This window comes from Pseudochaenichthys georgianus, chromosome 17 (genome assembly GCF_902827115.2).
Source record: "Pseudochaenichthys georgianus chromosome 17, fPseGeo1.2, whole genome shotgun sequence".
Classification (NCBI taxonomy): domain Eukaryota; kingdom Metazoa; phylum Chordata; class Actinopteri; order Perciformes; family Channichthyidae; genus Pseudochaenichthys; species Pseudochaenichthys georgianus.
In genome coordinates, this window is record NC_047519.1 from 4,242,206 (window position 1) to 4,386,384 (window position 144,179).

Sequence of the window (144,179 nt, forward strand, 5' to 3'; positions counted from 1 at the left end):
TTTTGTTCCATGTCTGGTATGATTACGTTAAGGCGGGACTTTTTAGTCCCTCTTCTGCAGATATACAGATTCCAGTTTTCACCCCTTTGTCCGCAGAGATTGCTTGTTTCCTGACATGCAAGTGTGATATACTTTGTGATCTCTCCGGCCGTTATTCTACTCTTAATAAATATCAGTGTTTGACATCAGAACCTCCTGCTCGTCCTGTGTCTCCTTCATGAGTCGGTGACTCCCAAAGCATTGCTACACAGAAGTTTCCTCACAATGTGGAAGAGGGTGAATTTGCTCCGACACTTCGTTGACCGTCAGGTCTGGAGTTGTATAGTGTTGTTTTTGTTTTATTAAACACCATGGACTACAAATTACTACGGACTCTTACATGGAACGCGTCACAGCAAGAGCAATTTTAGCCTCTCAGCAGCTAACTCATTATTGGAGTTATTGCCGCTACATAATTAAGAAAGGTGCAGAATATGTTTATTGCTGGAGGTATACACGCATATTGATAGATGTCTTGTAATGCGCTGTTGAGGAACCTGTGACCCAAGTGTTTCATTCATGGCATAACTACACCGTAGTTGTGTATATAATATGTCATAAACCTTAGAACATCTTGAAAGGGATGTGAAAAATAGCCATAATATACAGTCTTTAACCTGTTAAACCCCGAGCCTGTTTTTCAGGTTTCAGGCTCGAAAAGGTTTATATGAATAATTGTTGTTGTCAAAGTAAGGTTACATCTGTGAGTTGGATGTAGAAGTGTCAGAATCAATATAGATTTTTCTGTGTCAGAGTAAATTCAGATGGAACATAGCAAAAAAATGTAAATTCCTGTCTCCGCCTAAAGAAAACCCATTACTTATAGTGAAGACCAACCATGAATGAGGGTTAGTAGCCTAAACGCTTTAGGAATCCAAAGCATAACATATAATAAGTACCCTGTATCAAGATTGAGGCAAAACAAGTGACATTTGACCTTTTGAGAGAGGTTTATGAAAATAAAGTCCCGGCGGAATAAGCTTTGGGCACATTTGGTTCCATCAGTGCCATTTGAACCTTTTTTCATGGTACCAGACTATCAAATCATTGTATTACATTGAATCATCACTATAGGTATTTATTCACCAAAAAAATAAAAACAAATTAAAAAAATATTTGTGTGTGTAGCTGTGTGTAAGTGTGTGTGTAAGTGTGTGTGTGTGTGTGATGTGTGTGGTGTGTGTGTGTGTGTGTGTGTGTGGTGTGTGTGTGTGTGTGTGTGTGTTGGTGTGTGTGTGTGTGTGTGTGTGTGTGTGGTGTGTGTGTGTGTGTGTGTGGTGTGTGTGTGTGTGTGTGTGTGGTGTAGCTGTGTGGGTATGCAAGTGTAGCTGTGTGGGTATGTGTAGGTGTGTATGTGTAAGGTAGCTGTGTGTGTATGTAACTGTACCAACGCACTATACAATAAACTCCACTGTAGGTAATTGTGTGTAGGTTGTACTTGCACAATAAAAAAACGGAAAACATATGTAACATTTGACTCCAACTGGGGCAGATTTATTTCAAACATTTTACCAACACACTATAGGCATGTAAAAACAAACATTTTACCAACGTACTTATACAATAAAACCACACTGTTAGGTTTGTAAAAACAACAAATATTTTACCAACACACTACAATTAAAATCACACTAGGTATATAAAAACAACAAGTATTTTTTTTTTTAAATAAACACTCGCAAAATGTTATAACTACCTGAATGTTCCAGTATTTAGGTCGTGCCACTCCCTGAAACAGTTCTTTTTGACAGTGAAGCACAGAGGGACCTGGCACTTCCTGCAGTACACAGGTGTCTTCACCCTTTGAGTCCAGCATATTGGCACCTCCTGCAGTTCTTCCTGACCTTGGTGGCATCTTCCCCATAATACTCAGGCATGCATGTGAGTGGTGGAGAAGGGGGGGTGGTGGAGGTGCAGGGCCTTCAGCAAACTCCAACAATTCTGCAGCAAGCTGCTCCCTGAAAGTCTTCTGGGTGTGTGGCTTTGTCCTGCTGGGGTCACACCTCATCTAACAAATGTGGAAAAACAAAGAGATTAGATTAATTCACTGGCTTATAGGATAATATTGGACTATAAATGAATAATATTACACCAAATAAATAAGTAAGTAAGTAACACTATTTAGCATTTTGCCTAATCATTCCTGTAGCTTCTTGGCTAAGCTAACACTGTGATGCAGTTTCACCAAACACATAAGTAATATATAAAAAGGATAATATTGGACTATACATGAATAATATTACACCAAATAAATAAGTAAACACATATATATATTCATTCACTGGCCATTCATTTAGAAAATGTAACTCCAAAAGACAAGTAACACCATTTAGCATTTTGCCTAATCATTCCTGTAGCTTCTTGGCTAAGCTAACACTGTGATGCAGTTTCACCAAACACATAAGTAATATATAAAAAGGATAATATTGGACTATAAATGAATAATATTACACCAAATAAATAAGTAAACACATATATATATATTCATTCACTGGCCATTCATTTAGAAAATGTAACTCCAAAAAGACAAGTAACACTATTTAGCATTTTGCCTAATCATTCCTGTAGCTTCTTGGCTAAGCTAGCACTGTGACGCAGTTTCACCAAACACATAAGTAATATATAAAAACAGAGAGATTACATACCTTTCCCGTGGTGGAAGTTCAACATCCGAGTCAACTACTGTCCGGATCAGGTCTGGCTGGAGGAGATCTTCATCATCCGACGAAGAGTCATCTGGTATGATCATAGCTATCGTCAGCTAGCATCTCTAGCACCTGCTCTGTGGTGAAGCTCTCCCTTCTGGCTGTGTAATGCGTAATGGAGCCGGAGCGGGTGTAGTTTATACTACGCAGGATCCTATCTTTGGAACCCATTGGTCGATTTGGGTGATTGACACCTTTTCTGAACCGTTAGAGCCAATATAATCGAGTGACAGTTAGTAAGTCCCGCTAAACACTTACGTCAAGTAGAGAGAGGTTTGCGTAAACAGCACACAAGAGAGCATTAGCTCGGGACTGCAAAACTGTGTACCTACTCTGCTGCCATGAATGTAATGATAGATTATCAGGAACAATTCTAAAGTGACTAAGAGACATTGGATTAACCTTAAACAGCGTTTTTATTCCCTTGAACAAGAGCTTTGATCACAAAACAGCAACGGTAAGACATAATTATTGTTATGGTTTTGAAAACTGTTGTTTATTTTCTTCTCTGTTCTGGCTGCTAGCTCAGTGAGTTTGTGTCCTAAAGTGATGATACTTATAACAAAAATAATCTGTGGAGTATCAGCTTTCAGATGATATGTAGTTTGTGCAGAAAATATTACATTTTAAAGATCGTTTTTGCTAGTTAGCACCGGAAGTAGCATCTTCCCGTTTTAGCTAAGGGCTAATGCTAACGCTTCTTGTGAGACTTGTGTTTTGTTTCTGTAAAAATGGTTCGTATTGTCAGTTAGCTGAGATTCTTCTCGTTAATCTGGTATAACACATGAATAGGTTTTTAAATATTAAGATGCCCTGAGACACAGTGTTGTGAAAAAAAGACCCAGGGTCCCCGTCGGCAGGGACCTTCGGGCTTAACAGGTTAATGAACTATTAGTAGAGAATAACGAGTAATGAATATACTTTATAGAGATCTGCAGATAAATGTTTAGTCTTCTCAAGCACCAACTATCAAATATCTCTCCTGATTGTTGGCACTTGACAATCACCTTCCCTGAATTGTACTCAGGTGTAACTAAAGTCTGATTTAAGGGTTGTTTATATTTCACATCATTAATCCAAATCTGTAAAGTAACTAAAATAAATGTAGTGGAGTAAAAATACAGATTAACTTTAAAGAAAGCCCTCAGGATTATAAAAGACCCCCATCACCCCAGCCCAAACTGTTCTGTCTGCTGCCGCCTGGCAGGCGCTACCGCAGCATCCGGACTAAAACCACCAGACTCAGGGACAGTTTCATCCCACAGGCCATAAGACTGTTAAACACCTGAACTTTGAAACAACATCCATAGCATTCATCTGGCTGCTACTTAGAAATTATTTGTCTAATATATCATATTCCAATCATTTGTATATAGTGTTGGCCAAGTTACTTCCAAAATGTAATATATTACTTATTACTGTCTTTTGAAAGTAATAAGTTACATTACAATATTACTGTCTCTGAAATGTAATAAGTTACACTACTTTTTAGTTACTTTTGAGTTACTTTCACCAAAATAACTTCAAAGGAATGGCTAGGTATTTTAAATGCTAAAATGTAGTTTAATACAGCTCATTATACATCCAGTGAAGGGCAATATGGTTTAGCATAACCACTGTGTAGGCCCTTAAGACTACTGACAACTTGTATTACACGGCTTAGTTGAATACTCGATTCTGATTGTAAATTCTTAACATGTGACACGTTGATAATACAGCAGTACAGACCACTGTAAAGGACTATAATGAAGGTTGCTAAGGAGGATCAAGAAAGAGAAAGGAAAAGAGGTTAAAGACGGAGTACTGGACGTCAGATAAATCCCCAGAAGAAGGCAGACAGGAAGTAAACACTAACAGGACACGGAATGGGCTCTGTAGTTTGTTTAGTATATGGCCATGTACAGGCCCGGTTCCAGAACCAAAATGACTCAGGGGTGCCTCTGAGATTACAGGGGGAGCAGCAGTAATAGATTTACATGAGCAATAGTGGCCGGCAACAGCAATGAAAAATAGCATTGATGGTCCCCAATGAACAGGACTATGGCATTTGTTATGTTTTGAAACCAAGCAAGTGAGAACATTTCAAGTGAGATATATAGAAATATTTCATATAGTCCAAAGTGGACAATGGCAAAGAAAAGCACAACAGCTTCAACACTGTACTGATAAAACAAATGAGAACATATTGTAAATCAAGGCAAATATGATTTGAACCAGCTCATGGTTTGAAATGGCAAACATTGAAAAGCAAAAGTATTATTAAAACCATATACTAAACATCACCTTGGTCCCATCATATACTCTGGGAAGAGAATATTTACTGTGCTTGAAAACTGGTATCACATCATCATGTGAGGTTGACTTTGTGACCTGGAGAACATTTCAGCTGCAACATCAGCTTGTTGATAAGCTTGGGATATGAGATATTTTTGTAGCCATTCGTGCTATTCGTGCTATTGTGTGCATTATTCGACCCAACATTTCTACAGGCATGGCAGAGTATGGCACTATTTTCACATGAATATTCTAGCCATTGTCTATTTTTATTCCACGAAATAACCACCTAGCCCCACTGTACAGGCGGGTACTTGTTTAGATATACCTGGGCAGGCTCTGTTTTGCCGTGGTATCCTGGCACCTGCGGGCCACAGAGGGGCGGCGTAATTTCAGATGACGAAGACTGCTGCTCCGGGGGCGAGGGCGGCGAGTCAGGCGGGAGTAATAGTGTCCACAACGGAGGGTAAAGTGATTCCTGTTTTGAATAGTGTGCCGTCTATGGGTTTCATTCCATTTCAAAGTGCTTTTTGACGCTCTGTGTAAACTTTGCGCACTGCCACTCCAACATCAAATCACAGAGCTTGAGGACAAATCACGGGGTTTGTCAAGCTAAGCACATGGTGTAGTCCCAAACGATAGCTGAGGATTCTGGGTAGTGTAGTGTATTCTGCCATCCAAAAACTCCAAAAAAATATTAGTTTCTCCGAATCGAAGGGGAAAAATACAAAAGCATTGTACACAATTCAAACCAATCAATGTTGTGTAATCAACAAGGATAATCTGGTGTTTTTGAGTTGATGAGTAGTGCAGATATCACTGTAAAATCAATCAACAGTACGGAGAATACTTACTTCCGGGTTTAAAATCCTCCGTTATCCAATGGGAATGGACGCTCGTAATACAATAAAGGGGACATGATCAAATAGGAATATAATTATCTTTTAAATAACGTTAACTAAAGGGAACAATTTATTTGACACAGCTGAAGCTCTGGCCTCCTTAAAAACTAACCAATTTAATAAAATCACAGTTGTATTACACACAATGCACTGTTTTTTGAGAATTTATTTTCGTAACTAATGTAATTTTTACATTCTGACGAAAAATACAAATTATTATGAATAAAAATAAAATAAAAGAAGCCTCCCGTGAGTTACTACAAGCTATAAAGTAGATTTTAAAAACGTTTTATCGAATAAAAGCTGGGAACGTTGTAGAAATGCGTGTGTGCACCACGACCAAAGCAGCCTCATTCACTTTACATTGGGGTTTTTTGCGTGGTGCCGAAACGTAAATGTAGCAGAGTGCGTGACTCCACCACGCAATGCGGTGTTGGTGTAAGGGTCGTGGTGGAGTCACGCATTCTGGTGAGACCAGGTTGCAGGGGCGGTTCTAGGGGGGCTAGTTCCCCCCTAACACTGACCTCTGACCCCCCTGTGGCCCCCCTAAAATGAAAAGTGAAAAAAGTGAAGAAAAAAATAAATTAATGATTTATTACACGATTTATTGAATGACGGAATAGACGGAACTAACGTTATTCGTCATTCTAGTCGGACCGATTATAGCGGTTGCACTCACTTTCACTGTCCGGCTGAAGCGCGCGAGAAACAAACACTTTTCATCTCGGATCATCAGAGGCTGTTGCATCCAAGAAAGACTGATTGAAACCTACGTTTCGAGAGACTACCACGATAATTGAAGGTGATTTAAACTATTGTATCCGTGTAATTGTAGATGTAAAGTAGAGATTTAACTGTTCATTGCCTTTATTTTTATATAAATATGATATGGTGTTAGTGCAAAAATGGTACTATAACTTAAGCTGAAGCTAACAGTAATAACTATAAGATATATCTGAAATAAATAAGTGTACTGAAACAAATACCAATAACTGTATTGCATTGTTTTCTTATGCCCAATTACTTCATACTGTCTAGTTCTCTTTTTCGTCCTGTATTTATTGTGCCCCCCTCAGAAAATAACTGGCCCCCCCAGTCAAATTGGTCTAGAACCGCCACTGCCAGGTTGAATATAGTCCACACACAGAGTCCAGAATTAAACATATATCATCTATATATATTCACGTTATTAGTACATAAAGTTATGTAAGTGCCTGTTCCTATAATAATATAATAATAATAATAATAATAAAATCCAATAACACTGTTCAGCTGTGTGTATCACTTAACATGTCCACAATTCGCTTAATTAAACTCCTAATTATATTTCTTCTTTGTGATGATAAACCTATAGTCACAACACTGCCGTAAAATAACTGTGTCCTAACTTCCTTTGTTGTTGTGCTCCGGTAAGTACTCACCGTAGAGACCCGGCGGTGCGGCTCCCGCGGCTGGCTCGCTCGTCACGGCGGAGGAGCTGCTCTGGGTGTTCCGGCTGGGCGCCATGGCGCGAGGGGCTGTGGGCGGACAACGGGAGAGAAGTGAAGAAGAGCCGGCTGAGGAAGTGTTTCTCCTGCTGCTGTTCCCTCCTCTACTGCCTCCCTCCTCCAGACTACTCACACTAGCTCGCGCTCTATAGTCTATGAAGACACGTCACGCCAAAGTGATGCACCCACCTGCACACCGTGCCATAAAGGGTCCGGGCAGACCCAGGAGGTCTCCAGGGGCGGGTATGGAACCATTTTACTTTTACTTATAATAGTAATTATAATATTGATATGTTACACTTTTTAAATAAATTTCAATTTAGAAAACAAAAAACACAAACACATTATCTAACCGTGGCAGAGGTTACAGCAGATATTTGCTGCAACATGATTACTAATTGTATTATCAAAGACTCTTCTTTCCCACAGGGGGGCCAAGCTCAGTGTTACAGCTCGGGCCCTATCATTGTACCCAAGCTGGAGGCCGTGACAGTCTCCCTACTGGTTTTTATTTTTTATTCTTTTATTGACAATTATTTTACAAACCATCAAGGCTCATTGTAACAGTCAAACATTTTAACTTGGTGTTGATACAGTGCAACAATATAAATAACATACAGCAAACCAAAAACATGTGCGGGTCCTATTCAAGCAACATAAATAAGTCCAATAATGCGAAAAGTTTCTGGGTGGTTTTGAATTTCCATGCAGGTGATTGTAGCATATTCAGACTGCAGCCTATACACCAACACTGAAACACATGAGCACATACTACAGTTTAAAAAAGCAGAAATACAATCTGAGCTGTCATTTTAGTTTAATACACGCAGTTAAGCTCACACACTATTTTATGAACATATAGGTTCACCTGCTGAAATAAAAACAGAACAAATGAAGCAAAGAAAGTAAAGATGGAACCTAGATTTATTTAAACTGAGATTCTGCTAAACACTCCCTCAACAGTGACACTGTTAATCTCCTCAACTGCCTCCAGGGTATCCACAAATGGATGTCACACAACTTCCTGCAGCTAAAACGGAAGCTATTATGATAGGTCATGTTGATACTGCCGTCACCCACATTTCCAACAGCCTTAGTTCTCTGTCCTAGTCTATAAAACATCTGTGCCGAAAACTTGGTGTCATTTTCGACCATCCACAAACATGTACATTCAGTGGTTCAATCATGCTTTTATTATTCTCTTTGGATGATGATTGACTTGTAATGTAAAGTCATGTAAATTGGACAGTTGGAGCATGTTTAATAAAGGAAGTTGTGCCAAGAGCTTCCACCACAAGAGGGCAGTGTGAGACCAGCCAACAACCAGGAGTAAACCTGTACAGCCACAGAGGCAAAAGAACAAAGTTATTGATTGGTTCGATAAGATAAAAACAAGACAAAAATACAAAAAGGAAAAACACAGCAGCTAAATGCACAGACTACAGTATATTTCACTCTCTGCACTGGATAATTGTACACATGGTGTGAGCACTGAGTACAATCTAAATATATAGCTCTGGATATACTACTACATGATGATGATGATGATGATGATGATGATGATGATGATGATGATGATGATGATGATGATGATGATGATGATGATGATGATGATGATGATGATGATGGTGTTTAGCAATGAATAATAAATAAATACGATGTTAAAAAAGTTAAAGTGAAGGCAGTATTGAAAAGTTATCCAGTTTAAAAATGTGGTAATGGAGCTTAGCATGAGTTCAAGCAGGAAGACTGGCTATACATGAATTCCCTCTACAGCTGCATTAATCAGCTCATCACGGGTGTTCTCTCCAACCAATTATATTTCACCTCATTCTCCAGCAGCCAATCATCGTGCTGCAGTCAAACTTTAAAATCGTTCTCCTGCAATCAGCTGTGATTTCAGGTGTCTATGCTGCGGCCCGCCTCCACCCCATCTACCCCCAGTCATCATGTTCAGTGCTAGGAGAGCCAATCCAAAGACCTCATCACACCTCCTCTTCATCCCATCTCCTCATCAATCCAGATCTTCAGCATCCTCTTCATCCCATCTCCTCATCAAATCCAGATCTTCATCATCACCACCAGTGTCTAGATCCCTGGGGTTTTTCCTAATATACTCCAGGCTGCACTTCCCCCTTAACATATATACGATATCAGAATCAGGGTCTTATCTCCAGAGACTATTAACAATGAAAAGGGATCCAGATCAGACAATATAGACTGCTGATGTGCTGGCCTGTGGGAAGAATATCTATAATGGAAAGACAGTATCTAGAAATATGTATACAATATTGAAAAAAAAAAACACCTGAAATTCAGAATTATAAGTATTTTATTTTTATCCCACAGTAGGGGACATGTACAATATGTGTACACAAAAGGTAACAATTCACATGTTAAAAAGATTGGCAAGTTAATAAAGAAAATCAAGTACATATTCATGGAACATAAATAAGAAGCAGCATTCTAAAAAGTGAAAATATATGAGGTGGCAGCAGAGTTTAACATTAATACTGTATACAAATTCAAAGTCTTCTCTTAAAGCAGTACAATAGTCTATGTGTAGTGGAGTGACAGCCAGTAATAACACAAATAAGTTGTAAAACAGTATATATTTCACACAAGTGTTATTGTGTGTGGTCTTCTAGGGGCGGTGGTGATTATCCTCTTAAGCCCTGGAGGGGCCCCCCAATGTTTTTTTTTCGAGACTGTGTCTCAGGGCTTCTTAACCTTTATGAAACTATTAATGTGTAGCACCAGATTAACGGGAAACATCTCAGCTAACTGACGATACAAACAAGTTTTGCCAAAACAAAACACAAGTCTCATAAGAAGCGTCTAAATGACCCCCTGAGCGAAAAAATGCACACTGACTTTGGCACAGAAGTCAAGATAAAGATACCCTTATTACTTATCGTAACTGCACATACAAGATATCCGATTAAAGCTGAGGTTCCACAGATTATTTAGGTATATAGTATCATCACTAAGTGATCCGAACTCGCGACAGGGGAAGCAACACAGACATCACAACACGTACCGTTACGGAGCTTTTACGGGAGATCATCTCACCGTAGCTGTCAATCTGATCAAAAGACGTGTTCAATGGCATTAAAACAAGAAAAACGCGGCTGAATCGGTTGATCCATAGGTTGATAAAGTATCTGTGGTTTTGAAACAATTATTTATAATCCATAATTCCATTTTCATGTAAAAATCGGAGAAAAAAAGTTAGCTGCTAATGGTAGCCAACAGAGTGTATGCAGCTTCCAGTTTTGGCCACGCTTCACTCTCACTCCTTATTTGGTAACGTGTTTGTGTGTGTAGAACTTCCCCTCGATTCCATTGGCTCTAGTGGTTATAAAGAGAATGAATGAGTCAAATCGACCAATTTCATAAATCCATGGAAACATGACCATTATTCAGTTAAAACGAGACGCTGCGTGTGCACCTCCTAAACCGGAAGCTCCGGTCGGCTAACCATTATATTGCATTTATTATTTATAATTGTAATGATAGATTATCAGTAATAATTTTAAAGTTACACAGAGACATTGGATTAACAGTTGTTATGCCCTTAAACACAACTTTTTGATCACAAAAGGTAAGATATAACTATCATCATGGCTACGTAAAGTGAAGATGTTTTCTTGCTCTTTCCTGGCTGGTAGTTCAGTGAGTTTTGGTCGTACAGTGATGAGACTTACACCAATGAAATCTGCTTTCATGTGATATGTTGTTTGTGCAGATACAATTACGTAGAAAATATCGCTTTTGCCAGTTATGTGCTAAAGTAGCCGTTAGCCCTGTTAGCCCGTTTTGCTAAGTGTTGATTTAGACTCTTGGTGTTGGACTTCTGTTCCGTCTAGTAAAATGGTTAATATCGTCTGTTAGCTGAGTTTTTCCCGTTAAGTGGGTATGCATCATTAATAGTTTGTTAAATGTTAAGAAGCCTTGAGACGCTGTTTCTACAGTAGCAAGATGTTGCGTCTGCCCCTATGGTCTGCCCCCGGGAGTCTCACAATACAATAATAGGAGTGCTGTTAGGAGAGATGACGAGTGGCATTCACAGTGGCCAATCAGTGGTACTTAAACTGGATACGTCACACGGGATGAGTGTTCCCAACAAACCAGAATTGTTTAAACTAAGGAAGTAGCGAGAGAACCGCAGTGACGCGTCCTAAAACCCGGATGTAAACTCCTTCCGGTTCCTTCGTCAAAAACGCAATGCAATTTCTCCATAGGATTTTGGAAAATAGCTCGAAATAAGGTCTGTGGTTGACGCACATTTAAGAGACGGATCACGTTTTGTTCAGCCGGATAATCTCCACATGTCTACGCTACTTTTATAATTTTCGAAGCATAAATCTAGTCGCAAGAAGCAAAATGCTAACGTTATGCTATAAAGGAACTACAGCAGGGTCGCTGCTTCAACGTCACGCCAACTTAAGATCCATATTCAAACATACAGATTCTAAATGGTACAAGTTGAAGTGTTTGTTTGAACACTTTGCAGGAGGCAGGGACTTGCTTTCAAGCAGAACAGGGCAAACAAACTTAGAGGAGTGTTTACGTGTTCGGTGTAATGACGTAAAACGGCCTGGACAACTTCTGTAGTCCTATTCAGCCACTTGTTAACAACCATCGTTTTTCAGACACGTAAACTGTTCAAAAATCACCAGCTGCTGATGTATTTAATGTCGTAGAAGAAAACGTGATCTGTCTCTTGAATTTGTGTCAAACACAGACCTTATTGGAGCTATTTTCCAAAACCCTATGGAGAAATTGCATTGCTTTTTATTGAAGGAACCGGACGTGGTAAAATGCTAACTTACTTCCGGGTGTTATGTAGCGTCACTGCGGTTCTCTATTCATATATATCGATAGCAGCACCGTTTGTCCAGCGGCTTAACAATACCGTCCAATCAGGTACCAGTACTGACTTAGTACCGGTTCTCGATACCCATCCCTAACCTGCAGTATCCCTCCGTGAGAACAATTGTGAGAATATGAACTGTATTTAATTTAAAAGCACAAGAATGTATCAGAATCAGAAACATAGGTTTACACAAGGAATTTGTCTTGGTATGTATAGTGATACATAAACACAGTTAAAGAAGATACATTGTAAGAAAAACAACCAAAAAATAAAAACAATTATAAAAAAACATTAAAAGAAAATATAACATTAAGATAGAGAAAATAGTTACGGGATATATAGATATACCAAAACAAACGTCATACAGTAGTATATGCTACATACATGCTGGGATATTCTTACCCAAACCAGGTTAGATAAATGAGGGCAGCGTCTGAACAAAGGGTTGGTGTTCAGAGAGGGTCCACAGGGGGGCAGTAGCAGTCCATATTAGAGGCACTACCCCCCCCCCCCCCTCTTCTTCTATTCTCAGTCAGCAGGGATCACAGAATGGCTTGTATATCACATCAGCTCTGAAACAAAGCTCCATACTCTATAGCGCGATTCTACCTACTACAGAGCCACATTACTGACAGCCTTGTGATTCTCCCATTATCCACTCCGGGCCCAAAGAACCCGCCCTGCTCCAGCACCACCGTTATCATCACAGTCACACATGTCGTATCGGCTGCTCGTCTGTTTTCAACTTCTCTGTGTAAGTGAATCTAAGCAGCACGTTCACAGCACTTTATCTCAAATTCATGAGACACATTTACAAAGGCTGAGGTCCTTGTATTCAAAGACTATGTCCATTTATTCTGACCAGCTAATTAGCATTCCTGTAATATATCCTGTGCGCGGGGGCACAGACAGGAATTGAGTGTTGCTGATTTCATTTCTGCTGTTGAGTGCTCCTGATACGCTCATAAGAATGGTTCGTTAGGAGAAACTGGTTAGAGAGTGTTAGCATAAGGGGTGAATCTTTTCTGTTAGATCTGGTTTGGTGGACGTTAGGATTGTGTTATTTTTTATTGGTCTTTCTCTAATCCTGGGTCACGCTTTTCAAACATGAATAATAGTAATCCATATCAAAATGCAGGTAATATAATGAATGTTGAATGTTGATTCATATGAAGTGATATGAAGTGGTTATTTTTAAAGAATAGGTCAAAACTATCTTGTGTAACTTACTAAACTAAACTGAACGGAATTCTGATCATTTCAGATCGTGTCTATTTTCAGGCTGGTTTGTGGATTTTCAGCCAGTTCTGATCAAACATTGTGTTGTACTTGTACCTGGTGTGGATGGAAGGAGATATCGTTTCTAAAAAGAATAGCCAGCACATCAAAGACTAGCGTGATAGCGTTAGCAGTTTTTTGCTACGCTAGCAAAAAAATCTAGAAAATCCTATAGAATCTTGTAGAAATCTATAGCATGTTATAGAACATAGTCATATTTGAAGCCATTCTAAAGAATTCTATAGAATACTATGGAAATCTCTAGATCATTCTGTAGAATACTATAAATGTGTACTTTTCTATAAACTTCTATAATTAAAACTATAACAATCTAAAAAATTCTATAGGACAGAACCGACTCATGACATATCTGTAGAATCTGTAGAAATCTATAGAAATCTGTAGAAATCTATAGCATTCAAGAAAACATGCATGACATTTTCTCTCTGATGCAACCTATATTAAATTATATAGAATTATATAGAATGATATAAACTCGTCTTTAAAATTGGAATAGAGAAAATCATAGTAATCTACATCATTTTGTGGAACTGAGCTGCTTTGCAAAAGCTGTACAGGTAGATCCCTTTGAAATCTTTACAACTGTATACTGGATTATGTGCCCAATTAAATTATGTAACCTATACATAACCATATACAACCATACAACATATTGGAATGGAACTCTAAACTGAATGAATGTCACTGTCCTTGTATGCTGATGTAAATGCTCCAGAATTTCTGTGACTGCATCTGTATGTATACATTGATCACTTTTGTTATGTAACTAATTATCTGTTACAACTAGAGATTAAAGCTAAGTGACATAACAATATCTATTGTTAGTGTGAGTCTGTTATAAACAACTCATTGGAGTCTGCAGTACTCTACTCTGTTTTGCAGTCTATTATACACTGTAAAAAAAAGATCGTAATTTTACAGGAACTATAAATTAACAACCCAAAACATTATTTTAAGTATTTTGACAATAACAACAAATAACGTTTATTTCCTTTTTTTTTTTTTACAGTAAATGTACTATATAATATTTACAGTATTTTTGCACTTTCAGAAAATACATGCAGATGTACGTAAAATGAAAAGTATTATCTGTAATTAAATATGTAACTCGTGTATTACTATTATTAAGACTTTAAGATATGTCTTTGTAATTTTAAGGGTAAACATAAAACTGTCAAAAAAAAAAAGCATCAATAAAAAAATGTAAAATGTAAGTAAAACATTTTTACATAATCATTTTCTCAATATTCGATTGAATCCACCACAAACACAAAATATCCAATGTTGAACAAAAGTAAATAAATATGTTAAATTCCTAACTTACTATATTGTAAACATCTACAGTTGACAATATCATTAAAAAAAATAAAAATCATTGAAAGTGGAGAAATCTCTGCAGGGAGGACCAAGGTTCAAAACACACACTGTAATTTACTCAACAATAAGTCACAGTTATCCTTGTTTTATTTATGTTGCTGTGTTTTTTTCTTCCATTGGTCAATACACAGTAATAAGCCTTAGTTTTAGAGTATAATGTATGGTTTTCGGATTCTGGCCGACAGCCAGAGCTACGGCACTTGAAATAGAATTCAGCCAAAACACGGCAGAGAAGTCAGGCATGTTTGGAATGAATCCACAACACTCCTGATTGGTTAATATAAACGTCATCGAAGAAACCTGCCAATGAGAACTGTCCGCGCCTGTCGTTCACATTTGAAACATCCACGTCAGTTTGAGCGGGTCTCCTCCTGCGAGCTACAGCTGTCTGTGTGTCTGCTACAGCAACACACTCTCACTCCATAATCGTCCAGGAGCGACGCTTGGTCAGGGCAGGGCCGGCCCTGACCAATTTGCTGCCCTAGGCAAGATTTTAGCTGATTTTATAACTACGTATAATGATCATATAAAGGTGTGCCTTTACCTCACTGAGCTGAGGTTATCAGAGCCGCTCAGTCTTTCAGGAGAGAGCTCTCTAAAGCTCTCCCCCCCGCGGCCGCTTACACAGTAAATTCCAATGTTAATAAAAGCACACAGAAGCTGTGTATGTTTTTTGGGAGTTTGATTTATTTTAAATTAACACAAATACCTATAATTGCACACTAAAACCATTATTTAAAAAAAGAACAATTTCACATAAACCTCTGGTTTTTACTGGGGCAGTTCAACTTGATTCGGGGGGGTTGTGCCATAGTTTATGGGTGCTGTACGCAATATAGGCGCAGTTCTGTTACTATAAGATAATAAGATGTACTTTGTTGATCCAAAATCGGGAAATTGTGTTGTTATGAAAAAAATATATAAAAAGTTGTTATTTTTATTTATTTTCGGCGCCCCCTATGGGTTGGCGCCCGTAGCATTCGCCTATACTGCCTATGCCGAGGGCCGACCCTGGGTCAGGGTCCCGTGGCGTGCAGTTGTGACGCTCCTAGGCTCCTTCAGCTTCATAAAGGGACGCAAAGAGCTTTCAACTGATTGCAATGTATTTCCATCTGCGGCGGGATTTGACGCTCATGGAAGCACGGCATTCGTTTGTGTCAGCTACCCTTAAAGGCAATGTGAGCGTCCATAAGTATTCCCCTTACTGTCGATTGATTTTACAGTGATATCTGCTCTACTCATCAACTCAAAAACACCATATTATCCTTGGTAATTACACAACATTGATTGGTTTAAATTGTGTGCAATGCTTTGTATTTTTCCCCTTCGATTCGGAGAAACAAATATTTGTCGGAGTAAAGGATGGCAGAAGACACTACAGAATCCCCAGCTATCGTTTAGGACTACACTATGTGCTCTGTTTGACAAGCCCATGATTAGTTCTCAAGCTCTGTGATTGGTTGACCTCCAACTGCATTCCATTCATTCCAATGGCTGGCGTCTATGTCACGTGATCTTCAAATTTCTCCCTGCAGAAAAGAAAAAACATGGCCGAACTTCGTTTTATTCTCGGTGGAAAATGCCTATTTTTAAAGTTAGTTTGGCCATTAAAATGCGTTTTGATGTCATTTGATGCGAGAAATATGAGTTGTTATTTCAGATTATGTGTGCAGTGGATGTACATGATCTTTAGTTTGCGAATCTGAGTATGTGAAGTTCCGCTGACTAACTCGTAGGCTACTGGTCTCTCTCGATCATTGTCCTGGATTCACGGATCCCGCGATTTTGATTAAGTCCATTATGTTTCCGGCTCTAAATGAAGTTTCAGTGTAGACTTCTAACAAAATTGTCATGTTGTGCAACAGTCTCCTGTGTGTAATAGCTGCATTTCCAATAAGGATCTTACTTGGCAAAACGTTTATTTTGAACATAGCACAAAAAAAGAAACAAACAATGACAAATGATAGAAAATTGCAAAACAGTTAGAATATATAAAATGTCTTAATTATACAATTATTATTATTCAATTAAAACACAATTGTGCAAAATTTGCTTTAGTAAAGGAACATATTAAAATAACTATATACATATAATCCAAAACACTTATTTTCTTAAATGCACACACAAAAAAATACCCAGTATCTCCACCCATGATAAAATAACTGAAAAATAAGAAATTAATTAAAATGAACATATATAGGATATTTGGGTCATGAAAACAGTGTGTAGGTAGATCTAATCATATGCCCCCCCCCCCTTTTTTCTCATGGACTGCGTAATCATTGCAATACTGGTGTTTGTATGTGTTAAATGTGTGTAAAGTCGTGTATTTTGCTTTAATAAAACATGTTGATCACAAAAAAAAATCTCAGTCTGCTGTTGACTCCTGCATGACGACGAGTCTGCTGGATCTCTGGATCTACTGCTATGGTAACCCCCGTTTCCACCGGGTCCGTCCGCGCCGCGTTGCGCCGTGTCACGGCTATGCCGCGGTTTTGGTCCGACCTCCTCTAGCGCCATAACCCACCGGACGCGTCCCAGAAGCGTTTCATAAGCGTGCTGGCTCACAGTTTTGTTATTGATTCGGGCATCCTGGACATTTGTACTTCTACAAGAAAGTAAGTAGGCTACGTAGTTAAATGTTTTATTGTTGTGTCTGTTTAAATTGTGTTTATTGAATGGCTCTGAACTGTACCTACAAGTATTAATGAACTTTAAAACATTAATATGTAGTTGTTACCTTCCACTCCACAAACTGCAGCGACTAAAAACCAGGCCTTGTCCTTGCTGATGTTGTCCTTGTAGTAAGCATTGGTTACATCATATCAAATAGGGTGTTTTTCCACTTCCATGATGAAAACCTTGTCAACCATTGTGCGTATCGTAGTGGAGGTGTTGTGATGAAGGAGGGGGGTCTGCTAAATTAGTATATGTGGGGGATGGGCCTGGCCCGGATGCTCACCTTTCCACTTCCTGCGAGGGGGGGGGCTGCCTGCCCGACCATACCTTTACGGCTGCGCCGCGGCAAAAATAGGATTCATCCTAATTTTAGAGAAGCTCTGCGCCGACCCGCTTCTGGGACGCGTCTGAGCCGTAACGCGGTGCGTGTGATGGAATAGCACCTATTGACTATTGGTCGTGATTTATATGACCGCTGCGGCGCAGCCGTAACGTGGCGCAGCCTTAACGCGGCGCAGCCTTAACGCGGCGCGGCGCAGACGGACCCGGTGGAAACTGGGGGTTACGGCTCTCAGTCCGCACGAGTCTGCTGTGTTTTGCACAACGTGTCAGGATTTGCAAATCTCTGAGTCTGATGTTGACTCGTGCATAATATAGCCGCGGGAGCTCTCTCACTCTCACTCTCACTCTCTCACACACACACACACACACACACACACACACACACACACACACACACACACACACACACACACACACACACACACACACACACACACACACACAAAATTACACTTCAGATACTCAACTTCCTTGACATGCTTCTCGTTTTGAAATTTCACAAATATCTGTTACGGTTCTTCCACAAAACGTTCACATGTAAGAGGTTTATCTCTCATTCAGAACAATGGAAACCTGTGATCTCTGCACACCTCGTTAGCACAACTATAAACACCTGTGTAATGGAACACGATGATGTCATCACTCCAGCTGACATGCAGCAGACTTCAACAGTCCAGCTGTGAAGACATCTTCGGGACAGTTTTGAGATACATATAGACCCCCCCAATAAAGCAAAAATGCACATTTTATAGTGGCCTTTTATTGTGGCCAGCCTAAGGCACACCTGTGCAATAATCATGCTGTCTAATCAGCATCTTGATATGCCACACCTGTGAGGTGGGATGGATTATCTCGGCAAAGGAGAAGTGCTCACTATCACACATTTTTTCAGATTTGTGAACAATATTTGAGAGAAATGGTTATTTTGTGTAAATAGAAAATGTTTTAGATCTTTGAGTTCATCTCATGAAAAATGGGAGCAAAAACAAAAGTGTTTCATTTATATTTTTGTTCAGTGTATACATTATTTGGTGGAATCTATAGTAAAATCCATAGGTGAATTCTATAGAATATTTGCCAATATCCTGCAGTATATTCTATAGAAACATCAATAGATTCAATGTCCAGATTCTATAGAATATAGGTCACAAATTATATAGTATTCTACAGAATGGTATTCTACAGAACAGTTCTATAGAAAGCATCCATGGCGTTTTCTATAGTATTCTATAGATTATTTCATAGAATCTATAGTAAAACACGTAGGCAATTTTTATAGTATATCCGCAAAAATCCTGTAGTATACAGAACATTTCTATAGAATTCGTCCATAGATATTTCTATAGTATTCTATAGATTTTTTTGCTAAGGGATAGCTACTGAATGTAGCTGCTGTTATCTTGTATGATTTGAACGGTGAATAAATATCCTCCCCGCTTTATTGCAACATTTATAATGTTCATTTGAAGAGATCTTGGTTTACTTTTGATGCTATTAAAGTTGAGAATTGCCTGTAACTGAATATGTACACATGAAACTCTGAATATTAGTATTTTTAGATTTAAGCTCTGCTTCCAATACAGTCAATGATGACATTGATTGTTGATATACTACAGTAGTGTGTATGTCATTGTCTCAGTTTACAATGGTTTAGGATGTATCTGACCATTTTCAAATCACTCCATGGACTAGCACCTGGACACTCGTCAGACATGACCCCTCAGGTCCTCGGACCTGTGTGGGGACAGACCGCTACAGGGAGGCAGTGTGAGGGTCCTTGGTTCTCCCCTGTGGAATAGTCTGCCAGAAACACCGAAGGCATGTCAATGAAAACACCTTTACACCATATCTTAAGACTTATTGTTTTACCTTAGCATTGTCATGATCTAATTTCAAGTTTAACACACAGAACTCATTAATCCTCTTTCTGACTTTTTTATACAAACAAAATACATTGTATTCCAATACGGTATGCACTGTGTAATGGTCTGCGCTATAATAGGCTGTAAACAAAGTCTTAATCAAAGACAACGTTTTGGTAATTGTATGCCTAGGGCTATGACATGGTACACTTCAATGACTAATGAAAAACAATCGCAGAAGCATTCTGTTAACGCTTGTCATGTGTGATGTGCTGGAACTGTGGGAAGTATAATGCTGAACAGAAGACTCGAAACAGAAATAAAACGTACAAATGGTTATTTATTGATAATAATTCACACAACATTCAAACTGAGAGATGGTTCTGACTTCAAACCTTCTTTTTAACGCATCTCTTTGACATCTCATGTCCTTCACTGTTAGCATGATTAAAGCAACAGGTGCATTCTTCATTTCAATCACTTCAATATCATCAACAGCTAGGATGACTTTACATCCTTCAACTACTGTTACATATTATATATGACACATCGTTTGATTAAAACAACGGTTGATTCATGATACATATAAGTATTATAATCGTTACAATATACTTGTAATGATAGGACACTTAATGTGGCAATAAGGACTTTTTTAGGTGCAAAACACATGCATGTTCTTCAAAACAATTACTTCATTGTGAGACCTGTACTGTACCAACACACACTTCCCGACCACACACATGCACCATACTGTTACACATATAGTTATATATGTATATGAAGCACTAGCAAGGTTAGTGGTTTGACAGTGTGTTCACATGCTGTGCTTACCAGGCTTTCATGAATGAATGGAAAGAGGAAGAATAGCAGAGGTGGCTCCACACCCTGCGGCTAGCTGTAGCATGCTAATGCGCTGCTAGCTAATTGTGAATAAAGCAATAAAGATGGACGGGAATAAAGGAGTTGAAGATGTGTCCCCTTTTTATAAGGTGACGATATATCAAGGGTATCACATTTCAACCCTGAGACAGGGTCCGCTGTTCCTGAGTAAGAGCAATTGCTTTTTAAGGTGAAAAGATTTAGACTGCAAACACTGAGCCAGATTAACATTTACACTCTAAACTTTCACAAATGCGCTCATATGGCATTATACCAGATTAAATGTCTGCGTAATAAGTGTATATTGATATGTGTACACTTAAACTTTAGATGTCACTTCTTCTCAGCACATACTAGTGATAGAGGTTGCATTTTATTAATGCTGGGTTTTTGTATGTATGCGTATTTCTTCGAATTGTAAGAGATAATGAGCCCTGTCTACAATTATTAGAGCAGTGCACTTTACAGTCATTAGTACACTGACTTGCTTCTCTGGCAGCAGAAGAAGTAGCGGAAGGTCACCAGTTCAAGTCCCGGCAAGACCAAGTGCTACCGAGGTGTCCCTGAGCAAGGCACCGTTCCCTACACTGCTCCCCGGGCGCTGTTCAAAATGGCTGCCCACTGCTCCTAACACTAGGATGGGTCAAATGCAGAGAAACAATTTCCCCACGGGGATTAATAAAGTATATCAAAATCAAAAAAATCAAAAGAAGCATCTGTGTTCCACCTGAGCTGGAGCACTACGTACACAGCAGGTAAGGGGATGTTAGGAAACATCACACTTGACTTGGGACCCATGTTTCCTGTCGTTATGACTTGCTGTTACATGTCTAGGAGTTGTATAAGGACACGGGCTGCCTGAAACTTCTGAGCACTAATCAAATACAAACTGTTAATAAGATTACATTTGAATTTCACTAATTATATATACATATAAAAAAAGTATGTTAAGGATCTGAGAGCTTAAAAGCTGGATTATACAGTGAGATATACTGTTGATTTGACATGGGAGGATCAGCACTATGTTCTGCCCTCACCTCTAATACTTCATACACTGGGACCATTACGATTGGCTTTGATGCCTGTCATGTTTCCGTGTCTCTGAGCTTCATATTGTCCTCTCCCCTCGGTCACTCCTGCTTTTTGATGGCGCGTCCCGTGAAGTGGTCCATAAGGCTGAAGGCTCCCAGGTATTGGCCCAGCATGATGCCCTGCTTCACAGGGAGGAGGCTGCGGAGAAGCAAAGGACATGTCTGTTAGCTCTCACTTTAGTTCAGGTGAGGAGTGGGGTATGGATATTAAACCAACGCAAGAAGCACCTAAAAGAAGATCAAGTCTAGTTTATATATGTTAAATATATTAATCATGTACAGTAGTGGGGAATGTTCTGTATTGACCTCAATCCATAGGCCTTTATATTTAATGTGGTTCCATTTCATGTAATTATTCCAACAATAAAGTGACACATTCGCTAGCTCTGTGTTCGCTGTTTCAACGGATTCTCTTAAAGCAACATGTTGAAGGGATGATCAATGATGGTATGTGCCCAGCCTGTCTATGTGCTGCAGACACATGTTTGTGCAGAGGGAAAGGACTGAGTATAGGACACAACTTGTTTACTTGAAAATCAGTTTCAAATTCAACATTTAGCACTTCCGGTTCCCTCAAATCGAAGTCAATGGTTTTTTGAACACGTGTGTGGTTAGAAGCCTGACATAAGATCTGTGGTTACCACAAGCTGCAGAGAGGTCCACGTTGGGTTCTAGGACATAACATACGTCAGTAAATACCCCACTGCTGAACACGGAGCGGAGCAGAGCACATAATGCGCCTTGGTGACCGGACCTCTTCTTCATAACACTAGTAATCAGGCAGTGTGTAGAGGTGTGTGTGTGTGTGTGTGTGTGTGTGTGTGTGTGTGTGTGTGTGTGTGTGTGTGTGTGTGTGTGTGTGTGTGTGTGTGTGTGTGTGTGTGTGTGTGTGTGTGTGTGTGTGTGTGTGTGGTGAAAACGTAGCCCTCAATAGAGAAATAGCCCCGGTAAGATTGATATATTTCATTAGTAGTTCAATGAAGCTCTTAGTCTAGACACGGGATCATTGGATTTATTTGTCAGAAAGGTACAATTTGTAAGTTGCATCACCAAAATGATCCCATATATTACTGTCATTATGGAAGGTGAAGTACCGCAACACAAAATGCTTAAATGGTGAATGTTGTTTTACCTGTAACCCGGACAACGACACAAGTAACAATCTATCTGTTGTTGTGCAGTGTGCCGTTTTATGGCAGAGCTGATCATGGGATGTTGGTTTACAATAGCATAAATAAGAAAAGACAAATCAGGACGGCCCCTAATGCTATGGAGGAATGCTATATTTCTGGATAACCCATTTAAAGCCAGAAATAAATATACATTTATCTAATTGAACAACATCATATTTGTACTAATGTAAACTCATTAGAGCCAGAATGCCTCCTGGATCCCTTGTAAAAAAGATTTGTGTTAGCAGCTTCTCTGTGACTAACAATGACTCTTTTGTCTCCGAAGACGGAGCAGAGACACGGCTGGATAATACAACAACGTGTTATCAAAGACGGAATACAAAGGCTTTTATGTAAAACCAGCAGAGGGGACAGGAAAAGCGCTATCTCCATTTGTGTGAGCCGTGTTCCAGAGAGGAACATCTTTCTAATGAGAATCATTTATAAATATTAAATAACAGCTCAGAGAAAGGAGGGAAGGAGGACAGAAGCCTGCAGAAAGACCTCGGAGCACTGAGGGATCAATCCAATGCTCCTCTTTTATCACCTGGGTCAAGTGACGGGAGTCATTCACACTACTGCTACTGCTGCGTTATGGGAAATGTAGGCACCACACCTATTCCTGTTATTAAAGGTGACATGTCATGCTTTTCCGGTTATTGCCCGTCCCCTTGTGTGCTATGAAGGTTTTTATGCATGTAAATGGTCTGCGGAGTCAAAACCCTCAAAGTACACCATGTAGGGAGTACAACTCTAAAACAGAAAATACCTCCCCAAAACGCCTCGTTGGAGATACGTCACTGTCCATTTGATTCTTCCGGGGACATCATGATGTCATGTCGTCCCCGGAAAGAAATGGACCAATCCGTGGAGCCGTGACGTTACGTCCGCGGAGCCGTTACGTTACGTCCCCGCTGATTGGTCCAAATTGACCAATCCACGGACTTCCTCACACACTCAGTGCAGGCAGCTCTGCTGATCTCTCCTCCCTGGCTGCAGGCTGATAACAGACAGTTGGGATTCTCTCTGCAGACCCATTCTCACAGCGTTTATCAACCTTTTTCTTACTCAATATCGAGCCACACTTATTGTTTTTACTTCGGCTGTGACTTTGTGTGTGCTCAGGGTGAGTTTGGCTGTGTTTCGCTAAACAAGGAAATCACACCTCCACGGAGCTCAGCGCGATTCACAACGTCCCGACTGGTCCCGACCAATCGGAGCACACTGGGGAGGGGGAAGGGCAAGAGCTGCAGCGAGCCGTTTAGTGGAGAGAGTGAATACACATACTTTACAGAGATGCTGTATGCGAAACCAATGTGAGTTTGGAAAATTGCACAGTATACATCTATTCTAGTATACCTCAACAATGGAATTATGATCAGTGAAAATGGCCATGGCATGTGACCTTTAAGACTTCACACATCCAAAAATCCTAAAAAGGGCCCTATTATGCTCCTTTTCAGGTTCATATTTGTATTAAGTGTCTCTACTGGGACATGTCTCAGAGCTTTAACGTTCAAAAAGCTCTTTATTCTTCTCATACTGCCTGTGCTGCAGCACCTCTTTTCACCCTCTGTCCATGGGCGCGGGAGCTGAGGGTGCTGCAGCACCCCCTAGCGGCAGGCAGGGGGTGCGGAGCTCCTCTGTCTGAATTATTATTTGACGGTTATTGCTGCTCCCGCTGTGCATAATCTGTGTAATATGTAGCCACTAAATTCCACATTGTTGGTAAAATTATATTTTGGCCTGCCCCGAATGTTTTTTCTGTAGCACTGGACAATTCCACCTCAATAATATAATACATTACCATGCTTTACGCGAACCTCATAAAGACACTAGAGAGGACGGCAGGACTGTAATTTCCTGTGTTCAGTGAATGCAACAGAGGCAAGACACCAGACCAATCAGAGAGTTGCATGGAAATAAAAGTGTGCTTCAAGCTCGGCTCTGTGTGTGTGTGTGTGTGTGTGTGTGTGTGTGTGTGTGTGTGTGTGTGTGTGTGTGTGTGTGTGTGTGTGCATGTGTGTGTGCGGAAATAGCGCATTTAGTGTGTGTGTGTGTGTGAGAGAGGGAGAGAGAGGGAGAGAGAGAGAGGGACCGGTGCCAGCAGCAGGGACCGTGTTGTTAGCATCTGGTTAGCTAGCTGCACTAACGGACATACGGAGCTGTTGGTTCCACAACAAGCTGGAGGAGAGCTCTCCTCTCAGACTGAGAGACTCAGGTGAGCTAAGGGACTCTCTGAGGGTTTAGATAGTTAACTTTAGTCTAAGTTATCTCAGTGGGTCTCAAACGGTTTGGTCACAAATTATTCAAAAGATTATTTCCGCGGCACATCTTCATATGATCATTATCGTTATTAAAAAAATAAGAGAATAAAGGAAAAACAGTTATGAAATACTATATGGCAGTAAAACAAGAATACCGTTTGAAAGGGGAGTGATTGTAAAATATCCATAAAGAAAAAGAACATCTGCTTACAGTTGTGTTTCATCTGGGCGTTGAGAGATGTATCCATAGATCTCTTCATGTTGCCCTCAAAGTGCGCCAGATTGATGCTTTCAACTTCAATATTTAAAACAAATCTTTCCGGAGGAGCATCCCCCCGGACCCCCCTAGAGGAGGTGAGGTCCGCTCCCCACTCGTAAAAAAATAGCACTTTACCCCTGCCTATATGCCGTGAGCTGATTATCGAGCCTTCATTGTAACAGTCGCGGGTGTACTGTGTGTTTGCGTGTGGGGAGTGCTTTTGTGCGTGCTCTATAGTGCCCTTAATAGTGTTCACTGGAGTCCAGCACCTCAGCACCCCTACTCAAAATACCTTCCCGCGCCTGTGCCTCTGCCTGGAACCAGAGCCCAGTGTGTAGTAGAGAAACTCCCTCTGGAGGGAACACAGGGATTTTAGCCTTTGCAGAGCATTTACGTACACTAAAAGCTACAGTATAGAACACACTAAAGGAGAGGGAACACCCTGTATATTCATCATTATTTCTTTTTTGAAATGCTGCACGTTGCAGTTTAATGAGGATTAAATAATTGAATGTAATTGGCCATGATTGTCTCAACCTGTCACATTCGTCTGTGAGGTATGCTAATCTTTCTGAATAGATCAGATATCTCCTTATACAACCTTTTCCCCCTGATAATGCTACATTAGGAACAATGTGATTGTGATGAATTTGGCAGGAGAAAAGCTAGCTAACATTAGCTGTTAGCTGCAGGAGGGCAGAACAGTACTGCTTTGCTAAATTCAGGAGCTAACTGCTAACTTTATGATGAGTAACATTATGATGTTTTAGAACTATTTCTAAAAGTGCATTAGTGAAGTTAAATGTCATGTTTAAAATGTAGTTTTGCCGGAAATGTAATTAATCCAGTTGTTGAAAATAAATGTTTTCACAGCAAAGTATAATAGATATTAGGGATGTAGCGATATATTGAATATCGCGGTAAATAAATGTCTCAATACCGTCGCAACACTGACAAAAGCTACTGCGATTTAAAAAAAAATTATAAATATTTGTTTGTAAACACATTTTTTTTATTAAACCTTTATTTAACCAGATGGTCCCATTGAGATCATCGATCTCTTCTTCAAGGGAGATCTGTCCAACATGGCAGCAAGTAGGTTACAGCAGGACTTGAAATGCCCCCTTGATAAATACATTTAATTATAATGAAACCAGCTGCAATGGATCATGGATCCACCAGGGGGAGCCGTGAAAAGCTGCCACACTGGAACTCATGTGAAATAAACAGCTGATCTATAGGTATCTGATATAGCGGATATTTGTTAAGATCCATATATGTCACGGATAGGATCATATTCTGTGCTAAATAAGAGACATGTAATCATTTACTAAACATCACCATTTTTTTATTTAACAAAATAATGTTTAATTCACGTTGGCGTAAATACAAAACCATCGCTATGTTTTTAGATCAGGAAATGCAGCCCGGCTCAAACAAACAATTTTCAATCATCATCCTCTCGATCATTTAATGTATCATATGTTCGCGAATTGAAATGAATGCACATGTAGTTTAATCCACGTGAGTTTACAACAACAAAAATAATCGCTTTGTTTTTATATCACATCCGACCGGAGGAAAATGCAGCGGCTCTCACTACCGATCATCCTAATCCCACGGGCAAACAATAATATGTACAGTGTTAATAGTTTACTGTATTATCAGTGTCTAATATTACTGCTATAATAATCACACATTGAGTTGTTGAAATCAGACCGTCGTTTTTTTTAAACAGTCTGAATGAAACGGCAGCTCTCAGGGGCCTGTACTACGAAGCTGGTTCAACCTAACCTGGATATGTTTGAGTTAGCCGGTTGGCCTAATCCAGGGGTCTGCAACCTTTTTGACCAAAAGAGCCATTTCGCTCCTTTTTCCCAAAATGTTTTTTGTCTGGAGCCGCAAAACATATTTCATAGTTTTTTATTCTTATATCTGACAAAAACTACAGTTTTTTTTGCATTTATTAGGCTATTTATTACATGATAGAAAACTGTTAACCTCTAATAAGAAACAAAGAACTTTTATAAGGAGAATTAAAAATAATACACAGGCCTACTTTAAAATAAATTAAACACGGCACTTGGGGAGTCCTCTGCACATTTGAAGGGGAAAAAAATATTATTAAATGGACCCACTTTGAAATAAATAAAACATATATCTGCACCCTAAAAAGAGTTAAAGATAAGAATGGAGACACCAGCTCGAGTGCCCTAGAATTTGAAAGTACACAACCGGAAAAAATATGCCTCGATATAAGTTTGTCCCCAGATGGAAGGCTGACAGGCAGGTAGGCCATCCAGTTATTTTAGCCGGGCCGGCTCAGATGATTGGTCATGCTTTTTACAGCGCTACGGCTTCCAGAGATTAATTTTTGTATGTATTTATTGTCAAAGCATTTAATATATTCATTGCTATCGGGACGTTAAGAGCATTCCATGGAATATAGCAACAAGTGTTTTCTGAAATAAATTACATACCCCATTGAATTATGACCGTCAGCTGTCTTCCTCTCCCTCGTAAAGGCTGCACCACCGTTGACAACTTCTCTCTACATATCAAACATCCCGGTAAACCAGCATTGTTTGCTGTGAAAGCATACAACTCTGTCCACGCAGAATTAAATCCTGTGTTCCTCCGGTACTTTTCTCTGATTTGTCCATAGCTCGCTCATCGAGCCGGGGGTCAGGTTATTCGCCTCCAAGAAAAGGCGCTCGCGCGGGACCGGAGCAGGATGTGACGCATATTTTAGTTGACCTAATTAAAACCGTTTTGTTTTTTATTTATGTGTCACAGTATCACCTACATGTGTTTTGTAGACTTGGAGAAGGCGTATGACCGGGTTCCCAGGGAGTTACTGTGGGAGGTGCTGCGGGAGTATGGGGTGAGGGGGTCTCTACTCAGGGCCATCCAATCTCTGTACTCCCAAAGCGAGAGCTGTGTCCGGGTCCTCGGCAGTAAGTCGGACCCATTTCCGGTGAGGGTTGGCCTCCGCCAGGGCTGCGCTTTGTCACCAATCCTGTTTGTAATATACATGGATCGGATTTCGAGGCGTAGTCGTGGGGGGGGGGGTCTGCAGTTCGGTGGACTAAGGATTGCACCACTGCTTTTTGCAGATGATGTGGTTCTGATGGCTTCATCGGTCTGCGACCTTCAGCACTCACTGGATCGGTTCGCAACCGAGTGTGAAGCGGCTGGGATGAGGATCAGCACCTCCAAATCTGAGGCCATGGTTCTCAGCAGGAAACCGATGGACTGTCCACTCCAAGTAGGGAATGAGTCCTTACCCCAAGTGAAGGAGTTCAAGTATCTCGGGGTCTTGTTCTCGAGTGAGGGATCAATGGAGCGTGAGATGGGCCGGAGAATCGGAGCAGCGGGAGCGGTATTGCAGTCGCTTTACCGCACCGTTGTGACGAAAAGGGAGCTGAGCCGGAAGGCAAAGCTCTCTGTCTACCGGGCCATTTTCGTTCCTACCCTCACCTATGGTCATGAAGGATGGGTCATGACCGAAAGAACGAGATCGCGGATACAAGCGGCCGAGATGGGTTTCCTCCGCCGGGTGGCTGGTGTCTCCCTTAGAGATAAGGTGAGAAGTTCGGTCATCAGGGAGGGACTCGGAGTTGAGCCGCTCCTCCTTCGCGTCGAAAGAAGCCAGTTGAGGTGGTTCGGGCACCTAGTTAGGATGCCACCTGGGCGCCTCCCTAGGGAGGTGTTCCAGGCACGTCCAGCTGGGAAGAGACCAAGGGGTAGACCTAGGACCAGGTGGAGGGATTATATCTCTTCGCTGGCCTGGGAGCGCCTTGGGATCCCCCAGTCAGAGCTGGTTGATGTCGCCAGGGAAAAGAAAGTTTGGGGCTCTCTGCTGGAACTGCTACCCCCGCGACCCGACCACGGATAAGCGGGAGAAGATGGATGGATGGATGGATGGAGTATCACCTCAAAATACAACATACGAAACATTTTCAACCATGCAACAAAATATAAATAGTCCTACAAATACTTTTATTTTATTTCCTTCTTATTTTTGTCTAAGCTCAAGGGAGCCAGAGCAGAGGGTTTAAAGGGCCGCATGCGGCCCGTGGGCCGCGGGTTGCCGACCCCTGGCCTAATCCAAAACATACGTGCTCTCGCTAAACGGTCCTACGACGCGGGTTATCAAGTGGATCGCTCAAGCCAGCCGTGGCCTATCTAGTTAGGTGCGCGTTCACATGAAAGGGGTGGTATCTGGAGCATTCGACCAATCACAAACACGGAGAAGCGCACTGACAGCGCAGCGTCATACTTCCTGAATGAAAAGTCAACTATAATATTAGACATATGAAGAAGTTAAACTTTAAACATCCATGACTTAAACACTTGATCCAGGATAAAAGCCACAGAGCTGCACCTGCAAGGTGAATACAGCTGGTAAAAGAAACAGTGTTTGAATGCGTACATTAACAGGTTTATGATATCACTGCCCCTAAGACACGATCTGACTTTAATTACATTTGACTCGAGTGTTTCCTCAACTTAATGTTGCTTAAAATAATACTTCTGCATACAGTATGTGACACTGTGAGTGTTGCACGGCCAGATACGGCTCAGCTGACTCAGATAAGGAGATATATGATACACTATGAAGTGATATGCCGCGGACTGTACTTAATGTTACTCTGATCCGGTTACTTATGTTGTGGCAGATATGTAAGTCAGCTTTCTTAACGATAATATTATAATAGTCAGATTGCTCTGAAGATGGAGGTGATATTCTATTAATGTTCACGTTCACACAGTCGGTGATTTTTGCCGGCCGTCTTTCCTGCAACGGTAGCTTTTCTGTATTTCCTTTCTCCTGTAATATGACTTGATCGCTTTAAACTCCGCACACTGAGCTCTGATTGGTCAGCAGGCAGTGCTTTCGAGATGGGTCTGTCTGCAGACCGCAGCAAGGAGGCGTTTCCTATAGGGGCGTTTCCTAACTTTTTTTATCCAGCTGCTTTTATAAATCCTCGCAGAAGAAGTCATTGTTCTAGTGATGGGAATTCCGGCTCTTCTTGCTGAGCCGGATCATTTGGCTCACCAAGAAGAGCCGGCTCTTTCGGCTCCCAAAGGGCTCTTCAGTTTACCACATATTATACCTTTTAATTAAATAAAATGTAGCGCTGTTTTGACTAATGATTTATATGTGTACACATATATCACTTAAATTATTCAAGACATCCTTTGTACTAAAGTATTCAAAAGTAAAAATTACATGTTTAATATAAATTATTTGCTGTGGCCAATTGTTTTCATTGCATTTACAGACCCGTGTAACTCTCTGATACCACCCAATTAATGCATTGACTTGCTTGTAGAACCACGCTACACAAAACAGATGGCAACACCTATAAAAACTATTTTAAAAAAGGGGCTACTGTATCAACCTATATAAAGTATATAAATATAGTTTTTCTCCCTGCAGGAGAGGGGAGCGTGCTTTGAGATCAACTGCTAGGCTGCAGCGGGGAGAAGAGGGGGACAAAAAGTAGGAAGAGAAGTAATCAGAAACCCTCCTTTTTACGCAGCGGTCCAGACATAGGGCATTAGGGCAGGGATATCTTTCAAGGTTTGACATAATGAATTGTGCTACTTTTAAAGCAAGCAACGATGTTTTCAAATCTGTAATCAAAAAGCTCCTCAAAAACACTATAGAAGCAGTTCCTGCCGTTGTTACGTTAGTTCAAACAGTAACAACGGACTACTTTTCTTAGCGGATGCATGTCAATTTAAATCAATACAGAAAACTATTTTTTAAATCAATAAAATCTTTTTCTAAATCCATAAAAGCATTTCAATTATTATTGGGAGTCATGTCGTTACTTTGTTGAGAATGTGGCCATGTGTAATAAGCGGGATAATGTCCACATTGCACATTGCATAATGTGCCTTCATGTCGATCTAGATCCCTCCGCAAAAACAAAACAAAAAACGTCTCGTTCGCGGGCGAGAGCCGGCTCCCGTCGTTCACTATAGGAAACGCCCCTATAGGAAACGCCCCTATAGGAAACGCCTCCTTGCTGCGGTCTGCAGACAGACTCTATTGGTGCTTTCACTGAGTTGAGCTCTTAGCCTGCAACCTAACCTGGTCCCGACCAGGTTAGCCGCTAAGCATAAGTTACCATGGAGATCTAGCCTGCTAAAAAGAGAACCAGCTTCGTAGGACCGGAAAGCCGGAGTTTTCCCTGAATTTAGCCGGCTAAGCGAAAATCCTGCTTCGTATACCCCCCAGGTGATCAGCTGTGTGTTTACACAATAAAATATGCATAGTAATTTAATACCTTCCAAGACACATTGTAAGAACAGTTCTGTTTCATATGAGTGTTGAGAGCCGTATCCACAAATCTCTTAATTTTGCCCTCAGTGCACCAGATTGATGCATTTAACTTCAATTTAAATAAAAACATCTTCTGTTGTAACAACAATAACATTATAAATAGTAACATAGCATGGTATTGCACATTTAGCTTTGAGTGTTACTGGCCTGAGATTAAGGTGTATAGTATTCGTTTATTAGTTCCCGAGGGGAAAATGGGTAGCAGCACATCACAGAGGCATTTAAAAAGTTAAGACAATACATTCTGGAAATGTTCACATCAGGCACCTTCAAGTTAAACAATACTACAGTAAACAATTAACACAGTAAATTATGTGGATTAAATCACATTTATTTCGTTAAAAATAAACGAAATATGATTTCCTCCGGAGTCGGCTTGACTCGGTTTGCATTCATAAAGAATGCACAAATGTGTTTAGTCGTTAATGTCAGATATGTAGGCTACTAAGTAAATAGCCTACATTAGTTCCTGCTCAAGATTAGACTTGATTTATTCTATTGCAGGGTCTGATTATTATATTGTTGACACTTTACAATACTACTTACCTACTAAAATGCTGTTAGAAAAAAGTCAAGTAAAAAAAAAATCAATTCAACAATTTTCTTTCTACTTTATTTTTCAATATCGCGATAAATATCGTACCGTGGACTTTTTATCGCGATATTATCGTACCGTGAGTTTTTGGTATCGTTACATCCCTAATAGATATTAGAGAGGGATTCAGAACACCTTATAAAGACCCTACGCAGAGGGTATACATAGGTGTTTGTTAAGGAGATGGGAATTATTGTTTTGTTTTTCAAACTGGGTGTCCAGAATCCTGGAATTGAATAAAATGTATTGGTAATACTAACACTACTAATACCATTCTAGTATCAGTATCCTACTATGAGTTATAACTTGCTCCTCGGCAACGCTTCCATCAGCAGACTGGGAAGTGCATTACATCCTCACAAGAAGCACTCTTACTAATCAATAATGCTTAAAAGCATTGAGGTTAGTATCATGTCCATTCCACTCACTGCCCCACTTTACTCCGTTAAACCGAAGATAAGCTCCATCGTTGCTCTCTGGCAGAACTGAACCAGATACAATGGCTTTCAGATCATTTCAGCTAAACCAAACCCTAACACATTGTTTTCCAAATCTAAGTAAGCAGTCCACGTCATATACAGCGAGCGTATCCCTCCTCAAACTCCTTATCTAATTTAGACAGCATGAGTATTACCAATCGTTATGTTGTAGGCATTCAGGTCAAACTAAAGTGTTATGAGTAAACACCACGACACAAATAAAAACTTTTGTTTTAAGGGACATCTTAGATTATTTAACAAATCAAATACAAGAATTGCTGATTTGTTGTGTAGCCACCATTGGTAATAGCAGAGACGGTCTGTAAGTATATCCATTGTCTTCACTGTCCAAACGTCTACAAATGCGCTCAAGCATCATCATATTAAACATCCACACAGACTGTCAGGCGGACATTTGGCAGAACGTACCTCATAAGAGAGCATTGTATTTTACTGTAGGTATCCACAATGATTTAAAAGGAGGACTTCTAAACTTCTTCTAAAATGAACTCCTAAAACCATATTGCATCTGTCAGTGTACGGCTGTGGCTCAGTGGTTTAGTGTGCTGATCTTCCGATTAGGGGACCAGGGAAGCAGGTTCAATCCCACCTTTCCTCCCTGGTGGGATTGAACCCACCTAGGTAACCCTAGTCCACATGCCGCTATGTCCTCGGGAAAGACAAATCACCCTACATGTCTAATATATGTCATATGTCAGCGTGTAATATTTTAACGAAGTCGTTACAACTGCAACTAGTGTTCTTCTAGCTCTGAATTTCCTTTAAAACACTCATGAGGTCATTCAGTAAAGGAAGAGCAGTTAAAGGGTGTTCAACTGATTTATATCACACTTTAATACATGTAGTGAAGGAAGCTAAAAAGAAAGGTTCCTTTTTAAGATGTAGTCTCTAGTAGAGGTCTGTTATTTCCGTATTGAAGCTGGGTGATTTGTGTGCACATTAAACCAGATGTGCATGAACCACACACCTCCAGAACCGGCACCATTCAGGAAGAGAAAGCGCCTTGATGCTCCCTGGTGACATGGACATTTGGAGATGGACTCAAAGGAAGGAAGTCTAAAGGAAAATAATAATTCCATGTTTAACTAACTCAAATGTAACTTACTCAAAAAAAAAAGAAATATAATTGAGTGTCAAGACAGCTGATTGGCTAAAGATCATCTCAGCCCTTCTTAGATCACCTCTCTTTGTAACACAATCTGCCAAATGTCTAATACCGACTATTCTCCTGCCATGAAGAACGTGTCACACCAGGAGCAGACGTAGCATCCTCTCGGTTCCACTATGCTGTTGGATTCATGTACAGACCTGCGTGCTGCAGCAAAACATCAGCTGCCACCACATCAACACCCACTTTTACATTTCATGAATTGAGGACCCGCTATGGGAAAAGCTCCAGAACCACTGGATCCAATACCTGTAATACATCAGTTTGTGCCTTTCTGTTGAAATAATGATCTTTTCAAACGTAATACTCACTGTCGAACCCGCCTGTTTCCATTGCTCCTAAAACACACGTTGCTCTTAAAATGGTTTGGCTTATTGAAAGCTAATGTCTTTGCAGGACTCTTGTTGTTCTGAGTGTGTATCCTTATTGTGGATTGCACCTATTTATAAAAGTGTTAGCTAAGCCAGAGTTAATGTAAAAGCTACCACAATACCAACATTGATTAATAAACTGTTAAAGCCGAGTGTACCTTTAACTGACAATACCCTCCCATGATGCTCGGCCGTTCTGTAGATGCACATGAAACAAGAGAACTGAGGCTGATATGTTTACTGTGTATCGTAAAGTGCTCATTCTAAGGGCTGAATGGAATGTTCTGGACATGAGCAGTAACTGCCCTAAATAATTGTATTCTTCATTTCCCAGCTGGTTCATGCATGTACCTGTACATAGATGAGCAATGACACCCCATCACACCCGTGGTGAGCATGTGTGACCGTGCTCCAGCTGACAGCAGCTCCTTATGGAACCATTGTCATGCTTCATAAGGTGGCTGCAGCCTGATCCCTCCTGCCATAAAGACCCAGAGTGTCTCCATAAGAGTGACGCGTGCTGCTGCTGCTGTAGAAAGGCAGCTGGAGGCCTGTGTTGTGAATGAGCGTCATAAACACTGGGATACATAGCAGCCTGTTGATTTACTTCTACTGTTGTGGCTCTGTTGTTTCTGATGTCCGACTGTACGCAAGCTCTGCATGTGAAGACATTTGCTTATGGTTCACTTTAGATGGGCTCTGGGTTTTTGTTCCCACAACTAGTCTGTTGTTTTATTAATCCATTCATCACCTTTTCAATGCGGAAGAAAATGCAGGTATAGTAATCACAGATATCTTCCTGGACTGTTGTTGCCGCCTCAGAGCACTTCACAGGACAGTGGCTGAGCTGCAGAGAAGTGGACTAGCCGATGGCCAGAGGAGGTGCATCCAGGAGGAAATGTTGCCTTGCTGACATGCACACACCCTCACTAGCTCGTATGTTGATAACCCTTTCGTTTGAGTGCTTTCATTACAGAGGACATATTCTGTTCATTTCCAGGTGTATCAGTATGTAGTGTCTCTCCTGGGACATGTCTCATGCTTTAATGCTCAAAAGCTCTTTATTCTTCTCATACTGCCTGTGCTGCAGCACCTCTTTTCACCCTCTGTCTGAAACCAGAGCCCAGTCTGCTCTGATTGGTTAGCTGGCCGGCTCTGTTGTGTTTGGTCAACTGCTTAGAGATGTCCCGCCCATCAGGTACAATGTGTTAGAGCGCTAGCCAATAGCAGCGCTAAGCATGTTACATAGTGATGTCACTTGCTACTCCCCTCTCTCAGAGCACAGACATGAGACCTTGGAGTGCCACAGTCTCCTTATTATTGCCTGTTATGGGTCAGGCATAGGTTGATACCAAGCGGCAAACTCTGGGGAAGAGCCGGGACACCAATACGGAAGTGCCACACACTGCAGTTCATATATTGGCCGATAGGGACTGACTGCAGAAAGGAGCAATTTCCATAGACCCCCATGTTAAAATGCCCAACTTTACAGCAGAAAAAAACATGTTTCTACCCCTGGCTGTAATAAATATGATTATGCATATAGTTAGGTTCCACCTTCATGATTATGGATGTGTGAGTGAATTGTTTTCTAACACGACTCTTTTATTTATAGTAGGTCTTATTTTCTTTGTTGCATAAATTAGGGCGTGGTCACATTGAGTGACGGCTCTGTCAAGTGACTGCTGCTGCTAGCTTCTGGTCTCTCTGCTAGCTGCTCCGTGAAGCTAGCTACAGGGACTCTGCCTGCTCAGCTCATCCAGGGAACACAACTTGAAGCCGGCCGTGGTTGTTTGTTCTTGATGCTTATATATCGGACTATTGTGACTCGCTCTGCGGTTAAAACAGACGGTGCATGAATGCGGTTTTTGCGGTAAGTGAAATTTGAGTACTTTATTTATGTGTTAATGATTTTAATCAGCTACGTAATGAATGTTAAGGCTTGGGTTAGCGTGGAAGTGAGTGGTAGCTACATCGGTGCTAACGATGCTAATCGTAGCCTCCAAGTTAAAACCATAGACTGTATATATAAAGGTTAAAACGAAATAGACAAGTGCTAAGCGTTAAGTGGGATAATACTGTAGAACAAACGGCTTCTGTTTGAGGTTATAAAATAAGGTCATCCTTGTAACTTAGAGAGATATTTTATTATGTAGGTAGGAACTATCGCTAAGGTTAATTTAAATTGGCTATGCTCAAGTATGTAGACAAGCTAATGTCGAAGTAGTGTATGTGAAATCAACCTCACAATAACATGTGTGTATATTACAATTATTAATGTCATATTTCAAGATGATTACTTAGATATTACAATATGGTTGGTTGAGCTGGAGTTCATTATTGAGCTTACACGTTAACGTCACAGTCATCTGAAGAACGAACCCAAACCTTGTTGTTTTTATTAATTGCATTACCAAATGGGTATCAAATAAACAGTAAGCATTGGTAACACAACTTCCAAAGTTACAGTAAAATAAAAAGAACCCTGACTCGGACAATACACAATCCAACATGTTCAACAGAAGAGAATCAGTTATATTGTTTGTACACATGGTACTTTACATATATATATATATATATATATATATCTGTATGTTTAAGGTGTCCAGGTGATGCAGACAGGCTGGACCAGAGAGTGAGAGACAGAACTGGACTCCTCACAGCAGTGAACTTCAGCTCAGGTACAAAGACTCTTTTTTTCATACTGTACAAAGAATCAAGAAAGATATTGGTTTAAATAAATGAAGTCTTGACTTTAATACACTGATATACATTCCATTAAACCAGTGGTTCCCAACCTGGGGGGCGCGCCCCCCTTGCGCCAAATATCGCAGGGGGGGCGCCATGCCTCAGATGATTTGAGGCCAAATATCATATTTAGACTTTTTTTTTTACATATAATTGTAAAGCAATACATGATTGTAGCACTCCAAATCAGACTCAAATGGGTGTGTCCCAGTCAAAAGCCCAGTGGCTGGGGGTGTTGCCAAATTGCTAGAGGGCATTGCCCAATTTCCCCATTTGTTCAATTACAGGATTTAACCATGAGCTGGCGCTTCATTCACAAAATACACAAAGACAACTGGGTGTTGTAGAAACATCAATATTTTAGATCAAATAAAGTATATAGTTTGCTTTATGCAGTATATTTCTTGTAATATTGTTGGGGTGTTTTTACACAGTACAGTAGATTGAAGTAAATCAACTTATACATTAAGATAAGATAAGATGGACCTTTATTAATCCCGTGGGGAAATTCAGTAGTTCAAACAGCAACAGGGTGAGAGTGAAAAACAGGACAGCACAGATTCACACAGATTAATAAAATCAAAAATAAGATGAGCGATAAAAATAATAATAATGAGAAACTATAAAATAAGAAATGAATAAAACTAAAATGTAATTATCATATCATATATTATAATGTATTGTATTATTAAGTAATATCATACATTAACCCCATGATAGCAGATGCCACATTGAATGGATGAACACATTTATGCATCAATAATTACAACAGAGTATTTCTAAATCGAGTTGTAAAAATACTTATATGTATTTAATATTAACCCTTTGGAGTCGACCGTCACGCCGGCGTGATCAGATCACATGACCTGTTCAAGCCGGTGCCGCATAAAAACAACAGTCCGGACAACATTGCCGTGTGTTTCTGTCGAAAGTACTGGCTTGAAACTATATCCCAGTCTTTGTTTCATGCAAAAAGACCCAGTAAACACGGAGATACGATGATATAAAGTTAATACATTTCAAAAGTATGAAAAATGGAAGCACATTTTTGAATATCTTCGCCGCATTTGATCATTTTACGAAACGGAAAATACTGGAAACTGTAGATCCTGCTCAACAGGATGTATATGTGTATTTCTGTCGAAAGTACTGGCTTGAAACTAAATCCCAGTCTTTGTTTCATGCAAAAATACCCAATAAACACGGACATACGATGATATAAAGTTAATACAGATATATTTCAGAAGTATGAATAATGGAAGCACATATTTTAATATATTCGCCGTATTTTATCATTTTACGAAACGGAAAATACTGGAAACTGTATATTCTGCTCAACAGGATGTATTTACCAGGGAGGGGGTGAGGTAATCAGGTAAACGGAGTGATACGAAACGAGACGAAAAGAGACGAAGAGGGACGGCGGGAACGGAAGAGAGACGGCGGGAAATGGAGAGAGACGAAGATATACGAAGACAGGCGGCGGGAGACGAAGAGAGGCGGCGGGAGATGGAGAGAGGCGGCGGGAGAGAGGCGGCGGGAGACTGCGATTGAAGTAAAGTGACAGACAAACATTGAGAATTTAGATATAGTTAGATAGATTTAGAGTTTTGAAGATTCAACTATGATGAAGAGAACTCTGAACGTGAGTCAAGCTTTAAGCTTGTTTTTTGACCTGGAGGAGGAGGAATCTGTGATGTTGCCCTCTGTGTCGTAGTTGACAGAAACCGCTTTGAAGCGTGGCACAGATAAAGACAGAACAAAACTGATTGTTGTACATAATGTGTATATATATATATTTGTATTATATTTATAATAACACTTTTGCCTTATCAGAATGAAATCCCATGCTACCTCAATCAAACTTTCACATTATCATAGTGACATCCCATGTATTCCCAGCTTTTAAATGGTTTCGTTGTGTATGTTTGTGAAAAATAATATCATTTTCAAAATCTGTTTTTACGTTTTTTTTGTGATTTTGGATCCAAAATGTTCATATAGTAGAAGATCACTGCTCTAAACAAAGTCAAAAATCCTACATCCAAACGAAATAAATATAATTAATCATGATGAATACGTTAAGTCTTGTTCATTGTTTTTCACTTTTATTAAATGTTTGATATTTCCGGTGGAAATGGTGGACATATATATTCTCCTTTTACATACATACATTTTCACTCTCACACACGTATATATTTACACTCACACATTCATACATTTTGCTCTCATATTATCATATTTCAATGCAAACATTCATATATTGTCACTCACACATTCATGCATTTTGTTCTCATATTCATATAATTTAATGCTCATATTTATACATTTGCTCTAATGCGAAATCTACGAAAACAAAGTATGTCATGGTGGTCAGCTGTTAAACACAAAAGTGTATCTTAAGGGCTGTAAATATAATAAGCCTGTTGTCAATGTTAGATACAGGCTTATTATATTTACAGCCCTTAATAACATTCATTTTCTGGACTCAATGTGTGTCTTGGCCGTTTTCTTTGTTCCAAGCAAACGAGTGCTTTTTGTTTTGAAATCACTTCCGCGAGTTTCGCGCCCCCCCCCCCCCCCTCGCTCCACTGACCATTAGACCAAAGGGGAAAAAACGCCTCTCAGACGCTCTTCCGTTTACTTTTTTAATAAAGAAAAACAAATGGTCCGTAGATACACGGACTCATATAGCCTATGTATGTATACTGTAAGGAGAATGTATGTGCGTGAGAGGACCAGTATGAATTACGGCATAGAAATATGCAAACACAAACCTACAGAGTGGGGGGGGGGGGGGGGGGGGAGCTGTGGAATGTGACCCTTCCTCCACACATTCCGATGGCCAATTCGTTTTAAACAAAGAGTTCGCAACACAGGACAGCATAGGCAACATGGGGGGTGGGGGCTGGTGAACGGTCTGGTCAATGTTTGTAAACACAATCCCCAGGATGTGTCCTAATCAAACCAAAAGAGAAAATGCAGATATCATTCTCTCTCTCGACTCGCTGGTATCTCGAGCTGAGCGTTCATACTGCTCACAGGCTGGGCTGCTGTGTATATCTAGTGTATTGATACTGTACCCATCCTCACTGTTTATTCATCATTCAACCATTTACACCTTCCTTTTTTCCCATCAAGAGGTTGAAAAAGATTGAGTCCTATGTTTCCAATTGGTTCCCAAATCTGAACATTGACCGGTGGCATAAGATCAGGAGCCGGGTAAATGAGAGACTGAGGAGCCCCCGAAAAACAGATCCCGAAATAGCTCATCCTGGTTTCCGCAGCAGATAGGCCGACAGTATGGTGTCTGTTATGTCAGTTATTTTAAATAAAACGTTGAAAACTGAACTTGAAAATTGTTTCCTCTTTTTATTTTATTTATCATTTCCGGGACGTGTCTCTTATTTAGCACAGAATATGATCCTATCCGTGACATATGGATCTTAACAAATATCCGCTATATCAGATACCTGTAGATCAGCTGTTTATTTCACATGAGTTCCAGTGTGGCAGCTTTTCACAGCTCCCCCTGGTGGATCCATGATCCATTGCAGCTGGTTTCATTATAATTACATTTATTTATCAAGGGGGCGTTTCAAGTCCTGCGGGGGGGGTTTCCTTTTCAGCAGACGCCCACCCCGTGCGGATCACGGACCCGCACGGGTAGGCGTCTGAAACGAAGCGCTACATCTGTACATTACAATAAAATATAAAAAATAATTGATTAATTAATTTGAATAACAATTCAAGTTAGTATTAAAGGCATACAAAGACAGACATGTATAATTCTTTCTTTAATAGAAATGTTTCTTCTGCCCGTAAAGTGTGCAAACCAGGCTTTTCTGGATAAGCGCATTTTTAAAACATAATCATTGTCCATGCCGGTTTCAGTTGGATTATTTGTCCCAGTTGCTCCGATCAGATCGGTCTCCTCCATTTTGTAGATTATTTACGACTTTTGAATTCACATAAACACATCGGCAAAATCCGGCTTACTTTGAGCATGTGTTTTAAACAGTTTACATTTTTGTAAATTGTTTCCGTCCTTTAATTTCTTCATACAGCGGGAATCCAAATGAATGAATCCTGAGTCCAATAACCATCAAAGTCACTGCAATAGTGCTCCTTAATTACGCTTTCATCCTCCGTTAACAAAATACTTCACATTCATCCAGTTTGTGACAGTAGTTGTAGCATTTTTGAGACTTTTAAACTTGAATTACTGCTGTTGCCCCCCCCCCCCCCCTTGTGTGTGTGGGGGGGGGCGCAACTTCCAACAGGAGTCATTTGGGGGGGCTCTTGGGAAAAAAGGTTGGGAACCACTGCATTAAACCATACTAAATACTAGATCACCGACACATCAGTTAAGTTGAGGTTTTTTTTCCATGCAAAAAGTTACATTTAGATATTTAGCATTATGACTTTGTCAGCTTTCTAATTTAATGTATTGAAGGCAAAGATATTTAACACATAGTGAGAACTGCTACTATTTATCTCTCAATATTGTCTGTAAAAAAAGTAGTAAAAGTTATTCTTTCAGTGAGACAGCAGAGCAAGCTTCTACAGTTGCACTACGTTTTGATAACAGTTCAATATTATTTTAAAAATAACATATATCTCAATGTTGATGAACTTCATACTGTTCATTCATAATCTGATTGTCTTTGTAGCTCACTGTTGAAATAAAAAAAAAACATTACAATTACAAAATAATTATATCTACAGCCCCTAAACACACAAACACACCGCTTTCATAAATAACACACTTGTTCTACAATAATATGTTTTATGTTTCCTGTCATTTTTGTTAGGAAAGGACATGCCTGAAAGAGTCAACATGTTCTCCTTCTCTGAGGGTCAAGAAGAACATCCAAGAGGAACATTAAAAGCTGATGTTATGAGATTTTAAGACCAGTACAGGACATTCACTAAGAAACTACTTTTATTGTGAAAACACAGTCAGCTGATCGAATGCACCTATTTCCACATCTACACTCCATCAGCTGATTATTTCTATTTGCCTTACTTTATGAGCTTCACATCACTTGTGCTTTGTACCGCAGAGTTTGCAATGTGACAAATAAATGGGGCCAATCTTCAGTCAGATGTGAATGTGTAATCTAACATTTTCAGTAAGAATAATGGACGAAAGGAGTACAAATACAAATACAATATATTGGAATGTGAACCAAAAGTTAATCAAACATGTTTTAAATAAAAAGCACATATGGACAGAAGGTGTAAACCTATTAAATGTATAAGTAAACACATTTAGTCAAATAACGTGACAGACTAGGCCTGAGCAGTTGGTATCAGCTGTGCCCAGCATAGGCTCCTCCATCAGGCCTGGTCCTCCTCGCTGAGGAAAGACCCTCAGTCCTCTCCAAACCAACAGACAGGACGTCCATCGCACGGAAGTTTCTCCCTGAAGTCTCTGCAGCTCTCTGGACACCACGCTGTCTCAATCCGTCCACACTGAATATGAGAGGGGGAAAATGAAAATAATAAATGCTTTGGACAATAAGAAATATAAAGTTGACTTTGAGTTGCTCAATTTTTTTAGATTGTCAATACTATTACTGTATAACTAATATCTCAGGTTAAGAGGCACATTCAAATAAAGATTGGTCTTTAAATAAATGTTGTCTTTTGAATTGTTTGTCTAAAGTCAAGGATCTAGAACTGGTACTTAGTTTTAATGATACAGTCTGGTTATTATGGGGGCCTCACAGGTAAGAGCACTAACTAGCTACCATCACATGTCCCTTAGCTTGACTTAAATGTATTAAACGTATAGTTAAGTGATATCAAAATATAAATAACTAATGTCATGCAAACATATTAATATTTGCTTGATTCCAGTGTTGAATTTAGCACAATTGCATACAAACGTTAAGGGATTTTAAGATTCTGAGTATTATGCTAAAAACTCAATAACTTAGATTATTATTTATAGTTTTGCTGAATAGTTTCAAGGCCGCTTACCTTAGAAACGTAAAATGCGACGGCAGCGTGCAGATGGGGAGCATGTTAGCTTAACTTGGTAGCTTCAGCTAGCTCTGGAACTTCCAGCTCGGTGGCAGGAGGTCCCGCCTCGGCTCTGCCTCTTTGCCCTTATTTGGAGCAGGCTGGAGCAGGCGGGAGTTGAACTCTGACGTCACTGTCGAGCCGTTAGTGGCCGACTCCGCCTACAAAGGGCTTCTCGGCAACTCTGCAGAATCCTATGGGTGACGTCACGGACCCTACGTCCATTTATATATACAGTCTATGGTTGATACAGGACATTCTGCCTCTACTAGGGACATCTGGTAGTGCATCTTATCGGGGACGTCTTCCCCTTTGGCACATATTCCCTTAACAAGGAGTCATAGTGCTTTGTTATGTCTTGTCATGCAGAATGTTTATTATTTTCTCAGAACTAGCTAAGTACTTGGGAGAAATCTACAGAATTGCTTCGAGAAAGCTTTGAGCTGTTACCAACCTTACGACCCCAGCCCCCCCAGAGTCCTCTGTCCAACAAGCTCCAATTTGTTTTTCTTAACCTAATCTGAGTTTTGCAGAAGTGTTGTACTGCAGTGTGGGAGTTCATATTTTGTTTTACTCCAAAAACACTTTATCTTAACCTTAACCTTACATTTCAAAAACGTTCCATTTATTCAGATTATTTTGGATATGTATTATTTATTTAAAACATCAATAAAACAATTTAAACATGTACCCTGTCAACAGGTTGGTCATTTCCGTTTCCCTGGCCAGCTTTGCATTAACCATTATAAATATTGCAGCCAGAGTGAAACGTGTCTCTTCAGCTGCAAGGTGACATCTCGCTGACTCACCCTCTCTCTCTTTGATGATGCCAAAGAACCAATTCTGTGATGTGTGAATCACTGGAGAACAGAAGAAGATACAATCCTTGATTCTTACACCCACCCCTGAAAGATTTCATTTTATATATTCTTTCATTTAATATATAGACTGCTGTATTTCTTCGCATCCAAGGCTGGATAAGCAGTCAGGGAAATGCCCCGGGTTCCCTGAGAGGGTGACCAGTTGGCAAAGAGTAGGTTTGTGAGGGACAATATGGGACACTTACAGCGATGCTTAGAGGTAGTTTAGATTTCCATAATGTTAATTTAACCCTCATGAAAAAAATCAACATTTCTATTGAAACTATTAGCTTGTAAATATGAATACTTGGCTTTTAGATGGATGGAACTTTATTTGTCATTGTACAAGTACAACGAAATTACAACAGACTCAAGGTGCCAACACGCAACAACAAGACAATATAAAAACAACAAGACAATATAAAAACAACAAGACACTATAGAAACAATAAAAACAATAAATGGGACTTAAAAAAAGGGAATATGTACATAAATAAATAATAGATAAATTAAATTGCACGATTCCCCTCGTATTGCACGGAAGGTTTATATAACTTAAATATTAGCAGCGTTTAGTGCACATATGGCCCTGTGAAAGAAACTGAATTTGAGTCTGTTTGTCCGGCAAGACATGGTACGGAAGCGCCTGCCTGAGCGCAGCCGTACGAAGTGCTCGTTACCCGGGTGGTGTGGGTCCTTGAGGATTTTGACTTCCTTCTTAAGGCAACGAGAGCTGTACAGTACCTCCAGGGAGGGGAGGGGGCAACCGATGATCTTCTGGGCCGAGTTGATGACCCTTTGGAGCGCACCCCTCTCTGCGGCTGTGCAGCTGAGGAACCACACGCAGATGCAGGAGGTGAGGATGCTTTCCACGGCGCAGCGGTAGAAGGACACAGGCAGATCCTGTCTGAGGTGGTAATTCCTGAGTATTCTCAGGAAGTAGAGTCTCTGCTGTGCCCTCTTGACGGTTGCCGTGGTGTTGGTCCTCCAGGACAGGTCCTCCGCCAGGGAACGCCCAGGAATTTGATCACTGAGACTCTCTCCACACAGCCTCCATCAATGTACAGGGGCTGCATGACGGTCTTCTTCCTCCTAAAGTAAATGATCATTTCCTGGGTTTTCAGCTTGTTCAGCTGCAGGTTGTTTACTTTGCACACCGCTAGCAGTTGCTCCACCTCTTCCATGTACGCGGTCTCGTCACCCCCTGAGATGCAGCCCACCACGGTGGTATCATCAGCGAACTTTATGATGGAGTTGCTGGCGTCGGCGGGGACGAGATCATAGGTGTAGAGGGCGTATAGTAGGGGGCTCAGCACGCAGCCCTGTGGTGATCCGGTACTGAGACTGAGGGACGTGGAGGTGTGGGTGCCAATCCTCACTCTCTGGGGGCGATCAGACAGGAAGTCCTTAATCCATAGACACAAGGAATGGGATACTCCCAGGACTGATAGCTTGGTCACCAGTCTGTCGGGAGGATGGTATTAAATGCAGAGCTGAAGTCCACGAAGAGCATCCGTGCGTAGCTCCCCCTACTCTCCAGGTGAGACAGGGTAGAGTGGAGAGCTGTGGCGACGGCGTCCTCCGTGGACCTGTTGGCCCTGTAGGCGAACTGGTTGGGGTCCAGACCGGGAAGGAGGGATGAGACGATGTGGGGACGGACCACCTTCTCAAAAACTTTAGCGGGGTGGAGGTGCGTGCCACTGGACGGTAGTCATTTAGGCAGCTGATGTTGTTCTTTTTCGGCACCGGGATGATGGCCTGGGACAGGGACTGGTTGAAGATCTTGGTGAAGATCCCCGCCAGCTGGTCAGCACAGTCTCTCAGCACCCGTCCCAAGACTCCGTCCGGCCCCGCTGCTTTCCTCGGGTTCACTGCCTTCAGTGTGCGTCTCACCTCGTGCTCCGTGAGGGTGAGGCTGCTGAGGGCAGGTAGATGTAATGGTGTGGCTGCTTCCGATAGCCCTGTCTCGTAGCGGGCGTAGAAGGAGTTCAGCTCCTCCGCCAGCTGAGGGTCACCCCCGTCGGCCGAGGGGTGGCTGGGTTTGTAGTTGGTCATTTGCTGGACCCCCTGCAACACCCGCCTGGAGTCGTTGCCCCGGAAGCAGTCCTCAATCTTCCCCTTGTAGTCCATCTTTCTGTTGATTTGTTTGCACAAACTATGCAAGTTAAGGACTTAAATATATTTGACCGCAGGTAGCTTACTACCACAACATGCTGAACTGCACAGTGTGGTATACGTTCATTATTTCACTGCTGTTACCTCGTGTGTTTGGATATCCTCTTTTGGTTTTTCTTTATGAGTCAGGGGTTTCTCATGAGTCTTGTATGTGGTGTAGCTTCAAATCCTATTCACTTCTGGGAGCGATAAAAAAAAACTCTGGCAAATGTCACAACAAACTCTTCACCAGCTACACCTGTGATTAAATCATTGTATGATTGATTGACATCTGACACAGCTAATGGTGATAGCCCTCTCTGGCAGAGAACAGCCATTGGATAAATGCAAAGCTTCAACTGTCTGGGCGACTGTCAATCAAATGAAGGGACATGGTCTCAATTTGTGGGACAAAGGACACTTGGTCCACCTACCTGGGACTATGGACTGATCTCTGTTTCCTCAACAAGGCAAGGAGAAACAATGGCGCTTTGTGTATTCAGTGCTTTTTGTAAACGATGTGCATGTTTCATCAAGTAAGTTTGTGAAGATGTTTCCTAATTTGCATGTTTTGGCACATTTGTGTTTTGATATTTGCATCGTTTTTTGAAAGTGCAGCATGTTTCTCCTAATGGAAATGTGTTCATGTTTGCACCAGTCAGCCCCCGTAAGGACGAATGAATGCTGCCATTAACTGTACAGAGTTCTTCATCCATTCAAGACAGAGTCTACAGTCCCATGCCTTTGAAGAATGCCACTTTCCACATTGAATACACTGTGATGGTGTGCTCAGACAGCCCTTCCCTTGGTCATGAACCAGTTCCCTCATATAGAGTTTTCCCATACATGCCTACAATGGTCTGTAGTTTATATTTTGTCCAGTAGGTCTGTGCTTTAATATATATGAGTAGGTTGCTTATAATGTATTGTTCTCATGTCCTTTCTCTTTGATGCCCCCTATTCAAAGCCCCTGTTGTGATAAAAGACTGTATACATAAATTAACCTGGCCTCTAAATTGGTGGACAGATAATGAGGTAAACAAATGGGGGGCGTTTGACTCAAGGGGAATGCTTTTAGAAGTGACATGAGAATTGAAAAAGGTCCCCAGTGCCCTGACAGCACCCGGTGAATCACCAGCAAAGGTCCTCTCAGGTCACGCTTCCTTTTGTATCAAAACCGCCTATGCAGTTCAGCCATGGCTTGAGAATGTGAGTCAAAATCAGCAGGAAGTGTCGAAAAGGCTTATTCAATGTGTGCACTATGCAGAGATTACAGATAGAACAAAATGCTTTTTAATCAAGCATATTCAGAAAGTGGTCTGTGGACACAGTTACAGTAAAGTTTAAAAAAGCAATAATACAATCTGAGTTTGTTTTAGTTTAATACATACAGTATGGAGAAATCTCCACACATTCTTTGAACCAGAGGACATGATGATTGGTTTCGTTCAAGACTCCTAAATGTGCATCGTAAAATAGCGTTTAAAAAAACCATTGTAATCCTGCTAGTAATCCCCACGTTTTTGAAATGTAACAGTAACCTGATGCATTCTGTTATGTAAAAGTAAGGGAATACAGTTATCTTTTTTTGTAAATATGTTACTTCAAGGTTATGTGTTGACATGCTAGGCCATACTCGAGAGGCCTGTACTGAGAAGCCAGTTCAACACACCCTGGATAGGTTTGAGTTATCTGGCTTAACTAACCCTAACAAATGCGATCTCGCTAAGCGGTCCTAAATCAAGCCAGGGTTTCTCTGTCCTGCTATGAGCGGGTTCACATGAAAGGGGCGGAGTTAGCAACATTCCACTAATCACAATATAGAGAAGTGTATTGACAGCAACGCGTCATATTTCATGAATGAAGAGTAAACTATAATATTTGATAAATATGAAGAAGTTCAACTGTATACATCCATGACTTCATATGTATGGCGATTTACCCACGTAAAAAGTGAACCAGGGTCGTAGGACTAAAAACTCAGAGTTAACACTAAAGTATCTCTCTAACCCCAAATCCTGCTTCTTGTTCAGGCCTCTGATCCACGTTTAGTTACATCAAAAAAACTAAACACTGCCAGACTAAGTTCATGATAGCTTAATGTTACAAACGGCAAGGTGAAATGCCTGACATGACATTATACCAATAGTGAAGTTATTCTGTATTCATCACATCAACAGGAACACAGGAAAAAATATAATGTATATACACTGAACAAAAATATAAACGCAACACTTTTGTTTTTGCTCCCATTTTTCATGAGATGAACTCAAAGATCTAAAACATTTTCTATATATACAAAATAACCATTTCTCTCAAATATTGTTCACAAATCTGAAACAGTGGCCCATGGTGGTGGTGGGGTTATGGTATGGCAGGAGTATGTTATGAACGACGAACACAGGCCACTCGATTCACAACATTACCCTAACCCTACCCCTAACCCTCACACCAGATACTGACTGGTTTTCGTACCCCCCCAGACCCCCCCAATAAAGCAAACATGCACGTTTCAGAGTGGCCTTTTATTGTGGCCAGCCTAATAAAAAAGCCACACCTGTGCAATAATCATGCTGTCTAATCAGCATCTTGATAGGCCACACCTGTGAGGTGGGATGGATTATCTCGGCAAAGGAGAAGTGCTCACTATCACAAATTTTTTCAGATTTGTGAACAATATTTGAGATAAATGGTTATTTTGTATATATAGAAAATGTTTTAGATCTTTGAGTTCATCTCATGAAAAATGGGAGCAAAAACAAAAGTGTTGCGTTTATATTTTTGTTTAGTGTAATATAAACAGAAATGCAAAAATGTGTAGATTTGCACCAAAGGAAACCTCCTCCCTTATAGGATCATGGGATGTTCGTAATGGTTGTTGCTAAGAGCTCAGCAGATTTAGATCTGAGGCTGTTGACTTGCAGTAGTGAGAGAAGGACTGCAGCAATGCCATCGATATTATATATCATTAGAGTGGTTTAGTCTGAGGTTCAGTGCCTTGCTCAGGGGAACCTCAACAGTAGCAGCAGCAGCCATGGCCGTATCTACCATTGAGGTCACCGAGGTCCGGACCTCGGTAATTTTTTCCGAGCTGTGTATAACAAAACTTGTGAAATAATTGCACTAAACGGGGTTCTTTGTAGTACTTCCATTTACAGACCATGGGGGCGCTGCATAACTACGTAGCCTCGATTAAAGCAAACAGAAGAAGACAACATGTATCAACAAACCACCGCAGCCCGGACTTGTACCGGAGCAGCGGAGGAGTGATGAGGTATCTAGAGATCTGAGTCCAGTGGGCTGCTTGTGTTTCTGTTCATCAGGACATCATATGACCAGCAGATCCTGTGTGAACGCTCTACGTTAGTCAGTGGACGTCCGACAACATGCACACTAACTTATATTGCAGCTATATGCTATACTTTGGTTTAAATTGCGTGAATAAACTAGCTAGAGAGCTAAAGTTAATTACGTCCATCCAATGTCAGAAGGATTACCTTTTAACAAACATTGTAATGCTTTTCTTTCATTTCAATTTGAGTAAAACATTGAAGATATAACATTGTATTGTTTTATTTTTACACTGACTCAGATATAATGAAAATACTAAGTCAGTCGAAGCTCAGTTTTGGTAAGGAAGAGACAGGACAGGCAGAGAGAGAGAGAGAGAGAGAGAGAGAGAGAGAGAGAGAGAGAGAGAGAGAGAGAGAGAGAGAGAGAAAGTGATGGAAGTCAGGGAGGAACTGGAGTCACACAAAATAAGCCCATCTATTTATCTATCTATGTATCTATAACAATAGTCTTCATTTACAATAGGCATCATTTTAAAACATACATCTATTGCAGTTATGATGTCATAATAATCAAACACAACAGATTTAAATAAAAAAAAGAATGCAAACAAACAAGTGAAATGAACTAAATTGCTGAATTGCTTTTAATTCACTGGCAGGAGCGACAAGTGAGGAGGAGCAAAAAGTGAACAACGAGGGAGAGATTGAACAAAGAGACAGAGTAGAGGACAGAGAGAGTAATGAACAGGAAGAAGACAGAGAGACTAAAGAAGATGGAAGAGAGGGTGCATGGAAAGGAGAGACATGGAAAATGAATGTTGTCAATGTTTTGTGATCATTTTAGCCTCTTCCTCATGTCCAGATCCTTAATAGTAACAATCAACTGATTCTTATGCGTTACGCTTTCAAAAATAATGGATGCTGCAGCCCACTAACATGGTTTGAAATCAATATATTATCCAATGTGTGACCCCCACAGGACTTAAAAAGCACCTAACTAGATCATGAAAATCCCCAAAATCTCGGGGGATATCCCCCGAACCCCCCTAGCATGTTTGGACCTCGGTATTTAGGAAATCCTGGATACGGCCCTGGCAGCAGCAACGGGAGGGAGAGCAACTTATGTATAAAGACGTTTAAGAAGCCAGCAACCCTATTCGATGGAGCTTTAACATAATAAAATCCTTTGAATGATCCTTAAGAAAGCCTCACTGATAGTAAGCCTACTTGTGTTGTTTTTTTATGAACACACATTATTCAGATTCATGAAAGAATACATCATCTGTATTTAACACTTTCAATATGCAGACAAAAGACCAACAAGGCACAATGATTACTGGTTATCTCCAAGACTCTCATTTGATAAAGGATGTTAAAAACTGTAAACTTATATCAAACGTGCCTCTGTCGAGTCATGATGACCTGGAGCTACTCTCCACACACTGATGAAGAAGTTCATCAGGAGCCTGCTGAGGATGAGCAGACGATAAAAACACCTGCAAGCTGTTTGATATCGCTAATATACTGAAGTCTATTAATGACATCACAAACAGGTTCAGCATGTGGGAAGCCATTTATGTGAGTGCACACTAAACTATGAAAGAAGAAGCTTGCTGTTGGCTCTGTTCTACAGTAAATCAATAGAGAACAATAATGCTTGCTAACGCTACACTGCTCTCTACAGCTGTGTGCTTTACCTCAACTTGCTATATTCTACATCTCAAGTTTCTTGACACATACACCCACACACCCAGAGGAAGTGAACTGTAATATTGACTGGCTGAGGAGGGAGAAAAGCTTCCACTGCAGAACACTGGAGAGGAGGAGGAGGATGAGGAAGGCAGGGGAAACATATAGAAAATAGTGAGCTTATTTCACAGCTAAAAGGCAGCAAATTCAGCATTTGAGTTCATAAAAGCTATATTATTCCTGCTACTAACCACCCTACCATGACCACAGACTATCATGGCATATCACGTCTTTAAATGGTGTTACCCGGTCCAACACACTCACTCCCTAAACGTCCAGGAGCGACGCTTGGTCAGGGTCCCGTGGCGTGCAGTTGGGATGCGCCGAGGCTCCTTCAGCTTCATAAACGGACGCAAAGAGCTTTCAACTGATTGCAATGTATTCCCATCGGCGGCGGTATTTGACGCTCATGGAAGCACCGCATCGGTCCATGACGGCAGCTCTTAAAAGGCAATGTGAGCGTCCATTCCCATTGGATAACGGAGAATTGTACACCCGGAAGTAAGTATTCTCCTTGCTGTCGATTGATCTGACAGTGATATCTCCACTACTCATCAACTCAAAAACACCAGATTACCTTTGTTAATTAAACGAAATTGATAGGTTTAAATTCTGTTCAATGCTTTTGTGTTTTTCCCCTTCAATTCTGAGAAACAACTTGTTTTCTCTGAAATGTGGAGCGCCAAAGAGACTACACTACCCACAATCCCCAGCTATTGTTGTGACGACGCCTGTCCGCTTTGCGACAAACCCTGTGATTAATCTTCAAGCTCTGTGATTGGATGTTGGAGTGGCAGTGCGCCAAGGTTATGCCGAGCGTCAAGCTCTTTGAAATGGACTTTTCAAAACTGGACTCGAACGCCCCACCAGAACTACACATGCTGGATATTGTGTTTCGCAACATGTTCTCTATGGCACGTCTCTACTGGGAATTGTAGTTTTAAAAGACGTTTTCCCTAAAATTAGAAGTTTACAGTATTAAACTGTGTACAGCCCTGGAGGTTTAGGCGATAGGAAACACATTGGTGTGTACACATTTAAAACATGTAATTACTAAATGAAAATCGCTTGTATCCATAATGGGCAGCATTAATATATACCCACGACAGCTCATTGTTACTTTGTAATTCTACTCCACTACAATTCAGAGGTTAACCTGGTATTTTTACTACACTTATTTGAGTTACTTTGCAGATTCTGATTAATGATGTGGAATATAAACAACCCTTAAATCAGACTTTAGTTACACCTGAGTAAAATTCAGGGAAAGGTGATTGTTAAGTGCCAACAATCAGGAAAGATATTTGATAGTTGGTGCTTGAGAAGACTAAACATTTATCTGCAGATCTCTATAAAGTATATTCATTACTCGTTATTCTCTACCAATAGTTAATATGAATTTCAAGATTTCAAGATTTTCAAAGGTTTATTGATATATCATTATACACAACTACGGTGTAGTTATGCAATGAATGAAAAACTTGGGTCACAGGTTCCTCAACAGTGCATTACAAGACATCTATCAATATGTGTGTACCTCCACCATTAAACTGTCATATGCTGCACATTTCTTATTCTATCGACATACATACGAGTATAATTAATGTGTATAATGTCAGTTAAAATAAGTGCTTCAACATAGTTAACATTGCAGGAAAGCAATATATTAGACGTTAAGTACTTTGTCAGGCTTAATATGTATCTGTAGATAGATACCCCCAAAGCTTTTTTATTATTTGAAAGAAGACCTGAACCTAAAGTATTCTTTAATGTGTTAATAAAGGTCAATTAGTTTGTCTGTTTTGCACATCCTCCTCATAATATCTTTGTACATTCAGCACTAAACTGTTTTATTGTAGAGATCACTTACAGTATCTTCTTGATTTTTTATATTCTATAATTCTATCATTGACCTTCTACTGTCCCCTTATGAAAGTATGTACTCTTAATATTTTGTTCAAAATAACATTATTCAACAAAAATAACATTATTCAACAAAAATAATTGAATAACGTGCTTTAACCACTAGGCGGTGCACACAAGGTACACAGCACACTAATAATAACTTTGTATTATTAGTGTAGGACACTTATGTACAGTTGCAAGACAAAGTATGTGAACCCTTTGGATTCTCCACACATAGCGTTGTGTGTTCCTTCCAAACAACTCAGCGTTGGTTTCATCTGTCCACAGAACATGTTGCCAGTCGTGCTGTGGAACATCCAGGTGCTCTTTTGCAAACTTCAAACGTGCAGCCATGTTGTTTCTGGACAGCAGTGGCTTCCTCTGTGGTGTCCTCCCATGAACTCCATTCTTGTTCAGTGTTTTACGTATCGTAGATTCGTCAACAGAGATGTTAGCATGTGCCAGAGATTTCTTTAAGTCTCTAGCTGACACTATAGGACTCTTCTTCACCTCATTGAACATTCTGCGCTGTGCTCTTGCAGTCATCTTTACAGGACGGCCACTCCTAGGAGAGTAGCAACAGTGCTGACCTTTCTCCATGTATAGACAACGTGTCTTCCTGTGGACTGATGACCATCAAGGCTTTCAGAGATACTTCTGGAACCCTTTCCAGCTTTATGCAAGTCAACAGTTCTTAATGGTAGGTCTTCTGAGAGCTCTTCTGTGCGAGGCATGGTTCACATCTGGCAATGCTTCTTAAGAATAGCACATTCAAAACTGCTGTGTATTTTCTATAGAGCAGGGCAGCTTTAACCAACAACTCCTATCTCGTCTCATTGGTTGGACTCCAGGTTGGCTGACTCCTGACTCCAAGTAGCTCTGAAGAAGTCTTTAGCCTCGGGGTTCACATACTTGTTCCACCCTGCACTGTGAATGTTTACATGGTGTGTTCAATAGAAACATGAAAACATATCATTGTTTGTGTGGTATTAGTTTAAGCAGACTGTGTTTGTCTGTTGTTGTGACTTAGATGAAGATCAGAACACATTTTATGACCAACTTATGCAGAAATCCAGGTCATTCCAAAGGGTTCACATACTTGTTCTTGCAACTGTATGTATAACATCTGAAGATATTTAGTTTTAATCATGTTTTTACATCATTTTACAGGATATTGCTATACTATTTCTCATGTTTTACTTCCACACATTAATATCTGATTTGTAAAACATCACAGACAGAAAGGTATATCCGTCATTTAATGGTAAGCTATTGAAATTGAGATTCCATGGATGTGTCTCCCATCACCCAAATCCCCTGACTATTCGCTCAACTCAGTATTTACATTCTTATATTCAAAGAAAATCAGTAATATCTTTATAATAGATGAGAGTAAAATCTACGTCACTTTACAGCCCCGCCCACTTTTGGGGAAACCAACGCTGTCATTTGAACGGCGATCAAGCCTGAAGCCACAGAGCTCTTCTGTTACTGTCCTTTCTTCTTAGAGGAAGTTCAGAAACACGTAACTCTGGATTTGTTTTAATGTTTGAGGTGCAATGAACGACACAGCAGCTTTTTGGCAGGTTAAAACTATTATGTTCCGCCTCGCTCATGAGAGTAACAGCTGGCGAAATGACAGCCTCGCCTACTGATTTTAATTTAACCATATATCGAGCCCGATTCTCGATTTCAAACGTGTGCTCTAAAATGATATTTATAAATGACTATTATGATTATTATAAGCAAGACAATAAATGGCAAAGATATGTAGAAAATAAACGTATTTGAGATACGTTCATGACAAACGTAAAGTCGGAGAAAATACGTTTCTAGCTAAATGTAATTGAGAATGCAGTTTAGTTCTGTGGGAACGTAATTTTTAGGAGACAGGGTTGGACTTTTTTTGAATGAATTTATGTTTCATCCAATCACAGAGCTTGTCACTTATCACGAGGTTTGTCAAAGCGGACAGGCATCGTCACAACAATAGCTGGGGATTGTGGGTAGTGTAGTCTCTTTGGCGCACCACATTTCAGAGAAAACAAGTTGTTTCTCAGAATTGAAGGGGAAAAACACAAAAGCATTGTACACAATGTAAACCTATCAAATATAATCTGGTGTTTTTGAGTTGATGAGTAGTGGAGATATCACTGTCAAATCAATCGACAGCAAGGAGAATACTTACTTCCGGGTGTACAATTCTCCGTTATCCAATGGGAATGGACGCTCACATTGCCTTTAAGAGCTGCCGACATAAATAGATGTGGTGCTTCCGCCGTCGATGGGAATACATTTATGTAGCTGAAGGAGCCTCGGCGCGTCCCAACTGCACACCATGGGACCCTGACCAAGCGTCGTTCCTGGACGCTTAGGGAGTGAGAGTGTGTTGCCCGGTCATGTAACTATTTATTTTTCTCATATATGCTTTTATTTTGTAATACGGGTTGTTTCTGTATCCTGTTTATGCCGTTTGCGCTCCATTATGTTTCTGCAGACGCTGCGTTGCAGAAGTCCGGTGTGGAAGTCATTGAGGATATAAGTTGTGAATCTGCTGTCATAATGTCTATAGATGTAGCACCCCAGATCAGACTCAAATGGGTGTGTCCCAGTCAAAAGCCCAGCTGTCTTTGGGACAGGGAGATGTGGGGAGACGTGTGTGATTAAAAATTAATTTGCAGAAATGTAAAGTGGTCTACCTAAGTTCTATTCATATTCTTGACGGGAAGAGCCGTGTAAATAGGTGGCCATATATGCATTTGAAAAGCAATATAAATCACAGTTATTATACAATAGGCTATAAAAGCACCATCGATAACTATTACCTTTATCCAATTCAAACTGTGGACGGGAAAAAAGGAAGGTGTACATGGTTGGGCTGTACTGTAGGCCTACTGTATACTAGACCCTCCAGAAAAACGCGATTCTGCGATCGCAGAATTTACCGCATAATCAGCAAAATGACGCAGATTTTTAAAAGGCCGCATATTTATCAAAAGGCCGCATAATCCCCGCATTTTTCCACACAAAGTTGAGAAAAAAAAAAGTTAACTCGTCTTGACGTGAAGTGATGATGTTGACGCGACGTCATCAACCCGCGCATCACAGAAGGTAAACAACACCGTAGAGTGAACGTGTGGAGCTCACACGAGAGAGAAAACACCAAGATGAAAAAATCGAATCCATCTCATTTACCGACGAACAAGACCGGGTAAAGCAGTTCCCCGATGTATTGCACGAAAGTGGGGGGAAACTATTCTGCACCCCGTGCAACTGTGTGTTGGAGCATAAGAGAAAATCCACGGTGACGACCCACTTCGATTCATTCAAACATTCGAAAATGCTTTCTGCTGCTGCGGACAAGAAAGCCAAACAACTCACGTTCACCGAGGCATCGACCTCCAAACCCCTTTCGAGGGCTACAAGAAACGAGGTGAGAAGCCTACAAGACTGAAGCTGGTCAGATAACGAACGAGTAAATGAAAACAGAATGAGGCGGAGAATTTATTTTACAATAAATACACATTGAATGTGTTTAATTGAATAGTAAAGAGGTTTAACGTTAGTGGCAGGTTGTGTGTGAGAGAGAATAAATAAATAAGACAGCCCAATATTGATTTTTTCCGCATATTTCCGCACATTTCGCAACTCCCCGCAATTTCACCGCATAAAATCACATAAAACCCTGCATGTTTGTTCGCATAATCAAGGATTTTAGCCCGCATAATCAAGGATTTTTGCCCGCGTTTTTCTGGAGGGTCTAGTATACATACAAAGGGTAGAGTTCTTCTGGAAATGTTCACATCAGGCCAGAGTCCTGCATCGGGTGACCCGCAAAAAAGGTGATTCGCGGGTGGTATTTTTTCAAACGTAGGGTTGGGTATTGTTTGAATTTCCACGATTCCGATTCTACTTTTCGATTCCGGTTCTTAACGGTTCTCAATTCCGATTCTTTGAGGGGCAGGGTAAAAAAAAAGATTAAGTTCTTGTTGAGAAAAACAAGCATATCTGCCTTCTCAGGCATACCAGGAAGAAATGTTTGAACATTTTGAAGTAAAATGCTTCAATCTGATGCACTTTAAGCACAATGACTAGAGACTAGATCTAGGGGGTACAACTCTAAACACCCATATGAAAAAGATCGGTTTACATTTTAATAATTAAATAAGTATGTGAGCATAACCAGTAACCTACCATAGACAATAACAAATACATGTAACGTATTTTATTTTTGTTGTTCATTCATATCTTATTTTACTATTTTATTTATGCATATGTTTGTATCTCTCCAGTTTAAAACGATGTGTCTGGTTTACTGTCCTATAGTATACATTGGAATGATTTCAAACCTGTTTTATCCCAATAATTATAAAGGAGTGCCTTGGAAATATGTGTTTACATTGTGATCAAAACGTTTGAGACCCACTGAGATAACTTAGACTAAAGTGAACTATCTGAACCCTCAGAGTCCTTTACCTCACTGAGCTGTAGTTATCAGCCTCAGTCTGACTGGAGAGGACTCTCCTCCACATCATTGTAGAAACATCTTCTTCTTCCGTTAGAGCAGCTAGCACCAGATGCTAATAACAACAGCCCCCTACCTTTCCCCAACATCCCCCATTGTCATCACTTACAGCGCCCATCGTACAGGGCAAATGAAACGTGTAACCGGGGTGAAAACGGTGTTACATTTACTTAATTATGAATGTTGTTACATCAAGGCCGAAAATTAGGATGAGCCCCAACGGTCAAGACATTTGTTTTCCCTCCCAGAGCTGTCAGCGCAGCGCCTCCACAGATCTGGCGCCCTAGGCGAACATCTATAACGCCAGTGCGACGGGCCGGCCCTGGTCTCAGGTTACGCTGTAGGAAGTGTAGGTACAACGCTACATTTCCCGCCCGCTGCAGTCATGCAGTAGGCTACGGAGAGCGGCGAGAAACATTTCCTCAGGCATCGAAAAGCGGAACCGAAATTCACATTTCTAAATGATGCCGTTGGAATCGACATGTTGGAACCGGTTCCGAACCGGAACCGGTTCTCGGTACCCAACCCTAATTAAGAGTGATATTTAATTATTGTTATGACCATTGTCGGAACCTGATACTTAAGTTGCACGTGCATTGGTGTGACTACGGAGCCAGAAAGCGATGCACGTTTACTCGCGTGCGCGGTGCGCCGTGTGTTTGTTTTACAACAAATGGCGAAGCAAATGAAAGTTTGACTGTGGGGTAAAAAGTTCGGCCAACCCGTCAACATCTCAAACGAATGTTCAAAGTGATTCAACTGATAAAGATCAAGATGAACCCGAACGAAAAGCAAAGAGGAAATGTGTAAAGTCTTGGGAGGCGGAATATATATGTACATTCTGCGCCATTGTCCATTCACTTCCGGTAAAAGTTCCTTCAAAATAAGAGTCCTGATCTTATTACTACCAAAATAAAAGTGCCAAACGAAACTTTACTAGGAAAATATTGGCATACAAATATAATCACTTCTATAAAAAGGTAACACATTTGAAATATAGTTGGACATATTAAAGGTAATTTACAGCATTCATAATTAATATCTAATTCTTACCTATGAATGGTTTTCATGTATTTAACATTAGAAATGTATTAGTCTGGCCAATGACAGACTTCAATGCTGAAGGGCCAGTGGATCTATGGTGGGGGTCAGACAACGGATGACCAAGAAACTAGTGACTTGCTCAATTCATTTGTGAGGGATCTGTGAAGAACATGACAACAGCTGCACTTGAGGGTGGACAAGTTTCCTTCCACTTAAGTTTCAAATAAGTGTGTTGATTACTTATTGTAAAGCATTTGAACATTATTTTGTGTCACATGTTCATTAAGTTCATGTATAACTGTATAGTATCTTCATTATTTAAAATATAAGGTGACTAAAAATGGCAACCATATTTTCAGTTTTGGCAACCAAAAGCTGATGCCTGGTTGCCAGCCTGGCAACTACTTTTAAAAGTTAGCGTTGAGCCCTGGACAGTGATGATACATATAACATTGGAATCTGTGGAATCCCAGCTTTCATATGATATTTAGTTTGTGCAGATTGCATGAAGTATAACATATTGCTACCGTGAGTTATGTGTTAAGTGTGTTAGCACTCTTTCGCTTAGTGATAATTCAGACACTCGGCGTCAGACTTGTGTTTTGTTTTGGCTCATATCGTCAGTTAGCTGAGTGAGTATGACACATTAATAGGTTGTTAAATGGTAAGAAGCCCTGAGACACAGTTTTGTGAATCTTGTTGTGCCGGCGGGGGCAATCGGGCTTAACAGGTTAAGAGGTTAAGCTTTTAGAATCTGACAACATTAATGTGGTGCAGCCACGTTAGACATGTTAGCATCCTTTCTGAATACATTTACATTTGTATGAGCATGGCCTAGTGAAAATAACAGGCGGTCACTTCAAGGCTTAGCATAAAGGTCAGGAGACTAAAAGAGTGTCGAATTTCTGGACACACTCTAGGTCCGCTATTGACTGTGTACAGTGAAAGGTGTATGGAGGAAGGGTTTCAGTGAAGGGACATACAAAGGTAGACACTCACGTCTTGAGAGCAGTGATGAGGTACATGGTCTTGGGCAGGAGCAGGAGCACCTGGTCAGTGAGCACAGCCTGGATTATCTTCTTAGCTACATAGGTTGGATCCAGGATTGGCAGCAGTGTTGGCCACCTGGTGAAAACAAGAAAAAGGATTTAGACAAAAACATATAGCAATAAATGGATACCACAACAGTTTCATCCTTTGAGCAGGTCCTTTTTTAGATGCGGTTTTAAAAGTGTGTGAGAAGTAGGAAGTGACAGGTCAGGCGTGAAGCATGTGTCCTGGTGCCTTCAGGGGCTGTTTGATGGGTGAATGCAGAGAGACAGAAATACAGATGGACACTAGTCTGCAAACACATTCAAAACCTGACCCCAGGACTTCCAGGAGTGTACCTGTGGGTGGGTGTGTGTGTGTGTGTGTGTGTGTGTGTGTGTGTGTGTGTGTGTGTGTGTGTGTGTGTGTGTGTGTGTGTGTGTGTGTGTGTGTGTGTGTGTGTGTGTGTGTGTGTGTGTGTGTGTGTGTGTGTGTGTGTGTGTGTGTGTGTGTGTGTGTGTGTGTGTGTGTGTGTGTGCATAACAAAAGAGATCCTCTTTGTATAATGCTGGCTCTAAAAATGTGTCAATAACAAAAATTGTGAGCAGATCATTTGAAATGTGTTGCACTGCAACAGCGATGCTTTTGTTTAGAACTGTTTCGATATGTTCACATATAGTATACTATGTAATGTCTTACAGCTAATGAACGAAAACAAGGTCATTCCAACAGGCTTGGAACATTACTTTATCAAAAGGATAGAAAATAACAGAAACCTCTTATATTAAAGAGATCAGAACACTTTTGTTTTTGCTCCCATTTTTCATGAGATGAACTCAAAGATCTACAACATTTTCTATTTACACAAAATAACCATTTCTCTCAAATATTGTTCACAAATCTGAAAAAATCTGTGATGGTGAGCACTTCTCCTTTGCCGAGATAATCCATCCCACCTCACAGGTGTGGCATATCAAGATGCTGATTAGACAGCATGGTTATTGCACAGGTGTGCCTTAGGCTGGCCACAATGAAAGGAACGAGGAAACCGACCCTTCTTCCGAGTATTCTTCTGGCTAATGTTCAATCGATTGGAAATAAGCTAGATGAACTCAGAAGTCGGATTGCTTTTCAACGGGACGTTAAGAACTGTAACGTGTTCATTCTCACTGAGACTTGGAACAACCCCGCTGTCCCGGACTCCGCCATTGTTCCAGACAGATTCACTATATTTCGACCGGACTGTTAATTAAGGGGAAAGTAAGGGAGGTGGTGTGTGCGTCATGATAAACAATAACTGGTGCACAGATGTGGGGATTATTTCTTCAGACTGTTCCCATCATTTAGAGCACCTCATGATCACATGCCGGGTTTTTCATCTGCCAAGAGAATTTACATCGGTTGTGATTACAGCAGTCTATATTCCTCCCCACGCTGACAACAACACAGCACTCGACCAGTTGTTTGGATTTATCGACAAGACGGAGATGTCACGGCCAGAGATGGCGTTTGTTGTGGCCGGGGATTTTAACACCACCAATATGAAGAAAGTCCTGACGAGATACTTTCAACACATCAGCTGCCGGCGGAAATACACTGGACCATGTGCCATCATAAGCAATCACTTGCATATGTGCAAGTGATTGAATATGATATATTAGATAAATACTTTTTAAATTGCAGCCAGTAAAGAAATAGTAAAATAGTGGAATAGTGCAATAAGAGTCTGTAGACTCTTATTGCACTATTCCACCTCTTTACTATTTTTCTTCTTGTATTTACTTACACCATCTTTTCTGTTGTTTCTGTTTCTTTGTGTTGCACTGTTGGAGGAGCCTGTGACCTCATCGTCATAACTACACTGTAGCTATGAGCGCATGACCAATAAAAGCCTTAACCTGATGTCTTCATCATGTCTTCACCATGAGTATCGGTAAATGGGCTGTTACACCCAGACACATGCACACCTCAATACACTCAGGACAAGACAATCTGAGAGGCTATTAACACAGGCCATGTTAGACTAAAGCCAACGAGCGAAGATAATTACAGAGAATGGGAGAGATTTGATCTATGTCAATGATTCCCTATATGACGTGGCCTTTTCACACAAAAAGACGAGAGCACACTGGGCTCATAGGGAGGGGGGGGGCAGGAGCTCCAACAAGGCGTGTAGGACAGAGAGTGAATACACATACTTTACAGAGATGCTGTGAGAAACCAATGTGAGTTTGGAACATGAATAATGTAAATCTATTCTAGTAGACCTCATCAATGGAATTATGATCAGTGGAAATGGCCGTGACATGGGACCTTTAACTTCCAACCGGTCCATTTTAGTTTCCAACACAGCAATCTTCAGAAGAAGTTTATGGAAGTCATCAGTAGAGATGGAGAGGCCTTTTTTTGCTAACTAGCTTAAGCTAAGTAGCACGCAGTCTAGGCTTTAGATGTAGGTAGGCCATGCTACTGCAGGACTGAGGTTGTTGTTAACATTTTAAAATATGACAAGAGTCCTCTGTCCATCTACAAAGAATAACAGTCCCAGTGAGTAATACAACTCGCGGAGCCGCTGCTCAACGTTTTCAGATAAGAACAATAGGAAAATCAGCAGAAGAAAGTAAGCGGAGGCGAGAGCAAGCATAGCATCTACTCACTAACAAACTAATGTAGGCTACTCCCGGGCAACCTGAACAAATAGTAGCTAATATGGCCAAAGTCCTTGCTGTGATACACCCCTTACAGGTCTGGAGACATTAAATGAACAGAGAAAAAAAAAAATCCTGTAAAGAGACGTACTTAGTTTGACATCCATCGAACATTCCTGTGTTGATGAAGTATGGGCACACGATGGTTGTCTTCACACCATGTTTCCCAGTGGCCAGCAGCTCCAGACCCACGGACTCCGCAAAGCCTACTGCTGCAAACTTACTGGCACAGTAGTCTGCAGAGAGAAGAGGAGGCAAGCGTGAGCATTTTAAAAGCAACAGTAAAACCTAGAAATACTGCTAAGTCACTCTCAAACCCAACCACATGTTCCCTTTAAAGTCATTAAGACAAAAACACACACAAGTAAAAATGTAAGAACACAGTGCATTAATACTAATGTTGTATATCATACTCATAAAGATCTTCCACACTGAACCCTCAGAACATAGGGGAATGGGTGACCGGAATTCTTTTAATTGTTTTGGTTTAAAAAAAAAAAATGTGTGTATTAATAAAAAGCACACTGAGATATAGGGTTGGGTATCGTTTGAATTTCCACGATTCTGATTCCGATTCTACTTTTCGATTCCGGTTCTTAACGGTTCTCAATTTTGATTATTTGAGGGGCAGGGTAAAAAAATTATACATGCTTCTTCCACCAGAAAAAATACATTTGAGAAACTTTTACACAAGTTAGCTTACAGTAATATTCACATTATATTCACTGCTATGTAACTGTAACCTGAGAACCACCGAAGCTACAACAGTGCAACAGTCCAACTTTAGGGGACAGCCCCCCCCCCCCCCCATTTAAAAACAGTTCTTGTTGAGAAAAACAAGCATACCTGCCTTCTCAGGCATACCGGGAAGAAATGTTTGAACATTTTAAAGTAAAATGCTTCAATCTGGTGCACTTTAAGCAGAATGACTAGAGACTAGATCTAGGGGGTACAACTCTAAACACCCATATGAAAAAGATCGGTTTACATTTGAATAATTAAATAAGTATGTGAGCATAACCAGTAACCTACCATAGCCAATAACAAATACATGTAACGTATTTTATGTTTGTTGTTCATTCATATCTTATTTTACTATTTTATTTATGCATATGTTTGTATCTCTCCAGTTTAAAACGATATGTCTGGTTTACTGTCCTATAGTATACATTGGAATGATTTCAAACCTGTTTTATCCCAATAATTATAAAGGAGTGCCTTGGAAATATGTGTTTACATAAATTGTGATCAAAATGTTTGAGACCCTGTCAGGGACCAAGCAGTAAGACAACAGGACACATGAGTGGTTTAAATAAACTAGGGTTTTTATTTACCCAAAAATCCACAAACCATCATATAATAGCAAGGCCTATAAAAGAGGTCAACAGAAAATACCTCAAAGAAACATAACAGGTGTTAACTCAACAAAACGGACCTGCTGCAATGAAAAACCAAGGAACCTATATAGTGGCTTGGCCAAACCAAGTTGAACCCAAGGGATAAGTAATAGTCACATCATACACAGGACACTGACAAAACCCAAATCCCCCCTTTGACATGGAAGCAGGTGGTTTGTCCCAATCTGTCCCAATTGGCTCCTTGCAGTATTTATGAGCCCTCTGCGCTCGGCCACGCCCTTTGCTGAACCAGGAAGTAACCTCCCCCAATGGACATGGTGACATTTAGAGCAAATGTGTGGTGTTAATTGGCATGTTTTATTTATTTATTTTACTGGAGCAAAACTACTGAAGATGAGGATGCTGCGGGTGCCAGATAAGCCAACATCCCCCATTGTCATCACTTGCAGCGCCCATCGTACAGGGCGAATGAAACGTGTAACCGGGGTGAAAAGGGTGTTACATTTACTTAATTATGAATGTTGTTACATCAAGGCCGAAAATTAGGATGAGCCCCAACGGTCAAGACATTTGTTTTCCCTCCCAGAGCTGGCGCCCTAGGCGAACATCTATAACGCCAGTGCGACGGGCCGGCCCTGGTCTCAGGTTACACTGTAAGAAGTGTAGGTCCAACGCTACATTTCCCGCCCCGCCGCAGTCATGCAGTAGGCTACGGAGAGCGGCGAGAAACATTTCCTCAGGCATCGAAAAGCGGAACCGAAATTCACATTTCTAAATGATGCCGTTGGAATTGAAATGTCGGAACCGGTTCTCGGTACCCAACCCTACTGAGATAGAATATCAACAATTTAAACAATGTTAGTCGTCAATGTTTAGTGAAATCTCACAATTCTCCATGCCAACTCAATAAAACAGTGTACGAATCCAGATGACGTCATACAGTGTCATCAACGTTGACAAACACACCACATTAAGCCAGCCTGTTTAGAGTATGGAGAAATATTCTTACTGTTTTGAATAGCCTGAAGGCTCTGCATGACATCACATGAGTCACCTCTCCATGTGAGGGAGGCTCTGCACCTTGGTGCACAGCAATACTGTGCTTTACAAGTAGCTAACCTCTTACGACTGACTTTATGAACAGGTTATGTGTGTGTGTGTGTGTGTGTGTGTGTGTGTGTGTGTGTGTGTGTGTGTGTGTGTGTGTGTGTGTGTGTGTGTGTGTGTGTGTGTGTGTGTGTGTGTGTGTGTGTGTGTGTGTGTGTGTGTGTGTGTGTGTGTGTGTGTGTGTGTGTGTGTGTGTGTGTGTGTGTGTGTGTGTGTGTGTGTGTGTGTGTGTGTGTAACCCATGGAGGTATAAAGGGAACTCGATACACCTTTGGAGGCGGCCCCCGTTCAGTCCTATGAAAGTTGCTCAGTAGAGAATGAAGCCAAAGTGGTCTAACTCCAGAACAAATAGCACCTGGTTCTTCCAGCTAACTAACGCATCTATTGGGCCATAGAGCATGCACACTAGTGTTCTCCCTAAACCCCGCCTCCAATCCACTATGTCATGTCTGGGCTCGGCTTAGTGAGAGGGGAAATATGCCTGGAATCAGCTATCAGAGCATTTTATAATTATTAAAATGTTAAAAAGCTATTTAAATGTAAGACTGTGAAGTTGGATTACCAAAAAAAACCATGACACTGATTTACAGATGTTTTTCTCCCGATGCAAGTCAATGGGAAAAGTCTTTAAGGGAGGACAATTGACTGACACAGAGGTTGTAGTACCACCGTTGGCCACTGTTGATAATGTGCTTCAACACTTGGTCCACTTCCTGGGAGCTTGATCTAACCCCACCAAGTGCGGTTGACATGGAGATGAATCTGGTGTGTGTGCATTTCATTTGAACAACTTTTCTAAGACTAAAGCCAACTCCTTTGTGTTGCTTTCAACTCCATTTCAAAGCGGTGACTTAAAGGTCCTCGTTTTCACACCGGCAGAATTGTGTCGCAAATGTTAGAATATGCAGAATATCAACAAGTCATGCTTTACTGAGCTGACATCAGTCAGATTGTAGAGGAGATGGACAAATGGTGGATTTCAGGCCTAAGGCTGTTCAACATTTAGAATACAATGTATTTGAAAATCAGTGCAGCGTATCTTCACACTGCATCTTCTGTGTCTCCGGTTTCATTCAGAGGAAGTAGGAAGTGAGCACACTGAATCATGCACATTCAAAGCATTCATGTGACATGTTTGTTACACCAGTTTTTATCTTGTGCCATGGCTACATCTTTTGAATGATATAACCCAGGAAGAGTCAATATTGATAAGTTACACTAATCTTTCTGCTGAATATGGGTGAGAGGGCGACGAGTGATTATCTTAGAGAAGTATTAATGAAGGAATCCTTATCTGGTCGACAAATGAAGTCAGCAGAAGCCAGCCAGTGCTTCTCAAACAAAGTTCAACCAAAACCCATATCATTAAAGAAACAAAGAGGATACAAGACTAGGACTGATCTGTACTGAAAACAAAACAAACATATGTAGTTACATGGCTCCACTTCCACATTTACTAACATTGCTAGGTTTGCAGATGCTATTGTCAAATTAACCTTTAAAAAAACAACAATCAAAATTGGTTTCCAATGTTCTACTGTGATTTGTGATTAGTTCAGCCTTAAAATGGCCATACAGCTGCACTGAAGATAATCTGATAATCAAATGTGTTTAAACACCACCACGTTCAGGGTCTGGCATTCAGATATAAACTCCCTGGTGTTGAAATTATACAAAATATCACAGATTATCTGTAATTAAATGAAAATGTGACACCTTCACATTTAAAAAAAAAGGTGCAATGTGTGACACCCGGCCACATGATACACATATAAGGGCCAGAACTTGACCCAGTCCATGCAATACAAGTATGCACTCAGTTATTTCATAAAAGAGTTGTGGCACACGATCTGGTGTTGTTGTTTCTTCTATAAATGTAATTCTGCCTTAAAGAAAATACATTTAAAAAAGACTTAAGCACTGCTAGGGCCCGGAACAATATGCATGTTGTTATATGTTCACACTGTGAATTACCCGTTTGAACTATGAGCAGATTAAGTCACCTGAATGGAACTTAATTACTATTGTGTCATGTATGATGACTTTATTACTTCCAACACAGCCCTGGAGTTGGGACAATCACTTATCTTTAGACTAAGACAAAGTTCATGGTGACTAGTACTACATGTATAATACAAATATAACGGCTGATAAACAAACTACAGAGTCATCGAAACTACAACTGTGCTCGTTAAAACCACTACAGACACAGAAGCAGCTTTAAGGGATGCTCATACTGGATGAGATGCAATACTTCGCTCGTCGCTTTACATGTAAGGTCAATGTAAAGATGTTGATAGACGGTTCACTCTCGGAGTGACATGTTTACAGATCTGGAACATTAACTTAAAAACATCATACCCTCGACACTTTAATTACAGGATGCAGCAACAAAATATGTAAATAGGTTTGACGTTTCATTCAGAGGCAAGTAGAAGTCAGACACAGACTATTTATTGGAAGTTACGGTAGGAGAATTGACAAAGACATTCGCTGCAGCAATAAAAGTGACACAGCTCCTCCCTGAACACATCTGAAGCTTTCTCACCCAGTCCCAAGTAGTGCTGCGTACCTGGACTCACATTCAGGTTCAGGTCCGGACTCAAGTCTGGAGGTTCAGGTTCAGGTCCGGACTTATAAGTCCGGACCTGAACCCATGGCTTGTAGTTGCGTGAGTAACTAAAGTGAACTTACTGTGAGCTAATTATCAATTGAAAATTAACTCATAATCAACTCAAATTCAAACTCGTCAGGTTTATTGCGCTCCCTTCCAACTTGTGTCTACATTTCTCTACAAAGTACAAATGTAAAAAAACTGTTTTTGCCACTTAGTCTACAAATGACTTATGACAGCAACTACAGTGAACTACTACAAAGTTCAAACATTTATTTCATTTACCAAACTAAAGTAACCAAACAGTCCCTGAGCTGACTGAGCCTAAATCCCTAAAGCGTTGCTGAAAGGTAGAGTGTAGAGTAGACTATACGCATTACACTGTTACACACCTACTATAGTATACAGTAGGGGTGTAACGGTTCACAAACATTTCGGTTCGGTACGTACCTCGGTTTTTAGGTCACGGTTCGGTTCGGTACGTTTTCGGTACAGCAGAAGAAATTATCACAAAACATAACATATTTTTTTTTAATTATTATTAAACTGAATAATGTATTTACTCAAATAAATACAAAATATAATAAAATAAACATTAAGGTGCAGCATTTCGATAAACTGAAATAATCTGTATTTGAACTTTACTGTACTAGTACTCACAAAACATAAACTATTAGTTTAGGGTTTTTAATTATTATTAAACTATGAATATTCACTCAAATAAATATAAAATATAATCAAATGAACATTAAGGTGCAGCTTTTCGATGAACTGAAATTATCTGTATTTGAACTGTACTGTACTAGTACCTAAGCAGCCAGTTTGACATTATGACTTGCTGGTCATTGTATTTTCATGTTTTTTTAAAGAAAAATGAACTTGTCCACATTGCTTGCTGAAAGGGCAGATCTGCTGGCACTAGCAATGTCTCCTGCCGTGGAGAACACCATCTCGCTAGGGACAGAGGTAGCAGATACAGCCAGGTAGCGCTTTGCTAACATGGCAACATAAGGATATTTGCCGTTTGTAATAGCTTTGGCTCGGTCTGAAGTTTTTGCGAGTGGTGGAGGCTTAAATGCTAGTGGGAGTTGGGTTTGCACTTCAGTCTTTTGGTGCCGGTGATATTCACGTTCGGGTGATGCCTTTTCAAATGAGTGTGCAAGTTTGATGTATTGCCAGCCGCGTAACCAATGTTAGTTGAACAATGCCGACAAACAGCTTTGGTTCGGTCCACCTGTCTTTGTCCGTCATCCTTGTACGTAACTGCGAAACCAAAATGTTCCCAAACCGGAGACTTCAATGATGCTGGAGGATTTTCGAGCTCAACTTTATCTGCGTTCGCCATTTCGACAGTTCCTCAAATTACTGATTACATTGGACCGCATCCCTCTGACCAGCTCGTCCAATGAAATGACTTGCTCGCTCTATGACGCGTTGATCACAATGGGTGCAAATTACTCTGAATGCTGCGACGCAGCACCTGAGATTACTTCCAAGAAGTTGTTCACATTCTCAATTTTTTACGTTTAAAGTTATATGCGTTCGGTACACTTCGGTACACACGTGTACCGAACCGAAGGGTACGTGTACCGTTACACCCCTAGTATACAGTATAGGCTACACTGTAGTGACTGACTGTACAGTCAGTGTACTGTACTGTCTGTACACCATGTATTTTCTACAACTCTACATGTGTACATTATACAGTACATACTACATACATAGTGATGTACATACATACTGTTAGAAATTCAAATCAATGTTGATATGGCGTAATTTTGAATTAAATACACTATTTAATTGAAATCAGTTTTATTCTTAAAAAAAACGGAAGTTCACTAACTATTAACTTAATACTTTTATTCTGAAAATTATTCACTTCCGGTTAGCATTAGCATGTGGCGAAATGCTACGTTTTCAAACCGTGAATCGAAGGTGAAATGACATGTGATGTTGTACACTGAGCACACTGGGATTAGCACTCATTTATTGACGCTGAATAACGTTCATCAGGGAATGTTTAAATAACCACAGACACCAGAATATACGTAAGTGCTAGTTTTTTTGCGAGTCCAAGTACCGGTTCCCGACGTTCCGGTTTAAACCGGACTTGAACCGAAACTTTTTACAAGTCCAGTACCGGTTCGGCGTACCGGTATGCAGCACTAGTCCCAAGTATGTATCTAGTTCTAGATACAACTATTCTCACACTTCCTGAAGCAATGTCACTGCTGGGAGGTCCCATCACATGTTGAGATTGTTTCAGGACTAAAAAGTTCACTTGATTCGTATTTGATCAGCACTGATCAAATACGAATCGTGTGAACTTTTAAGCCGTCACATTTTGTCAGAAAATGTTTCTAGTAAACCTTTGAGTTGCAAAATGAGAACGTATGAGTTGAAAAGGGTCGAGCCTAAACACCCCGCCAACTAGACAAAGAAAGAATGGAACTGGATCATGTTAAGGATGGATCATTTCAATGCAACAATGGGGAAAGCAGAAACATCCATACCTGCCAATCCATTGCAGGATATGAGTCCAGCAGAACTAGCAATGCTGACAAGATGGCCGTGATTGTTGGCAATCATGGCGGGAAGGAAGGCCTTGTAGGTCTGAGCAGAGAAGAGCAAATGAAGCATGATATTTAATATAGAGACCTGAACAGGGTTTGATCGTAGAGCTCAGAGGACAATTGACTTTCACAGTACATCATTAAATACTGGAGTATTTTTGATCAATCTAAATTCAATTCAATGCTTCAACGTTGAACTTTTAACTGGATCTTTGGGTCTTCATGAAGAGAGGAAATGTGCTTATTGAAGTCACATGACCTAACTCTAGAATTTCAGTTATGTGATATGTAGTCGTGGAAGAAACAAATGAGTGGAAAAACTTTAACGCTTAACTGGATTTAATCTTTCTGAAATGTATTGATGATTCAATCAAATGTAATTGTATATTATAAAACGGACAAGTCAAATCAAGCAATCTGATTGGTTCTTAGCCGTGATATACTGAGCGTATACCACGGGTAGAATTGTAAGTTACTTTTCACAACAAGTCAGTATCCCTCCGCGTCTGCGAAAAACAGTATACCGTTGGGCTGAAAAGCAAACTGCCTGCAGTTTGCTTTTCAGACTGGAACAAGAAAGCAGCGCAGAAGTAACGGGGCAGAAACCCTCCTTTTACACCGCGGTCCAGACATAGACATCAAACGGCAAAACATATTCAGTGTGCAGTTCCTTTGGCATTAGGGCAGGGATATCTAGAAACCTTCCAAGGTCTGACATAATGAGTTGTGCTACTTTTAAAGCAAGCAACGATGTTTTCAAATCTGTAATCAAAGAGGTCCGCAAAAACACTATCGACCAATCAGATTGCTTGATTTGACTTGTCAGTTTTATAAATATATTTAAATTGCTTCCGTTACGATAACTTACAAAGCATAAGATGGAAACATTTAAGATTAACTTGGACCTCCGGGGGGGTCTTACTATGGAGGAGTGGATTGAGGAGTGCTTATCTCCAGAAATAAAAGCACCGTAACGACGACATGCAGAGCTACGTGAAGAGCAGGTAGACCAACTGGAAAAGGACCACCATTCAAAAGCTTTCTGATGCGGGTCTTGAAACAAAGCAGAGAAATGATGACCGTTAATAGCCACAGGTGCGAAAGCTCTCTCCAGAGCTACTGGAAGCCCAATCTCAGGGACCGGAGAAAGTGGAGCAATATTCTCACCACGCCAAGCAACAGCCTAGAACAACCTCAGCCTATACAAGTAACCACGTAAGCCATGCTACTGATGCTGGACAGGTTTCCAGTGGCTGCACAATAAACAGCAACATACACATGAATGTAAATAAATAGCCAAATAATGGATCAACGCTCTCTGTCTAATATGTTCGCTAGCTGTTAGTGTTGTTGCATAGCAACCACCTCGCACTATGTTTCGTGCAGAAGGCAACGGAGGGACTATTTTATTTTGAACATCATTATTTACTAATAAAAACTATTTAAATTAGAGTGTGTATTTTTCTTTCATATTGCCACACTTGGTAACCGTTTTATAAAAGCAATAGCTCACTTCAGGCCGTGGTATATGCTCATTATATCACAGCTAAGGGGCGTGGTTCGGCCCGACGCGAAGCGGAGGGTCGACAACCCCCTTAGCTGTGATATAATGAGCATATACCACGGCCTGTCGTGAGCTATTGCTTAAGTATATTGTGTTGGAGTTCCTTGCCCTGCCTACATTTAGAACATTATTTGAAAGAAATGCTAAATGATTAAAAAAAATAATATATCTCTACAATATTGACTGATCTGTCTCTTCATCATCAATCAGGTCAAGTCTCTGTAAGAAATAATTTGGACCCAGAGGTAAACTGTGTGTGTATGTTGTGTCTGACTGACCCAGAAGTGAGCCATGGTGTTGACCTCCATCGTCTTCTCAATCAGGGAATCCGAAGCATCCATGAACTTCTTCCCCGTCACAATCCCAGCATTGTTCACCAGAATGCTGACGTCTCCCACCTCCCGCTTCACCTGCATGCAGAAAAGTAGGTCAGTGATCCTATTTTGTAAATATATACTTTCAAAGATTAGGATTAATATTAAAATTAATTTGTATTAATCCCAGAGGGGAAATTCAGTTCCATGCATAAAGAAATTCCAGATATGATACATTTGTCTCGTAATATGACCAGGCAAAAGGCTGTTGAGACCCTGAATACATCACTATTCCAGGAATTACATTGTTTACATCACGGTTCTCAAAATGTGGGACACAGACCCTTTCCAAGGAGAACATGTTTCCATGACTAATGCTACTGATTAAAGACATGCTTACTACCATGTGTACTCTGAGTTGTCCCTTGAATATTTTGTATTCCAAAACTTCGCAACCTAAATACAAAGACCTGACAAAGAGAAACATACTTTACAACTTTAATAAAGATGAAGATATACCTTATTAATCCCAGAAGGGGAAATTACTTTCATCACTCACATTAAACACACTGGTTGAGGAGAGGGAGAGCGAGGGGCAGCCAGTGCGCCTGCGCCCAGAGCAGTTGAGGGCTCCGTGCCTCATCAGGTGCCAGCCTGGTACCTTGTACGATCAGGACGTGAACCGGGAACCATTCGGTTCAAAGGCCAAGTCCCTACAATCTGAGCCACTGCCGCCGTAAAATGTGGTCTCCTGTTCCCATTCTAATACAAAAACTATTTTCATATTTTCTCAATTTAGCTAGTTTGGGCTTAATGTCACTTAAAAAACGGTTTTATGTTCAACAGCTAGCTACCAGACTAACAATCTACGACAAGAAGCAGCCACATAATAATACTCCATGCTAAACAGCAGCTATATCATTGATAATGACCTTACTATTTTAATGATATGAATGAAAGGTTATTCGGGAACTGTGATGCTACTCGTTGCTCATCACAAGCTGCAGAGAGGATGTTAACCAATGCATGTTGATGTGTTCTCCAGTGAGTCACAGAGCTAACATGGAGTTATGGCAGCTGACAGGACCTGCCTCTGCTGACGTCTGGCAGTCTAACAATGGCTTTGTCTCTGACTTGGAGCCTGATCTAAGATTAGCTCTTCTCCTGACCCCAGCAGCTACTACTTCACAAAGTGCTGAGAAGAGGTGTCTGCTTGACACTGACAAGGCATTTCACACCTGCACAAATAATGTTGGCTGGAAACCATCTGTCTGCTGACAGATAAAGACACGTGGTGTGCTGAGGAATAACTTTATTAGTTGTATGTCTTGCTAAATGTTTGACTTAATCATTGTGAATTTATTAAGTTATCATCTGGGGAATAAGTGATGTGTTGTCAGTGTTTCTGTTGTTAGTTCTATTATATAAAGCACTGGTTTTCATGTCTCCCTACAGCTCAGATACATTATTCTTATTAAGCCAATCCAGATTGTCTATTAATTATCCTGCGTTACAACATTGCTTCCTGCTTTGGAGCAATGTCTCAACAGCTCAAGGTGAAAAGAGAGCCCATCGTGGCCATTTATACATTGCACAAAGTTCCCGGGCTACTTAGTAGATATTTCCATCCAAATACATCTTGTCAGGTCCATTACCAAGGTGATGATACAATATTATATGTTACAACAATACTTGTTTAGCCCTATTATGCTCTTTGAGTTTTCCTTTCCTGTGTCGGGTGTTATACAGGTGCATCTCAATACATTTGAATATCGTGGAAAAGTTAATTGATTTCATTAATTCAATTCAAAAAGTGAAACTCATATTATATGGATTCATTACACACAAAGTGAAATATTTCAAGGCTTTATTTGTTTTAATCTTAATGATTACGGCTGACAGCTAATGAAAACCCCAAAATCAGTATCACAGAAAATTAGAATCTTGTGAACAAGTTCAATATTGTAGACTCACAGCGTCACACTCTAATCAGCTAATGAACTCAAACCACCTGCGAAGGTTTCCTGAGCCTTTAAATGGTCTCTCAATCTGGTTCAGTGGGCTTCACAATCATGGACAAGACTGCTGACTTGTTACATTTTTCATTAGTTTTACGAAAATAACTTGATTTAATTGTATTTAAAATAAGATTTCCAAATAAATAAATCCTTCGAATCTGCCTGTTCAGTTTCTGTTGGAATGTGAAGGGTTAAATGCCGTCTCTGCGAGTTACTGTGAAGACGGGAGAGCTTGTTGGTCCCTCTCTACATTCACAGAGGGCCCGCTATCGTAACTGAACGAGAGAGTAATGTCAAATGACAGTACAATTGACCAATCATATCTTCCCTCTAAATGGGCTAATGGTTTACGATGTTTGTCAATCTTAAAAAATTATTTCCATGTCAAAAAAGTCACAGTTTGTCGTAAAACTGTTGAAATATAAGACGATGAAAAATACGCAACTAGAAAGACTACAAATCCCAGAGTCGCGTAAGTGAAGTCACAATTGTTTTCCTCCACTAAGAGATAGCTAAGATCAGCACCATATATATAGAATCTATCTATATGGCGCTGGCTAAGATAAGATAACTTTAACAAGATGCCTGTGTGCTTAGTACCAGGTTGCTATCATACTAGCAATGGGTCTTGCTCGTTCTTTCGCTTCCCGTCTGATGAAAGGACCAGGAGTGGCTGGATCAAGTTAGCTACCTAGCTAGTAGCTAGCACGTTAGTTAGCATTACAGCCTTGTCATTTTTATTAGCCTTAATATGAAGTAACATTAAGTAACCCAAAATGTTAAACAGTAAGAGTAGTAGTCATATTTCATGAACCCTTTGAAGAGTACTGTCACCGTTCTATAATACACAATTTAACCCCGGGGGAGAAATGCTAACGCGAGCATCGGCGATCGCCGATCTTTTCTACTTCATGCTATCTGCACAAATGGTTGACATTAAACATTAAAAATACCAGGCAGTTCAGAGAGAATCAAAGGCAGGCAGGCAGGCAGCTTTGCATGACATTCTTCTGGACGTGTTTCATGGTGATAGTGAGGGTAGTCAATCGTTTTGTTGACAAGACAGTAGTGACGGCCATCTTGGTGACGTGTGTTGTTGTGCGAGACCAGAGATGTAGTTCATTGAGCGTTTCACACAAACAAATGTGTTAATTCACAGTTTTACGACGCATTATTTTTTTTTTCACTTGCAAAATTATCTTTTAAATTGACAAACATCATATGTGTAATTTGTGGCACAATTCAAACGGGATCGAAAGATAATCTTTCTCTCTCCATTGACTTCAATACATACTTTTTTCTAAATAAGGTCCCATGGAGGTCCACCGGAAGGGGAGGGACTTCGCCACTCAGTGGGATTTCTCCATAGGATTTTGGAAAATAGCTTGAAATAAGGTCTGTGGAAAACGAACCTGTTAGATAAATGCACGTTGTGTTCAGCCGGATAACATCCACATGTCTACCCTACTTTTATTATTTTCGAATCATAAATCTAATCGATATATTTATGATCGATAGATTTTTAATTAGCATTAGTTCGTTCATGATGGCTCACTTCAGTGATTGTGATGACATTGTTTGCAAAAATATTAACCGAGTCATTTTCAAGATTGAGTTACAATGATAAACTGGAGTGGCAAAGGATCAGCTGAATGACCCGCAAGTGCTTCATCCAGAAGGACCGGAGGATGGACTTTGTGTTTCAGTGATTTATCATCAAAGGTAGGCCTAAGTCATTTTCAATGTGGGCCGCCGTGCCGACTTCATTCATTTGTAATTGTTACTTGGCTGTGGGTGCCCTGTCATGAGAGGTGTTTATATACATGGTGTTGTTCTGTGTGGTAGTCATTGATGCGTTTTGCACCCCGGGCCGCTGTTTTGATATTCCGCTGAAGTATACAGTGTGACGTAATAACTCTTCTTTTTTTCGAGGGAAGGGGGGTCAGAGGGCCTAGGTATAAAAGTCACGGCTCGCCACTGATCAAAACACACTAAAGCTTTAGAGCTTAATACGTTTGTGAGGCGTTTTGCTGAGCAAGATGGTAATCGCCGCATTCAGCTGTTATAGGCATGCCAACTTGATGCTCTGCTCACGGATGACTCAATGAGCATACAAAACTGTTAAGATGATGACCGTACGTGTACATCTTTTTGTTTTCTTCGTGGGGTCTGCCCCCAAAAAAGAGTTTTAAGTCCTGAGAAAATCAAATAAGACGGTGTGTAAAACTACACTGCCCAGCCAAAGAAAAGTAACCACTTTGATTTAACTAGGCCAGTAGGTAAGGTTATTCCACTGGATAATAATACCCCTGCATTATAGCAGCAACAACAACAACAATAATAATAATTGGGAGGGGGGGGCGCGGCTGTTCTTATGTTCTCTGAGGGGAGTCTCACCTTCCCACACTTTGAAAACCCCTGGTCTATATGATAGAGAATTGTAGCGGATACGACCCGTTTCGTCTACATGTGGCTGCAGCCTTAGTCAAAACACTGAATGTTCATACAACACTCATCCTTGCCCTGCTTTAAAGACACACACATGTGAGAAAACAACAGGGGAGTAGGAGCCTGACGCCATAGGTCAAAATGGGTTTATTATAACTAACAGGTGTTGGCTAACTTGAATGCATATTCCATATCCTTGTTGCTAATTGGATTGGGCTGCTAGACTAATAGTAGCTAAGTAGTTCATCTTAGTTTTTGCCATTCATCTAGGTCAGTGGTTCCCAAACGGTGTGCCGCGGCACACTGGTGTGCCGTGAGGCAAGTCCAGGTGTGCCGTGGGATTTTGTGACAACCATATGTTATTATTGCAATATACACTACACAAAAATAATAATTTTTTTATTTACTATATCAGTACTTTGTATGCACTAATTTCATAATACAGAGGCAAACTCTATGCCTAAAAATAATTCTTTAAAAAAAAATCCTCACAGAACCCCATATTTCGCTGTTAACGCAGTTGCACATGTGGGAATTATAAGACCGTGACACATCAACGGCTGAAGGACAACATTAAAACAGAGAAACACGCAAGAGGGAAAATGGAGCGCTTTCTTGTGCTGAGAAAACCACCAACCACCAGTGCAGAGACTGCCGACAAACCCACCACCAGTGATACCTTAACACGTTCAATGAACGATCGTTCATGAACGCGTTCATATTTTGGGCGAACGTGAACTGAACATACTGTATTTCCGCTAGATGAACGTAATTGAGAACGCGTTCATTCTCAGCGCTGTATAACGGCGTTCAAAAGTGCGTTCATTCTCAGCACTGTATTATAACGGCGTTCAAAGGTGTGCCAGATTTCATATGCCTTTCAGCCGAAAACCCAGTTAAAACACACCGTAAACAGGCTTCAAAATAATGCGGAAAACCACCCAATCTGGCAACAGCAAGCTGCCTGTGACGCGTACGCGCCTGTCACCCCTGGCTGTCGCACTAAAATATAAATATACTAAATATATCAGACTCCTCACAACAAACAATGTGGAACCGCGGAACCGGCGAGCATTGAATGGATGAATGAATTAGTATGGACGAAGCCGAGAGCAGCTGCAGCAGCACTCGCTCAGAGTGAGACTCTACGGCAGGGTTGGGGAACCTCCGGCCCCCGGGCCGTATACGGCCCGCGAGACAATTTGGTACGGCCCTCGAGGTAATTTATAAACACACGCAAAAAATAAAAAAATGAAAGAAATCTAGACCGCAACAAAATTAAACAAGCGAGTGCCTGTTTTTCCTGGCCAAGGTTAGGGTCCTTGAACACAACACAAGCCTAACGTGTCATCACGTGGTATATGTCTCGACTGACAGGGGGGTGCAGTTCTGACGGAGAGCACCAGAACGCCACTCCAGCACTTCAGAAATTGCAGTACCGATAAGTCCATACACATGCCGCAGTTTCTGCGTGTCTGTGTCTTTAGTTGAAAGCCCAGTGGCGATCTGTTCATCAGTCAATAACTGTGTTGTTATTAGCATCTGGTTAGCTAGCTATGCTAACGAATATAAGAAGCTTTGTCTACAACCAGTGAGGTAAAGGCACATCTTTATATGATCATTATAGTTATCAAAAAATAAGAGAATAAAGTAAACGGGTATAAAATACTATATGACAGTTATTAATAAAGAAGAATACAGTTTGAAAGGGGATGATTTGTCAAATATCCATAAATTAAAAGAAAATCTGTTTACAGTTGTGTTTGGGTGTTGAGAGATGTGTCCATAGATCTTCTAATGTTGCTCTCAAAGTGCACCAGATTGATCCTTTTAACTTCAACATTTAAAAAAAATCTTCCCAGGGGAGCATGCCCCCCGGACCCCCCTAGGGGAGGTTAGGTCCCCCCCCCACTTAAATCATGTTCACATGGATAGGAAACTAAATACATTTGCACACATCTTGTGTCCATATCTTTCTGTGTTGGTGGTCACGCCACACCCTGCACGTGCATGCATACGCGAGTCATGGTGAGATATCTGGATGAAGAGGTTGCTTTTTCTTTGCACAGCATGAAATGAATGGGCTGTGATTTTAGTTTTTTTAAGCAGAGGTCAATAACTTGTACGGCCCTCTGAGGATATTGTAAACATTGAAATGGCCCATTAACATCGTACAGGAGACAAATAATAGCTCGCAGCAACGTATTGAAAAAATAACTATGAACTATAAATTAGTTCATTTTTGAAACCATGAACTTTAGTTCAACATTTTGAATTATGAACTATGAACTGAACTAGTTCATTTTAAAATGTGTGAACTGTGAACTGAACTAGTTCATGTAGAAAGTGAACTTTCCCAACACTGCCCACCACCGAAAGAAAAGAGGAAAAAAACTGTCAGCAGACAGTATCATGAAAGTTACCTGTCTTATGGCTTCAGTTGGACCGGGGATGTCAAAAATCCTCAGCCCGAGTGCGTCGTCTGTCGGCAGAAGTTAGCTAATGCGAACATGGTTCCAAGCAAGCTGAAGAGGCACTTGGAAACCAAACATCCCTTCCATGTTCAGAGAAACTTGGCCTACTTCAAAAGAGCGCGGGATCTGAACCAGAGGCAGCAAGACCGTTTGTTGGATTGTGTGAAAGTGTCTGAAAAGGCAATGGAGGCTAGTTACATGCTAGCGGAGCTCATTGCAAAGCAGAAAAAACCTCACACAATAGCGGAGACACTCATCCTCCCAGCTTGCAAAAAAATTGTAGGTATCATGCTGGGTCCAGATGCCGCAAATGAGCTATCCAAGGTGCCGTCGTCTGATAATACAATTAAAAGAAGAATCGACGACATGTCAGAAGACATTGAGCAACATTTGACAGAGAAACTGCAGGCGAGCGGCAGATTTTCCCTACAAATAGAGGAATCTACTGACATAAGTGGGGCTGCCCAACTTCTGGCAAATGTCAGATATGTTGATGCTGACTCTATCAAAGAGACGTTTTTCTTCTGCAAATAAATGGAAAGCCATACTACGGGAGAAGCAATATTCAGGGAAACTAATAACTATTTAAAAGAGAACAGTCTGACCTGGAATATGTGCGTCGGTCTTTGCACAGATGGTGCGGCAAGCATGACGGGGAGAGTGAAAGGATGTATTGCTAAGGTGAGAGCACAAAACCCACATATCGTGACAAACCACTGCATTTTGCATCGAGAGGCATTAGTTGCCAAAACCATGCCCCCGGAGTTGACTGAGGTGCTGAATCAGGCTGTGCAGATGGTGAATTACATCAAATCAAGGCCCCTGAAATCTCGCCTCTTCTCCCAGCTGTGCGCCGAGATGGGAGCCGACCACCAAAGCCTGATCCTCCACACAGAGGTACGTTGGCTGTCACGGGGGAAAGTTCTATCCCGTCTTTATGAGCTTCGGGAAGAGCTTTTGGAGTTTTCACGTGAACACGCTGTCCCACATAAAGACAAGCTCGCGGATGAGAGGTGGTGGGCCAGGCTGGCTTACCTCTCAGACATATTTGGGCATCTCAATGAGTTAAACGCCAAGCTTCAGGGCAGGAATGAAAACATTTTATCATCCACAGACAAGATTCGGGGGTTTATGGGAAAACTTATCCTGTGGCAAGAGGCCTTGGAACAGGGCTCCATGGACATGTTCCCGCTGGCATCAGCTGCGCCGCAGGCAGCTAGGGAGCGCGCTGTATATGCCGAACACATTCAGACCTTAAAAGAGAGGTTTGAGCGCTATTTTCCACGTGTGGCTGACATCGAGGACTATGACTGGATCCGAGACCCATTCCACCAGGAATCCTCAACAGAAAAGCTCACTATGAAAGAGAGAGAGGAGTGCGCAGAGCTCCGTGAGGACCGCACACTGAAACTCAAATGTAGTGAGCTCCCACTGGATCAGTTTTGGTTGGCTTCTGCATCGGAGTACCCAAGCATCTCCCACCACGCGATTGAGCAACTTCTTCTTTTTCCCACTACCTGCCTGTGTGAGTTGGCGTTCTCTACTCTGGTTTACATGAAGAACAACAAGAGGTCACGGCTCTCTGTTGAACAGGACTTGCGAGTGGCCCTCTCCTCAGTGCCACCAAGGATTAAAAAGATCTGCGCAACCCGACAGGCACATGTATCTCACTAATTTTTAAGTCGGCAAAATATTTATAATAGCACATTTATTATTTATTTTATTATTATTATTTATTTTCAATGCTGAAATGTTACATTTATCATTTGTAGTTCAGGGCCACGGACAGTGCAGCTTCCTTGCATTGACAGTTCCCTGTGCTGAGTTTCCTTTGCCTCATTTTTTATTTTGTGACCCGTCTGGTTTAAATGAGTGTGTTGCTGCTTTGATGAAGCCTATTTTGATGAAAGTTTCAAATATTTCTGAAATATTTCGTTATTAAATATTTCACGAGTAATATAGTTGTCTTTGTCACATTTTATTTGGCATTAGTAACAAATTATGCACATTTACAGATATTTTACATTATATGAGTGATAACACGTGTTATAAGGGCTATTTTGCACAATAGGTGTGCCTTGAGATTTGTACTTGTCCTTTGGTGCCTTGGGCACAAAAAGTTTGGGAACCACTGATCTAGGTAACATGATGTGGAAAGCATAGTGGAGGACAATGATGAAGTGGAGTGAGAGGGGCCATATGGTGAGAATGCCAGACTACAGAGTCACTTTAAACAGCTGCTTGGAAATCATTACGAAAGCATTACATAAGAGAGAACATTGCAGATGAGCTACAGGATTACTCCCAGACACATTCCCACATGTAAACCCACTGCAGTGGGTAGCATGTAATAAGGGAATATATAATACCTGTCTAGCCAGGTTTTACAAAAGCTACCAGCATTTGTCGTCCAAAAACAAAAGAGTTGTTATAGCTCAAATGACGAAAAGGACAAGGACATCTCTCTGTTGGAGGGGCAAAGTAGCCTGGTGGGAGTATTGAAGATTGATCCCCCGACATCGGCCTCTTTTCAGCTTTTCATATCTTGGACCCACTGTGCCTGCCAGAGGACAACACAGAACGTGCACGATATGGACGCGATGAACTGTGGTCAAATGAAGAGCCGTTTGGGAGCAGAACGAGGTGGCTCTTCTTAGTGAGCCGAGCAAAATGATCCGGCTCACTAAAAAGAGCCGGAATTCCCATCACTAACGTAAAGAGATAGTATCTATAAGGGACGGCTCAATTCAAGTAACGTGACACGACGTGACGTCACGGACTCACCACACTAACACCATCACCAAAAGAGCTCGACAGCAGCTCTTCTTCCTCCGCCGGCTGAGTAGGTTCAACATGGACTCCAGGATACTCTGCACCTTCTACAGGTGCTCCATAGAGACGATCCTGACCTTCAGGTGCTCCATAGAGAGGACCCTGACCTTCTACAGGTGCTCCATAGAGAGGATCCTGACCTTCTACAGGTGCTCCATAGAGAGTATCCTGACCTTCTACAGGTGCTCCATAGAGAGGATCCTGACCTTCTACAGGTGCTCCATAGAGAGGGTCCTGACCTACAGGTGCACCATAGAGAGGATTCTGACCTTCTACAGGTGCTCCATAGAGAGGATCCTGACCTTCTACAGGTGCTCCATAGAGAGGGTCCTGACCTACAGGTGCACCATAGAGAGGATCCTGACCTTCTACAGGTGCTCCATAGAGAGGGTCCTGACCTACAGGTGCTCCATAGAGAGTATCCTGACCTTCTACAGGAGCTCCATAGAGAGGATCCTGACCTTCTACAGGTGCTCCATAGAGAGGATCCTGACCTTCTACAGGTGCTCCATAGAGAGCATCCTGACCTTCTACAGGTGCTCCATAGAGAGCATCCTGACCTTCTACAGGTGCTCCATAGAGAGGATCCTGACCTTCTACAGGTGCTCCATAGAGAGCATCCTGACCTTCTACAGGTGCTCCATAGAGAGCATCCTGACCTTCTACAGGTGCTCCATAGAGAGGATCCTGACCTTCTACAGGTGCTCCATAGAGAGGATCCTGACCTTCTACAGGTGCTCCATAGAGAGCATCCTGACCTTCTACAGGTGCTCCATAGAGAGGATCCTGACCTTCTACAGGTGCTCCATAGAGAGGGTCCTGACCTTCTACAGGTGCTCCATAGAGAGGATCCTGACCTTCTACAGGTGCTCCATAGAGAGGGTCCTGACCTTCTACAGGTGCTCCATAGAGAGGGTCCTGACCTTCTACAGGTGCTCCATAGAGAGGATCCTGACCTTCTACAGGTGCTCCATAGAGAGGGTCCTGACCTTCTACAGGTGCACCATAGAGAGCATCCTGACCTTCTACAGGTGCTCCATAGAGAGCATCCTGACCTTCTACAGGTGCTCCATAGAGAGCATCCTGACCTTCTACAGGTGCACCAGAGAGGATCCTGACCTTCTACAGGTGCACCATAGAGAGGATCCTGACCTTCTACAGGTGCTCAATAGAGAGCATCCTGACCTTCTACAGGTGCTCCATAGAGAGGATCCTGACCTTCTACAGGTGCTCCATAGAGAGGATCCTGACCTTCTACAGGTGCTCCATAGAGAGCATCCTGACCTTCTACAGGTGCTCCATAGAGAGGATCCTGACCTTCTACAGGTGCTCCATAGAGAGCATCCTGACCTTCTACAGGTGCTCCATAGAGAGGATCCTGACCTTCTACAGGTGCTCCATAGAGAGCATCCTGACCTTCTACAGGTGCACCATAGAGAGGATCCTGACCTTCTACAGGTGCTCCATAGAGAGGATCCTGACCTTCTACAGGTGCTCCATAGAGAGGATCCTGACCTTCTACAGGTGCTCCATAGAGAGCATCCTGACCTTCTACAGGTGCACCATAGAGAGCATCCTGACCTTCTACAGGTGCTCCATAGAGAGCATCCTGACCTTCTACAGGTGCACCATAGAGAGCATCCTGACCTTCTACAGGTGCTCCATAGAGAGGATCCTGACCTTCTACAGGTGCTCCATAGAGAGGATCCTGACCTTCTACAGGTGCTCCATAGAGAGGATCCTGACTGGCTGCATCACGGCCTGGTACGGCAGCACCACCACCCTCAACCGTAAGGCTTTACAGAGGGTGGTGAAAACTGCACAGAACATCATCAGGACGGAGCTGCCATCCATGGAGGACCTCTACTCCCAGCGGCTCAGGAAGAAAGCCCTCAGGATTATCAAAGACCCCCATCCCCCCAGCCACAAACTGTTCTGTCTGCAGCCGTCTGGCAGGCGCTACCGCAGCATCCTGACTAACACCACCAGACTGAGGGACAGTTTCATCTCACAGGCCATAAGACTATTAAACACCTGAACTTTGAAACAACATCCATAACATTAAACTGGCTGCTACTTAGAAATTATTTATCTAACATATCATATTCCAATAACTTGTATACACTCTTATTGCACTATTGCACTATTTTTCTTTTTGTATTGACTATTTACTTGCACTATTTGTTCTGTTTTATTGTGTTGCACTGTTGGAGCAGCCTGGGACCTAAGATTTGCATTGTCATAACTAGGGATGCACGATAATTATCGGTCCGATATTAGAAATTATGACGTCATCCCGATAAACCCGATACCAGTATTAATAGCCCCGATAATATACAATATATTTTTTGGGTTTAAAAAAAAAGAAAAAAATACTGCGGTGTGGGTGGATTGGGATGAGGGGCGCTTGTTTTTCACTCGGCTCCTCCCGTTTTGCCAGTACTGTGGTATTAGTGGTTTAGGAAGAGAGGAGTTCTTCACAAATCCAGCGCTCCCTAATACTTCGAACCTGATCAGTCACCTGAAACATCGCCATCGCTACGATGGTGTGTTAAAAGCGTACGAAGACAATAATACAATACAAAGTGTGTGTGTGTGTGTGTGTGTGTGTGTGTGTGCGCGTGCGTGCGTGCGCGCGTTGGAGCTATGTGCAACTCAAGGCATATGCTCGAACCGGAGCTGCAATCATGTTGCCGAGTGTGCTGACTTCTCCTACAATGTCCCGCTGTCTGGCTTCCTGCATAAAGTCAAGTGCTCGGCGCAGTTGTGGCGAAATGTCGCTCCTCTGTTTTCATTGAAACAGCTCCTTATATCCGTTAGCGCAGCTAGCTAGCACCAGATGCTAACAACAACAATGCACGTAAGGTCTCTCTCTCTCGCTCGCTCGGGCCACACATACACACACCCTCCCGGTCCTCCAGATGGCCAGTCGGTGCCTGCCGGTGAGCGTGGAAGTGTGGTCTGCCACAAGCGGGCGGCAGGAGCGGGCTGTCAGCATCATCTTGTAGAATGTATTTTAAACTCGATGCGCTCTGAAACTACGGGGCGGCCAAGGAAAAAAAATACACATGCGTTAAAATAATTAGTGGCGTAACATTTTTTTTATTATCGGGTATCGGTATCGGTCTTGAGAAGCAGGAAGTTATCGGTATCGGTAACGGTATCGGTTTCAAAAAACCAATATCGTGCATCCCTAGTCATAACTACACTCTAGCTATGTACGTATGACCAATAAAAGCCTTGAACCTTGAATACATTGAATACATGTGCAGAAACTGTGTTACACAGCTGAAAAGCGAGAGTAACACTAGCTTTACTATCCTCTTTCCAATTATAACTAGTATTAAACATGGTACAGGTCCAAATTGCACCTTTTGGGGTTACCAAAAACAGCCCTTGAGATTGTAAATGTTCTCTTTTGCAAATAAAAGTGTACAATTATTTGTGCGTCCCCAGTTTAAATGACGCCTATGGCTACCAGTACCGACAAGTTTCAACGCTGGCCAAGAAGAAGACAGGGTGGACATTATGAGGGAGCAGGATGACAGCCAGTAATGTGTTATTGATCAACACAGCAAACGTATTGATGTTGTAAGCTCCCACCACAGTGTGTGTGTGTGTGTGTGTGTGTGTGTGTGTGTGTGTGTGTGTGTGTGTGTGTGTGTGTGTGTGTGTGTGTGTGTGTGTGTGTGTGTGTGTGTGTGTGTGTGTGTGTGTGTGTGTGTGTGTGTGTGTGTGTGTGTGTGTGTGTGTGTGTGTGTGTGTGTGTGTGTGTGTGTGTGTGTGTGTGTGTGTGTGTGTGTGTGTGTGTGTGTGTGTGTGTGTGTGTGTGTGTGTGTCATATTAGAGTATACTTTCTGCTTCATCATTAGAATATTTACTAGGGGTGTAACTAGGGCTGAACGATTAATCGATTTTAAATTGAAATCGCGATTTGAAATGATGCGATTATCAAATCGCAAAGCCTAGAATATTTTTTTTCTTCTTGTGTGTCAGTCATCCACACCAATCAGAAGTACTGTGCTCAACATGTACCAACCATTGTTAACCAATCAGAAGTGGCCCATGATAGAAGGTGATAGACGGATTGATCCAATCACCTGCCAAGTATTTTTGAAAGTGCCTGCCCTTTCCAAATGGCTTCCAATGGAGCTTTAGATGGTTTGGTGAAACAAAGCATCTGAGTCAGGTTAGTAATGCTCCATCACATGTTTTACATATATTACAGGGTGAATCTTAAACTGAAGCTTGACTTTAAAGCAACCCAACGGAAGTTTCATGTAACTTTAGTTCTTTCACTCGTAGCCCGGGCTGCGGGGGTGCTAGAGAGTACGTTGATACGACCTTCATAGCCGGAGTTATGGCCGCATTTTACAATAAACTTCCGTTGGGTCGCTAAAAAATAAATAATAAATATCGCAATTCTAAATCTTTGTCAGAAAAATCGCAATTAGATGTTTTCCCAAAATCGTGCAGCCCTAGGTGTAACATTTCGGTTTGGTACGTACCTCGGTTTTTAGGTCACGGTTCGGTACGTTTTCGGTACAGCAGAAAAAATGATCACAAAACATAAAATAATTTTTGGGGGTTTTAATTATTATTAAACTGTGAATAATGTATTCACTAGAATACATACAAAATATAATAAAATAAACATTAAGGTGCAGCATTTCGATGAACTGAAATAATCTGTATTTGAACTTTACTGTACTAGTACTCACAAAACAAACTATTAGTTTTGGGGTTTTAATTATTATTAAACTGTGAATATTCACTCGAATAAATACAAAATATAATAAAATAAACATTAAGGCGCAGCATTTCGATGAACTGAAATAATCTGTATTTGAACTGTACTGTACTAGTACCTAAGCAACCAATTTGACATTAGGACTTGCTTGTCATTGTATTGTCATGTTTTTTTAAAGAAAGATGAACTTGTCCACATTGCTTGCCGAAAGGGCAGATCTGCTGGCACTAGCAATGTCTCCTGCTGTGGAGAACAGCCTCTCCGGTATTAGAGATGTCCCGATCCGATCATGTGATCGAGGATCGGAGCCGATCACGTGATTTTTAAAAGATCGGAATCGGGAGAAAAAGATCGGGGATCGGGAATCCTTAAAAAAAGTGTTTTATTTAATGTTACAAAACAAAAATGACCATGTTCACGTCTTAAAGTCATCCTGAGGCCTTAGTTTTGGTTTAAAATTAAACAACATCATGTATGTGTTGCTTTCTTTGGGCTTGTTTTCAGACCTGGTTGCATATTTCTCTGAAATCTGACAACAGAGTGGGCGCAGTGTCTAATAGTAGCAGTAAGCTAACGAGAGGCTACGTTCAGCTGGTGACTCGGGAGTCGGGACAGAGCAAATGTCAGGAGTTTGGAAGTATTATAAAATTGAAAGCGAAGGCAGTGTAACAGCCAGATGCAATGTTTGCAAGAAGGAGGTTCCGCGTGGTGGAAAGAACAGAGCTACGTTCAACACGACCAATCTTATAGGATTGTTTGTTTTTTCCCCGTTTTTTTTTTTCAAATTGAATTTATTGAAATCTCCAATATCAACGTAAGAGCTTGTGCCTCTTCCGGGGGTGCTAACACTTAACTATAAACATTATCGTTTACTTTCTCCGTCTTTATATGTAGATATTACTTTTCTCCGTTAATCTCCGTCACGTTGTTTCCAAAGCAACAACAACTGCCTGTCAACAGCGCTACCTCTCCTTCAAAATAAAAGCATGTCCATAAATAGGAAGCCAAGCCCAATTACATTTAAGACATATACAACTGCAACGAAAGTAACAAACACAATGCGATATCCTTTTCAATTTCTAAGAACACAAATTGGGTTACATTAACAAATAACTATAAAACAACAATACTGTAGAATAACAAAAAGAAGTGGTTTGCTGCTGATTACTATTGAATTGTGTTACTCCAGTAAGATGGAAATATAATACTTTGTTTATTCATGTTATGTTAAGCTGCTGTTGTTCATTGCATTATTACTAGACTAGGCTCTTAAGGCTAGAATTCTGCACTAAGCCACATTTTTATTTTATTTTATTATTTGTGACTTAATGTGAACTTGTGAAGCTAGTCAAGCTACCTCTTTCCAGTAGAGTTATTTTTGTTTTGTTCCTGCACTATCTGCACTCAATTTGTTTACATGGTTATTTTGTGGTGGACCACTGATAAGCTTTATTTAGTTTTGATCCAATGCTGCACAACTGAACTGATCCAATGCTGCTGTGAAAAAAAGAAGCTATATCCATGTTGGATAGAATGGATAGTTGGGTACCGACTATTCGAGACAAAAATGTCCACTGCAAAAGACTTTGATAAAAACATTATATTAAAAGGTTTTTTTCACAACTTTTTTGGGTTCAATCTTTAAAGCAACTTCCGCCCTAATAGAAAATACAAAAAATGTAATCATTTTCAGGATTTTAACCCTTTAAATGCCATTTTGAATACATGAAACCGCTGGTTTTTTTCATGATGAAAACAGAGAAAATTAGTTATTTTCCCAAAAATACATATCTGGGGACTGGCTCTTTTTTTTTTATAACAGTCTTGGATATGTCAAAGATTAGCAACAACATATATTTCGTGGATTATTAGTTTTTGCACAGAATCAGATTAAACAAAAAACTCACACATTAGCCACTCGCGGACAAAAATGTCCCATCCGCTCCCATTATAACCACATATTTTGATCTCTGCCATACCGGTATAAAATCATGCATTTTTTAATGTCAGGGTTTTATATTGGAGGAAAATAGTTCAGTGTGTGTGTGTGTGTGTGTGTGTGTGTGTGTGTGTGTGTGTGTGTGTGTGTGTGTGTGTGTGTGTGTGTGTGTGTGTGTGTGTGTGTGTGTGTGTGTGTGTGTGTGTGTGTGTGTGTGTGTGTGTGTGTGTGTGTGTGTGTGTGTGTGTGTGTGTGTGTGTGTGTGTGTGTGTGTGTGTGTGTGTGTGTGTGTGTGTGTGTGTGTGTGTGTGCACAGAGACAACAATATACAGTAGATTTGGTTTGCAGCAAGTCGCAATTTTCGCCTCATATCTTTCTTTCTCTCTGTCTCTCACTCCTTGTATGTGTGTGAGTGATTGTGTGAGAGAATGAGACCGGAGTAAATGTGCTCTCATGGCGTTTTGTTTTTCATTTGTGCCGTTTCATGTGTCTTTGAGGTAAACAGATGTATGATCTTGACCCTGCTTGACCTCGATGTTTTGAATTGTTTGGAACTTCGAAGTCCTTTGATAATGTCTCTTTAGCAAACAGACGTACACAGCCATACATACACTCCTTGAAGTAAATAAAAACACCTCGCTGCAAAGCCAAAGCTTCAAATATGTGTAGTTTGGCTGGATGGTCCTTTCATTCCTGTGATACGCAACGACCAGTAAGATGAAGAGGAGCTTCTCTGTGGGACAAGAGGTCTCATGCAGCCCGTAACTTCAGCTGCAGGACTCATCCTCTGAAGCAGAAGCACCCTGAGAAGGAGAATCTGGTGTGGATCTGCCTGAACTGTGCTTGAAAGGAGTCAGCACAAAGATAAAACGCTTTTTTGCATAACAGTTCTTTTATCGGATGGTGGCAGAGAAGAAGGAACAATTCTGCCCCGAATCCCACGTTGATACAGAGGAATCAATGAGGTCCTTTGCTGAGGAGGTTGAGGAGCTGCAGATGAGCTGCTGAGGAACAACAAGATGGTGATGAGGTTCACACACACACACACACACACACACACACACACACACACACACACACACACACACACACACACACACACACACACACACACACACACACACACACACACACACACACACACACACACACACACACACACACACACACACACACACACACACACACACACACACACACACACACACACACACACACTGTGGCGCCACGTGAAGCCATGCTTAGAGAAATGATCAGATGCTTGTGGTGGAGTCTGATCGTTCTTCGTCTGACCCTTCCCCTGAAAGTGGAGAGGACACAGAGGATCCCATCCCGTAGCTGCGCTACATTCCTCTGCACTATCCTATCCAATGTTTGCTCAAACATCTGTGGCATCAACATCCCTCCAGTTTGCCACCGTGGGCCCTGAAACCAAACCTCTGGCAGCAGGAATGTAGCGCGGCGTTTCCTCGTGAGAGGGAAACCAGATTTGAAAATGTTTTGATGTCCACCCACTGCCACGATGGACACGATCCTCCGGATAGGATAGTGCAGAGGAATGTATCGCAGCTACGGGATGGGATCCTCTGTGTCCTCTCCACTTTCAGGGGAAGGGTCGGACGAAGAACGATCAGACTCCACCACAAACTCCACATCGGATTCTCATTCTCATGTTTGGCAAAAAAGCGTTTTATCCTTGTGCTGACTCCTTTCAAGCACATTTCAGATCCACACCAGATTCTCCTCCTCAGGGTGTTTCTGTTTCAGAGGATGAGTCCTGCAGCTGAAGTTACGGGCTGCATGAGACCTCTTGTCCCACAGAGAAGCTCCTCTTCATCTTACTGCTAGTTGCGTATCACAGGAATGAAATGACCAGCCAGCCAAACTACACATATTTGAAGCTTTGGCTTTGCAGCCAGGTGTTTTTATTTACTTCAAGGAGTATATGTATCGCTGTGTATGTCTGTTAGACATTATCAAAGGACTTTGAAGTTCAAACAATTCAAAACATCGAGGTCAAGCTGGGTCAAGATCATACATCAGTTTACCTCAAAGACACATGAAACAGCACAAATGAAAAACAAAACGCCATGAGAGCACACTTACTCCTGTCTCATTCTCACACACAATCAATCACACAAGGTATAAGGAGGTTTAATGTAAGAGTGTGTATGAGTTTGGGAATGAGGGAGTGAGAGAAAGAGAGAAAGAAAGAAAGATATGAGGCGAAAACTGCGACTTGCTGTAAACCAAATCTACTGTATATTGTTGTATCTCTACACGCACACGCGCGCGCACACACACACACACACACACACACTTCTCAGCTGATACCACATACCAACACACCTACATCATATTAGTTGCATACATGTCTTAGAAAGTAAGACATGGCATCTTAGAAAGTAAATCAGCTAAAGTAAAGCCCATCTTAGCCAGTGCGGACCGGCAAAAGGTAGCTCCTCTTAGCCGTCCCCCGGCAACTCCCGAGCAGCAGGGAGACTGGGTGACTGTTCAGAAGGGGCATAACGCGAAACCCGCAGGTCCCCACCAACCCGTTCACGTATCTAACAGATATTCCCCACTCAGCGAGACACCCGCTGAGAAGCCAACTCTGGTTATTGGTAGCTCTATTATGAGACACGTGAATTTAGAGACCGAAGCCTCCACAGTCACATGCATTCCGGGGGCCAGAGCGGGCGACGTTGAGGCGCATCTTAAACTGCTGGCTAAAGATAAACGTAAATACAGTAGGATTGTTATTCACGTCGGTGGTAATGATGTTCGTTTACGCCAATCAGAATGCACCAAACTTAATGTGGAGTCGGTGTGTAGTTATGCTAAAACAATGTCGGACACCGTCATCTTCTCTGGTCCCCTCCCCAATCTGATCAATGATGACATGTATAGCCGCATGTCATCATTTCAGCGCTGGTTGTCTTGGTGGTGCCCAGCAAACAATGTGGGCTTCGTAAATAATTGGACAGCCTTCTGGGGAAAACCTGGTCTGATTAAGAGAGACGGCATTCATCCTACTTTGAAAGGTGCAGATCTCATTTCGGCAAACATTTCAGGGCTTTGTGGACTTAATCCATGACAAACTGGAGTTGAGACCAGGAGGCGGAGTCGCAGTCTTACACGCTTCTCTGCGCTCTCTCCTAGGCTGTCATCCATAGGAATCCCGAACCCAATAAAATACCCAATATTAGCGGTGTGTGTGTCTGCCCAAGGACAATTTAAGGTAAAACCTAATAGAGGTGTCATACATAATAACCTAATAAAAGTAAATGTAACAACTACTACAGTGCAACAAAACAGGAAGATTAAATGTGGTCTCTTAAACATAAGATCTCTACACCACCCCAAATTGATCATGTTGTTGATAGTGCTATAGATGCGCTGCGAATAAAATTAGACTCTGTTGCTCCTTTGAAAAAGAAGAAAATAAAACATAGATTAGCTCCATGGCATAATGCCGAAACCCGCAAAATAAAGCAAAAGTCTAGACAACTTGAAAGGATATGGCGTTCCCCTAAACTTGAAGAATCTCGTTTAATTTGGCATATTACTCTCAATGAATATAAGAAAGCACTGCGTAAAGCGAGAGCAGCCTACTACTCTTCATTAATAGATGAGAATAAGAATAATGCAAGATTTCTTTTCAGCACTGTAGCCAGGCTGACAGAGAGCCACAGCTCGATTGAGCCTTCTATTCCCATAGCACTCAGTAGTAATGATTTTATGTGCTTTTTTAACGATAAAATTGTTACTCTTAGAAACAAAATTAATGACCTCTTGCCTTTGACCAGTATAGTGTTATCAACAGCTCCCGGAAACGTAAGTTCTAATATTACACTAGATAGTAAACTAGAATGCTTTTCAGCCATTAACCTTGAACAATTACATTCAATGATTCTCTCTTCTAAACCATCAACGTGCATGTTAGACCCAATTCCAACTAAGCTGTTGAAGGAAGTTTTTCCATTAATTAGCACTTCTTTATTAAATATTATGAATATGTCTTTATTATCAGGCTATGTTCCACAATCATTCAAAGTAGCAGTGATAAAACCGCTTCTTAAAAAGCACAACCTCGATCCAGAGGTTTTAGCCAACTATAGACCTATTTCTAATCTTCCGTTCCTCTCAAAGATTCTTGAGAAAGCGGTCGCAAAACAGTTGTGTGATTACTTAAAAAACAATGATTTATTTGAAGATTTTCAGTCTGGCTTTAGAACACATCATAGCACAGAGACAGCTCTGGTTAAAGTCACAAATGGCATTCTAATAGCCTCAAACAAGGGACTTGTCTCTATTCTTGTTTTGCTCGATCTCAGTGCTGCATTTGATACTATTGACCATGACATCCTATTGCAAAGACTAGAGCACTTAGTTGGCATACAGGGAACTGCTTTAGGCTGGTGTAGGTCCTATCTATCTGAACACTCTCAGTTTGTACGTGTCAACGATGAATCTTCCACGCAAACCAAAGTTAGCCATGGAGTGCCACAGGGCTCAGTGCTCGGACCTATTTTGTTCACATTATATATGCTTCCGTTAGGCAATATTATAAGGAATCATTCTGTAAACTTTCATTGTTATGCGGATGATACTCAACTATATTTATCAATCAAACCTGATGAAATTAATCATCTAAATAAAATTCAAGACTGCCTTAAGGACGTGGATGACCTTAAACTTTTTGATGTTAAACACGACCAAAACTGTTATTGTACTTGGCCCGAAGAATCTACGAAACAAATTATCTAAAGATATACTAACTATGGATAGCATTAATTTGGCCTCCAGTGAGACTATAAGGAATCTTGGTGTTATATTTGATCAGGATTTATCCTTTAACGGCCACATAAAATCAATTTCAAGGACCGCCTACTTCCATCTACGTAAGATTGCAAAAATCAGGCATATCTTGCCTCAAAACGATGCAGAGAAACTAGTCCATGCATTTGTTACTTCTAGACTGGATTATTGTAACTCTTTATTATCAGGGAGTACCAAGAATTCAGTCAAGTCGCTTCAGCTGATTCAAAATGCTGCGGCTCGTGTACTAACCAGAGTTAGGAAAAGGGACCACATTACTCCTGTTCTGGCTGCCTTACACTGGCTCCCTATAGAACATAGGATAGAATTTAAAATTCTTCTTCTCGCCTACAAAGCCCTTAATGGGCAGGCGCCATCTTACCTTAAAGAACTCATTATACCCTACTGTCCTACTAGGGCATTGCGTTCCAAGAATGCAGGGTTGTTGGTTGTTCCTAGAATCTCTAAAAGTACAATGGGAGCCAGAGCCTTTTCTTATCAAGCTCCACATTTGTGGAATCAGCTTCCAGTTTGTGTTCGGGCGGCAGACACCCTATCCGTTTTTAAGAGTGCGCTTAAGACCTTCCTTTTTGATAAAGCTTATAGTTAGGGCTGATTAGATTCAGCCCCTAGTTTTGCTGATATAGGCTTAGTTTGTCGGGGGACATCTTACTTCTTCCTTCTCTCTGTCTGTACCTGTGTACTCTAATGTTCCGATTAACCCAGCTTCCCCACATTTCTTTCTTTTTGGTGTCTATATACGCCGGGATCCGGAGTCATGGATGATCCTGCGGTCCTGTGTCCTGGATCGCGAGCCCTGGATCTTGAGTCGTGGTTGTGGTCCTGGATCATCGGTCCTGGATGGATATCCTCGTGGATTCATATTCCTATTATACACACATGCATTTCCAAACATTTGGACTACCTATGTTGCAAATGTATTATCTTTTCAATTTACACACGGCATCTATTGCACGTCTGTCCGTCCTGGGAGAGGGATCCCTCCTCTGTTGCTCTCCCTGAGGGTTCTCCCATTTTTCCCTTTAAACTGGGTTTTCTTCGGAAGTTTTTCCTTGTACGATGTGAGGGTCTAAGGACAGAGGGTGTCGTATTGTCATACTGATATTATGTACACACTGTGAAGACCACTGAGACAAATGTAACATTTGTGATATTGGGCTATATAAATAAACATTGATTGATTGACATGTATTCCAATGGCTGGCAGGGCCCCATTATACTACAGACAAAGAAACCAAGAAATTACAAGCATGTAATTCAATGGTAAAATGTCACATCTGGTCATATATAGTCAAAAGGACACATTGAACTATTTTCCTCCAATATAAAACCCTGACATTACAAAATGCATGATTTTATACCGGTATGGCGGAGAGATCAAAAGATGTGGTTATAATGGGAGCGGATGGGACATTTTTGTCCGCGAGTGGCTAATATGTGAGTTTTTTGTTTATTCTGATTCTGTGCAAAAACTAATAATCCACCAAAATAAATGTTGTTGCTAATCTTTGACATATCCAAGACATTTATTATATGGAAAATAATTGCCTTTTTGTGCATGTTTTTCATAGAAAACGCAAATTCATGTTTTCAAACTGGCAGTTCAAGGGTTAAAATCCTGAACATAATTTAACATTTGGTATTTTTGATCAGGACTGAAGTTGATTGAAAGATTTAACCCCAAAAAGTTTTAAAAAATATTAATCTGTTGTTATTTTAGAGCAGTTTTTTGAAGTGGACATTTTTGTCTCGAATGACTAATTTGTAACTTTATTGTTCAATCAGATTTTGTGCAAAAACTAATAATGCAAAAAAATCAATTTTGTTGCTAATCTTTGCCATATCCAAGACTGTTCTAAAAAAAAAAAAGAGCCAGTCCCCAGATATATATTTTTGGGGAGATAAATTAAGCTTAGCGCAAGCTCAATAAGGAAGACCTAACACGAGTCACTTACACGTCACTCTATGGCTCCCTTCCCCCCTCATTAAATATGAGGGCGTCACCCCTCAGCAGCTAAATTCCTTAAATGCCTGCTCTTCCTCCCCGTCAGTTGTCATTTGCAGATGACCGCAAACAGTAGCAGTAATACTACTCCTCCTCGTGAGAAAAACAAACAAACAGAAAAACTAGCGCAAGATGTTCAACTCGGACTATTCAGACGAACCTGGTATGGATATCTTTGATCCCGGTTCGACTCCACACAGCGGCCTATCATCGGAGGTAGACTTCCTCATCGTCCGACTCCAGCAGCAGGGCATCCCCACAGCTCCAGGCCTCACTCTCTCGCAGCTCAGAGAGCTCTCGGATCAGGTCTCCAGCACAGCTCCCCAGCCCAGGGAAGCAGCCCCAAGCAGCTCCCCAGAGAGACCAAGGCGAGGACGCGGCCGAGGACGCGGCCGAGGACGCGGCCGAGGACGCGGCGGGAAAGGGACCATGAAATCGAGCCCTCCAGGACCCCGTCCGCCTCCCAAGTCCACCCCTTCCCAGGCTCACCAGGCCGGGAGCAGGGAGAGTAGCGTGGCCAGCGCCCTGCAATCACTGGATAGCTCCATAAAAGCCATCGATGCTCGCCTTCAGGCCATTGAAGACTCCGGCACAGGAGCGTCAACGTCTGTCGCACTCAGAGCAGCGCTCGCTGCCCCAGTCCCGCTGGGGTTTACAGGTCAGGGTGTTCCACGCATCCCAGCGGCAGCTCATCCTTATTCTCTGGCTTCGGCCCTCCCAGCCCCCCCTGCAGGTAGGCCTTTTATTTCCCAAGCCGCTAACATCTCCACACGGCTTAGGTCAAAAATTCTTGAAGGGAAGGATGTTAACCTGCTTAGCCTTATTCTGCCCTCCCCGGAGTGCGATAAAGCCATCGCCACAGGAGGAAATATCACCGTCGTCTTTAAGACCGCAGACCCCAGGCTCATCAGAGACATCAGCGTAGGGCAATTTATGGTAGCTTTCGGCATCTTCCGTGACGTAATCTGCTCCGTCTACCCTGAGCGAAGAGTAGAATTAGATGCATACATGGCCATTATCGGAGATATCAACCTTAGATACGGGAAATCCATCTTCTACCAGTATCACAAAAGCTTTTCTAGTAAAGCAGCGCTTCACCTAGCGCATAGCAATATCCGCCTCGACTGGTCAGTGATGGACATCGAGCTGCTCGTGATGGCTACCGGCGGGCAATCCGCTATTTCCTGCAACAGCTGCGGAGCGCAGGGCCACATCGCTGCCCTCTGCCCATCAGTGCCTTTCTCCGCGCCCAGAGCCTCTCACATGCAGTATTCTGGAATCGATAGACCAAACCGTCAGTTTCTGCAGGGAGGCACACCCGAAGTCCGTATGCCCCAGGCGCAACCAAAACCTAGTAGCTCTGCGCCAGAAACCTCGTGGTGGAAAAACATTCTGAAACATCACCCCTCCACTCCCATTAACATCCCTCAGCTAGCAGCTGCGCTATCCACCCACCCAGATTCCGTGTTCGTGGACTATCTCCTATCAGGGCTCTCCCACGGCTTCAGGGTAGGGGTCCTCTCATCTCCCACAGTTACTTTCGTAGAAAAAAATCTTCAGTCAGCCGCTAAAGAACCTAACAGTCTCCCAGCTCATCAACAAAGAACTCCAAAAAGGATATATAATCGGTCCCTTTAGCTCCTCCCCCTTCCCAGTGTTCCGTTCAAATCCCATCGGAATAGCCACACGCAAGTACTCCGAAAAGAAAAGGCTGATTTTCGATCTGTCCGCTCCCCATTCCGGCCCATTTTGCAGCGTCAATAGTATCATCCCTTCAGAGCAGTTTTCCCTTCACTATGCCTCAGTGGACAATGCAATCAAATTGATTAAGTTCACAGGGCACGGAGCGTGGCTCTCCAAAGCGGACATTACTGACGCCTTCAAAATCATTCCTATTCACCCGTCCCAGTGGAATCTGTTCGGCATTAAGTGAGAGTCCAAATTCTATTTCGCCGTTCGCCTAACCTTCGGGTGCAGAAGCATCCCCTGCATTTTTAACTCCTTCTCGGAAGCGCTTTGCTGGATCCTGCTGAACATAGTTAGAATCCCCTCCGTCCTTCACCTACTGGACGACTTCCCCCTCATAGATCCGCCACAGGACAGCTCAGGGACCTCACTAGGCAAACTAAAACACTGCTTTCAGGAGTTAGGCATCCCCCTCTCCAAGGAGAAAACGTTAAGTCCCAACACAAGCTTAGAGTTCTTAGGCATCACCCTCGACTCTATAGAGATGAAGGCATCTCTCCCCTCAGACAAACTGCAGCGCATCCGGGACATCACCAAATCATACTGCGAGCAACACATCATCACAAAACAACAGTTGCCTTCTAGGACACCTCAACTTCGCCATGCGCGTCATCCCCGAGGGGCGCTCGTTCATCTCCCGCCTCCTGGACACAGCATCAGCGGTCGACAATCTTCATGACCGCGTTCTCCTAGACGAAGGCTGCCGCTCAGACTTACGTTTCTGGTCTCTCCTGCTCGCCCACTGGAACAGAGTTACTTTTTTTCTATGATGACCTCGCGTGTTCCCATCCGTGGGTTTTGGGGGTTTCTTTCAGGGCGAGTGGTTCGCAGGGTCCTGGCCCCCGTCATTCCCTAATCATGCCTCATCCTCCGCTCTGCACGAGATATTCCCGATCGCTGTTGCATGCCACGTATGGGGTCACCTGTGGTTCCGTAAACGCATCTCGGTGCTGTGCGACAACCAATCAGTGGTTGAAATAATCAATAAGGCGCGCTCCCAGTGCAGCGACATCATGCCATTCATGAGAAGCATTACGCGTTCCTCCATAATCCACAACTTCATCATCACAGCTCGCCACATCCCCGGTCACCTCAATGTCGTCGCTGACTCCCTCTCTCGCATTCATTTCCAGACATTCCGGAGCCTCTGCCCGGAAGCCAGCTCGCAACCAGTCGGAATCCCTCCACTTCATCTCCTCTCTATGCACTAATCAAGAGTCCCCTAGCTCGGCACCTCGAGTCTGCCAGATTCTACATGAGAAAGGGCTTAGCCGCATCCACCCTCAGATCCTATGATTTCGCATGGAGAACGTTCACTTTCTTCTGCCGCTCAGTAAATGTTCCCCTCAAACCTGTCCTCATCTCCACTGTGTGCGCCTTTATGGGCTACTGCACCACTGATCGACACCTCAAACCCAGTATATCCGGAGCCTCTTAGCAGGAATTCAATTTAACGTTCGCTGCTCCGATCCTAGCTTTCCCAGCCTATGCTCAAACCCTACGGTTAAACTCATCCTTAAAAAGGGCTGTATAAGACATTTCCCCCCGCTGCAGACCCGAGGCTCCCCATCACGCTCCCCGTTCTGCACCTCATGCTGTCCACACTCAGGAAAGGATTATTCTCCCCCTACATCGACGCGCTGCTCGATGCTGTATTCCTATTAGCCTTCTACGCGCTCCTCCGACCCGGTGAATTCACCACAGCTTCCCTCACGTTCGACCCCAGTCAAGACGTCTGCCTCTCCGACCTAGTCTTTAACACCAACCACTTTAGTCTTAGCCTCAAACACTCGTTCTGCCCTTTTAATTCCATGATTAAATTCCTGCGCTGCAGACCCTCCACCAATCCGTCCTCACCACTTTTTCTCATCAAAGGAAATGCCCCCCTAACGCTTCGCCTTTTCACCTTCTACCTCAAGCAAGTCCTCACTAAATCCGGCCTATCACCTACATCATACTCAGGACATTCCACATTCACAAGTATACATGTCTCACTAAGGTTCCTGATATTCAAAACTGCATTCCTGTCCTAATTCCGCGGGCCCCGCCCACAGGGAATAATGTCTCGTCTCACGCTGCAACTACATGTAACGGGCTTTATCTCCGGCACACAGGTATTTCATTCCCAGGCCTTGCTCAGACGTATCAGTGTAAAATGTATTTCCTGCAGTCAGGCGTGGACTCGGGCCACCGTACACCCCCGTGGCAGTTACAAAACAAAGAAAAATAAAGAAAGAGTAAAGAAGGAAAAGAAAGAGATATCCTGTGAAGTCAGGCGTGGACTCAGGCCACCGTACACTCCGGTGTCAGTTACAAAACAAAGGAAAAAGAAAGAAAGAGAAAAGAGTAAAGTAAAAGATATATATATATATATATATATATATATATATATAGCCTGCGAAGTCAGGCGTGGCGGAAGGCCACCGTACACTTCGGTGTCGTAGCTTCAGGCTACCGTACACTTCGGTGTCGTGGACAAAGACAGGTGGTCTTACCGTTACAAAACGAAACCGCTCGCTCCTCGGCGTAGTCAAGCCCTGCTGGCCAGGCATGCGACCCGCAGGTCGTTTTCAGGTAAGACCGGCACTGATTTCGGCAGTCAGAGTCTCAGCATGACCCGTAAGCTCCGGCAGTGATTCCGGCACTATGTTGCTCATATATGTGTTAATCTATTATCTTTCCTTCCCAGATCACCAGTCACCCCACAAGGTAAGCAACTCAGTTCATCTCAGTATTTCATACTTCACTGGTTTTGGGGATTTCATCGGAGCGGTGCTTTCCCTCCTGAATGATTATCCTGCAAACCGGGGCCTAATCGCCAAACACTCTCCTGTTGTATTATCATGGCAATCATTTCATTCATATGACGTGTAAACAATAAATATGTAATTCTTACATCACGTCTCTCCGGTTTGAACTCATTTTCTCTGTTGTCATCATGAAAGAAAACAGCGGTTTCATGTATTCAAAATGGCATTTAAAGGGTTAAAATCCTGAAAATGATTACATTTTTAGTATTTTCTATTAGGGCGGAAGTTGCTTTAAATATTGAACCCAAAACAGTTGTGAAAAAAAACTTTTAATATAATGTTTTTATCAAAGTCTTTTGCAGTGGACATTTTTGTCTCGAATGACTAATTTGCGTAGTCGAATTGTTACACAGTGAATTAAAGACGGATTTAAAAAATTGAAATTGGAATTCCAAAATAGATCGAGAAAATAGCCTTGTTACAAAAAAATCAGGCCATTTGCACAAACACAACCAAAGTTATTGCAAAATGAAAAGTGAAAAATTACCCATATGGACAAAAACGTCCACAGTGATACCGGAGGGCTAGGGACAGAGGTAGCAGATACAGCCAGGGAGCGCTTTGCTAACATGGCAACATAAGGATATTTGGCGTTTGTAATAGCTTTGGCTCAGTCTGAACTTGTTGCGAGAGGTGGAGGATTAAATGCTAGTGGGAGTTGGGTTTGCACGTCAGTCTTTTTTGATGTATTGCCAGCCGCGTAACCAATTGTAGTTGAACAATGCCGACAAACAGCTTTTAAGCTTTGGCTTAAACAAATATAGCTCTACACCTAGGGGTGGGCGATATGACGATATATATCGTCGTGACGATATTAGGTCTCCACGATATGCTTTTTCAGAGATATCGTCCTAACGTGATAAAAAAAAAAAAAAAAAAATTGAATTTTTTGTTTGAAAAAAATAAAAGTAGCGGGAGGAGAAGAGGCTCTCCGTGCGCGGCGCAGGGGGCTATGACAGCGGACGGAGAGCCTCTTCCCCTCCCGCTCCCCCAGCCTCACCTACTGATTTTAATTTCACCATATATCAAGCCCGATCGATTTCACAATGTCAGCGCACCTCTGCTTTCGTTCAGTCCGAGTTGTTTGACACGCTCCCAAAGTCCCCGCGGACCCCGCCCCCTTTCTTTGCAGCGAGCAACCATATGGCAGGCATTTCATAAAGGCGCTCCTTATGAAAAGACTAGCAAACGGTGGAAAGACATAACTGACGCTGTGGCGTTTTATGTTTTTCCCTTCAGTTATGCTAAAGTCTTTTATTACACTTCAAGTCTACTCTAAAGTTTACATTTTAATTATTTGGCACTGACTTTTCCTCATTGATGTTTTACTTAGTTATGTTTTACCCTCCTTTTCATGTTTATTGATGTTCACTGCTCACTTGTTCATTCAGGGTTTCATTTCTGAAATAAAAGCAGCTTGAAATGCTATTTTGGTCTGTTACTCCTTTTTGTTTTAGTTTCTGTCACCTTGTAGGTGCTTGTACTGTTAAGTAACTTGAAAAATAACCATAATAACCGACATGAAAAAATATCGTGATATATATCGTCTATCGTGATACTGCCTGAAAATATCGTGATAACATATTTTTCAATATCGCCCACCCCTATCTACACCCCTGGCCGAAATGTCCTTAAAATGAAGTCGGAGTTCGACATTTTAATTCATGTCCTGCCAACACTGACAGGACAGAAGGCGACACGCCCGTTCTAAGCCGTGTCCCTCACTCCTCACATCCCAAACTGCATCCCCAACAAGTGTATTATGTTGTTACATCGTTTCAGATGCTATGTTTCAGTTGTGCTCTTGATAAGCCATTAAAACAGTAAAAATACGTTCCGTTTCCTTTTGCTTTTTGTGTCTCCTGTTCACCAAAACATACCCTCTGTGATGGAAAAAGAAAGTAATCCAAAAGTAATCTAAAAGTAATCTGATTACGTTACTTTTTTAAAACACGTAACTGTAACTGTATTCGGATTACTTTCAGAGCCATGTATTCAGTAATCAGTAACTGATTACATTTACAAAGTAACCCTCCCAACCCTGGCTGTACCTATAATAAAAATAGCCTACAGTAGGGGACACTTTACAGCAAATACAACAGCACAGATTGTTCAGAATATCAGTATGAGAAAAACGACACCCTCTGTCCTTAGACCCTCACATCGTACAAGGAAAAACTTCCAGAGAAAACCCACAGTTTTAAGGGGAAAATGGGAGAAACCTCAGGGAGAGCAACAGAGGAGGGATCCCTCTCCCAGGACGGACAGACGTGCAATAGATGCCGTGTGTAAATCGAAGAGATAATACATTTTACATCGTAGGTAGTCCAAATGTTAGGAAATGCATGTGTCTGTAATAAGAAGATGGATCTACGAAGATGTCAACTACAACTGCTATGACGGTTTGTATTCACAAAATAAAGTAGTTATGAAACGGTATTGCTAACAATGGGTAACCCGAGATGCTACTGGAACTAGGGTGTGACTTATTCCCAGTTCCGACCCCGACTTCCAGTGTAAATACAATAGTCTTCAGGAACCTTACCTGGTCTGCCACTCTGTAAACCTCGTTCTTGTTGCTGCAGTCACACACATAGTAGTGCACTCTGCTGGCTCCGCTCTCTTTAGCCAGCCTGGCCGTTTCCTTCATCCCCTCCTGGTTAATATCCCACAACACCAGCACAGTGTTGAGAGACGCAAACTCCTGAGCCATGAGGCGACCGATCCCACTGCCCGCCCCAGAGATCAGGACCACCTCTCCTTCTATGTTCTTCCTCTTCCTGGGCACAAACAGGTGGACGAAGGACTCCAGATTGTACCAGATGGACATCAGGAGGACTTGGAGGGTTTCCAGCATGAAATTCATGATGGATCTAAGAAGGAAATGTACAGAGAACATACATTACATAATGAGATAGCCCAAGTCCAAGGTTTAGATATTTGCGTTACGTTAAAAGGTCCCATGTCATGCGTTTCTGGTTATTACCCGTCTCCTTGTGTGTTATGTAGCTTTTTCTGCATGTAAACGGTCTGCAGAGTCACAAACCCTCAACGTACACCCTGTAGGGAGTACAACTAACACAGAGAAGACGTGTCTATGCTGCCCCAGAACGCCTCGTTGGACATTTTTATTCTTCCATTTTTTTCTTCCGGGGCATATTGACGTGACTACGTCCAAATGGACCAATCCACAGAGCTCCGCACACACACACTCACTCAGCCTTATATTTGCTCAGCCGCGGTGCTCCGCACACACACACACACACACACACACACACACACACACACACACACACACGCACACACACACACTCAGTGTGTTTGCTCAGGCTGAGCTCTGCGGTGTCTCGCAGACCCCACGCAGCTACCAGTAAACCACACCAGTAATCCAGCTCACACTGTCCGCTCCTCGAGCCTCAAAGCAGCGAGCCCTGCAACGTCCCGCCAACACGGCACCCAGACCCCACGCAGCATTCTCATCTCTTTGTCATTGCTGGTGTAATGGTTTGGTTGCTAACAAACGCCATTGTAAAACATAATCACTGATGTTCCGCTGTAATGGTGGTGGACTCATCAGAACAGAGTGGGCGAGCTGACCAATCAGAGCACAGTGGGCTTATAGGGGGGGGGGGGGGGCAGGAGCTCCAACAAGCTGTTTAGGACAGAGTGAATACACATACTATACAGAGATGCTATATGAGAAACCAATGTGAGTTTGGAACATTGTAAATATATTCTAGTAGACCTCAACAATGGAACTACACTGAACAAAAATATAAACGCAACACTTTTGTTTTTGCTCCCATTTTTCATGAGATGAACTCAAAGATCTAAAATATTTTCTATATACACAAAATAACCATTTCTCTCAAATATTGTTCACAAATCTGAAAAAATCTGTGATGGTGAGCACTTCTCCTTTGCCGAGATAATCAATCACCTCACAGGTGTGGCATATCAAGATGCTGATTAGACAGCATGATTATTGCACAGGTGTGCCTTAGGCTGGCCACAATAAAAGGCCACTCTGAAACATGCAGTTTTGCTTTATTGGGGGGGTCTGGGGGGGTCTGAAAACCAGGCAGTATCTGGTGTGAGAGGTAGGGGTAGGGGTAGAGTTAGGGTTAGGGTAATGTTGTGAATCGAGTGGCCCATGGTGGTGGTGGGGTTATGGTATGGGCAGGCGTATGTTATGGACGACGAACACAGGCCACTCGATTCACAACATAACCCTAACCCTATTATCTGAGCATTGTAGAAACACGAGCCCATATATTTGACCCCACTTGACAGAACCTGTGAGTGCGCTCACCCTGAATGGATCAATAGATCGGCCACATGTGGGTCTCACATGGGAAACTGTGTCCTTGCGTGTCCTAAAGGGGCATTTTGGAGGGATTTTTTACAATTTAAATTAATTCTTAAATAGTCAACAATACTTAAATCTAGCACCAAATCTGAAAAAAAAAAATGACAATCCAAACATTGCTGTTGATAATGATTACCTGAACCCATATTTACATACTGTAGATCAGGGGTGTCAAACTCAAGGCCCGAGACTTCATTGTATGTGGCCCTGCAAGAGCTTGCAAAGAATATAATAAGTTTATTATACGGTTACATGCCACTTTACAGAAGCAGGTTGCCCATAAACGACATGTCCCACAATGCATCTCGTTTTGTGACATGCACACTGAAGAGACTTGCAATTATTTTCCCTGGACTTCTGCTTTCAGACGTAGTTAATCATTCTGTTATTATTAGGGCTGTCAAGTTAACGCATTAATAAATAAAATATTAACGCCACTAATTATTTTAACGCGATTAACGCATGTGTATTTTTTTTCCTCGGCCGCCCCGTAGTTTTCAGAGCGCATCGATATCGGTATTATAATACCATCTACAAGCTGATGCTGCTGACAGCCCCGCTCCTGCCGCCCGCTTGCAGCAGACCACACTTCCACGCTCACCGGCAGGCACCAACTGGCCATCTGGAGGACCGGGAGGGTGTGTGTATGTGTGGCCCAAGCGAGCGAGAGAGAGACCTTACGTGCATTGTTGTTGTTAGCATCTGGTGCTAGCTAGCTGCGCTAACGGATATAAGGAGCGACATTTCGCCACAACTGCGCCGAGCACTTGACTTTATGCAGGAAGCCAGACAGCGGGACATTGTACGAGAAGTCAGGACACTCAGCAGCACGGATACATGAACATGATTGCAGCTTCCAGGCATCTCCGGTTCGAGCATATGCCTTGAGTTGCACATAGCTCCAACGATCCAACACACACACACACACCCACACACCCCATTTGTATTGTATGAGAGAGGTTCCAGGTTGAATTGAGGCGAATATTTGTAATGTTCAGAGGTTGTTGCGTTTAATATTCATGAGAATATTTGTCATTGTTCAAATGATAATAAACATTAGCATAACGCATATGTGTCCACTCATATGTTGATAAGAGTATTAAAAACTTGAAAAATATTCCTCTAAGGAACATTTAGAACAGATCAAAAATGTGCGATTAATTTGCGATTAATCGCGATTAACTATGGACAATCATGCGATTAATCGCGATTAAATATTTTAATCGACTGACAGCCATAGTTATTATACTATCCGATAATAATCCAATTCAGAGGCAATAATGTAATATAATACATTATTTTATATATATTATATATTTATATATGTATTATTTATATAGTTACAACCGGCCCTTTGAGTGCAACCATGATGCTAATGTGGCCCGCGATGAGTTTGACACCCCTGCTGTAGATGAAAAGAAACACTGGAAACCGGCATGTTTTTCACTTAAACATCAATTGGAATGACACAAAATAGAGCCTGGGAATAGTCCTAATTTATAACCATCCTGTTTTAAGCACTTGTACACTTTAAACTGTCGAATGTGAGGTACAAAAGACGGTCTATGTGTCCTAATAGCTGTCCTAAGGGTCAATGAGGACAGCTATTATTTAAAATGACATTTACTTTCTAACTAACTGGAGGTGCACATTTGGAATTGTTGTTATGTTAATCTACGTATACGTATCACTTTAGCACAATATTTAACTATTTGCATGCTTTTTACAAATAATTTATATTCAAATTCAAATCTAAATGATGGATAATGTATTGTTTTTAAGATGAATGAAACTAAAATTCATCTCAACAAAAATTGGCTGTTTGGTATGACCACTCAGTGGTGGAAGAAGTACTCAGATCTTGAACTTGAGTACAAGTACAGTAGAGTGTAGGAATACTCTCCTACAAGTAAAAGTCCTGCATTAAAAATGTTACTCAAGTAAAAGTAGAAAAGTATTAGGATCAAAATATAGTTAAAGTACCAAAAGTAAAAGCAGACATTTTGCAGATTGGTCCATTTCAGAATATATATTTGTATATATAATATCGACATGTATATTTCTATTTCAACATGTACATTTTATATTTTATTTTATTTCTATTCTTGTTTATTTGTAGTTTTTTTTATTGTAAAATGCCTTGTCTTTTATGCTGCTGCAACAAAAACAATTTCCCAAATTGTGATCAATAAAGTACCATCTTATCTTATCTTATATATATATATTTTTTATAATGATTGATCATGAAAGTGTTCTCAAAGCTGGTGAAGGTGCAGCTAGTTTGAAGTACTTTGTATACAGCAGGGTATCTTGTGGATTTACTCCAGGTGGAACTAAAGTCTGATTTAACACTTGATTAGATTTCACATCATTCATCCACATCTGTAAAGTAACTAAAGGGTATTAAATGCATGTAGTGGAGTAGTAGTACACCATGTACCTCTGAACTGTAGTGGAGTAGAAGTAAAAAGTAGCAAATAATTGTAATACTCAAGTCAAGTGCAACCTGGTTATCAATGAATCACTTCAGCATAAACTTTAGCTATTTGCATGTTTTTTTTGTGTGGAATAATATCGCGTGCGAATTAAGACGCTGGATAGTCAAAATCATGCGCTGTGTGTTCTGAAGGGTTGCCTTACACGGATAGTACACTTTCCTTTCAAATACAATACTAGTTATCACTGAGCGATAAACTAAAGACAAATAGCGACTTTGTGTAAAGAAAGCGAAAAGTGGCAGATAGGACAGAGCTTGATAAAGCGTTTAAGTGACAGGAGCGTCTAACTTACCGTTATGCTGTGAGCTACCGTTAGGGAGAGTTGTGCAGGGCTCCACGGGAGGTAAATAAGTGAGACTTTGCTCACCGCACAGGCTTCCGTTACACAAACTCTAATCAAACGTGCCTTAACGTTATCAGGGTAAAGTTGATTAAAAAAACAGGGCCGGGCACCGTGCCTGGGTGCTCGATATACTTCCTGGGAGTGTCTCGGCCCTGTCTGTAGCCTCTGGAGTTAAAAACAAAGCACTTAGCGCCGTTCACATCACACAGCAGCCTCCTCACCGCCGACCAATGATGCGGTGAGCCGGATGTGCCATGTGACTGTCAGCCAATCCCCGCCCGTAGCGTCTCCTCGTCCCCGCAAGGTGTTCTGGGGCTTGAAGTGCGACTATACTTTTTATTTTATTCCTGCTAAATGTTAATTTAATAATAATAATAATACATGTTATTTATATATAGCACTTTTCCTGGTGCCCAAAGGACACTTAAATATCTAACTTCAATAACACACAGTGTTACGTCATGAATTAGCAAACAAGAGTAAAAGAGAAACCTCAATCACAATATAGGCTAGTGCATTATTTATTAAACAAGATTATTTAACTTTACTGAATAACCTGACATTTGAAATATAGAATTGTCAATTAAAAGTGAATAAGTAATATTAATGTATGAACTAACTAACTAAAGTCACAAACAAGCACGTACAAATCATTGCATGATGCAGGATGCCTGTTAATTTACACTAATACAATGTTTTTAGCTTATCAACCTGTTTTTTGTTTAGTTTAATTTTCCATTTCATAAGAAATGTTCCCACGAGGAAGTTAATGATTGTTGTTTCACAGTTTGTATTGTGCATTCATATAGATCAGGGATGGGCAACTTTGATGGTGGTGGGGGCCACATAATTGATGTACTGGCCACCAGGGGGCCGCAGCTTCACTTGGAACACACACACACACACAAAAATTCCATGTGTTGTACGTAATTATTAACAAATATACTAAGTCTGACATCTTCATTGACATTTTACAATCAAAGGGAACATCCCCAAAAAATGGGAACATCCTCTAATAAGCTCACTAAACAAATATCGGTTCACAGAAATGTTATTTCATTTTTACAAGTGGCATGTTTGTATTGAACAGGTTATTAAACAGTGCAATACAACTATTTTAAACTATTGGAAAGCACGGAAATTGTGTGTGTATTGAGATTAACCATTAGATGACATACACATGAAGTCATGAACACTAACCCAGACATTAGTTGTCTAACTTGAACCTAAAACACTTGTAGCCAGTCTCTGCATTCCCCTTATTCCACAATAAGGGGAATGTCAACACGCCCACACTTTGCTGTTCCTCAGCGCCACTCCCCCTCCCTCCCGCTGAAATTATGAATGAAAAGCGTAGTAATCATAGATAACACGGCAGGGTCCGTGACAGTTTGTTTTCATCTGATTTCAAATAAACAAAGTATTTTTAAGAATATTAAACTTTTTTCGCCAAATTCAGATGATAAATACAAATGTTAAGCTTGTAAAGGCATAATTACAAGAGGCAGCGGGCCGCTATTTGCCCATCCCTGATATAGATGAATCTTTCTCTGGCCAAATAATAATAATAATAATAATACATTTATTTTGGGGGCGCCTATACAGGGCATAGGGGCAATATAGGGAACAATTAAAACAGTGGATTTAGTGAAGTATCAGCCGGGGTAAGACAAGACAAACAACAGGAAATTGACTATAGAAGGACACAAAAGGACACAGGGTACAGATTATAAAGAAAATGCCCGTTTGAACAGGTGGGTTTTGAGTTGGGTTTTGAATGTTGTTATGGAATCAGACTGTCGGATGTGTAGTGGCAGGGTGTTCCAGAGTCTGGGAGCCGAGCAGCTGAAAGCTCGAGCACCCATGGTTTTGAGGCGAGAGCTTGGGACGGTGTGAAGTCCTACGGAGGAAGAGCGGAGGGTGCGGGAGGGGGTGTACTCCTGAAGGAGGTCGGTGATGTAGATGGGGGCAAGGTTATGGACAGCTTTGTATATGATTAGAATGTTTTTGTAGTCAATACGGTAGCGTACAGGAAGCCAGTGTAGCTGAGTGAGAATGGGGGTGATGTGGTCGGATGAGTTGGTGCGGGTGATGATCCGGGCAGCAGAGTTCTGGATTATTTGCAGTCTATTGAGGAGTTTGATGGGAAGGCCAGTCAGAAGTGCATTGCATTATGTGACTTGGTGAGGGGGGATTTGGAGCCGATGAGCAGGGCCTCAGTTTTGCTACTGTTGAGTTCCTGCTCATCCAGTTCCTGATGTCTTCAAGGCAGGTATGATGAGAACCAGGAGAGTGCAACACCAGTGATCCCAATGCCAGCCAGGCGGTACAAACATATCCTTAAGGCTTTGTGTGTGAAGACATTTAGTTTCCCTCAAAACGTGGCTGTCACTTTGTTTGAGAGGGGCCCTCATTTTCCATGAGGCTGAGCATGAACAAAAACATAAATTAAAAAAAATAATCAGCAGGCAAAACCGTTGTTTTATATCATTAATATCAATTGGTCAATACATCTTTCCATAGTTCATTATTATTGAACATTCAAAGTGCTTATAGTTGCGTGTGTCACAGGGATGTTCAGGGATAGGTCTGTAATATGTCTGTCAGTGAATGTGAGTGAGTGGACTAGTTTGTTCTGCTATGACTTTTGATCAGATGCTTAGTTTAGATAACCGGCCAACAGCCTAAACAAATGATATGATTGTAGGAAACTGAAATCAGCCTGTGTGGTCGGGCCTTAATACTTTGGACTACAATGAATTTGCCTATTGTCTTGCTGTGTTTTAACCCCTTGGTTACCTAAATAAGCATTCATGCATTTCTTTATATTCATGGAGTTACTCTCACATTTATATGCAAACATTAGGCATTGTGAGTGTGAGAGGGAGCTACAGTTTAGCCTGTAAACACAGATTTCTGGATGTTATTATTGGTAGGGACATCACTTTTCTGAATACCTAAATTGGCAAAAGCACATGCATTTTAAAGGTGCAATGTATATGCTAAAACCACCATCCTAGTAAAAAAAGGTGAATTACACAAACCGTTGAGTAAATAAACAGATATCTAATCCTCAAATGAAGAAAATGATATAGCAGAATTATTTTCAGGGACTCCAATAATAATTATAACTAGAAAATGCATGCAAATGCTGTAAACTGTGAACATTTGTAGCTAAATGTTGCTGAAAATGCAGAAAAAACTGAATATTTTATTAGTTGAATGGTCTCTGTAGCTGATTTTAGCTACAGAGACCAAGTCAGTGTGTTGCTGAACTTAGCAGAGAAATGCAGAAAAGTGAAATGATTTGAATCAAATCTTTACAGCTCAAATGCATTGCAATGACTTTGTTGAATACTTGAAAGTGAAATGTTAAACTGGAAAAGTAAGAACAATTGTGAAGAAGCTTAATATTTAAAAGAAAAGGTTTAACAAAGGTATAAACAACAACATGTATAGCCTCAATGTCCTGAAATAGCTGAATAATGTAATAGTTGAATGGTTTATAGCTGAAAATAGGCTGAAGGAGTTAAATATCAGATGTAAGTAGTAGTGAATGAATTTGCATTAAGAAGAGAAAATAAAGTAAAAACGCTTTGAAAAGCATCAGAATATTTTAACTGCAAACTCTTAAACTAAAATCAAACGTCACCAATAATGTATAAAATATGTGGAACGTGTTGAAGTCAGTATGAAGTCTCCATCAGACAGAAAATAATAGGCTGAGACAGTCTGTTAAAGTCCAGACTGTTTGTCAGTGTTTGTTAGTGTGCTGAGCACCTAATCATAACACCTGTGTGTGAGCCCAGAGATCAAAGGTTTCCATGGAGATGTGCTGTGAAAGGAGAGCCTTCCCATTGTTCTGAATGAGAAATAAACCTCTTACATTTCTAACTATAGTTTAAAAACTGTAGCTGCTTTCAGTAAAATGTCAACGTGTGGAGGATGTCAGGACCGTTAGGAGCGTCAGAATCTGCTTTTTGTGTACTTTCGGGTCCATAATGTGGAATTTTTGGCAGATTTACTAAAGGTGTGCAGCTGCTGCTCTGAGGACAGATCAGGCTTGATTTACAATGGGCCTTAAAGAGCCTGTGACACGAGTTTCCCCCATCATCCAAACCCATCAATTTGAGTAAATATTGTCCCCTTGAAAACCGTTACTGAACTAATTTTGGATATTTGTACTTTGATAACCTTTAATCTGCCCTTCAATGTTGACCATTTTCTGGATCTTCTTGGAGATTCTTCAAATCCCGCCAAATGATGTGTGACGTCATTGCGGGCACAGCGCTCCAGCTGCACCGTTCAGGATCCCAGCTTCTGCATGTAAACGCACGATGGTGCACACAGCAGCAAGCTCAGACAGCGATGACAGTTTAATTTTGAACGTGTCTGAGAGCTCATATGAGGCTGAAGGATCGGTTTATGTTGTATCTGTTAGAAGTTTAGGAATGAGGTGCGTCAATATGGGCGATCATACGGTCATGTAGCCAGTGGTGGAATGGGAATAAAAATCATCCCGGGACTCTCGACCGGCCCACTTCGGTACCGCTAGTAAATTGTCAACGGGGGGAGTGGGGGATGTCAGGGGCGGCGGGTGCTGTAGATAGTAAATGTAAATATGTAAATATTTGTGTCACTGCATCTTGTTAAAATACAAATATAATGTATAATGTCTGTGTCTTTGACCTTAGCGCTGCTAGCCACCTGTGCCCTGTACTACGAAGCCAGTTCAACAGACCCTGGATATGTTTGAGTAACAAACAAACTAACAACAACAAACTAACAAACGAGATCTCGCTAAGCGGTCCTACGACGCTGGTTATCAACTCGGTAAATCAAGCCAGGGTTTCTCTCTCCAGCTGAGAGCGCGTTCACGTCTAAGACACGAGTGGATCTGACTTTAATTACATTTGACTGGAGTGTTTCGTCAACATAATGTGTTGCTTAAAATAATACTTCTGCATCCAGTCTGTGACACTGTAAGTGTTGCACGGCCAGATACGGCTGGAGAAGCTGACTCAGATAAGGAAATATATGATATATTATGATATTATATGATCGATGATCTGATTGATGATGTAATATGAATGATAAGTGCGATACGTCGGCGTCTTCTCTGCATACGGCAGTTTAAACTGTATTTCCTTTATCCTGTAATATGACTTGAGAGATTTAAACTCCGCACACTGAGTTGATCTCTTTTCTATAGACGCCGGAGGCGGGCAGCGTCAGGTAATAAAAGTTATTTAGACTTCCCAAACCTGAGCCTCACGCGCCGCCTATGGGGGATGTGCTCGTGACTTATCCGACCGGCCCACTTCGGTACCGGCCCATCGGGATTCGTCCCGATGGCCAGTCCGCCACTGCACCCAGCCCACGTAAACTGTCAACGGGGGGAGCCTCGCTGCGGGGAAACGGTGGACCTAGTGTCCCGATCGGAGTGGGAATAATAATAATCCGTGCATTTTATCCATTCATTTCCCCAACATTGTGGTAAAAAAAAACACACGTTTAATCCATGTTGGTGTACTACAACTACAAAAAGCATCGGTTTGTTTTCTCATCAGGAAATGCAGACCGGCACAAACAAACGATTTTTAATCATCATCCTCACGATCATTTAATGTATCATATGTTCGCCGAATTGACATGAAAGCACTAATAAATGTAGTTTCATCCACTTGAGTTTACAACTACAAAAATAATCGATTTGTTTTTATATCACATCCTACGGGAGGAAATTCAGCAGCTCTCACTACCGATTTTTAATCCTAATGTAATCATCATCTTCACCACGATCATTTATGTTTATGTTCGCCGAATTGACATGAAAGCACTGACAAATATGAATATACTGTAGTCAACTTCATTACAACGTTATTAACGTGCCTAAACTCAGTAATTCACAATTTCTACGCATGACAACACACTTTGTCCGTGTTTGGCTCTCTCGCCGCACAGTGAAGCGTTCCCGCATTGACGTCACTTCCGGCTTCCGCCAAAACTTCCAAATGAGTCGAAGGAATTTCCCCGCAATGTTCGAAATTATTGATATTTAACGGAACGGTATCGCTTTTTGTTTTTTAAACTGACGGTTCGAGATTACTAGTAGCCCAATATTTCATTGCACAACAGTTGTTGGGATGCTGTCACAGGCTCTTTAATGGAGACATATTGAACGTTTTTGTCACTTCACTTCACTTTGTTTGATCTATTTGATATATTTTTATTTAGTATTTAGGTTTTCCTACGTTTTTCACAAAATATGATGAGGGTTTGGGAAGTATGGCAGTTTTAAAAAAGAATTTAAGGCGAATTTCAAGCTCTCCTCCACTCTACTGTGACATCACACACTCTAAGCCTTAACCTGTTAAACCCCGAGCCTATTTTTCGGGTTTCAGGCTCGAAAATGACATTCCCAGAACAAATGACTATAACTTCACTTCTAAAAGGTTTATATGAATAATTGTTCTTGTCAAAGCAAGGTTACATCTGTGAGTTGGATGTAGAAGTGTCAGAATCAATATAGATGTTTCTGTGTCAGAGTAAATTCAGATGGAACATAGCAAAAAAAAAAGTAAATTCCTGTCTCCGCCTAAAGAAAACCCATTACTTATAGTGAAGACCAACCTTGAATGATGGGTTAGTAGCCTAAAAGCTTTATGAATCCAAAGTATAACATATAAGTACCCTGTATCAAGATTGAGGCAAAACAAGTGACATTTGACCTTTTTAGAGAGGTTTATGAAAATAAAGTCCAGGCGGAATAAGCTTTGGGCACATTTGGGCACATTTGGTTCCATCAGTGCCATTTGACCTTTTTCAGGTACCAGACTATACAAATTATTGTATTACATTGAATCATCACTATAGGTATTCATTCCACCCAAAAAATAAAAAATACATATTTAAAAAAATACAAATATTTCTTAAAAAAATAAAAATATGTTAAACATATGTTTGTGTAGGTGTGTGTGTGTGTGTGTGTGTGTGTGTGTGTGTGTGTGTGTGTGTGTGTGTGTGTGTGTGTGTGTGTGTGTGTGTGTGTGTGTGTGTGTGTGTGTGTAGGTGTGTATTGTTAGGAGATTTTGGTGGTAACTAGGCCGCATTTCCAAATCTCCTCGCGTTCCTACACAAGCTGTTATCTTACATGAAGGGAATCCAGAGCATACACTTAACCGTTAAACAATAATCCACTTTAATGGTAATATACAATGCAATACAATCAAATACATTACCATACACAACCATATCGTATCATATGTGTAATGTCAGGAGTTTGGCCTACTCCTGGCTCCTGCCCACAGGCCGCCAGACCTCCAGTCCCAGCGGCACGAGGAGAGAGAGAGCGAACACAGCGGGGTTCCTGTCTAAATACCTCGCTGACCAAAGGAGGAGTTATCTGTGCCTCCCTTCCAGACCAGTGATTGGCTGCCCAAATTAGTATCAACAGCTCACATCTTAAGTCCCCAATCCCAGTGGCTCAGCTTCCTTATCACAGGGATCTGAGATGACTGTATGTCAACTCCTGACCTTCCCCCTCTTCCTTTGTCCTCAAAAAACCACATGTTAGCAGGCCCAAAACCAGCCCAGTTTTCTACACAAATCATTTTCAAGCTTCTTCACAGTTTGCATGAATACATACAAATATTTCCTTACAGTACGTGTAAGTGTAGCTTTGTGGGTATGTAAGTGTAGCTGTGTGGGTATATGTAGGTGTGTATGTGTAAGTGTAGCTGTGTGTGTATGTAACTGTACCAACACACTATACAATAAAACTACACTGTAGGTCATTGTGTGTAGGTGTACTTGCACAATAAAAAAAACGGAAACATAGGTAACATTTGACTCCAACTGGGGCAGATTTATTTCAAACATTTTACCAACACACTATAGGCATGTAAAAACAAACATTTTACCAACGTACTATACAATAAAACCACACTGTAGGTTTGTAAAAACAACAAATATTTTACCAACACACTATACAATAAAATCACACTAGGTATATAAAAACAACAAGTATTTTTTTTTTAAATAAACACTCGCAAAATGTTATACCTACCTGAACTTTATACCTACCTGAATGTTCCAGTATTTAGGTCGTGCCACTCCTGAAACAGTTCTTTTTGACAGTGAAGCACAGAGGGACCTGGCACTTCCTGCAGTACACAGGTGTCTTCACCCTTTTGAGTCCAGCATCTAGGCACCTCCTGCAGTTCTTCCTGACCTTGGTGGCATCTTCCCCATAATACTCGGGCATGCATGTGAGTGGTGGAGGAGGGTGGGGTGGTGGAGGTGGGGGGGGGGGGGGGGGTGGAGGTGCAGGGCCTTCAGCAGGGCCTTCAGCAAACTCCAACAATTCTCCCTGAAAGTCTTCTGGGTGTGTGGCTTTGTCCTGCTGGGGTCACACCTCATCTAACAAATGTGTAAAAACAAAGAGATTAGATTAATTCACTGGCTTATAGGATAATATTGGACTATAAATGAATAATATTATACCAAATAAATAAGTAAACACATATATTCATTCACTGGCCATTCATTTAGAAAATGTAACTCCAAAAAGACAAGTAACACTATTTAGCATTTTGCCTAATCATTCCTGTAGCTTCTTGGCTAAGCTAGCACTCTGACGCAGTTTCAACAAACACATAAGTAATATATAAACAGAGAGATTACATACCTTTCCTGTGGTGGAAGTTCAACATCCGAGTCACTACTGTCCGGATCCAGGTCTGGCTGGAGGAGATCTTCATCATCCGACGAAGAGTCATCTGGAATGCTCATAGCTATCGTCAGCTAGCATCTCTAGCACCTGCTCGGTGGTGAAGCTCTCCCTTCTGGCTGCGTAATGCGTAATGGAACCGGAGCGGGCGTAGTTTATTCTATGCAGGATCATATCTTTGGAACCCATTGGTCGATTTGGGTGATTGACACCTTTTCTGAACCGTTAGAGCCAATAGAATCGAGTGACAGTTAGTAAGTCCCGCTAAACACTTACGTCAAGTAGAGAGAGGTTTGCGTAAACAGCACGTGAGACAGCATTAGCTCGGGACTGCGAAACTTTATACCTACTCTGCTGCCATGAATGTAATGATAGATTATCAGGAACAATTATAAAGTGACTAAGAGACATTCGATTAACCTTAAACAGCGTTTGTATTCCCTTGAACAAAAGCTTTGATCACAAAACAGCAACGGTAAGACATAATTATTGTTATGGTTTTGAAAACTGTTTTTTTTTTTCTTTTCTGTTCTGGCTGCTAGCTCAGTGAGTTTGTGTCCTATAGTGATGATACTTATAATAAAAATAATCTGTGGAGTATCAGCTTTCAGATGATATGTAGTTTGTGCAGAAAATATTAAGTTTTAAAGATCGTTTTTGCTAGTTAGCTAAGGGCTAATGCTAACGCTTCTTGTGAGACTTGTGTTTTGTTTCTGTAAAAATGGTTCGTATTGTCAGTTAGCTGAGATTCTTCTCGTGAATCTGGTATAACACATTAATAGGTTTTTGCATATTAAGAAGCCCTGAGACCAGTGTTGGGTGTAACGCGTTACAAAAGTAACGCAGTTACAGTAATATATTACTTTTTGCTGTAACGAAGTAATGTAACGCATTACTAATGAAATGTGGGTAATATATTACCCGTTACAATGCTCAGTAACGCAGTTACAACACATTTTAACCCGAAATTAAATGGTGTTTTGTTTTTTAACAATGTACTAACATAGCGAGACATTCCGACACCAGACACATTGTGCGGGTAGATTAGTAAACCTGGTGTTTACCCTTCAGGCTTCGCGTCGGGATCTTCGGGGCAGTTGAATGTTATTCACCCTCTATTCCACAAAGAGAACGGAGCGAAAAATACTAACAACAAATTGTGTCAGCTGCGCGTGACCTGCTCCGCTGCGCGTGCATCATTTCCAAAGTGCTTCCACAGCAGTGACACACATCTGTGGATAATCATTTATACGAAAATGGTTAAAGCAACCATCACTAAACGCCAGCAACACTGCATCTACTGCAGACTGCAGCAACAGGTCAGATGGGGACATCACGTTACCCTCCGTTGTGGACACTAGCTTACTCCCGCCTGACTCGCCGCCCTCAACCCCGGAGCAGCACTCTTCGTTGCCCGAAACTACGCCGCCTCTCTGCGGCCCGCAGGTGCGAGCCAGGATACCACGGCAAAACAGAGCCTGCTCAGGTAAATCTAAACAAGTACCCGCCTGTACAGTGGGGTTAGGTGGTCATTTTGCAGCTCGTGGTATACAAATAGACAAGGGCTAGAATATGTGAAAATAGTGCCATATTCTGCCATGCCTGTAGAAATGTTGGGTCAAAAATAATGCATACTGCATAATGCACAGATGCCTTCACCACGAATGGCTACACAAATATCTCATATCCCAAGTTTATCAACAAGCTAATGTTGCAGCTGAAATGTTCACACAAAGTCAACCTCACATGATGATGTGATCCAGTTTTCAAGCACAGTAAATACTCTCTTCCCAGAGTATATGATGGGACCAAGGTGATGTTTAGTAGGCTACATGGTTTTAATAATACTTTTGCTTTTCAATGTTTGCCATTTCAAACCATGAGCTGGTTCAAATAATATTTGCCTTGATTTACAATATGTTCTCATTTGTTTTATCAGTACAGTTTTGAAGCTGTTGTGCTTTTCTTTGCCACAGTCCACTTTGGACTGTATGAAATATTACAGGATTGCACTTTTAACTCACTTGAAATGTTCTCACTTGCTTGGTTTCAAAACATAACAAATGCCATAATCTGTTCATTGGGGACCATGAATGCTATTTTTCATTGCTGTTGCCGGCCACTATTGCTCATGTAAACCTACTACTGCTGCGCCCCCTGTAACCTCAGATTCACCCTGAGTCATTTTGTTCTGGAACTGGGCCTGCACACGGCCATATACTAAACACACTACAGAGCCCATTCCGTGTCCTGTTAGTGTTTACTTCCTGTCTGCCTTCTTCTGGTGGTTTATCTGACGTCCAGCACTCCGTCTTTTAACCTCTTTTCCTTTCTCTTTCTTGATCCTCCTTAGCAACCTTCATTATAGTCCTTGACAGTGGTCTGTACGACTGTATTAACAACGTGTCACATGTTAAGAATTTACAATCAGAATCGAGTATTCAACTAACCCGTGTTATACAAGTTGTTAGGCCTACACAGTTGTTATGCTATACCACATCGCCCTTCACTGGATGTATAATGAGCTGCACTAAACTACATTTTAGCATTTAAAATACCTAGCCATTCTTTTGCGGTTATTTTGGTGAAAGTAACTAGAAAAGTAACTAAAGTAGTGTAACTCATTACATTTCAGAGACAGTAATTTTGTAATGTAACTTATTACTTTCAAAAGAGAGTAATAAGTAATATGTAATATATTACATTTTGGAAGTAACTTGCCCAACACTGCCTGAGACACAGTGTTGTGAAAAAAAAAACAGGGTCCCCGTCGGCGGGGACCTTCGGGCTTAACAGATAAAGTAATTATAGTAGGTGACTTTAATATTTATGTTTACTGTTGCATTTAAGTGCGTCAGAGTGTAAATAAACCAACCCACTGTTATAATCACACTCTCGACCTTGTTCTGACTTATGGTATTGAAATTGAGCAACTATTAGTCTCAACGCATAATCCTGCTTTATCCGACCATTTTTTTTTTACGTTTGAAGTACTGTTACTAGATTACAAACCATTAGTCAAATGTTCCTGTAGCAGAAATCCTACCGTTAGTGCTATAGCCAAATTTAAGGAAGATATTCCATCAATACTTAACTCGATAGCTTGTCTGCAGGTAAGGGAGGAAACTTATACAAAATATACACCACCCCAAATTGATCTTGTTGTTGATAGTGCTACAGATGTGCTGCAAACAAATTTAGACTATGTTGCTCCTTTGAAAAAGAAGAAAATAAAACAACATAGATTAGCTCCATGGCATAATGCCGAAACCCACAAAATAAAGCAAAAGTCGAGACAACTTGAAAGGATATGGCGTTCCACTAAACTTGAAGAATGGCGTTTAATTTGGCATATTACTCTCAATGAATATAAGAAAGCACTGCGTAAAGCGAGAGCAGCTTACTACTCTTCAGTATGAGAATAAGAATAATGCAAGACTTATTTTCAGCACTGTAGCCAGGCTGACAGAGAGCCACAGCTCAATTGAGCCTTCTATTCCCATAGCACTCAGTAGCAATGATTTTATGTGCTTTTTTAACGATACAATTGTTACTCTTAGAAACAAAATTAATGACCTCTTGCCTTTGACAAGTATAGTGTTATCAACAGCTCCCGGAAACGTAAGTTCTAATATTACACTAGATAGTAAACTAGAATGCTTTTCAGCCATAAACCTTGAACAATCGAATTTAATGATTCTTTCTTCTAAACCATCAACGTGTATCTTAGACCCAATTCCAACTAAGCTGTTAAAGGAAGTTTTTCCATTAATTAGCACATCTTTATTAAATTGTATGAATATGTCTTTATTATCAGGCCATGTTCCACAATCATTCAAAGTAGCAGTGATAAAACCGCTTCTTAAAAAGCACAACCTCGATCCAGAGGTTTTAGCCAACTATACCTACCTATTTCTAATCTTCCGTTCCTCTCAAAAATGCTTGAGAAAGCAGTCGCAAAACAGTTGTGTGATTACTTAAAAAACAATGCTGTATTTGAAGATTTTCAGTCTGGCTTTAGAACACATCATAGCACAGAGACAGCTCTGGTTAAAGTCACAAATTACCTTCTAATAGCCTCAGACAAAGGACTTGTTTTGCTCTATCTCAGTGCTGCATTTGATACTATCGACCATGATATCCTATTGCAAAGACTAGAGCACTTAGTTGGCATAAAGGGAACTGCTTTAGGCTGGTTTAGGTCGTATCTATCTGAACGCTCTCAGTTTGTGTTTGTCAAAGATGAATCTTCCATGAAAACCAAAGTTAGCCATGGAGTGCCACAGGGCTCAGTGCTTGGACCTATTTTGTTCACATTATATATGCTTCCGTTAGGCAATATTATAAGGAATCACTCTGTACATTTTCATTGTTATGAGGATGATACTCAACTATATGTATCCATCAAGCCTGATGAAACCAATCATCCAAATAAAATTCAAGACTGCTTCAAGTCGGGGCGGTGGTGGCGAAGTCGATAGGGACTTGGCTTGGCAACTGGAAGGTCACCTGTTCAAGTCCGGCAAGACAAAGTGCTCTGAGCAAGGCACCGTTTCCCACACTGCTCCCCGGGCGCTGTTCAAAATGGCAGCACACTGCTCCTAACACTTGGATGGGTCAAATGCAGCGAAACAATTTCCCCACGAGGGATTAATAAAAGTCTATCTGTCTATCTATCTATCAATCATTATTTTATTTAGACACAAACCCAGCTTCCTACAATCACATCAGTAGCATAATATTTTGAGTAAACTTGTATGTATATTAATTACATGTTAAATGTATTTATTAGGGATTTCTAAGCAACTGGAGAAGGCTGCAAAAAAGAAGGACAGCGAAAAACTTCAAGGGTGGGTGAAGAGTATAAGAAACCACATATACTGGACTGCAGCAACCTCCACCACCGGGCCTGAGAGAGTGGCCAAATGGACTTCCATCCTGAACCACGTGCAGGATATCCACTCTCATGATGACCCCCTGTTCCCTAAGTGCCTTCATCCACTGCGCATTGCGCAATACCAATGGATGGCTGCAGGTATGTTGTTCATAAACCATATTACATTACTCCTCTATAAATATTTGTAAGGGACAACTATTGAATTCAGGATATTCTATACAGCATGACAATTCAAATATGACTTTGATTTTCAAATTCTTAGGAACGCCGGCCTTTCACAAGCTGGAGACAATTCTCTCAAACAAGAGGATTTTGAAAGCTGTGGCCAAACTCAGCCCACACCACCAGACTTCATCTTTGGAGTCATTCCATGCCGTCATTCTTTGCTCCAAAGAATGTTGTGTTTCCATTTCTTGGAATGTTGTGCAGGTAAAATAAACCATAGTTACTTACTAATTAGTGACAATTTGTACATCCGTTGCTATTATTTACATTTTTTTTCTCATGGCGGAAATTAAAGACTGTACCTGGCAGCCCTGCACTACAATGAAAACGCTGAGCGTGCACAAGCCACTACATCCACTGGAAACCCTCTGTATAAGCTGCAGTTCCCAAAGGCCAGGAAGGGAGAATGCAGAGCAAAACCAGTAAAGACTGACCCCACATTCCGTAAGTGTTTAAAATATTTATTATACAACTATTTACAAATATAAAGTAAAAAAATTAGAAATAACTTTCAGTTTTTTACATGCATATAAACCACATTTTTTAACATTGTACAACCAAGTCTTTGCGGAACCTGCACCATTCACACAGGAGCTTCTGAAGATACCCATCCCAGAGGACCTGTGTTCCCAATATGAGCGACCTGACAGGGAGGAGGTCATCGCTGGGTATGCTACACGGTTCAATTTGGCTGCTGTCTGAACCCAACATAGACATTTCGCGGATCAGGAAACTCCCTGCGTATCCTGAGGACAACGCAGGCTGGAATCACCACTCTGATCATGCGTCCAAGGAAGCCCCAGCACCAGCTCACAAAGCTTCTGTAGGCTAGATACCTGTGACGCCTGAAATCATTCAAAAATATATTTAGTGTCATTTATACAAGTACATTTAGTTTTTTTTATGGGTTCAAAGAACCGTTGATTTTGACAATAAAGTTCCGAGTTGATATCAAATGTGTCGTGAATATTCATGTTTGGATGGGTAAAGAATATTCTGATTTCAAAAGCATAAGGTTGTGTGTGGATTTTTTTTGTCGTACACATTGGTGTGTTATTCCATTGCTGTGTAGTATATAATATAATAGTACATGTACAATGAAAGATTGCATAAAGCCATATACACCAGTATTTATTTCCATGAACAATATTGGCATTCGTTTTACAATTTCAGTCAAAACAAACAAACCACTCACTGCTCTATTTGCCTCAACTGTAGTCCACCATGTTCAGCTCTGTACATATTAAATGCATTCTGCAGGGAGAACACATTCAGGCACACAGGCTCCAATCCAGGATGGTCCACCATACAGGTTGTCAAGTCCTCAAGTTCCTGCATCCGTCTTGACACCTAGTGTGATAAACATATATTGAATGACATGTGAAAAATGTATTCTCTAAACAGACAACTTAGTAAAGCTATCAAAAATGTTACCTGTGGTATCTCCATGCAGCACACATTCTCCGGTTCAGAAGGCATCGTGGCGCAATTTGCACATGTACACCTGTAGAAAGAAGTCAATAACTGAGCTTTTAAAAACACATGAAAATGCACACATTGCTGACAACTGAGGTGTTGTTGGAGTTATACTTTTTATCACCCTAAGTTATTGAACTTTCCAACGGTTGTTGCACGATGTTGGAAGAAAAGGACTGTAAACTATTAATAAACGCAATGAGGCCATTGTATATATGCTGAAAATATGAATGTGTATAAATATATATATATGTATTGCTGTTTTTGCGTTACAAACTCTAAGTTACAAACTGTACACATTGCATTCTTGCTAATTAGCCAAAATATGAACGGAATAAGGAGCAAGCATCGTAACAGAGTAAAATAAATAGGGACAACAGCTTGTCAACTAACCATTCAGAAACGTCCTGCTGCAACCGAGATGTTTGCACCTCCACCAAAACCTCCGCTGCTTCAGGGTCAGTTTCTGGATCAAATTTATAATATGCTCAGTGGTGAAAGTGTGCCGGTCCTACCCGGTCCTTAGTACCGGTAAGAGATTTCCAGGCGGTCCGGAGGACCAGGAAGAATTGACAGCTCCACCCGTGGAATTTGTACTACGAAGGGAAGATATTTTGGTTTGGATTACTGGTCTGGGGGAAGCTAGCTCGCGAGTGTGTGTGTGTGTGTGTGTGTGTGTGTGTGTGTGTGTGTGTGTGTGTGTTTGTGTATGTTTGCGTTTGTGCGTATTGTGTTTGTTTCCCGGGGAAAACACTCAGGAGAAACACCGGCTGTTGTTAAGCCTGCAGTGACGTTAAATTACTCCGTTCTCCGCTTGTAATTATGCCGTTACAAGCTTCAAAGTTGTATTTATCACCTGAATTTGCCGAAACAAGTTTAATATTTTGAAAGCCAAGACTTTGTTTAATTGAAATCAGATGAAAACAAACAGTCACGGACCCTGCCGTGTTATCTATGATTACCTTACGCTTACATTCATAATTTCAGCCGGAGGGAGGGGGGGCGGCGCTGCTGGAAGAGCAGATTGCGAGGGAGAGGTGCCTGTCTTCGTCCCTTTACAAGCTTCAAAAATGTATTTATCGTGTGATTTTGGAAATAAAAGTTTCATATTCTGAAAGCCAAGACTTTGTTTGTTTAAAATCAAATAAAACACCCGAACCCCGAAAAAATAGTTTTTTACGCAAATCCACGTTTATTTTGAAATGAGCCGTTGAGACTTCCGACTGATTTCTATAGAGTGGGTATTTGCTTTTTCACACTTGATCAGAACAGCGGGAGGAGAAAGCAATAGAGTGACTGAATGACAGCTAGAAAATTAGGCTACGTGGTAATTAAAGCAAAAATGCAAACGCCGATTCTTCAGATGTTTAAGAGAAAGGAGAGAGATGAAGAAACTCAGAATGTGCTTAAAATTAGAAAAACAACGCCCACAGATGACACAGGTGATGATGCTTATTTAGCCCAGAGAATGAACCTGGCCATGATGTATAATAAGTTAGCTAACTAGCAAACTGTATATCTTAAATATAAACATTAAATATCTTTGCTTTGATATCTTCTATTTTAATATGCACATTGTTGCATACATTTTGAGACATTTTATTTTATTAGTATTTTAATTTATGTAACCAATATTCTGAAAATTCTAAGAAAGACAGAGACTTGTACATTTTTGACTGTCTGCTGAATTTAGTTATACATTTGTATTCTAATTTATAACAGTTGAGGCCCAGAGGGAGGAAGAGGAGACTCAGCCAGAAGAAGTGGCAGCAGGTCCCTCAGAAGCCACCACAGGTGATACCTACTGCATACCCTTCTATATGGAAAGAAGAACAATATGAACAGTTCAAACTGAAAAATGAATGGATGTATGCTCACAATGGAAGGCTAGGCTGTACCCATGATGTGAAGGATCTAGGTGTCATGGCACCCCGTGGTGTTAATATTGCTATTCAGTGGGCTGATGGAAAGATAATCCCAGCTGGTCAATCAAGGGATGTCCAGCTTTCATCACTGCGCAAAAAAATCCGTGAGCACAAGAACTCTGCAGCACATAATGAAGTAGTCAAGATTCTTCAGACAGCAAATAAAGATGTTCTTCTGAACATGAACGTGAGTAGTCAGGAATCTTTGTTTGAGTCTACTGCCAAGGTATTCATGACAGCCTTATGTGGCCAAGAACAACAAGCCTTTCACAGACTTTGAGAGTCTGATTGACCTGCATCATGCAAATTCTGCTGATTTAGGGCGTGTTTTGCATAGAAAAACTGTCTGTGTTGACATAATTGAGCATGTGTCATCACAGATGAAAAAGGAACTTCTAAAAAGCATAATAGAGACCAAGAGCAAAATCACAGTATTGGCTGATGAGTCAACCAGTGTTGGACACAAATCAACACTAATTGTGTTCCTGAAGGCTAGTGTTGATGGAGACATGGAGCCCATTGCCTTTCCATTGGACCTGGTTGAGCTGGAAAGTATGTCTGCTGCTCATATCAAGGAACAGATTATGGGTTGCTTGCTTAAAAATGGCTTCACTGTTGAGTTGCTGAGAGAAATCCTCATTGGATTTTGCAGTGATGGGGCCAGTGTCATGCTGGGAGTGAAGTCAGGTGTTGGGAAGTTGCTCCAGGATGACTTCCCAGGCATCATATATGGCACTGCCTTAATCACAGACTGGAGCTTGCTGTTGACCAGGCACTGGATGTGACAGGGGGAACAAAGGACTTCCAGGCATTCATGGACAGCCTATATTCATTATATAGCCAGTTTGTGTTCAGGGATGCATGAAGCTGCGGGCGGGAGGAGAACAATATGAACCAATGAAGGTCGGGGTAGCATTATAGTACCTGCAAGAAATTCAAACCACTTTCACCCCTGAATATGCTTGAACACATGCATTGCTCTGAGATGACATGTTTATTCCACACTCGTAATCACAGCAAGCACGGTAACGTGACTCTCGCCGGCTCATGCCTTCTCTTCTGCAGGGGGGCGTGGTCAGCTGCTGCTCAGAATTTTCAAAGACGGGCTTGGAATAGAGCGAAAATGAGCGAAACGAGGCATGGCTAAAAAATGATCTGTTTGGTATTTTGAAAAATAAAATGTATAAATATACCTTATATAGGTATGGTCATACACTATATCATTTAAATATAGCATGATAGGTCTCCTTTAAGTAACTCATTATACCCTACTGTCCTACTAGGGCATTGCGTTCCAAGAATGCAGGGTTGTTGGTTGTTCCTAGAGTCTCTAAAAGTACAATGGGAGCCAGAGACTTTTCTTATCAAGCTCCATATTTCTGGAATCAGCTTCCAGTTTGTGTTCGGGCGGCAGACACCCTATCCGTTTTTAAGGGTGCGCTTAAGACCTTCCTTTTTGTTAAAGCTTATAGTTAGGGCTGATTAGATTCAGCCCCTAGTTTTGCTGCTATAGGCTTAGTTTGTCGGGGGACACCTTACTTCTTTACATTACATTACATTGCATTTAGCTGACATTTTTATCCAAAGCGACTTACAATAAGTGCGTTCGACCAACAAAATACAAACTTGAAGAAAACAGAATCATATAAGTACATCAGGTTCCATAGAGCAAAAACATTTCAAGTGCTACTCAACTGGCTTTAGGTAAGCCAGTCGTTTATTAGTATATAAGTGCTTTGTTAATAGTTCTATCGCTCGAAGTGGAGACTTCTTCCTTCTCTCTGTCTATACCTGTGTACTCTCATGTTCCGATTAACCCAGCTTCCCCAAATGTCTTTCTTTTTGGTGTCTATATACGCCGGGATCCTGAGTCATGGCTGATCCTGTTGCTACGGACCTGTGTCCTGAGCACTGGATCCTGGATCCTGAGTCCTGGATCCTGAGTCCTGGAGTGGAGTGCACCAGATGGGCGTAAAAAAGTAGGGCTTAACTCTAACGTCGGGCTTAGCTACGTCCGACGTAGTGATTCGAATTTACACTGAGTGCACCAAGCCTGACTAGTCTCGGGCATAGCTGCGCCTGGTCTTAAGATGCGCGTCCACGTGAATACACGCGAAACAGTAATTGTTGCCAAGCAACGCCATTTTACAGACTCAGAGGACCGCAGAGAAGAGGGAATTCCCACACCCACAGCATCAGCGATGACTCAAGGGGAATCCCAAATGGCCACACCCCGAAAGAGAAAGAGGGCTTTGTCAGAGCTTCAGCGGGAACTGACGGAGAAAGAAATCGGTGCTGGAGGGTCAATGAAACTTGTCTTATAGCCCGACATGCAGTTGTGCGATGAACATTAATCATGTCTCCCACAGTATTTTTGAAAGGCCCCGTTCGTGTAGAATCTGAGCGCAATCAGTACCTGCAAGGTTGGGGAGAGCGCAGCGTTTCGGTCTGATCCGTGCTGGAGTTGAGGGGAGATCTCCTCGATTAAATCAAAAAGGGCTTGTCTGCCGAAACAAAACCTCTCTATCAGTTCACTGTCTGAATAGATGTCCAGTGGGTTCGTTCGATCACGGACGACTCTTTCTCTTCTTAATGCCCTTTCATTGTTAAACATGTAAACAAGACGCCCTGCCATCGTTAATATCCTTCTTGCCTGTTTTACGTTACTATGGATACTAGTCTGTCTTTCCGATTTACGCCTGCTCCATACTAGGCGTAAAAGTTACACCCGGGCGCAACGCATACAGGGCTTAAGTCTAAGTGGTGCACTAGTCATAACTTTAGTTTGGTCTTAACCTTTGGTTCTACGTCGGACGTAGAGTTACGCCCAGCTTATGCCCAGCTGGTGCACTCCACTTCTGAGTCCTAGATCTGAGTCCTGGATTTCGAGTCGTGGCTGAACCTATCACTGTGGTCCTGCCTGACTTTCATCATACTACTTCCCTGATTGCTCCCACAGGATTGTTGACATCCTCGTGGATTCATCTTCTTATTACAGACACATATATTTCCAAACATTTGGACTACCTATGTTGTAAATGTATTATCGTTTCGATGTACACACTGCATCTATTGCACGTCTGTCCGTCCTGGGAGAGGGATCCCTCCTCTGGTGCTCTCCCTGAGGTTTCCCCCATGTTCCCCTTTAAACTTTGGGGTTTTTCCTTCTTTGGAAGTTGTTCCTTGTACAATGTGAGGGTATACGGACAGAGGGTGTCGTATTGTCATAATGATATTCTGTACAAACTGTGAAGTCCACTGAGACAAATGTAACATCTGTGATATTGGGTTATATAAATAAACATTGATTGATTGATTTATTCCTCACTATTTTCCATGCACACTCTTCACAAGGTAAGAGTGTCTGAGTGTGCTCTACCAGCCAAGTCAACTGCGGCCCCGACTTCTCCACGGTCACAGCCGGAGGAGAAGAAGCTGTGGTACAGTGGCTGTTAACAAAAAGCCGGTCAGGGGCAGTGTGATGGTTCGATGTTGTTGGACGACAGGGCGTTTATGCATCAGGGCTCCACCCACTGTACCCATAGAATCCAGTAGAGGGCGGAGCCTGTGTAAGATATAACGGGGGTTTACGTATTGTAACCCTAGTTATATAAGCACAGGCGGAGCCCTCTACTTGGGGCCCTGTCTGTCCTATGCCGCTCGCTGAAGAGGGTGTAGGATAACAGTCAGGAGGCGTGGCCGCCTCATATATGGTGGACTTGCGCACGCATTCAGGTAGGCCCGCCCCGAGGGGGCAGCTACGTTTATAGATATCTCAGTAGGTGAATGCTCGCATAGTATGGTTAAGAGGTAGTACCCATAAAGTCCAGTAGAGGGCTCCGCCTGTGCTTATATGCCTAGGGTTACAGTATGTAACCCCCCGGTTTCACTATAAGTAATGTTTTTCTTTTGGACGGACACTGTAATTTACATTGTTTTTCTATGTTCAATCTGAATTTACTTTAAAATAATAAAAATCTATATTGATTCTGTCTACATCCAACTCACAGGTTTATCATTGCTTTGAGAAAAAAGATGATTAATTTACCCCTTTTTAGAAGTGAAGTTATAGTAATTTGTTCTGGGAATGTCATTTTTGAGCCTGAGACCTGAAAAACATGCTCGGGGCTTAACTGGTTAAAACAACCCATTTTATTTAAGGAGCTTTTAATGTTCGGTCTTACAGTGTGGTTAAAAATAAAAGAAAAAAAGAAGTCAGAAAAATAGACCTGCTCAAAAAATATCTTGAGCAGGTCTCCCTTGAAAAAGAGATCAATGATCTCAATGGGATTTATCTGTATAAATAAAGGTTTGAAATGAAATGAAATGAAATCTAATTGTATACAAATCAATCTGGGTAAAACTATATTATTGTAGCATTAGACTTTTTCTTGAAATTATTTTTTAGTTTAGATTAAAGGTGGGGTAGGTAATTTTGGAGAAACCACTCAAACCAGCTCGAGTGCGCTAGAATTTGAAAATACACAGCCGGAAAGAATCAGCCACTTCCTTACAGAGCCCCTCCTCCAACACACGAACGCGCACATGACCAATGAGGGCACGAGATAAGTTTGTGCCCCGATGGAAGGCTGACAGGCAGGTAGGCCATCCAGTTATTTTAGCCGGGCCGGCTAAAATGATTGGTCGTGCTTTTTACAGTACTACGGCTTCCACAGATGACATTTCTTTATGGATTTTTTTGTCAAAGCACTTAAGATATTCATTGCTATCAGGATGTTAAGAGCATTCCATGGAATATAACAAAAAGTGTATCTCGAGCCGGTTTCTCAAACTTACCTACCCCACCTTTAAGGACCTTTATTTGTTGGAGCAGGCAATTGGCCTCATTAGCAATACAAGCAACAACACAGGGAAAGACAAACAATATAAATATACACACAAAATAAAAACACTAACAGGCGTTAAAGTAAAAGGAAGACAGTAGGAAAGGTTGTGCAAACAGTTCTTTCATATCTGGATCTTCAATTCTAATGTGTTCTTCTAATGATGTGATGGATCACACCTCAAAGTCACCCCTTTTTCTACGGCACTGGTTCATTCCAAAAGTTGAATGTTGAAGAAGTGACGCACTTTGAGGTCAGTTTTACAGAGTGGCCATTCTGTGTAACTTCTGAGAAACTTTAGGAACTTTGAGATGTTAGCCTTTTCAGACCAAAAAGCACAATAGGGCCTCATTAAATTGCTCTAATAGGACCTCATTAGGTCCTAAAAGTTGTAAATTGCACTAATAAACAAAAGCTTCCTACCCACTACTCCTAGGTTATCAATATTGTGACGGTAACCAGAATTGCTAGTACTTTCTCTCAGAAAATCCAACCAAATTCTTTAAAAAACACCTGAAGACAAGCTGATCAAATATCTTAACTTCTTCCTCTAAATCCTTGCTTCCACTCACAGGCCCCCCCGATGTTAATGAGATACTGAAAGTCAGCCTTGGTTTGATGAGACCCCTAAAGCACTTAGACAAGCCTGCAGGAGGGCAGGAGGAGAGAGGAAAGATAGGCTAAATGAATCTTATGAGATGTTAAAACACTCCTTACTGTTTTAAAAGGGGCCATTAAGTCAGCGAGAAAAAGTTATCTTTCTGATTTGGTAGAAAAGCACAACCACGATTCTCACCAGCAGCTGAGCAAACCTTGCTGACAGTGACGGCAATAACGTGTCCCTATTGAGCTGTGATAGTTTTCTTAATTTCTCTGTCAGATATCTTCTATCCAAGCTCATGCATGTTTCAATCGACCTCCAGCGCAAACACTAAGCATTTTAAAAACATGACATTGTGCAGCCATTCATTAAACCAGTCCAGATAACCAGAGACCAATCTCAAGACTCCTGTTCCTCTCCAAAATACTTACTAAAGGTTGTCTTCCAGCTATTTAAGTCCTTCTCGACATAAAACAACATTTTTCAAACTAGAAAAAGCATTTCCTGCTGAAAATGCGTGTGAATGCTGTAAACTGTGTACATTTGTGGCTGAATTTAGCTGAAAATGCATAAAAAGCTGAATATGTTATTAGCTGAATGGTAGCTGCTTTTAGCTACAGAAACCAAGTCAGTGTGTTGCTGAACTTAGCGGAGAAATGCAGAAAAGTGAAATGATTTGAATCAAAATTGTTACAGCTCAAATGTATTGCAATGACTTTGTTGAAAACATGAAAGTGAAATGTTAAACTGGAAGAGTAGGAAAAACAGTGAAGAAGCTTAATATTTAAAAGAAAAGGTTTAATAAAGGTATAAACAACAACATGTATAGCCTCAATGATATCATTTAGTAGTTTAGAATGGTTTTTGTATCTGAAAGTAGGCTGAAGGAGTTCGATATTAAATGTAAGTGGTAGTGAATGAATGTTTACAAACACCTGTGTGTGTAAGCCCAGAGATCAAAGGTTACCATGGTGATGACGTTATCAAACATCTGTGTACGTGAGCCCAGAGATCAAAGGTTTCCATGGAGATGTGCTGTGAAAGGAGAGCCTTTCCATTGTTCTGAAGGAGAAATAAACCTCTTACATTTCTAACTATAGTTTAAAAACGGTAGCTGCTTTCGGTAAAATGTCAACGTGTGTGTGTGTGTGTGTGTGTGTGTGTGTGGTAGAGATGTTCTGTGTGTGGTAGAGATGTTCAGTGTGTGTGGTAGAGATGTTCAGTGTGTGTGTGTGTGTGTGTGTGTGTGTGTGTGTGTGTGTGTGTGTGTGTGATAGAGATGTTCAGTGTGTGTGTACGTTTGTGTGTGTGTGTGTGTGTGTGGCAGAGATGTTCAGTGTTTGTGTGTGTGTATGTGTGTCCCTGTCTGACTATGTGTGTGTGTGTGAACATATGTAGTATAAACATCCAGTGTTTGTGTGTGCGTGTACCAGTCTGTCTATGGGCGTGTCTGCTCTGATTAGATGATGTCACGTGTGGCCCCAATCTGCCCAGCAACACTGTTACGGATGCTGTTTGTCTGCTCATTAATCTGCCTGTGAGTGTTTTCAGCTGTGTGTGTGTTCATGTAAATGAGCTGTGTGGTTGCGCCAACATCATTGGCTGCCCATCTCCTGGTTCGCCTCTGAAGATGGGGATTGGATTGACGTCGTCCAATCGCAGCGCGCAGCCGGCGCACACCTGCTGGGGAGGAGTACAAAGGCTGCGGACAATCATCACTCTGCAGGCTCTGCTGCGATCAGACGCCTCATACCTGTTGCTCTTATGTCATGGACACTACAGACTGTGTTTGGTGCAACATATGTGTTTAGTGACGAGTGTCAACATATGTGTTCAGTGTCGAGTGACAACTTATGTGCTTAATGTTGAGTGTCTAGAGTAGCTTAGTTAGAGGGTAGAGTAGTTTAGTTAGTGTCTAGAGTAGATTAGGATTTTGTGACTGTTGCCTTTTAGTTTAGCTGTGTGTTTTATCTAGACTCCCTTTGTTAGTTTTACCTCTCTTGAAGTGAGGTTTTGTTTTGTTATCTATTTAGTATGTTAGTATGTATTTTCCCTGTATGCCTTGAGACTCCTTTTGAGTCCTCCCTTAGTTTGGTTATCTGTCAACCTGTGCCCTTTTGGCCCTTTTGTTTGTTTCAGGCTGCCTGCCTGCCATTTTGTTACACCTTGCTTTATAAATAAATCACCTATAATTATACCAATACTAATCTGGTCGTGTCGTTTCCCGTTTGTACCCCTATAGCCAAGTGGGAACGTAACACATGGGGGCTCGTCAGGGATAAATTAATTAATTCCTGGGGTTATAGGTGGTATTTTTATTGCTAAAAACAATTTGGTAAGGTTGTGTGCAGTTTTAGCTGAGTATGGAAACTTTTGATTTGGAGTCGTTTTTGGTCTGTCCTTCTCATGAGCAGTTAGTTCAGTGTCGTAGAGACGACTTATATGAGATAGCGCAACCTTTCAGTCTCACGGTGAATAGGCAAATGTAAAAAAAGGAATTACAGGCTTTGGTGGTGGATGAGTTGGTGGAAAGGGGTTCTCTGGTGTTGCCTGCTCAAGCTGAGCCCACTGTGCCTAATGTCCTTGCTAAAGGAGAGGGTAGTGACCGCAAGGGGAGCGAGCAGTGTAAAACACCGTCCGCGCCGCCTCGCTATAGTCCACCGTCTCCTGGCAGTCCAGATTCCCGGGAAGGGAATAAACTCAAAGTCCGTCTCGCACGACTTCAATTGGAGGCAAAAGACAGGGAGCAAGATAAGCAGTATCAGTTTCAGTTGGACATAAGGAAAATCGAGGCAGATAAGGAAGTCCGGATCCGGATGCGGCAGATGGAGCTAGACTCCGAGCTGCGCGCATCCGGTGCTTTTGACTCTGCCGGAAAAAACTTGGTATTCCCACCTCCTCCACCTGCCTTTGATGTGAGTAGAAACATTTCCTTAGTGCCAACCTTCCGTGAGACTGAGGTGGATGCTTATTTTGGTGCCTTCGAGCGCATTGCTACAGCGTTCAGGCCCACCTTAACCTGCCATCAGGCCCTGGGGCTGATAGTTTTTGTAGGCCCCCTATTTAAACAACAGATCAAAGTCATTTATAGCCTCGGCAGGCTCTGTGATCGCACTTCTCCACTCTGCTCCACTTCTCCACTCTGCTCCAGATGAGTGACTATCGGGCCTCCCTCATGTATTTGTCCGGTTGCCGTTGGCTCCCCTCCACGTAGCAAGTCCTCGTCGTCCTCTCCATCTCCTCCAACAGATAATGTCCCTCCTGTCTGTTTTTCCTGTCCCGCTACTCCATCGCTATCAGAAGCAGACGGCCTACTTGGCTCAGAGGCCCCGTGGCCGGCACCGCTGCCGCTCGGTACAGAACTCATCTGTCCTTCCTCCTCATCCTGGCCTACAGGTTTAAAATAACCTGTAAGCTTCGACATGTTTTGTAATAGCTGCTTGTCTCCAAACTCCTTTTCCCTCAACAATTTCCTTTCCCGAGCGCCACTCTCAAACGTTTTCTTCTCAAACTTTTTCTCCTAAACAACCTTCATCAGTCACTCAATCACTCGCAATTTGAATAAGACACATGTGAAGCATATTCTCATTCTGATTGGCTGTTAAGTGGTGCCCACGGACTGTTACGGAGTCATCTCTGGAATCCATCGATCTGATTGATTAGTGGAGCAAATGATCAAAATACTACGGAGGGAAGATATTTTCGTTTGGATTACTGGTCTGGGGGAAGCTCACGAGTGTGTGTGTGTACGTGTGTGTTTGTGTATTTTTGCGTTTGTGTGCATTGTGTTTGTTTCCCGGGGAAAACACTCACGAGAAACACAGGCTGTTGTTATGCCTGCTGTGAAGTTACTCCGTTCTCCGCTTGTAATTATGCTGAAGCTTCAAAGTTGTATTTATCATCTGAATTTGCCGAAACAATTTTAATATTCTGAAAGCCAAGACTTTGTTTATTTGAAACCAGATGAAAACAAACTGTAACGGACCCTGCCGTGTTATCTATGATTACTATACGCCTTACATTCATAATGTCAGCCGGAGGGAGGAGGAGTGAGTGGCGAGTGAGAGCTGTCATCTTCCCTTTACAAGCTTCAAAAATGTATTTATCGTGTGATTTTGGAAATAAAAGTTTCATATTCTGAAAGCCAAGACTTTGTTCATTTAAATGTTTTTTAAAAACATCCGAAATAAAAAACTTTTTTATTGCCTCATGACCCCTGATCTCCGTAGGCCCCTGGGCCTCAGCCCAGGTCAGCCCGTGCATTAAGGCGGCCCTGACAGCGTTGCAGTGGCCGGTTGAAGTTTGGGCTCTGATGGCAACGTGCAAACTATTTGGAAAAGCTCAGGGAGAAGTTGCGGCTCTTGCGCTGGAGGACAGTCTAAATTACGACTTGGTGAAGGGGGCCATTCTCAGAGTATACGAACTCGTTCCCGAAGTTTACCGGCAAAAGTTTAGAGACCTTAGGAAGGGTCCTCACCAAACTCACATGGAGTTGGCCAGAGTAAAAGGGATGTGTTTTGCTAAGTGGATTGCCTCATGTAAAGCTACAGATTATTCTTCCTTGAAGGAATTGATTATGTTGGAGGAATTTAAGAAATGTTTGCCTGAGCACATTGTTATGTACATGAATGAGCAAAAAGTAAATTCCCTCTCTGCTGCGGCTGTGTTAGCCGATGAGTATGTGCTGATGCATAAATCTGTGTTTTCCCCGGTCTCTACTGAGAGATCGCGCCGTGTAACAGCCGCACCCTATACTGAGCCGTGGAATGTGTTTAACGTAGAAAGAGAGGAGAGAGAGTGCTAGTACTGTCACTAATCTGGACATGTCATCGCCAACTGTGCAGCTCTGAAGCGTAAAGAGCAGCGGCAGAATATGTCCCTGCCAAACGGTATTGGTCTGATCGCCCCTACCCGTGCACAGGCGAGTAAAAGTGTTTCTGATGTCTCATTATCTGAGTCTGTGATTGTGCCTGTGTCTTCAGATAAAGCTGTGTCTGAGGAGAAGCCAGAAATTGTGGCTCCCCCTCCTCCTCGAGAGGATGTCGTGAAACCAGCGCAACACGCCGGCTCAGACAAGCCTCTCGACTTTCCGACTCACCCGGTAACCCGAGAGCGTCAGCTCGTTTATCGGATCCTAGTGTTGGTGTTGGCTCTACAACATGTTAAGATTCATGTTGGACCCAGTCTTTGGCCAATTGTGATGTTTGCCTGTTATGACCCCTTTATATTCTGCCCCAGCGTGTCCAAGCACAATCAGCATCTCCTGCACTGGGCTCTGATTGTGCGGGATTACCACAGTACACACCCATCATTAAAGGGTTCAGAGAATGTGTTGGCCGATGCTTGTCCAGGTTGAGTTGAGAGGTTAGTGTGTGTTAGGTTCACAAAACTGTGGGTTTGTGTTTTAAGGGGGGGGGGGGGGGGTGTTACGGATGCTGTTTGTCTGCTCATTAATCTGCCTGTGAGTGTTTTCAGCTGTGTGTGTGTTCATGTAAATGAGCTGTGTGGTTGCGCCAACATCATTGGCTGCCCATCTCCTGGTTCGCCTCTGAAGATGGGGATTGGATTGACGTCGTCCAATCGCAGCGCGCAGCCGGCGCACACCTGCTGGGGAGGAGTACAAAGGCTGCGGACAATCATCACTCTGGAGGCTCTGCTGCGATCAGACGCCTCATACCTGTTGCTCTTGTGTCATGGACACTACAGACTGTGTTTGGTGCAACATATGTGTTCAGTGTCGAGTGACAACTTATGTGCTTAATGTTGAGTGTCTAGAGTAGCTTAGTTAGAGGGTAGAGTAGTTTAGTTAGTGTCTAGAGTAGATTAGGATTTTGTGACTGTTGCCTTTTAGTTTAGCTGTGTGTTTTATCTAGACTCCCTTTGTTAGTTTTACCTCTCTTGAAGTGAGGTTTTGTTTTGTTATCTATTTAGTATGTTAGTATGTATTTTCCCTGTATGCCTTGAGACTCCTTTTGAGTCCTCCCTTAGTTTGGTTATCTGTCAACCTGTGCCCTTTTGGCCCTTTTGTTCGTTTCAGGCTGCCTGCCTGCCATTTTGTTACACCTTGCTTTATAAATAAATCACCTATAATTATACTAATCTGGTCGTGTCGTTTCCCGTTTGTACCCCTATAGCCAAGTGCAACGTAACAAACACCATGGTTACCAACTGCAGCACTGAGTCCCATTAAGAATGCATTGAGGATTATATCAGACAATTTAGCTACCTGTTCAAAAACTATGGCTCCTATAAAATAATTACCAGACCGTGAGCATCAGGGAAACCCAATGAACTGATATATATGTTTTTTCTTTGGGTTTTGTGTGTAAAATGTGAAGATGGGAGCAGTTTGTCTAAAGTTTACTTCTCTCTGTTCTGAAGAAAGTTCCGGACAAATTTAACATGGGAGTCTATTGGGAGCTCGGTGGACTTTTTGACACGTTTTTGTCTCTTCATGCCCTCAAGAGCATGGCCGTATCTACCATTGAGGTCACCGTGGTCCGGACCTCGGTAATTTTTTCCGAGCTGTGTATAACAAAACTTGTGAAATAATTGCACTAAACGGGGTTCTTTGTAGTACTTCCATTTACTGACCATGGGGGCGCTGCATAACTACGTAGTCTCGATTAAAGCAAACAGAAGAAGACGACATGTATCAACAAACCACTGCAGCCCGGACTTGTATCGGAGCAGCGGAGGAGTGATGAGGTATCTAGAGATCTGAGTCCAGTGGGCTGCTTGTGTTTCTGTTCATCAGGACATCATATGACCAGCAGATCCTGTGTGAACGCTCTACGTTAGTCAGTGGACGTCCGACAACATGCACACTAACTTATATTGCAGCTATACACTCTAACAAAGGCACATTGCTGGGTTGATTTGGCTGGGTCATAATTATGGGTTATTTGGGTACTGTAAACACACTGGTGGGTTGTTCATGCTGGGTCAAAGGGGTTATTAGGGCTGCAATTGCAGTTGAACACCTGCCTGGGTTATTTTTAACCCAGAGGTTGCTTTATTCATTTTCCCACTTCTGAATCATTCTGGAACCATCTTTTTGTCATTTCTCACAACACACGGTATGTAACCTATATTTTATCACTATATTTTACCTATATTTATATAATTATACAATTCTGTAACTTGTTGAATCACTAGTAACTAAGTGATCTTGAAAAACCACTACAACCACAACAGTGATTTTGCAAAACCACTAATCAGCCAGTGATTTCACAGAATCACCAGTGTTCTTGCACACTGTAAGACCAAACATTACAAGCTTCTGAAAGAAAATGGGTTGTTTTAACTCAAACATTTAAAACAGTTAATTCACCGCTAATTTTCTGATGACTATGAACTGATTTATTATTGTGTATACAGTGTTCAACCACTTTGGGTCATATTGGTAATAGTACTCAAACATTTTTACTGAATCTGTCTGACGCTGGTCTGACGTCATCACGTATGTGCTCCGCCCCCGATGTGCCTAGACGTTCTATCACCCATGCCTTCACCAGAGTTCGCCATTAGTAGTCCATGGGCCCATACCTGGATTTCCACTTATCGGTACCACCCAAGGTGGCACATTTTAGTGAAGTGTTTTCAAGTGGCATATATCTATAGATGATATTCTGGTATGATAGACATTCCAGAGTGGTAGCTTAGTCATAGAACTCAGCTATTGAATACAATGACCCGAAGCGCCAAATTCGAAGGCGTAAAATGTGGCTTGAATGTACATACACCTCAAATACCAACATTAAGTCAACCATTTAATGGCTAATGCATTGTTCTTATGGTGTTGTTTAGTTAGACAGGTCATTCTAAAGTAACTTGGACAATCTTTTTGCCAAATACAATTATTATTACTTGAACAAAAAACAACATAAAACATGGAACTGCATAACATAGTTACATGTACATGTCTGTAGTGTCTAGCTTTGACCAGCCAACTAGACAAAGTCAACTATACTACCAGTTTTACACGTAGAACTCCTTCACAAGTTCAAGAAATATTCATGGGGGCAAGTCTAGTTTGATTTACTTACATATTTACCCAGTACTTGAGTATACATCAGTTTATACTCATCGACAGTGACTTGCCATGCACTTCATGGGTACTATACCTTCATCTGAAGTTGTACCGGTATGACTATAAAGTCCAGACCATTGCCTAAACAAAACATTGTCAGTTTTCTTCATCATCAGTGTCAGACTCGTCCAGTTCCACTGCGACTTCGTCCTCATCTTCACTTCTCTGGTTGGTGCATGTCTGCAGTTTGCACATGTCCGTGCACTTCAGTTGGTTCTCCAGGCACACACAGGCTGGAAGTTTGCAGATACGTGCACACTTGCAGGACATCAGCTGCAATACTGCATCAGGTGCTTCTTGACATCATCTCGCATCCTCAGTGCTGCCTTGCTGATAGTGTCCTCTGTCTTTGCTGACCTCATGACCTGCAACTCAGCCTGGAGTGCTTGATGTGCTTTTGCAAGCTTAGACAAGGAGAGGTTGTCTGGATAAAGGAGTACTTTGCCCTTATCGTTCTGAATGATGTGGAGTGCTTCTCCAAATTCACTCTCCAGCTTCCGGCAGATGTGTTTCTTTGTGGATTGTTTGGCTATACCGAGACCATTCATACGTGAGACCAGTCTAGCTGTGAAGTCAATCAGTGGGACCACAGCAGGGTTGATAAACAGTTCCTCTCTGATAAATGAGAATAGTTCACTGTATGACTGTTTCTCTGCGGCATCATACTGCACACCATCATCATTGGTCTCGTTAATGTCCTCTCCATCTGGCGCACTGCTAGCTGCTAAAGGAGCTGCATCCTTGGTGTACAGGCGGTAGCAAGACCTGTGGTAGTGGCCTTCAGCAGCCACCAGTTCTCGGCTGACAATGGCAAGGATTCTGTTGTCCAGTTTCCTCGTTACAGCTGTCCTGATTGTATCATCTGTACGGAGCTCAGTACACTTGTTACGGTTATCTGAGAGAACCCAAACGCAGGACACGGCAGTGTGTTACAAAGGTTTTATTTGGAGGAGATAATCCGGCTGGAGAGTATCCACTGGAGCGTAATCCATTGAAGAGTATCCTCCGGAGTTTTAATCCACTGGAACGTAATCCATTGAAGCGTAATCCTGGAGCACAAGAAGAACAGGTAAGAATATATTTAGGTGTAGCGAAAATAGTCACTATACTTTAAGAAGGCTGAGAAGGCTAAGAGTTTTACCACTGGGGTTTAACAACGATCTGGCGCTGACAGGTTGTGGAGCCTCCGCTGATATACCATCCGTAATGGCTGATGGGAATCAGGTGTGTCGCAGAGGAGAGTGCTCAACTGTTTGCAGCTGGTGGAGATTTGAGCCGGGAGCCAGGAGTGACAGGCACCACGCCCACACAGACAGGGAAAGGAAAAACACACACACAAGGAAGGTGGCTGGAGAATGCAACCACCACAGTACCCCCCCCTTAAGGGACGCCTCCAGGCGGTCTACCAGGTCTACCAGGTATTCCAGGGTTATCCCAGTGGAAGTCCCGTATCAGAGATGCGCCCACGATGTCTCGCTGGGGAACCCAACACCTCTCCTCTAGACCATAGCCCTCCCAATCCACCAGATATTGGAATCCCCTTCCACGGCGATGAACGTCCAACAATCGCCTGACGGTGTAGGTTGGATGATTATTGATGATGCGGGGGGGTGGGGGAACACTCACTAGAGGAGACAAAGGACTGCTGGCAACAGGTTTCAACAGAGATACATGAAATGTTGGATGAACCTTCATGTGTGAGGGAAGTTTGAGTTTGACTGCAGATGGATTAATAATGGAGTCGATGATGAAGGGGCCGACATACCGCGGGGTAAGTTTCTTTGACTCTGTCTTGAGTGGGAGATCTTTGGACGAAAGCCAAACACTCTGACCTGGTAAGTAGTTGGGGGCCTGGGTCCTGTGGCGGTCTGCGATGAGGCGGTTGCCGGCAGCGGAGCAGGGCTGCTCGGGTGTCCCTCCACACCTTACGACAGCGACGAAGGTGGGCCTGAACGGAGGGAACAGCAACTTCCTCTTCCTGGGCTGGAAACAGAGGTGGTTGGAAACCCATGGCACAATGAAAAGGTGAAATACCTGTAGCTGCACTTGGCAGGGAGTTGTGGGCATACTCGATCCATGGCAGATGTGGGACCCATGACGAAGGGTTCTTGAAAGCCACACAACGAAGGGCCGACCCCAGATCCTGGTTGGCCTGTTCTGTTTGCCCGTTCGTCTGAGGATGATAGCCAGATGACAGGCTCACCGATGCTCCCAGAGCCTGACAGAAGGCCTTCCAAACGTGGAAAATGAACTGGGGGCCCCGGTCAGAGACGATGTCGGTGGGGATCCCATGAAGTCGAACTACATGGTTGACCAGAAGATCTGCAGTCTCTCGGGCAGTGGGAAGTTTGGAAAGAGCCACAAAGTGTACCATCTTTGAGAATCTGTCCACAATAGTTAGGATGATGGTATTTCCTTGTGAAAGTGGAAGTCCAGTAACAAAATCCAATGCCACATGCGACCAAGGGCGACTAGGTACTGGCAGTGGGCGAAGCAGGCCAGCGGGAGGCTGGTGGGAGGACTTGGCGCGGGCACACACTGTACAGGCAGCAACAAAGGCCCTGGTGTCTTGAGCCATGGAAGGCCACCAGAAGCGTTGTTTGAGAATGAACAGTGTGCGATGGACACCAGGATGACATGAGAAACGAGAGGTGTGTGCCCACTGCAGGACCTTGGAGCGAACAGGGGTAGGCACAAAAAGACAATTAGCTGGGCAGTTACCTGGGCTAGGCTGCGCTCGCTGGGCCTCCCTGACTGTAGTAACTCACAGGAGGCTTCTGGTGAGCATAGTGGAGTTTATTTGTTTCTGGTAGCGCCGAGCTGCAACTCCGGTTCATCACATACTTAGCATAACAACATAGCTCCCAGTTCCTCTTTTATGCTTATGGAACGGCAACAACTTCATGGTCACAGTGCCACCTAGTGGACTGGTGAACTAACATGCAATGATATGACCTTACAACATCCCCTTCCCCTCAAGCAGGTTATATACATCCAACAGGAACATTGTAACACGGTAACAAATTATTTTTTAAACCTAACGGGTGACTCACAACAGTAGTATCTATTCCCTTCTTAGCTCAGCTGGAAGTCTTTAAGGTAACTGGGTAACTTAGTCACTCTTTTTGACCGTCTCTTCCCTGGACTTGTATTTTCCACAGTTCCATGGACCTTCTCTGCTGCTGCAGCTTCTGTAGCTGCTGGCTCTTCCAACTCGTCCCCACTGAGCACCATATTCTCAACGTCCTGCCATGTCTCTCCTTTTTCGACTGCCTGACTTAGCTGAGTCGAGTCAGTCTGTTGTCTTTCATAGTCTTTTTCTGGTCTTTGGTGGTGAGCATGAATCTGGTCCACATGTCTCCTGACTACTCTCCCATCACCCAGCATCACTGTATATGACACTGGCCCTGTCACTGTCACTTGACGAGAAACTGAAGTTTCTCGTCAACACTGAGTCTCCTGTTTTGAACCAGCGCCCCTTTGCCTTTTTGTCATGATCTCTTATTTGTCTTTCCTGTTTTTCTTTCACCTTCATGCACAGATCTGGATGAATTGAATCCAAACAGCAACGTAGCTTCCTCCCGAGAAGCAGCTCTGCTGGTGACAGACCTGTTGTAGTCTGAGGAGTCACATGATAACTAAATAACACTCTGGCTACCTTGGCTGTCAGTGTGCCTTCTGGACATTTTTTCATCATCCTTTTAAATGTCTGTACCCCTCTCTCTGCTACTGGAGGCGTGATAGGGTGCCGAGGTCACATGACGGATACCATTTATTTTCAGGAAATCTTCGAACTCTGTGCTGATGAAACAGGTGCCATTATCAGACACCAACAATTCGGGCAGTCCATGGTTACTGAAACTGGTACGCAGGGACTCAATTGTAGTGGCTGAAGTGGCAGAATTGACTGGAACCACATCCATCCATTTTGAGTGTGCATCGATGAGCACAAAACACATCTTCCCCATGAATGGCCCAGCATAATCCACATGAATACGACTCCAGGGCTTATCAGGTCAATCCCAGGGGTGTAACGGAGCTGGTGCCGGAACATTTCGGTGCTCTTGACATGTTATACAGGACTTGACAGTATCCTCTACATCCTTGTCGAGCTTTGGCCACCATACATAGCTCCTAGCCAGTGCTTTCATCCTGGACACTCCTGGATGGCATTGATGAAGCTGTCTCAAAACACTTTCTTGGCCTGGCTTTGGCACAATAACTCTTGTGCCCCACAACACACACCCATTTTGGATACTGAGTTCATGTTTCCTCACTGCATAAGGGCCAAACTCAATCTCTTTTAATTCTGATGACCAGCCTCTGTTGACCAATTCCCGCACCCGTGAGAGTACTGGATCCTTGTCTGCCCATACTTTCACTTGGTCAGCAGTCACAAGTGTGATGTCAGAACTCTCCAGCATGAGAACCCTCTCTTCTGGCCTCCCCAGGTCATGTTTCTCTGGTAGGGGCAGGCGGCTCAGTGCGTCTGAATTGTTGTGGTACTTCCCTTCTTTGTACACTATGGTGTATTCATAGGCTCTCAAGCTCACGGCCCAACGTTGGATCCTCGGTGATGCCATTTGGGGTACTGCTCGCATCTCACTGAAAAGTGACAACAGGGGCTTGTGATCCGTCACTATAGTAAACTTCCGTCCATAGATGTACTTGTGGAAGCGTTTTATTCCAAAAATCACGGCCAGTCCTTCCTTGTCAAGTTGTGAGTAGTTTTTCTCTGCAGCATTTAATGTCCGTGATGTAAATCCAATGGGTCTTTCAGTTCCATCTGACATGCGATGTGAGAGCACAACACCTAATCCATATGCTGATGCGTCACATGATAGCACAATGTTCTTCTCTGGGTCATAATGCACCAACACTTCAGCTGACTGCATCATGTCTTTTGACTTTTCAAACACTGTCTGTTGTGCATCTTCCCACTGCCACTTTGTGTCTTTTTTTAGCAGATTGTGCACTGGAGCAAGGATGGTTGACAGACTGGGCAGGAACTTGTTATAATAGTTTAACAGTCCTAGATATGCTTTGAGCTCTGTCACATTTGAAGGTGTGGGTGCATCCTTGATGGCTTCCACCTTCTCATGCACAGGGTGCAGTCCTGTAGCATCCACCTTATGACCTAGAAACATCACTTCCTCACTCATGAACGAACACTTGGTTCTTTTGAGCCTGAGACCGGCCTCCTGTAGCCGTTTCAACACAAGGACAAGAGTCTGCAGATGCTCTTGGTCGTCTTTCCCTGTCAGCAGGATGTCATCCAAGAATATTGCCACTCTAGGGATGCCCTGTAGCAGTCCCTCCATGGTCCGTTGAAAAATAGCTGGCCTAGATGATACTCCGAAAGGTAACACTTTATACGTGAACAAGCCCTTGTGCGTATTTATGGTCACATATGTTTTTGCTTCTTCATCCAAAGGGATTTGGTGATATGCATGACTGAGATCTAGCTTTGTGAACTTCTGTCCACCTGACAGGTTGGCAAATAAATCCTCAATTCTGGGAATGGGATACTGCTCCAGTTTTGATACTCGATTTACAGTCAGTTTGTAATCACCGCACAACCTTACTGAGTCATCTGGTTTTAACACCGGTACCACAGGCGCTGCCCACTCAGCATATTTTACCGGTTCAATTATCTCCTGGGCTAAGAGACGGTCCAGTTCGGCCTCAACCCTTCCTCTCATCGCATACGGGACCGGTCTAGCTTTAAAAAACCTGGGGGTTGCTTCCTTGTCCACATATAGTTTAGCTGGGGGCCCTTTACATTTCCCTAGTTCCTCTTTGAAAACCTCCTCATATTCCCCAAGTACCTCCTCCAATGTCTCTTCCCTGACATGGTGAATCTGGCTTTCCGGTCTCCACTGCAACCCTAGCTTCTTAATCCAGTTCCTGCCAACTAGACTAGGGCCCGTCCCTGGCACAACTACCACCGGTAGGTTTTTTACTGACTGTTTGTGCTGCACTTTTACCATAGCTGCTCCCAAAACATTTACCCTATGTCCTGTGTATGTTCTGAGTCTCACTCTGCATGGTTGTAGGGCTGGTACCTATCCCCTCCATAAGGTTTTGTACACTGAGTGGTTCACCACTGTTACCCCACATCCTGAGTCTACTTCAAACTGTGTTTCAGTTTCGTTAATAGTCAGTGTTTCTAGAAATGGCTCCTCTGCCGGTATGTCTATTTCCTCCACTTTGTACAAAGTGAACATGACCTCA

General features: G+C 41.8%; 1 protein-coding gene and 1 long non-coding RNA gene across 2 annotated transcripts; both read right to left on the reverse strand.

Annotated features, from left to right (window-relative positions):
• Positions 1 to 20,167: 20,167 nt before the first annotated feature.
• Positions 20,168 to 107,376, reverse strand: LOC117461747 (epidermal retinol dehydrogenase 2-like). The gene is made up of 7 exons (XM_034103645.2): positions 107,104 to 107,376; positions 102,490 to 102,817; positions 72,045 to 72,176; positions 70,143 to 70,242; positions 62,642 to 62,786; positions 59,813 to 59,938; positions 20,168 to 21,954 (listed from the first exon to the last, which is right to left on the reverse strand). Exons 2-7 carry the CDS (start codon positions 102,808 to 102,810, stop codon positions 21,855 to 21,857), a joined length of 924 nt encoding a protein of 307 aa, XP_033959536.1. The 5' UTR covers positions 102,811 to 102,817; positions 107,104 to 107,376; the 3' UTR covers positions 20,168 to 21,854.
• Positions 107,377 to 122,279: 14,903 nt separating this feature from the next.
• LOC139435585 (uncharacterized) lies at positions 122,280 to 122,952 on the reverse strand. The gene is made up of 3 exons (XR_011644816.1): positions 122,877 to 122,952; positions 122,442 to 122,511; positions 122,280 to 122,357 (listed from the first exon to the last, which is right to left on the reverse strand). It is a non-coding gene; the product is annotated as an uncharacterized lncRNA (long non-coding RNA).
• Positions 122,953 to 144,179: the final 21,227 nt, after the last annotated feature.

What these genes read in the sequence shown, in the direction of transcription:
- LOC117461747 (XM_034103645.2), bottom strand. Translation starts at nt 102,810, where the DNA reads ATGAATTTCATGCTGGAAACCCTCCAAGTCCTCCTGATGTCCATCTGG. An exon ending in TTTACAGAGTGGCAGACCAG is followed by an intron (nt 72,177 to 102,489) that starts GTAAGGTTCCTG and finishes TTCTGCATGCAG; the next exon opens with GTGAAGCGGGAGGTGGGAGA. An exon ending in ACACCATGGCTCACTTCTGG is followed by an intron (nt 70,243 to 72,044) that starts GTCAGTCAGACA and finishes TTCTCTGCTCAG; the next exon opens with ACCTACAAGGCCTTCCTTCC.